Source organism: Strongylocentrotus purpuratus, unplaced genomic scaffold (genome assembly GCF_000002235.5).
Source record: "Strongylocentrotus purpuratus isolate Spur 01 unplaced genomic scaffold, Spur_5.0 spur5_scaffold_20, whole genome shotgun sequence".
In the NCBI taxonomy this organism is placed as follows: Eukaryota; Metazoa; Echinodermata; class Echinoidea; order Camarodonta; family Strongylocentrotidae; genus Strongylocentrotus; species Strongylocentrotus purpuratus.
This window is the reverse complement of record NW_022145606.1, coordinates 10,693,312-10,815,823: the sequence shown is the minus strand read 5'-3', so window position 1 is coordinate 10,815,823 and position 122,512 is coordinate 10,693,312. Positions and strand designations below refer to the sequence as shown.

Sequence of the window (122,512 nt, the reverse complement as noted above, 5' to 3'; positions counted from 1 at the left end):
TGTGGGATTTATTTACAATCATTACCACTACTTTTGTTTTTTAAAAAAAACGCCCCCCTCCCCCCCCCCTCTCTCTCTCTCTCTTTTCCTCTATTGAATTTTCGCTCTCTCTCCCACGCTCTCTCTGTCTCTCCCCCATTCTGTTTCTCTCTCATTCTTTCCTCCTACCTCTTAATACCATGCGGATGCATTTAGTCTACCTTTCTCTCAAGTTCTGTAAATTTATCGTTCGACTTTCTTCGTTGTGAATTGAACAGAGACTATAATTGATACTTAAAGTACAAAAAAAATTTTTTATTGCATATCACAAGAAAAGCGTCCATATAAATCGATGTGAATACAATTTGCAAGCATTTATGTGTTCAGTAAGATATCCGCTTCATTTTGAATGCAAGTATAATATGTATTGATTCAATGATACAATCTCTAGAATTACCCTTTTAATCCCAATGAGACCGAGGTATTTGAGATCTATTTACGGCCGGTGAAGTGTATATAACACTATAGTAATTTTTATTTTGAGAAAAAATCACTCATTTGCATATTTATGGTAATGTATGCAAACAAGGTCATAATATTCATGCATTTACACATAAATCATATCTTCTTCATATTTAACCAATCATTTTTATGCATACATTCTTTACACCATTTGGAATAATATTATAACAATTTTTTTTTTTTTTTTTTTTTTTTTGGGGGGGGGGGATAATTTCGTATGTATTTATATTAAAGGGCAATCCAACCCTTGTAATAAGTTGATTCGTATGAAAGTAGAAAAATAACAGAAACAGAATAGCAAAAGTTTGCAATGAATCAGACCAGTACTAGGGAAGTAAGGAATGTTTGAAATGTGAGATCACTAAGCCTATGCGAATGACAAATTGGTAATTCGGCCAGTGGATGTGATGCAGGACTTGGATAACTCTACAATTGTTCGTGTACACAAATATCATTAATTTCTGTTTTTTCTCCCTTGGGCCACTACTCAAAATTTATTATAGATAACATATTAGTAAAAGTCCTCTAAAAAGAAGAGACCATCCTGTGTAATACATTTTCACATTTTAGTCATTTTATATGTTAGAACAGATGGGAAAGTAGTCCAGCACTACATCACATTTACATTACCGCCTCAGCCAATTCGAAGTGCCCATACGTAACGTAAAGTGATTACTTTACAACAAAAAAGATCATAATTTTCGTATATTAAGTCATATTTAATTTAAACTTTCATCAGTTTGCTTCCCTGATTTGTCTGCTTTCTTTTAGAGTAGTTGTCTGTGGGTTGGAATTCCCCTTAAGGTTTTTCTGTTTACAAAGAGTTCTTAGCACTGGAATAAGGGTAGTGTTGGGTAGTGTTGCTGTCCCCCCCCCCCTCCATCTCTCTCTCTCTCTCTCTCTCTCACACACACACACATTATGTTATCCGTCCTATATGTATCTCTCAACCCGCGGTCTGCTCGCTATTTATAAGGACCGCTATTTATAAAAGAGTGCTATTCATTCAGTCCCGCGTTATGGATAGCGGTCCTTATGAATAGCGGTCCTTACGAATAGCGGTCCTTAGTGATAGCGAGCTTGACCCCTCCACTCTGACCCTCCTTTCCTCCCTCCCACCCCCTCACGGCTCATGTTCCCCTATATGGATAATTCAATAGCGTCCTCATACAGTGCTATTAACAGAATAATCCCAATTCCCGCCAAGAATCCAATATTCTGCAGAATAGCCACGGTGACCTTGTTGCTTTTTCCGTCGTATTGGTGTAGCATCGGAAGCTGAAAATGATGAGAAAAAGGGATACTTTCTGTTATACGATGGAACCTTCTTATAAGAAGCAATGATAAAACAGGAGATCTGCTATAACAAGGTGATTTTGCTGGTCCCATCGCTTTATATATAATTATATTTGTGTTTAACCCTGATATCAAATTTGCGAAAAATATAAACATATCTTTGGGACGATTCGGTAAGTTTATCGGGACAACTTCGGGGAAGTTCGTGCAGCTGCTTCTTACCATGTCGACGAGTCCAACGTAGAGAAACATGCCAGCGACAGAAGCGAAAATCCATTCCCGAGCCGTCTCGGTCTGTCCGAGCGGGATCCCGATCCACAAGCCGATGAATGCCGAACAAGCGCACATCATATTCAGCAGGAGTGCCGTTCGGAGTCGCATGCCCTGCTTCATGAGTACGGCCAAATCACCTACAGGGAACAAATTAGAATAGAGTCGAACAATTCATTTTAAAGGCCGGCTGCAATAGATTGATAAGGAGTGATTAGACTACCCAGGGTGGTCACTGACAGGTGGCTATCTCATCAACTCAGCTCTCAATTAACAACAGAAAAAAGGAACACGGGGACCAATGGTCACCGATTAGGCATTGTATATAGATAGAGGGAGCAAGTAGCTACTAGTAGTACAGTGGAACATTAAAGTCACTGTACGCAAACATGTAATTGGACATCAATAGTATTTCTCGAGTTGCATAGTATTCATGATTGGTGATTGGCAGGTTTTTATCATTATCGTCATCACTTACTTTGACCACATCACAATCATTTTTATCGTCACCATCATCACCATCATCATCAATAGGCCTGTTTATCATTTTCATCATCGTCATCATCGTCATCACCTTCACCATCAGCTAAATTACACTTATCATCTCGATCCTTCTCCTCCTCCCCATCATCAATTGTTTACACCATCGACGTCATCATCATCACCACCACCACCACTATTTTTCACATTATCATTTTAGCCATTGTCCTTATTATCATAACCATCTTAACTATCACAATCATTACCAACCCCCTTGCCATTATCGTAATCATCACCAGCATCGTCCTCTCCTTCACAATGAACATCATCGTTATCATTCATCATCATCATAATCATGATCACCATCATCATCATTATCATCACCCCCTTCTTCACTGGAAAACGAGGTTTATATACCTAGTTCTTAATACTAATACGAATATTTTAAAGTCCACTCCAAATTTTATTAAGTTAAACCGAAAATGGAAATTCTTTTTGCCCAAATGATCATGGGCCCGGCAGCCAGTGAGCAGCGCCAGATCGACATTGCTCTATTCCTAATTGTTGAACGCCAGATCGAGAACAGTTATATACTTGTTGAGTCCAGAGTGTAAATGCGGTTCCTGTACGACCATCACCACAACCACTATCATCATGGTCATCATTAAATTCGCCATTATAATCATCATTAAAATCACATTTTAATCATCCTCATTCTAGCTACCATCCTCACTATCGAAATTGTCAATACCATCAACACCATCATCATCATCATCATCGTAATCATCATTATCAAAATCATTTCATCACCATCATCATCATCATCATCATCATCATTATCACCATCACCACCACCACCACACAACCACCAACATCAGCATCGTCAATATCATCTCCACCACCATCATCAACATGCATCAATAATTGGTTCGTGCGGCAGTTCGTGGCAAAAGACATTTGTACTTTTTGGAAGACCACTGTTGACATTAAGGGTGTTACCTTCTCCTCTCATCAATAATCACAACCACCATAATAAGCATTATTTCACCATCGTCATCATCTCAAACCCTACTTTTTCATTATCATCACCATATCCTCCTTTTCCTTTCCCTCTTCATCATCACAACCAACATCATCATCAACACTATTTTTAGCATTATTTCACCATCGTCATCAACTCAATCCCATTATTTCATCATCATCACCATATCCTCCTTCTCCTCCTCGATCCTCCTCCTTTTCCTTCCCATCACCACCAACATCACCATCATCATCACCATCATCATCACCATCATCACCATCATCACCATCATCACCATCATCACCATCATCAGTGGTAGACGAGGTTCGTTACCTAGTTCGTGCGGGAGCTCGTGGCAGAGGACAGCTATACTAGTTGAGAGTCCAGCAGCGATGCTCAGTGAGAATGCTGCACCTATGGCTAGACCGTCACCGAAGTTATGCAGCGAGTCGCCCAAGATTATCATCATTGCTACTGGATTGCAACCTTGTAAGAAGAAGAAAAAAGAATCATAAACAGTCGGGAAAAAAATTAATTAGACAAGGACAACAAATAATGGTAGGCTCATAGTCATGAAATTCAATAATATTCGATTGAAACCAAAGATATTGAGAGATGAATGATACAAAACAAATGTACCCATCTATATATTCAAAAAAAGGATTCTTCAAATACCTAATAGTGTCAATGAACAGTCGTAATATAAATAATATCAGCACTAAAATAGCATCGTAGGCTTAGACTTCATAGTGTGAATATAATTATGGCCCAGATTATGGAAAGATGAGCAATACAAATAAATATTATAAATTCTAACTAAAATATGATCAAATGATAACCTGAGAGTTTATGTTTAGTATTAAAGAGTCTTTCATGATTCTCATAAACTACTACTACTACTACTACTACTACTACTACTACTACTACTACTACTGCTGCGGCTGCTGCTGCTGCTGCTACTACTACTACTACAACTACTACTACTTCTACTTCTACTCCTACTATTACTATTACTAATACTGCTACTACTACTTCTACTACTACTTATAATAATAATAATAATAATAATAATAATAATAATAATAATAATAATAATAATAATAATAATAATACTCATACTGCTCATACCACAACTACTACTACTACTACTACTACTACTATACTTCTACTACTACTACTATTACTACTACTACTACTACTACTACTTTACTTCTACTACTACTACTACTACTAAACTTTACTATTAATACTACTAAAACTAATTATAATATTAATTATTATCATTACTATACTGTGCTACTACTACTGCTACTACAACCACCACCACCACCATCATTAGTGGCTTCAGGCTTTGCGTGACGCAATTCAGTTACCCCTTAATACACAGCAATCAGTATAATTATTATTATACTGTACTACTACTATTACTACTACTACTATACTACTACTTCTGCCACCACCATCATTAGTGGATTCAGGCTTTGTGTGACGCAATTCAAAACTTACCCCTTACACAGCAATCAGTATCTTCGGTCGGGAGAGGTAGTTCAGTTTCAAATGCCTTTGCCTCATTAGCTGTCTATGAAGGAGAAGAAAATGATACGATAAACTTTGGTATCTTACGAAAACCGCACCGTTACTATGTGGAGCTGCTAAAAATTGTATCAGGACAATTACCCACTAGACAATCACCCCCATGAAAACCGGTCGGTTTGTCGTCGATTTGGCGGTATGACAGAAGCATGACTGTGATATGGTAATTCAGGCAAACCAGGAACCGTTTCACAAAGCCATTTTTCAATGACAAATGACAGAATTCAGTGACAAATCTGCTGATAACCAATCAGAACCAAGGATTTCAGTAGCTTATAACAAAAACTGTCATTTGTCACTGATGACAAGTTTTGTGAAGCAGGGCCCTGCTCGGGACCGACAACATACCGATGTACACATGTCATTAGAATGAATGGCAAATAGACAGTCAGTTTGGTTGAGAATCGGACTGGAGTCAGGGTATTTTTTCGGTGTGACTGCAGAAGTATTCGGAAGACGGTCGATTTTGGAGGATAATAGATGTCCTCCGTTAATGAGACAAGTTTAGAATAATTTCTAACGATCTTAAAGACCGTCAATACCACTGGGCCAGAAGGGATTACACCCCACAGCGAGGTCACTGACAGGTGGCTTTCTCATTAACTCAGCTCTCAACTAACATAAGAAAAAGAGGATCATGGGGAACAGCAGGCACCGATTTGGGAAGTTTTCTATAAAGAGGGAGCAAGTATAGCTACAAGTAGGACAATGGGCTTTAATAACCATCAACTTTTCGCCTTTATACTCATCTTATGAAACAAATAATACATGTCTTTAGCTTGTGCATTAGTATTATGCACTGCACTTGGTTAAGTCACAATGAGACGAATTATAAAATGGCTCTAGTATTTTAAGCATCGTGATTGGTCAATACGCGTCACATGACATTGACAAATTTTTGATGCAAGCACGATTTTGCAGAAATGAGTGCAGAAAAAGCGCAACAAAAAGTTATATTGCACGTGACCATGGAGATCCAGTGCGCGCGCGTACTTGTAGTACGCGCTCCCTCGAGTGCATTGCAATTATTGTAGGCTACGCGTAGCTAATATTGTACGCTCAACCATGATCCCCAGCGCAACGTACGCGTAGCTTAGCTCTAGCATGGACTTACTAGACATAAAAAGCAAATTTTTATTTTACTTTTGCCTTGGATTTAGGCCTGTTTTGACTCTTGGATTTTATAATGAAGCCAGGAATTTCAGCTGTCTGATGTAGATTCGTCTCGAGACCCACTGTAGACCTCTGTGGATTTTATTTTTAATCAAGGCAATGAATCCCATTGACTTTTGGTAAGCCTGCAAGGTCTTAGTAGAACCAACCTAACTCTAGATCTAGATCGAACTCTCGTAGACTCTAACTTAAGATCTAAAGTTTCGTTTGTTGCTATTTGTGTCGCTATTTTATAAAACAAATAACGCACTTGACCAATCGTGCGAAACGTAAATGCAGTGTACGCTCGGTTTCTTCAGATGGTGCTCACTGTGAACTCGCCGCAAGCGGCTCGTTGCACAGAGCGGCACCAATCTAAAGAAACCTCGCGCGTACTGCATTCACCGCTATTACACTCTGGGACGTGCGTTATTTGTATACAATGAACTCGAATAGTCTCGTTCATTATCCTACTGTGACTTACCCTGCGTGCAGTGCACATCCACTAATGCACTTGCAAACATGTACCGTATATATATTCAAGAAGCAAAGAGAAGAGGTAAAGTGATGCTTACTAGTTCGCTCTTTGATTCTGAGAGAGATAGACCGTTTTTGCCAGTAGCAAAAGATCCTTGTCCCGACATAGCACGCCCTTGGTGCCCGTTAGCTGTCATCTCTACATCCGCCGATTGTGTATGGCTGTGATGGGAGTGACCACACTGTCAAAAGTGAATAAAATCATTTAAAGAAAAAAATTTAATCATTTGATAATATAGATGACAATGACGATGAAATATCATATTATTATGTTTTAGTATCGAAAGAATAGAGAGGGAAAGAGATTGGGAGAGAGGGAGAGAGAGATATAGAGAGGGTGGGTAGGAGGGAGGAGAGAGAGGGAGAGAGAGAGAAGGGGAAGGGAGGATGACGAGATTTGAAGAAGGTACGAGGCACTCTTCAATTAATTATTTGGATTCGTTTATTCCCATTTTATTTACCGAGTAAAGCCAACGCCCCCCCCCCCTCCTTACCTAAAAGCCATAGCATAAGACCCGCCATACGTGTTAACCTTCATTACGCGCACTGGAGACAGTGCATTGTTGCGTCATATAAGAAAACCTACATAGGCACAACAGCGCGCTACATAGCGTAACTTTCGCTACTAAGGAAATATAAACACACACAAACTGAGAACGTGTAATTAAATGCACGTTGTTCTCACACACATCATTATAGTAAGCCTAAGTATTGTACCAACCATTTCTCATTACAGCTCTTGGATTATAATTATACAAATGGATTATGTGAAATTGATTTTTATTCTCTTCATGATTATAATGGAGGAATTCATATAAGGTAGGAAAACGCTTCAAAGTTACGTACATTTTTGATTATTCGATATTTGTTTTTCACGTTCATAATTAGTAAGGCCTTAGATCTAGATTAAAGATAACAAATGTTGCTGATGGATGAATGCTGTTACAGAAGTTACTGGGAAGTCGTAATAAAAAGGAAATAATGACAAACGATCACAACAGGGTTATGAACGCAAAGAAAATACATTCGCACACAATTCGATGTTAGAAACATCGACTGTCAGATTGTTTTCATGCTTGCATGTATTTGCTTACTCTTGTGTTTGTTATTTTGCTGTGATAAATGGGGTTTACAGCCATTCTAGTATTTGAGCAAAACCAATAAAGGCAGTATTATGAATTTTCGTCAAAATGTATGTAGACCTACCAAAGGTCGATAAGGATTTTCCTCAACGATGTTCAACCTTCTACATAGCACATTACCGCGATATGGTCGCAAATTAACTGTTACGTAATATATTTTTCTTCATGAATCTAGAATTCAATGTACATAGTGTTCTCTGCTTTTTTTTAATGTTTCAATTTGTTTGTTGCTTGTTTTTTTACTCGTTATTAGTCTGTTTTATATTCATTTCTGCTTGAATGTGTTCGGTTTCCGTTCATTATACCATCGAACAAAGCAGTCATGCTTTAAAATATTTTTCCTTTCTTTTTTTTGGTCAACAAATACGCGTTGTTAATGTTTGTCACATGTAAATCTAATAAGGTATTAAAATGGATTCGTAGTTTCTTTTCAGGATTCTTTTAAAAGGAGGACGAAGGGGTCCGTGTTTCTTAACTGTTTGATTAATATTTTCTAGTTTTGTAAGTCTGACATATATCTTGTAGTTCATAAACCGTATTCAAAATATCACCAAATGTTCAAGTAAACAAAATGAAAATATCACAATAGAATATAGAAACTGCGTTATATTAATCGATCTTCTTAGTAATATTATTACCTTCAAGAAACTCTTAAGTTGCTCCTAGACGAAGAACGCACAAATATATTTCTCCGATTTTTTTGATTTTTTTATTATTTTTTTTTTTTTGTATCTGCTTATTCAGACCAAGCAATTTAGAACTATCGAAATTAAGACAGTTCAGAACGCATAATTTTGGTTTAAAATGGCGGCCTACTTTCATGAAACTCACTATCTGTTCGAAGAAGAAGACACATTATGTGTTTTTGATTTTTAATCTGCTTTCATTTTCGCGACAAAGCAAGTCATAACTATTGTTGTTTGTTAAGCTTTCATTATAAAAAATATAGGTATTGGAAGACTGTTCAATTGATTCTTGCAGTGGTGGTTATTTTACCTGACTGCTAAGAAAGCATAAATGCTTGTTAGTAAGCAACCATAGGACCGACGGCTTTAGGTCCTCTCCGAGAGACCTGGTAATGAGGACTAATGTTGTTTGCTATGCTTTCATTATAAATAACATAGCTATCGAAAGACTGTTCAATTGATTCTTGTATAGTGGTGGTTATTTTACCTGACTGCTAAGAAAGCATAAATGCTTGTTAGTAAGCAACCAGAGGACCGACTGCTTTAGGTCCTCTCCGAGAGACCTGGTAATGAGGATTAATGCCTTACCGAAGGGCACTATAGCGCCTTGGATTCGAACCCGGGTCGCCGGATAATGAGACCCCTGCTCTACCAACTGAGCTATCGCGCGCCTTCTGGAATTCACATGATTTAAAATGGCGGCCTACCTTCGTGAAACTCGTCAGCTGCTCGAAGACGAAAAAGACGTAAATGGCCATCTCGACGACAAGACACTTCCAGATATACGCCATCTCCGGGCTCGTAGGCGCATGAGCGCTGTGACCGCTGCTGTCGTGGGTGTGGAGACCCACGGCCTGTACGAGATAAAGAAAGAAACGTTTACGTATGAATAAGTACGGTGTGTTGGCTCAGTCAGTAGAGCGTCCGCCTCACAACCGGGAGGTCGTGGGTTCGAACCCCGGCCGCGTCATACTTAAAGGCGTTAAAAGATGGGAGTTGTTGCTTCCTTGTTCGGCGTTCAATAATAAGGGATAGAGCGCAACGTCGATCTGGCGCTGCTCAGTGGCTGCCGGGCTCACGACCAATTGGGCAAAACAGAATTTTCGTTTCGGTTTAATAAAATTTGGAGTGGACTTTAAAGATTATTATTATTATTATTCATTGACCATTTCATGAAATTTGATTTCTACTTCTTGATAGAAGTAAAACATGATAAATTTATATAGCGCAGCTTTTATACAAAATATATTCAGCTGCGCTGGTTACGAGCTCCCTTTTACTAAAATCTTTTAAAAAAATCAGATCTCTCAGTACAGATAATAAGACAAGTTACATACAGTTAACTATATTATTTATACACCTTTTAAATTTGATTTGATTTTTTTTGTCCCCCTTTTCTTTTCTTTGTATTTCAAGAATGAAAGATGGACTGGTTAGATGAGGGCATTTGTTGAATACTCTTAGATTCGATCTTTGGCATGTAACATTATCAACAACAAAAAAAAAATATATATATATATATATCTGGACAAATCAATTGTTCACATGCTTAAAAAGTGACAAAACTTGGTAAGGGTATATAAATAATTTATTTGTTAATTGTACATAACATTAAACAATATATATCGTCGCTATATTTCATACTTACAATCAATCCCATCTTATGCATTACCAGTCAGCAAACAAAAGGGCTCAAGAAAAAGAAACAAAAGAAACGTGCATTTCTCTCTTGAGATATCAATACCCATTGCTTATACCTGAGGTAAAACGATGTAGACTAAGACAGTATCACAAGTAAAACAAGAAAGGATGGTGAAATCCATTTTTAGAGATAAACTGCCCATTGATTACCATTTGGTAAAAGATGTAAGACAGCATTACCAGTCAGCAAAGAAAAGGGCTCAAGTAAAATGAAGAAAGAGTGGTGAAATCCCTTTTAGGGATAAACTGCTTATTGCTTACCTGGGGTAAAAGATGTAAGACAGCATCACCAGTCAGCAAAGAAAAGGACTCAAGTTAAAAAAAAAAGAAGAAAAAAAGAGTGGTGTACATGTATCCCTTTTAGAGATAAACTGTCCATTGCTTACCTGTGGTAAAAGATGCAAGACAGCATCACCAGTCAGCATAAAAAAGGGCTCAAGTTTTTTTGTAAAGAGTGGTAAAAATCCCTTTTAGGGATAAACTGCCCATTGCTTACCTGTGGTAAAAGATGTAAGACAGCATCACAAGTCAGCATAGAAAAGGGCTCAAGTTAAAAAATATTTAAAAAAATAAAAAAGAGTGGTGTACATGTATCCCTTTTAGGGATAAACTGTCTATTGCCTACCTGTGGTAAAAGATGTAAGACAGCATCACCAGTCAGAGTAGCCACGGCTAAAGCTATCATTGTTTGTATGGTCTTGTCATAGAAACCTTCTGACATACAAGGGACGAACAACCCACCGAGCACCGCAAACAGGCTGATGATGAAAACTGCTAGAGTCCCGTATCCCCACACTAATACAGAAGAGACATTAGAATAGAATACAAAATCGATTATTTATTTATTCATTTTTTTTTAGATTAAAAGTTATTTATTAAAGCCCGACTGCAATACTTGTAGCAACTTTCTTCCTCTATATAGAAAACAATGCCTAAGCAGTGCCCGTTGGTCCCCCATGATTCTCTTTTTCTTATCATAATTGAGAGCTGAGTTGATGAGATAACCACATGTTAGTGACCAGCAGGGTGGTCTAATTTATCCTAGCCAAACGAGTGCAGACGGGCTTTAAACAATAGATTCTATCAAAATATAATGTTAGAAAAGAGTAAAAGATTGAATATTTATTTATTCATGTGTTTCTCAATCTATTTACAAGACAACAGATTCCATCAAATATACCCAAAGTGTTAAGTAGTCTGATTTTGAGCTTTGATTGTCAATTACGCGAGTTTTCACCGTAAATAGATAAATACAGTGCAATTATTCATTCATAAATTAACTTAAATTTGTATGCCTTCATACAGAGGTCATCAGGGCCCTGTTTCATACAAACGTGTTTTTATCTTCATTCAAATTTGCTCTAACCCAAATATTAAAACGTCACAATTTCAATAGCTTATAAATGGTTTTTTATCTTTGTATTTATAACAAGCTTTATGAAACAAAGTCCATGTCGAGTTTTTGGACATTTGTTTTGGACAAACAATTCCTGAGCGAAAGTGCACAAGAGAGGGATTTTTCAATGACGCACCCCAAAACGGAAGGCGAGAGTAATAACAAGTAATACCGTGAAAGAAGTTTATTACATTCATCAAGACGCACATAGCTGGTGATAGATCAACATAATCACTAATCAGTTACTAAAATCAAAATATTATTACTACCTCTGAGTCAATGAACCCCCAAAATGGGAGGCATTAGTGATAACAAACAAGAAAGTGAAAGAAGTTTATTACATTTATTATGAAAAACAAGGATGGTGATATATATCTAAACATTTACACTAAATCACAATATTTTTACTAACTTTTTGCTTTGGAGATATCCGATGGCTCAGTGGTTGTAATTTCGCATGCTCCACTCAAGATTTGTTGCACCAGTGACGGAGAAAGTTCGTTGAACTGTTCTTCGGTAATTCCAGCTTCATGGTCAATACCGTATATGTCTAGTAGTTCTTCGCTCGAAAAGCATGTCTATAGACAAGAGAGAGAGAGAGTGGTATAAAGTAACAGGGGGAAATCCTTTATTAATCTGATCTATTTATTTAAATACAGTGATTAAAATACATACTTTCAGCTTGACATAGCTGTTTTCAACATGTCCCTACATGGTACATTATTAAGAATACAGGGCACTCTACTACGATATTGAGCCGATTTAGCTATTCCTCTTCTAACGAAGCATTTAAATCCAGCTTAAAACCCTTGAAATCTTCATTTTTCGTCATCATAATGACTGTTGAGATATGTGGTCATTAAGTTTTCATATGTTTGAATGTTCGTGTCAAATGCTAATGGAATGTCTTCCAAAATCAGATTCGTAGTCGGATCCTATGTTGTACGATGGGATTTAGAGTATATAGTAGTCTATCCGCCATACTTGTACGTAGAGTTTATTGAACTTTGGCTGATAATGAAGGCGAATTCAAAGACTTTCGTTGACTCAAAGAATGAAAAATGAAAAATGAAAATACAACCAAACCAAAACCAAAAGACAAAAAGACAAAAATGAAGAATAACTAAACTTTACCATACTTTTAAAAACTATAATCATTAGGGTGAAAATAGTGATGTGAAGGGAGGGGGATTGATTGCAAAAGTCACAACCTATCTGAGGATTTGATTATACCTCAACGTTTTGTCGTTGATAGGCTATGTACATAATATGTCAGATATAAAATTGGATTATTCAGTGACAATTTAAAGGCATGTCATGAGAAACTATTTATTTCATTCACATTAAGACTGTTTCACCCTATATATCCATTGTCTTTTAAAGGCTTTTTTACAGCATTGTTAAAAGTAATCTTATTGTATTATTTAGCGAACCATTAATCCCGCTTTTTTTGGCCGACAAAATGAATAGGCCTGATCGGAAAGAAAAATACATATTTCAAATAACCGGGTGCGAGATTATAACAACATTTATAGACTTGAATTTTTTTTCTCACTGAGATACATGGAATGTTAACCTATTGACTCCTTGAACCGGACAGTCCAACTCTTGAGAAAAGATCACCAGCTGATCAGCAAATGATATACGAGCATACAACCCTGATTCCCCCTTTTTCACTCTCGAATTAGTCCCATGGACGCAATTGGTTTAAGCACCAAGGCCCTGTTTCATAAAACTTGTTACCAATAACAAGTTCAAATCACAAGCTACTGAAATCGTGGCTTTTGATCCGCTGAGAGCAACTTTGTCATAGAAATTCAACATTTGTTATTCATGACAAGTTTTAAGAAACAGAGCCCTTGCAATCGACACAATATTTGCCTTTACCAAAAGGGTGAAAAGCTCTCAAAATAAATACATCGAAAAACATAGATAGCATTTAAATTAATGGGACATGTTTCGGAGTTTCAAACTCAATCCTCAGGATGAATTTCACAAACGAACTGAACACAATCAAGTTGCTTTTATATAATCCCTGCCTTCTCTGATTATATTAATGTTAAATGTCAGATTTAATAAACAGTTGGTAACCATTTTAATTGCTTGCTTCATGAATTAAGTACATGTCATGAACAAAATACAACGTACATTATTCTGTTATCAATTTATTAACATAATCCTGATCAGAGCGCGGATACCAAACGAAAATCAACAAAATGTATTTGGAACAATAACATATATACATGTGGCACTTATCAGTTTACATAATAGTGATCTATATTCAAAGATTAGGCACGATGTGCATAATATTATAACAGATAAGGACATAATAACGTCCTTGTTTTCACGAAGTGAGGAAAATCGTAACGCAAAGTGAATGCATTTTTTTTCACTACCGTTACTTCGTGAAAACAGCGACGATAATAGTAATGGCATCATACATGTTTATCACATGCCCTGTTGAGGGCCAGAGACGTGTTGATAATATAATAGGCCTGTTTTCATCAGCTCGAGATTGCCAAATAACCCGCTATTTTAACTGTCCCGATCGCAAGTTATCAAGCTAATTTGCATCTTCATCTAGCCTGCAGTTGCAATTAGCGGGATAATCGGTCGAGATAATCATTCTGAGATATCTTGGGCTAGTTTGCAAAATATCCCGCTATTTGTCCGGTTCGTTTTTACCAGCCAGAAGACTAGCACTCTGCGCGAACGCTGAGCAAAATATCTCGAGCTAATTTCTCGAGCTCGAGCGTCGAGCTGATGAAAACGCGATTTGTAAAACTTCGGGCTTATTTGCTTATCAGAAACAGCGGGCTATTTGGCAATCTCGAGCTAATGAAGAAATACCTAATTATCACCTAATCATCACCTCTCTGACTCACAGCAGCAATACGGACGTGACTTAAGGGAAGAGTTTGGTTTTGAGTTTCTGTTTGGAAGTTTCTTCTGTCAAATAGGCAGCGATGTTGTTCAAGAACCTAAGCGGACCATACACAGTTAGCATTTTGTTTATGAATGATCAATAAAACATTTAAATATATGTTTTGGTATTAAACACATAGGACTGTGTTTGTGTTTGGCATGGTCTTTGATGAATCATGAGAGAGTAAGATTGTTCAAGGAATGATTGGGAAATGAACAGTGAAAACATATTGCTATAGAATGGCGCAAGTACTGATTGCGTCATAGGCATAATTAGCGTAAGCAGTTTGGCTATCGAAATACGCTTTGAGTACAACGAGCATTATCGTAATTCATCTTTTGACAAGTGTGTATGTTTGTTTGTGTTAAATTAAAATATATGTTTCCATAAGTGAATCAAAACATGGAATATATCTTACATAAGATTGATATGAAATAACATTTACTATATAACGTAGAACATGTCACTCTTCACTATCATTCCAGCCTCGTGTTGTGCGTCAAAAAAACCAGGCAGTTCGTTGACGCAGTCCTGTGTCAAATTATTGACGCATCGTGAGCAATTTGCATAACACATTAATTTCAATCCATCTTACCGTTGTAACGTTCGCAACGTGTGAATGGCTATGATTGGCGTGGTCGTGATCATCAGCCAATACCGTAGCTCGCTTCTCTATGCTCCGCCCCTTCGAGCGTGTTGCTATGACGTCCCTCCTCCTACGGGCGTGTTCATGGTCGTGGCCATCTTCCCCACCGATTCCGAGGTCTATCAGCATGTGCGCGAACTCTGCGTTGCGTTGTAAAGAGAGAGTTTAAAGAGAGTTTGAGTTAGACTATATAGAGGGAGAGCCAGGGAGAGGCGGGGGGGGGGGGGGGAGGGAGGGGTTATCATAATGTTTTATCATAACAACCGAGGAATTTCACAAAAGTCTGTAAAAATTATTCTCTGCAAATTCGATCGTCAATGGATTTTCCTTACTTTTACATTTAAAGTTCGCTGCTCCACTGCACAAACACCCAAATGGACATTTACCTGACTGATTTAACCTACCCCCCCCCCTTTTTTTTAATTTTTTTATAAATTAGATGCAAATGCCCAAGAAACATGAAATATTAATCATAGAAAACTTCATTATCACGGATTTTATCCAGGGGTATGTCATTTGAAAGTAAAGATTTGAACCTAAATACAACGTATCTGAATTGTCTCAAGTTGTCACTGTTGCCTCAGTTAATGGAGAACATCTGTTGTCCTCTAAAAATGCTCTTTGTCCGAGACATCGACCTTATAATTACAAGCAAATTCAATAACATCGAGCATTGAATTTGGAAATGTACGAACAAAACAATTACATCGTCCCAGAATGCTTTTACATAGAAAACATGATAGGGTTTAGAAGATCCCAGTGGGTTGATTTCTAGGCAGTCTCTACGATCGTCGTATTCTCTTATGCTCACCTTCCTCGGGAATGATGCCCAACGTCGCATACGTGTCGAAAATTGCCTCGGTGAAGTCCGTGGTCGAGGGCAGAATGGGTTCTCCTATGCAGTACCCTTGTAGTAGACCGGCGACCACGGCCTGCGCCGCATACTTGAGCTCGTCATCGTCAGCCCCTGCTTCGTGATCATTCACGGTTTCGTCGAAGACAGATTCAACGCTAAAGCACTATTAAATGTATGATAAAACGAGAGAGTTCGCATTTATTTGATTTTTCTAATCACCATCTGATAGTCCATGGAATGCTCATGATCGATCTCAACACCTACTTATTTAAGAATTTATTACGTTAAAGTTATATTTAAAACAAGATAGCAAATACTTTCGATATATCAACCAAACGCAATCTTAATATATTTTGTGGGTCACCTAAAAAGATGGCAATGGCGTATTAGGTAATCCAAATATGATTTCTATGGGACATAGAGTACCGAAGCTGTGACGTCATAAAAATCTATTTTTAGAATTTCTCAATTTTTTCTTCATTTTCCGAAAGAACATCAAAAATAATGTCCAAATGTCGAAAACCAATTGAATATGTTAAATATTGGCTGAGATATGACTATCTGAATAAATATACTCCCCATAGGAACTCAAAGTTATATGCTCTGGCTCCTAATGGTTAGAAGCCAGAGCATATAACACTGAGCTCCCATTGGACATATATTCATTCAGATGGTTATATCTCAGCTAAAAATAGATTTTTGATGACGTCACACTTCTCCACTCTATAAAACATAGTATTGTTATTTCCCTGTGATGAGATATTTATTCGATTTTTTTAAAGATTTGTGTTGTTGCTTTAATATATCTTTGATTTTTGATAGGCCTGCTATTATTGTGTAAATATGTTATGAATAAAACGTTTGAACTTTTTGAATGTGTAGCTTATGGCTTCTAGGCTTCGTTTCGTTTTTTTCTGAATTCTTAGCAGCGTACATAATTGAATTTGTGCATGCGTATATCTTGTTGACATGCTGTCAAGTTTACCTTTTCGAAATCAGTATAACCAATAATCTGTTCATATTATCCCATTTTCCACCTCTTATGTATCATATATTCTTCTACTATTCGAAAATTGTATACCTTTACCAATTACCAATGTTACAGATTACTCTTACGGACGCAAATATGTTATTGGTCCCTAGATCGTCACGTGATATCGATTGCGTGGATCTTAATTAGCTCTTCCACTCCTAGCCTTATTTTTCCTTTTTAATCCGAAATGTTTTAATTCTCCAAATAGAATTACTACAAACCAAAACAAAGTTAATACAAATAACATCATTCAGAAATTAAATAAATTACAAGTCAAACTAAATGTATACATTTTCTTTTGCACCCAATACAGTATACAGAAGGAGAATATTTGAAATACTCGTTTAAACACATGTTTACGTAACAACAACATAAAACAATGCTTTGTTCAAAACATGTTAATAATCTTTTAATCTTGATCTAAGGAGACACGAACGAACGAAAGTAAAGCATAGTTCTAGCCCTGAATATAGAGATTCAACTTTTTAAAAACATATATAAAAAAACAATACCAAACACAAAACACACTCACAAAACAAATTACATTCGGTCCTTCTATTCCTCATGCATACGCACATACTATAGTCAAACAAACACACCTTTATACACCCAAAATAATGTTATATTACAAACTCCACCAGTCAATATTTGTATTATAAAACCTATGTCAATATTAAATGCCTCTCACCTTTGCGTTTGATGACTCAGCATAGCTGTCATGGATCGATTCCAAGATTACTTCCAGGTCATTCTCAGTCAAGGTCAAGTTAGACGAATCAGGTGCCGCCATCTTGAGTGACGCCATCACCACACTTTCAGTGAGATCTGTGCCGCCACGACCGGCCTGGCATACCGCCACCATCTCGTACGCTCCGAAGAGGAATAAGGGACTAGCACGGAGAAACTCGACGTCATCGAGTCCGTCGGCAACGTCGATATCGAGGCTGGAAAAGACGTCAGATGTGAAGTCATGTTGACACTAGAACAGACGGAGGAGAAAGAGAGCGAGGATGTAGTTTAGACCTTCTAAAGATTAACTCAGGGCAATTAATCTCGTGTTTTATTGCCTTTAAATTATCAGCGTTATTTCACGTCTTGGGTGCCACAAGACGTCTTTAGGTGTACCGTGAGAGAAATGAACTAAAGATCATTTTTTAATCCATTAAAGAAATAACACTCTACAGACAACTAAGTGTCTCTTTTTTTTCTCGCTCCTTCGCAATTTCATTCAGAAACGATGTGATTTCAGGCAATAAAGTGCTAAATACCCAAATTAGAAGTCAACGAAGTTCCAGAATGTCTTTCGCATACATAACATTATTACTTATCTAGTGTATTATGCAAATAGCAGTTAACTATACAAGAAATGTCATTGTTTGTTTTGGCTCGCTCCACTGAATCTCAAAGTTTAGGGGCAATATGAGTCCGTTCGTGTGTTCATGGCACTTGACGTGTACCAGCGTGATTAAACATAGAGACTTATAGATTTGCACAACGGAGAACGTAGACTGCCCTTTTAAGGCAATGTGACGTCCTTTTAAGGCACTGGCAGTGACGTCACATTGCCTTAAAAGTACAGACCACGTTCTCCGTCGTGTAAGTCTAAAAGTCCCTAATGAAACTCCTATAATGACTTGGGATTAGGGTGACGCAAAATCATTTATATCTCTAAAGGGTGCCGCGACAAAAAAAGGGTTGGAGAGTCGCTGTCCTAAATAATTCTTGTTTGGAGCACGTCATTGTGACATCAGCACATTTCAAAATGATGCACAAGGTTTTTGAAACTACCTAAAGTTGGTTAAACCCCCCAAAAAGCGATATGCTTACGAACCAAATTGAAAGGAATGACAGGTTTTGTACTTGTCCTATTCGGAAAAACCGATGAACACGTCCCACTGGAAACTGGAGCCCGGCACGGGATGAGCGCGTCTTTGCCTATTGAGAAATCCTCTGTAAACACACAACGACCCTCGCACGAGCGCACACCCGAGCCGATAGCACGCAACCCCTATTCCTAATCACGCTCTTCACCGCATGTATTCATACAATGATTTGCACGAGTGAATCCGTATTATGAAATGCAACATAAATACATCAATACTTTGTAATATATAGACCAAAAACAAAACCGCAATGAAAATTTGACAGTAATATACATCAATAACAGCAATAGTCGGTATTTCTCTTCGCGTATGTTTAAAGAGACACACACAAAATATTTAAAGGATTCTTGTTGTATTACGATGTCAGCGTACAGGTGTCCTGTCTAGCGGCAGTTATGTCACCGGACCTTATGGTGGTTCAGGGTTTCGAGTCCTTCGAGTCCGGTGGTGATGAAAATGAACATTCACCTGCTATTAGGCCTATACAAAAAAGATGTTGTTTTGCCCTTTGCTACCGACCCAATTTCTTGAAATCTACGGTCGGCTTTTTTTAGCAATTTCTTTTAAAAGCGTTTTTTAGAGAGAAAAAAATTTCTATTAAATCATTCAAAACTGAGAAATATCAGCCCAAAGGGGTAGTCAAAGAAAAAAAAAGATTTCCGACCGACCGACCCATGTTTTGGCACCTAAAGGGCAATACAGCATCTTTTGTATAGGCCTTATCCTTTTAGTCCTACAATTTCCATAACGCAAATTGCATAAGTAATTGGCGCTCTCCTGGGGTGAAAGAGATTTGTCAACTGCTATGTTTAAGTACTTTGAATAAATTAGTTACGATTGTTCCCTGTTATACATTTTTCACCAAATATAATTTCTATCTTTCCAGCTATGATTTGTGCTCATTGAAAAGTAAAAGTTTGCTTATTGATTTGAAAAGTCTTTCCATTTTAAATAAAGCTTGGTGCATGATACATGTACAACTTTACCTCATACGTCACATTTTCAACGAAATGGCTGCGCACATGTCATGCTAAAAGGCATCAATTCGTGCTAAGAATAACTTTACTTTATTATCTCTTGTACACTTTCATTAAGAATATTGTACATCAAAGAACAGGAGTACATCCCATTTTTCAGAATACACGTATTCTTTAGGGTAAGGTTTCCTTTAATATACTTATAGGGCGTTGCAAAAAGGTGCAATCAATGGCAAATCCCCCAAATCAAGCGTAAGTCTTACGATTTATTGCAAATTTGCAATTGATCGCCACTCAGTTTTCTTGCAACGCCCCATTCGTAAGAGAGAGAGAGGGGGGGGGGGGGGAGCTAGATCTAGTTATTAAACTTAATTTAATTGTTAAAGCTTTAATCCTGAAAAAATCCTAGGAAATTAAGGACACTATTGAGGCGTTGCAAGAAAGTTGAGTTGCAATTGATTGCAAATATCAGATGCCAATTTTGCAACTTACAATCAATCGCAACTTTATTGCAACGCCCTATTAGACATCATTTTTTTAAATTGCTTTAGCGCCTTATCAGGGCGGCTCAGCTACAAACGTTTCGACTGATATGATGCTGTGTATCGCGGTAGAGTGTTATTTGCATTATAGCTGCGGTATAATTATAAAGGGGCAAATGTTTATTCAATCAAAAAACTAAAGGTTGTAATAACAAAATAGTTGTTTACATATTAAGTATCGATTTGTTAAGAATAAACAAACATGATCAGTTTAAAAAAAAAGGGTTTTGTATTCATGTCCCTTTCGCCAACAGTTTGACCAAGAGCAGTTCATAGAAAATATGAAATCAAGTGTTGTGAGCATGAGTTGGCCTATACTAACCGCAGAGAACTTTCTTGATGTAATTAATTTCTAAAAAGACCAGTTTCTGAACATATTCAAATTTATAGATGAACTACAATACTTGGAATCCAGATTACATGCATTACTTTTTGCCATGTCGGGCAATCCTAGGACGAGAACAACCTTTTTTTAAACAGTATGTACACACTTGTAATAATAGTAAACCAGTCAAATAAAGAAAATGATTGTAATTGATTTGTAATATTTTGTTGGGAACAGAAATAAAATAGAAAAAAAAAGTGAATCGAAAAGAAATGCATATAGCAGTAGAAGAAAAATACAAAACATAACAAATGGGATGATAAAAGTTAATATTATTATTTATTTCTGCCTTTTGGGGTCTAGCCTTAGGGAAGAGGAGCTTCGAGAGGGGCGCAAATACACAAAAACTCAGCCAGTATGAAAAAAGGGGCATATTTTCTAGGGGTTTTAAAAGGGCAATGGCCGCTGTACCCTTTTAAATCCGGCTATGTGTTGCGGGCCACATTCTCAATTGTTGATCTTCAATCTCAAAATCAATACAAAAAAGGGACTTGCCAGAAAATAATTGAAAAAAAGTTAGATGCATGTACTTCCTCATAGTGATACAATATATCCGTATCATGATTTATTATCTGTTTGTTTTCACCACGTTTTCTGTGCGTGCTGCGCGTGGGAACAATATTGCGATTTAACATGTAGTTTACATACATCTCTCATGCTCATATAATATAGTCTTATTTTACATAATTCTCTGATAGTCATAGGCCTAGTTTACATAATTCTCTCTTGCTCAAAGTCTTAGTTTACATAATTATCTCATGATAATAGGCTTAGTCTATGCATCACTCAATTTCCTTAGGCAGTAGATTAATTATAGATATGTTTTATCCCACAATGCACCACACTTGAAGGCTCGCACTCCAAATAAAGGCGTGGCCTTATGACTTGCTGGGTCTATATTCCAGGACGCGCAATTGTGGGTGTTATCATCGCATTGTGTGTTCGCTAGTGAGATTTTCCTCGTTTGATGTGTGAACAATTGAGATTCTGATTGATAAGATTCCCTTAAGCTTGACAATTGTGGAATGTCAACTTTATAGTATAAAACTACTGTGAAAGAAAGCAGAAAAATCAGATAAGCAGACTAAAGAAAATTTGAATGAAATCGGACAAAATATAAGAAAGTTGTCAAGTTTGTTAGGCCGATGGACAAATCGTATAAGGCCATTTTAAATTAGCTGAAGTCGCCATGTCATCGTGACGTAGTGCCGGACTATTTTCCCAATCTGTTTTAACAAACATGAACAATACAGAATATTGTTCTTCTTCAAAATGCATGAATTAGCCTGGTCAACTCCTTTTAGATGACCTATGATAATATGATTTCCATTATGTTTTGAGTACTGCCCCAAAGGCAAATGACACTTACGGGAAAAATTAACAATACTGAAATATATTGTGTACTCGAAAAACGGGAGAACTGTCCGTGACTCTAAGTTTCAACCCACTAACCAAATTGCCAATTTGAAGTTCGCATAGATGTAGTAATCTCATGATTCAAACAGTCTTTAATTTATTCAGTATTGGTCCGATTTATTTTAAATCTTTGGTCATTCTGGAGAAGAATAAGATGGAGGAGAAGGAGAAGTAGGAGGAGAAGGAGAAGAAGGAGAAGTAGGAGAAGAAGATTAAGCAGAGGAAGGATACTTCAAGAGAGCCATAATGTCAAAATATTCAAGCTCGTCGATTTCTTCTCTCCCCCAAAATCAATGACAGGCCATGTTATGTTACGGGCCTTATTTCAAAACTGGATGATTTAGATCAAGGTGTCCCTGAGAATAAGATTCATCGGGATTTCAGTTACAATGTTTGTCTGTGTTAAGTTTTATACAGCCTGTTTTTTAAAAGTATTTATCGTATTGTATCGTAGTTTCATGTGTTTTTTTTACCTTCATTTTGTTGTTTATAAGGTAGTTTCTTTCTTTTTCCATTTGTTCTCTATCCCTCAATCTCTTTGCTTCATTTTTTGTTCTCTCTCTATCTTTCTTTGATATAACTACATTCTTTTACATTCACCTTTCCTTCAATCGTATTCATTTTTATCTCCATGAATATCCCACCCTCTATCTATCTGTCTGTCAATATCTCTCCCCATTTCACTTTCATTCGAATATAACTCACCAGAATTTTGATGTGCCTTGATTTAATTGTTAAATATTTGTTTCGTCTTGCTGAACTTTAAGATTATCTGTTATGTATATTTTGTATTTTTCTGTTACAGCAGTTGATTGACTGACGAGAAACCCCGTTTTCGTAAACTGAAATAAAAGTTAAGAACGTGAATAATGAGTAAAAAACCTAATGACTATGTTAACTAAATTGTTTTTGTTTTACCTTAGAACAGTTATCGACCCGTTGCTCACAATCGATTCGTCCGAAAACTATTTCGACCAAACTAACAACTTGATCAAACGTTACATTCTGTTCCGGGTTGTTCAAAAAATCGAATTCTTCTCTCATGCCTGCCAGCTCAACCTCCAAAAGATAATTTCCAATTTCCACGTAGTCATCATCATTGTCGTGATCGTGTATTTCCCTCGATTCCCTGGTCAAGCTCGCGACCGTGATTGCAAGAAAGTTTGTCAGGATGGCGAGAAAGAGAATTCCGGTGCACACGGTACGTAGGTACGCCATTTTGAATGAAGAACTTTTTCTGTACTGTGCGCCTATGGGTGTGTTACATGCAACTGTTACGTGTAGTACGTGTCGTGTGCAGGCGGCGTGAAGACGCTCGGAGACATATCTATAATACATGTCAATATAGCATACTGCAAACAGTCTTTTATTGACTAAGTCTGCATCAATCCTACTGTGTTGATTTTTCCGAACGTCAAGCCACGCCCACCGAATCATCAATTTCGACCTTAGGACTTGGTATTTATTGCTTTGTGTAAACCTTGCAGAGGCGTCAAACATTTGTCAATTTCATCTGTCCTTTCTGCATTACTCGTAGATATGGTGGTCCTGAAGGGACATCGCGAATAGACGAAAACGCCAATTATTCACGACGAAATTCACGATATCGTCAATTTCGTCGTGAATAATTGGCGATAAAATTCACGACGAGGTTCACGCCTGGCTGGTTTCATCGTCAATTACGTCGTTAATTTCCTTCTACTGGCTTTGGCGCGCGGTATACAAAGTTAGCCCTTTGATTGAAGACGATTATGACGAGACGTTTTTACCATGATTTCTGTGTAAATGGTAGGTTTTAACTTCATATTATGCACTATTTGTATTTTATCTTTAACAAGATATGGATAAGGGTAATTGCACAGCGGAAAAATTACCCGGTATGCAATTAATGGTCTAGATGCACTCAATGCATTTTCCCATACGTTCATTTCCATGTTGTAATATGTATTGAGTAATGTAATGTATCTACTAAGTACTAGCACACTCAATTTCTCAAACTGAGTCAACAATGACTAAAAGAGTCGATGTAAAACTAATACTAATACGTAATATCAAGTAATACAATCTTTCCTGGAGATAGGGCATCAGTCTTGAGTGACGGTAATCTTGCATGTTGTGGAAGGATATCACACCATTCTCATCTGAGATCACTCCAGAGTGCAAACAGAGACTGGTAAATGCCACAACTTAGACACAGGTTCAATGACCAGTTAAGATGTGATTTCCAGAGGTATTGTAACAGTCTTGTGGAAGGAAGGAATGCCATGAACTGCACCACAAGTTTTTTGTTGAGCTCAGTAAAGGTGTATTTGGTCAGCATTTTCTGAAAAAGTACACCTTATTTATATGTAATTTCAAAGTTTGGAAGCACGAAACAATTTCAACGCACTTGGTATTTTGGCAGTATTTTGTAAATCTTCATGTACGTTTTTCTGATATCTTAGTTGTAGTAGTTTTTTATTTATTTACAACCATTGCTAAATGGTCTTATTTGGATCTCAAGTAACTTTAAAACAGAATAAGGTATTACATTGATTCCTAAGAAGAATTAAAAAGAGGACGTGCTTAATTAGTATGCCAAGTATTGATGACAATCTGATTATCACTTCATACCAATTTCTATAGAGTTTTAACATCTTTTTCTCTAAAGTAACTTTCTATGGGTCACTGGACATTCTTCTCTTTTCATGCCGCTGTTAGGAAGTATAGCAGAGGCATTATGTTTTCGGGTTGTCCGTCTGTCCCATTCTCATGATCGCATTATCTCAAGAACCGATCGATAGATTCCTGCCAAACTTGGGTCATTTATGTATCTTGCAGAGCTAATGAACTGTTCATTAATGCCCGTTTGACTAACAACAGGACGCTGTTCACTTTCCTTGGGAAGGGAAGCACAAACGGGGAATAAACGGAAGAAATTGCTTGGCTCGATGAAATCTGTCGATCAATGTGTCTTGAAAATGTGTGCATTAAGAACATTTCACCCGAGGTAGGTCAGGGTCCTGTTTCATTAAACTTGTTATCAATAACATCTGCCACAGATCTATGACAAATATACTCATAGTCATTCAGTCAAATGCAAGGATTTCAATAGCTTTTTGAACAATCATTGCATCTTGATATTGATAACCAGTTTCATGAAACGGGATCAAGATCTGCAGGAGCATCCATAGTTTGCCTCTCTAAACCCTTGGGTGTTTCACAAAGATCCTAAGTCGAACTTAACTCCAAGTTGGACTTAACAATTAAGGAAAACCGTTAGCATCTTAGAAAATATTTTGTAAAAGTTATTTCAAAAGGCATAAAATATGTATTCAAATCATTCATAATTTCTATTATCAAGGAAATTTCATGTTCTTGATGTGGAATTTATGAAAAGTCTAAAATACTTGAATTGATGTTTTTGAATATGTTTAATTTTAATGCTACCGATGGCTCTCCATAATGTTCAAGTCCAACTTAGATTTAAGTGTGAATTATGATTTTTGTGAAACACCCCCCTGGTGCGGTAGATGGTCAGCAAGACTTGTACACAATGCAATTCCTTAAAATGCTAGATCACTGCAATTGCAACAGTGCTAAAGGACATTTAAATCAAATTTAAATTTAAATCACATTTAAATCAGTATTTATTTTTGTTAAAGAGATTATTTTTAGTACAAATTCTTGACCATCACTTGTAATTCTAAATTACTTATGCTCTTTTGCAACAACCCTCATTGTGTCGTTGTGTTATGCACAAGTGAATATGAGAATAATTCTGTACAATAAAGATTTTCCTTGAAAATGTATTTTTCTCGGCATTGTTGTGTTATTCAAGTTGTAAAGCTACATGTACATTAATCTTGAGGTCTGGGTGTGGGTATCGTATGTCAAGAGAAAATGGCTATAATTCATTCTCATTGTTTATCCTGCAGTAGATTGATCGTTTTAACCAGTAAAATAAAAGTAACCTCACAAAAATTTGATGTTAATTATCTTTTTCAAAAATCCACAACGCTCATTTGCACATAATGACCTGTGTTAGGCACATGGTGTTAGGCCTACATACCCGGATTTCCTCATCTTAAGCACTTGGTGTCGAGCCTTCCTTATCTTTCAAAGCTTATTACTCAGCCACTATACATTTTCTACCAAAATCGTTTGGCGCATGCCACTTATTTATCTTTGACATTTAGTGTAAGTTTTCTTGGGATTCTGTGGGATTTATTTTCAATCATTACCACTACTTTTGTTTTAAAAAAAACGCCCCCCTTCCTCTCTCTCTCTCTCTCTTCCTCTATTGAATTTTCGCTCTCTCTCCCACGCTCTCTCTGTCTCTCCCCCATTCTGTTTCTCTCTCACTCTCTCCTCCTACCTCTTAATACCATGCTGATGCATTTATTCTACCTTTCTCTCAAGTTCTGTAAATTTATTGTTCGACTTTCTTCGTTGTGAATTGAACAGAGACTATAATTGATACTTATAGTATAAAAAAAACAATTTATTGCATATCACAAGAAAATCGTCCATATAAATCGATGTGAATACAATTTGCAAGCATTTATGTGCTCAGTAAGATATCCGCTTCGTTTTGAATGCAAGTATAATATGTATTGATTCAATGATACAATCTCTAGAATTACCCTTTTAATCCCAATGAGACCGGGGTATTTGAGATCTATTTACGGCCGGTGAAGTGTACTGTATATAACACTATAGTAATTTTTATTTTGAGAAAATAAATCACTCATTTGCATATTTATGGTAATGTATGCAAACAAGGTCATAATATTCACGCATTTATCCATGAATCATATCTTCTTCATATTTAAACAATAATTATTCTGCATACATTCTTTACACCATTTGGAATAATATTATAACAATTTTTTTTTTTTTTTGGGGGGGGGGAATTTCGTATGTATTTATATTAAAGGGCAAGCCAACCCTTGAAATAAGTTGATTCGTATTTTTTTTTTTTTTATTATTTGAATTTATTAACAACAACATAACACAATGTTACAAAATGTATTCAAGTGGGTAACAAAAATAACATGTTGTATACATATCCATGTACATGGGTTACAAAGAAAAAGAAAATATCTATAGTTGAACCATACAAATTAAGTTAATCATATATCATGTCATATCAAACCTGTGAATTAGCTATAACTTAATAATATGTAGAGATTTGTGGCTGGAATTGAAATTCACAGAGTTCCAATAACGTATAAGTGATTCAAATAAAGGATATTTTTAATCTTAAAAAGTAACTTTAAAATGTTGTTAAAGGGAGAACCAAAAGTTAGCACGAGTGCTAGTCGGGATTGGTTCTCCGAATATCTAAAACTGTATGCAAAGTCATATTAACATTTATTTTTTCCTAATATCATATTATTTGATCCTTATGATTAATCTCTGCTAAGGAGTTTAATTCTGAGATTTTGACGAAATGATGATCTTGTTTTTTCTTCTCTTATATTTATGGCCAAATTATTCCACAGCTTTGCTCCAATGAAAGAAATTGAAAAAGTCCCACGTGTCTTACTACATTTAGGCAATCGTAGCATTAAATTTTCTCTCCCTCTTTTTCTATACATGTGATTCATTAAAACAAAGTAATCCGTATGAAAGTAGAAAAATAACAGAAACAGAATAGCAAAAGTTTGCAATGAATCAGACCAATACTAGGGAAGTTAGGAATGTTTGAAATGTGAGATCACTAAGCCTATGCGAATGACAAATTGGTAATTCGGCCAGTGGATGTGACGCAGGAATAGATAACTGTACAATTTTTCGTGTACACAAATATCATTAATTTCTGTTTTTTCTCCCTTGGGCCACTACTCAAAATTTATTATAAATAACATATTAGTAATAGTCCTCTAAAAAGAAGAGACCATTCTGTGTAATACATTTTCACATTTTAGTCATTTTATATGTTAGAACAGATGGGAAAGTAGTCCAGCACTACATCACATTTACATTACCGCCTCAGCCAATTCGAAGTGCCCATACGTAACGTAAAGTGATTACTTTACAACAAAAAAGATCATAATTTTCGTATATTTAGTCATATTTAATTTAAACTTTCATCAGTTTGCTTCCCTGATTTGTCTGCTTTCTTTTAGAGTAGTTGTCTGTGGGTTGGAATTACCCTTAAGGTTTTTCTGTTTACAAAGAGTTCTTAGCACTGGAATAAGGGTAGTGTTGGGTAGTGTTGCTGCCCCCCCCCCTCCATCTCTCTCTCTCTCTCTCTCTCTCTATCATACACACACACACACATTATGTTATCCGTCCTATATGTATCTCTCAACCCGCGGTCTGCTCGCTATTTATAAGGACCGCTATTTATAAAAGAGTGCTATTCATTCAGTCCCGCGTTATGGATAGCGGTCCTTATGAAAGCGGTCCTTACGAATAGCGGTCCTTATTGATAGCGAGCTTGACCCCTCCACTCTGACCCTTCCTTCCTCCCTCCCACCCCCTCACGGCTCACGTTCCCCTATATGGATAATTCAATAGCGTCCTCATACAGTGCTATTAACAGAATAATCCCAATTCCCGCCAAGAATCCAATATTCTGCAGAATAGCCACGGTGACCTTGTTGCTTTTTCCGTCGTATTGGTGTAGCATCGGAAGCTGAAAAGGATGAGAAAAAGGGATACTTTCTGTTATACGATGGAACCTTCTTATAAGAAGCAATGATGAAACCGGGGATCTGCTATAACAAGGTGATTTTGCTGGTCCCATCGCTTTATATATAATTATATTTGTGTTTAACCCTGATATCAAATTTGCGAAAAATATAAACATATCTTTGGGACGATTCGGTAAGTTCATCGGGACAACTTCGGGGAAGTTCGTGCAGCTGCTTCTTACCATGTCAACGAGTCCAACGTAGAGAAACATGCCAGCGACAGCAGCGAAAATCCATTCCCGAGCCGTCTCGGTCTGTCCGAGCGGGATCCCGATCCACAAGCCGATGAATGCCGTACAAGCGCACATCATATTCATTAGGAGTGCCGTTCGGAGTCGCATGCCCTGCTTCATGAGTACGGCCAAATCACCTACAGGGAACAAATTAGAATAGAGTCGAACAATTCATTTTTAAGGCCGGCTGCAATAGATTGATAAGGAGGGATTAGACTACGCAGGGTGGTCACTGACAGGTGGCTATCTCATCAACTCAGCTCTCAATTAACAACAGAAAAAAGGAACACGGGGGACCAATGGTCACCGATTAGGCATTGTATATAGATAGAGGGAGCAAGTAGCTACTAGTAGTACAGTGTAGCATTAAAGTCACTTTACGCAAACATGTAATTGGACATCAATAGTATTTCGAGAGCTGCATACTATTCATGATCGGTGATTGGCAGGTTTTTATCATTATCATCATCACTTACATTAACCACATCACAATCATTTTCATCGTCACCATCATCACCATCATCATCAATAGGCCTGTTTATCATTTTCATCATCGTCATCATCGTCATCACCTTCACCATCAGCTAAATTACACTTATCATCTCGATCCTTCTCCTGCTCCCCATCATCAATTGTTTACACCATCGACGTCACCATCATCACCACCCCCCCCCCCCCACTATTTTTCACATAAACATTTAAGCTATTGTCCTTATTATCATAACCATCTTAACTATCACAATCATTACCAACCCTTTTGCCATTATCGTAATCATCACCAGCATCGTCCTCTCCTTCACAATGAACATCATCGTTATCATCACCATCATAGACATCATTATCATCATCCTAATCATCATCACCATCATCATCATTATCATCACCCCCTTCTTCACTGAAAAAACGAGGTTTATATACCTAGTTCTTAATACTAATAATAATCTTTTAAAGTCCACTCCAAATTTTATTAAGTTAGACCGAAAATGGAAATTCTTTTTGCCCAAATGATCATGAGCCCGGCAGATCGACGTTGCTCTATTCCTTATTGTTGAACGCCAGATCGAGAACAGTTATATACTTGTTGAGTCCAGCGGCGAAGCCGAGTGTAAATGCGGTTCCTGTACGACCATCACCACAACCACTATCATCATAATCATCATCAACATTATGATCATCATGGTCATCATCAAATTCGCCATTATAATCATCATTAAAATCACATTTTTATCATCCTCATTTTAGCTACCATCCTCACTATCGAAATTGTCAATACCATCAACACTATCATCATATTCATAATCATCATAATCATCATTATTAAAATCATCTTCATCACCATCATAATCATCATTATCACCACCACCACCACCACCGCCACCACCACAACCAACATCAGCATCATAAATATCATCTCAACCACCATCATCAACATGCATCAATACTTGGCTCGTGCGGCAGTTCGTGGCAAAAGACATTTGTACTTTTTGGAAGACCACTGGTGACACTAAGGGTGTTACCTTCTCCTCTCATCAATAATCACAACCACCATCATCATGAGCACTATTTCACCATCGTCATCATCTCAAACCCTATTTTTTCATCATCATCACCATGTCCTCCTTCTCCTTTTCCTCTTTATCATCACAACCAACATCATCATCAACACTATTTTAAGCATTATTTCACCATCGTCATCAACTCAACCCCATTATTTCATCATCATCACCATATCCTCCTTCTCCTCCTCGATCCTCCTCCTTTTCCTTCCCATCACCATCATCATCACCAACATCACCATCATCATCATCACCATCATCACCACCATCATCACCATCATCATCACCATCATCATCACCATCATCACCATCATCATCACCATCATCATCACCATCATCATCACCATCATCACCATCATCACCATCATCACCACCAACATCACCACCAACATCACCATCATCATCACCATCATCACCACCACCATCATCACAATCATCATCACCATCATCACCATCATCACCATCATCAGTGGTAGACGAGGTTCGTTACCTAGTTCGTGCGGGAGCTCGTGGCAGAGGACAGCTATACTAGTTGAGAGTCCAGCAGCTAAGCTCAGTGAGAACGCAGCACCTATGGCTAGACCGTCACCGAAGTTATGCAGCGAGTCGCCCAAGATGATCATCATTGCTACTGGATTACAACCTTCAAAGAAGAAGAAGAAAACAGAATCATAAACAGTCAAAGAAATAAAAAAAAAAATAGACAAGGACTAAAATTAATGGTAGGCTCATAGTTATGACATTCAATACTATTTGATTGAAACCAAAGGTATGGAGAGATGAATGATACCAAACAAATGTACCTATCTATTCAAAAAAGATGCTTAAAATACCTAATAGTGTCATTGAACAGTCGAAATACAAATAATATCAGCACTAAAATAGCATCTTAGGTTTCATAGTGTGAATATAATTCTGGCCAAGATTATGGAGAGATGAGCAATACAAATACTTATTATACATTCGAACTAAAATATGATCAAATGATAACCTGAGAGTTTATGTTTAGTATTAAAGAGTCTTTCATGATTCTCATAAACTACTACTACTACTACAATTACTACTACTACTACTACTACTACTACTACTACTACTACTACTACTATTACTACTACTACTACTATACTACTACTACTTTACTACTACTACTACTACTACTACTACTACTACTATTACTACTACTACTACTACTATACTTCTACTACTACTACTACTACTACTAAACTTTACTATTAATACTACTACTACAACTAATTATAATAATAATAATAATTATTATTATTATACTGTGCTACTACTACTACTTCTACTACTACTACTACAACCACCACCACCACCACCATTAGTGGCTTCAGGCTTTGCGTGACGAAATTCAAAACTTACCCCTTACACAGCAATCAGTATCTTCGTTTGGGAGAGGTGTTTCAGTTTCAAATGCCTTTGCCTCATTAGCTGTCTATGAATGAGAAGAAAATGATACGATAAACTTTGGTATCTTACGAAAAACCGCACCGTTACTATGTGGAGCTGCTAAAAACCGTATCAGGACAATTACCCACTGGACAATCACCCCCGGAAAATCGGTCGGTTTGTCGTCGATTTGGCGGTATGACAGAAGCATGACTGTGATATGGTAATTCTCAATGGCAAATAGACAGTCAGTTTGGTTGAGAATCGGACTGGAGTCAGGGTATTTTTTCGGTGTGACTGCAGAAGTATTCGGAAGACGGTCGATTTTGGAGGATAATAGATGTCCTCCGTTAATGAGACAAGTTTAGAATAATTTCTAACGATCTTAAAGACCGTCAATACTACTGGGCCAGAAGGGATTAGACCACACAGCGAGGTCACTGACAGGTGGCTATCTCATTAACTAAGCTCTCAACTAACATAAGAAAAAGAGGATCATGGGGGAACAACAGGCACCGATTTGGGGAGTTTTCTATAAAGAGGGAACAAGTATAGCTACAAGTAGGACAATGGGCTTTAATAACCATCAACTTTTCGACTTTATACTCATCTTATGAAACAAATAGTAGATGTCTTTAGCTTGTGCATTAGTAGTATGCACTGCACTTGGTTAAGTCACAATGAGACGAACAATGAACTCGAATAGTCTCGTTCATTATCCTACTGTGACTTATCATGCGTGCAGTGCACATCCACTAATGCACTCGCAAGCATGTATATATATTCAAGAAGCAAAGAGAAGAGGTAAAGTGAAGCTTACTAGTTCGCTCTTCGATTCTGAGTGAGATACTTTATTTGTTCCATTAGCAAACGATCCTCGCTTCGACATGGAACCGTAGGAACGCCCCTGGTGCCCGTTAGCTGTCATGTCCACATCCGCTGATGGTGTATGGCTGTGATGGGAGTGACCACACTGTCCAACGTAAATGTAATTATTTGAAGAACAAAATGTAATCAATTGATAATATAAAGATGATGACTATGAAATATTGCCTTTTCCTCAGTATTATCTTATTCTTTTAATGCAACCTTCTTAAAACTGTGATGATTCTTAAATGTTATGTTGAAATGTAATTATTGTGTCTATATTTATATATTTATTTATGTACATGTATATCACCTTTAAATGTCCGAAGTCAAATTGTATGTATTTTTTACATGACAATAAATTATCTTCAATCTCTTGAATCTCTTGAATCTTGAATCACATTATTTAGACTAACAGGAGAGTGTTTCACAAAGACTAAGATCGAATTTAAGTTGGACTAAACTATGGCAGGCTGTTCATGCCACTGTTCGCTCTCACTATTTACTGGCATTGGCCTCTCAAGGGACGTACAAATCATGGTCTGAAATCCACAGAATTTACATTTTTTGATAATTCATTATTAAAGAACAACAAATCATCTAAAAATCATAACGATGAGAGCAACCAGCGGCATGAATGGCCTGCGATAGTTAAGTCCAACTTAAAGTCGATCTTAATCTTTGTGAAACACCTCCTAGTTATGTTAGCATTTTATATACAGATGTGGTCGGTAACATAGTTTACGTAGGTCACACAATTATAGTCGGACTTGTGATAACTTAATAATGAGGATGACGAGTTTGATGACAAGTATGATGATGATAATAATAACAATATCACTTATAAAAATAATGATAATCATAATAACGGAAATGAAGATAAAAATATTAGTAATACAGTCAAACCTGTCTACAGCGACCGCCCAAGGGAAACACAAAAAGTGGTCTTCGTAGACAGGTGGTCTTTGTAGACATGTTCCTTTAGTACATGTTTCAATGAGAAACCATTTTCAAAGGAAACAAAAAATGTGGTCCTTGTAGACAGGTGGTATTTGTAGACAGGTGGTCACTAAAGCAGGTTTGACTGTAGTAGTAATAGTTTCTCGAACAATTTCGGTTTATTTTTAGTCTATTTAATATTAAAAACGTGAATTCAGTTTACCGCAAAACACAATTTACGACGGAGACTATAATTGTGCCATTCAATTTAGCCCGGGCACTAACACAAATCAGATAGGCTCACAGCCTTACACATCCATGTCTACCTTCTTGATCACAGTCTTCATCCATATTAATATACAGGCTAAAGTATTATATTTCTCAAGATATCTTTTCCCAGCACGAAGGTTGATTGCAATGCATTTCCAAACATCTCTCACTATGAACATGACTGACAAAGAAAGCGGACAAAATATACAGTTCCTCGGGTAGACAAAGGGTAGACACTCGGCGATATACATGCATGCAGGAAGTAACACTATGATCATCACGGACAAAGAAAGAGGACAAAATATACAGTTCCTCATTCTACCCTCAACAAAAGAACATCCCTTTACTGCTAATATGTAAACATGTGTAGAACAGGTGAATATGCATGTGACACATTTTTACATAATAGCAGTGAAGGGATGTTCCTTTATCTACCTGAGGAACTGTATATTTTGTCCGCTTTCTTTGTCAGTCATGTTCATAGTGTCTATTTTCTGCCATTCTACAACATTCTTAGTTACGATGAGGAATGCGCTCCCCGACTCTGGAATGAGCTTCCACGTATTTTTTTTGTTTTTGTTTTTTTTGTTGTTGAAATAAATCTTTATTCAGGTAAAATCATGGATAACATCATAGTACATAAATATTCATAACAAATCACTGAATCACATGTCTAAATGAGGTCAAATCAAATTATATTTCTATTTACTTAATAGCAGATTTTAAATTAGTTATAGTTTCCTTCCACTTAATAATATTCAAATTCGTTGTTTTAGTTCTGTTTTCCTCAACTTCTATTTTGTATTCTAACATAAACAAAAAATATTTTGCACGTATTTATCGTTTATCACGATCGCTAGATGTCTTCCGAAAATTTGACCATGATCAACAACTTCTTAACAACAAATGATATAAAGCGGGGTGAAGCAACAGTTAGTTTGTAAGAGCGCTTTAGAAATGACTTTATTGCATTGTGTTCCACTCCATGGCTTAATGTTCACCTTCGAAATGGTTCGTGGTTTTCCCTCTTGGTCTGGTACCAGATCAAGTTGTTATCTTGTTTATCTAAAACGCGACCCGAGTTTGAGGGAGAATCTTGTTTAATTGTAACGTTATCATTAAATAAAGAAACAAGTCTTGTTACAGTTTTCAGACCAAAATGAAGAGCACAATACCGACATTTTAACAGACAAACAAATTTGTAAAAAATAAGACAAAAATAGAGGGGAAAAAAACGAAAAAAAAAAACGAACTTCTTCATTTAATCTAGTAACAAGTGACGAGTACTCTTTTTTTAAAGGGGGGGGGGGTGGTCATTCATTTAATATTAAATCTTTAAATAATTCTACTACCAACATTATTTTGCTGATTTCCGTCCTATAGAACAAATGGAAATGGAAATTTAGGGGGAGCGTGTTTTTAGTATCGAAAGAGGAGAGAGGAGGAGGAGGAGAGAGAGGGGGAGGGAGAAAGAGGAGTAGGATGAAGGAGAGAGAGAGGGAGCGAGAGAAGGGAAAGTGAGGATGACGAGAAATGAAGACGATACGAGTTCAATTCATTATTTGAATTCGTTAATTCGCATTTTATTTACCGAGAAAAGGCCCGCCTCCCCCTTCTCTTTCTACAAGCCTTAGCATGAGACCCACCATACGTACTAACAGTAGCCTACATTAGGGACTTTTAGATTTGCACGTCTACAGCTTTGACTGCAACGTGTGACGTCATTTTAAGGCACTGCGCATGCGTCGGCGATTGAGAATGCGTCAACCTTAATTTTCCGAAATCTAGTAAATACATACATACATATTGGTATTTATATAGCGCCTTTACATGCTCAAGGTACTAGTATGCCGCGTGCGCATACAATATACAGTTCCTCAGGTAGACAAAGGAACATCCCTTCCCTGCTATTATGTAAAAATGTGTAGAACAGGTGTCACATGCATATTCACCTGTTCTACACATTTTTACATAATAGCAGTGAAGGGATGTTCTTTTGTTGAGGGTAGAATGAGGAACTGTATATTTTGTCCTCTTTCTTTGTCCGTGATGATCATAGTGTTACTTCCTGCATGCATGTATATCGTCGAGTGCAATCTATAAGATTTCTAATTGTAGTCAACATGGGCAGTTAAGTACGTTGACACGCATGATTAGTCGGCGTTCGTCGTGTTCTCGTCCAGTCATTCTAAAAGTCCCTATTACGCGCACTAGGGACAGCGCATTGTTGCGTCACATAAGAAAACCTACGTAGGCACAACTGCGCGCTACGTAGTGTAGCTTTCGGTACTATGGAAATATAAACACACACAAACTGAGTACGTGTAATGCACGTAGTTCTCATACACATCATTATAGTCAACTTAAATATCGTACTAACCATTTCTCATTACAGCTCTTGGATTATATATATACAAATGGATTATGTGAAATTGATTTTATTTTATTCATGATTATATTGGAGGAATTCACATAAGGTAGGAAAACGCAACAAAGTTACGTACATTTTGGTTTATTATTCGATATTTGTTTTCCACGTTCATAATTAGTAAGGCCGTAGATCTAGATTAAAGAGAAAAATGTTGCTGTGTGACGGGGGGATGTTATTAAAAAAGTTACTGGGAAGTCGTATTAAAAAAATGAAATAATCACAAACGATCACAACAGGGTTATGAACGCAAAGAAAATACATTCGCACACAATTCGATGTTAGAAACATCGACTTTCAGATTGTTTTCATGCTTGCATGTATTTGCTTACTCATGTGTTTGTTATTTTGCTTTGATAAATGGGGCTTACAGCCATTCCAGTATTTGACCAAAACCAATAAAGGCAGTATTATACATTTCCATCAAAATGTTTATAGAACTACAAAAAGTCGATAATTTGTTTCCTAAACGTTTTTAACATTGTTCTTAGCACATTTTCGCGAAATAGCTGCATATTCACTGTTACGTAATATAAAAATGTTCATGAATCTAGAATGCAATGTGTTTTTTTTTGTTGCTTGCTTGAGTGTTTGTATTTTGTTTTTTGTCTGTTTCTTACTCGTTATAAGTATATTTTCTACTTATTGTATGCTTGAATGTCTTCAGTTTCGTTCATTATACCATCGAACAAAGCAGTCATGCTTCATTGTATATATATATATATATATATATATATATATATAAATATTAGTTTTCCTTTCTTTTTAGAGGTAAACAAATACGCGTTTTTATAAATGTTTTGCAACATGTAGATCTCATAAGGTATTAAAATAGAATCCAAGTTCCTTTTTCCGGATTTTTTTTATGAAAATGAGGATGAGGGGATCCGTGTTTCTTAACATGTAAGCCTATATTTGTTAATTGTTTGATTAATATTTTCTTCTTAATGTGAGTCTGACATATATCTTGTAGTTCATAAACAGTATTCAAAATATCACAAAAAGTTCAAGTAAACAAAATGAAAATATCACAATAGAATATAGTAGCTGCGTTATTTTCATCGATCTTATTAGTAATATTATTACCTTTATGAAGCTCTTTATTTGCTACAAGACGACGAACGCACATATATTTCTCCGATTTTTGTTGTTGTATCTGCTTATTCCGACCAAGCAATTTAGAACTATCAAAATTAAAACAGTTCAGAACGCATAATTTTGGTTTAAAATGACGGCCTACTTTCATGAAACTCGTTTTCTGTTCGAAGAAGAAGACACATTATGTTTTTTTGATTTTTAATCTGCTTCCATTGCGACAAAGCAAGTTATAACTAGTGTTGTTTTTTATGATTTCATTATAAATAATATAGCTATTAAAAGACTGTTCAATTGATTCTTGTAGTGGTGGTTATTTTACCTGACTGCTAGGAAAGCATAAATACTTGTTAGTAAGCAACCATAGGACCTCACCGAGAGACCTGGTAATGAGGATTAATGCCTTACCGAAGGGCACTAGCGCCTTGGTTTCGAACCCGGGTCGCCGAATTACGAGAACACTGCTCTACCAACTGATCTATCGCGCCTTCTGGAATTCACATGATTTAAAATGGTGGCCTACCTTCGTGAAACTCGTCAGCTGCTCGAAGACGAAAAAGACGTAGATGGCCATCTCGACAACGAGACACTTCCAGATATACGCCATCTCCGGGCTCGTAGGCGTATGAGCGCTGTGATCGCTGCTGTCGTGGGTGTGGAGACCCACAGCCTGCACGAGATAGAGAAAGAAACGTTTATAAGTATGAATAAGTACATGATGTATTGACCATATCAGGAAATTCGATTTCCACTGGTTGGTAGAAGTAATATAATATAATACAGATAATGAGACAAATTACTTACAGTTAACATCTAACTTATTCATACCCCTGTATATTTGATTTGATTTTTTTTTTAGAAAAGGGCTCCAAAAAACCAAAACAATGGTGAATAAGGGATTAACTGCCCATTGCTTACCTGTGGTAAAAGATGTAAGACAGCATCACCAGTCAGCATTCAAAAGGCACAAGTAAAACACAAGAAAGAGTGGTGAAATCCCTTTAAGGGATTAACTGCCCATTGCTTACCTGTGGTAAAAGATGTAATACAGCATCACCAGTCAGCACTCAAAAGGCACAAGTAAAACACAAGAAAGAGTGGTGAAATCCCTTTAAGGGATAAACTGCCCATTGCTTACCTGTGATAAAAGATGTAAGACAGCATCACCAGTCAGCATGAAAAAGGCACAAGTAAAACACAAGAAAGAGTGGTGAAATCCCTTTAAGGGATTAACTGCCCATTGCTTACCTGTGGTAAAAGATGTAAGACAGCATCACCAGTCAGCATAGAAAAGGGCTCATTAAAAATAAAAGACAGAGTGGTGAAATACCTTTTAGGGATAAATTGTCCATTGCTTACCTGTGGTAAAAGGTGTAAGACAGCATCACCAGTCAGCATAGAAAAGGGCTCATTAAAAATAAAAGACAGACTGGTGAAATACCTTTTAGGGATAAACTGTCCTTTGCTTACCTGCGGTAAAAGATGTAAGACAGCATTACCAGTCAGCATTCAAAAGGCACAAGGAAAACACAAGAAAGAGTGGTGAAATCCCTTTAAGGGATAAACTGCCCATTGCTTACCTGTGGCAAAAGATGTAAGACAGCATCACCAGTCAGAGTAGCCACGGCTAAAGCTATCATTGTTTGTATGGTCTTGTCATAGAAACCCTCTGACATACACGGGACGAACAACCCGCCGAGCACCGCAAACAGGCTGATGATGAAAACTGCTAGAGTGCCGTATCCCCACACTAATACAGAACACACATTAGAATAGAATTTTAAAAAAAAAACGATTATTTAATTAATTCCTTTTCTAAAATTGAAATCAATTTATTAAACAACGGATTCAGTCTATCAAATATTATAATAGAGTAAAAGATTGAATATTTATTTATTCATGTGTTTCTCAATCTATTTACCAAACAACAGAATACCATCAAATATTTATTTAGTATTCTGATTTTGAAATTTGATTATCCATTTCGTGAATTTTCATCGTAAATAGATATTACAATATAATTATTAATTCAAGAATTTACTTGAATTTAAATATCTTCATACAGAGGGGATCAGGGCCGTGTTTCATACAAACGTGTTTTATTTTCATACAAATTTGCTCTCATACAAATATCAAAACGCCACAATTTCAATAGCTTATCAATGTTTTTTTGTTATCTTGGTATTTATAACAAGCTTTATGAAACAAAGTCCATGTCGAGTTTTTGGACATATGTTTGGAGAAACAATTCCTCAGCAAAAGTGCACAAGAGAGGGATCTTTCAATGACGCACCCCAAAAAAGACCGTGAAAGAAGTTTATTACATTCATTAAGACACACATAGCTAGTGATACATCAACAGAATAACTAATCAGTTACTCAAAATAAAAATATTATTACTACTTCTGAGTCAATGAACCCCCAAAATGGGAGGCATTAGTGATAACAAACAAGAAAGTGAAATAATTTTTATTACATTTATTATGAAAAACAAGGCAGGTGATATATATCTAAACATTTAAACTAAATCACAATATTTGTACTAACTTTTTGCTTTGGAGATATCCGATGGCTCAGTGGTTGTAAGTGCGCATGCTCCACTCAAGATTTGTTGCACTAGTGACGGAGAAAGTTCGTTGAACTGTTCTGCGGTGATTCCCGCTTCATGGTCAATACCGTATATGTCGAGAAGTTCTTCACTCGAAAAGCAGGTCTAGAGACAAAAGAGAAAGAGAGTGGCATAAAGTAGGAGGAAAATCATGTTTTACTCTACTCTTTTTCGGTTTGGGAGGGCATTCTACTACGATTCTGAGCCGGTTAAGCTTTTCCTCTTCTATTGAAGCATTAAATCCGATAAAATCTTGATTTTTTTTCTTGATTTTTCTTGATTTTTCTTCATCATATGACTGTTGAGATGCTTGGTCATTAACATTTCAAATGTTTGAATGTTCGTATCAAATGCTGATGCAATTTTTTTTTTTTAATCGGATCGTACTCATATGGTGTGCGATAGGCTTTAGAGTGTAGTAGTTTATCCGCCATACATGTATATACCTGTACGTAGACTTCCTTTTATTGTGGGTGTTGTTCTCTAAATAATGAAGGCAAATTTAAAGACTTTCGATGAAAAAAATCAGCAACAAAAAATGGACATACAACCAAACCAGAAACCAAACGACCAAAAAATAACAACAAAATACTGCAAATGAAATTTCCATACTTTAACAGCTAACATCGTAAAGGGGGAAACAGTGATGTGGATGGGGAAATTATTTGATTGCAAAAGTCGCAACATATCTCAGGATTTGATCATACCTCAACGTTTTGTCGTTGATAAGCTATGTTCATATCAGTTATGAAATATGATTATTCAGTGATAATTTAAAGGCATGTCATGAGCAACTATTTCTTTGATACACACTAGGACTGTTACACCCTACATATCAAATGTCTTTTAAAGACTTTTTTACAGCATTGTTAAGTAATCTTATTGTATTATTTAGCGAGCCTTTAATCCGGCTTTTTTTTGCCGACAAAATGAATAGGCCTAATCGGAAAGAAAATTACATATTTCAAATAACCGGGTGCGAGATCATAAAAACATTTATAGACTTGGATCATTTTACACTGAGATACATGGAATGTTAACCTATTGACTCCTTGAACCGGACAGTCCAACTGTTGAGAAAAGAACACCAGCTGATCAACAAATGATGTACGATCATACAACTCGATTCCTTCCTTTTCACTCTCGAATTAGTCCCATGGATGCAATTGGTTTATGCACCAGAGCCCTGTTTCAAGTTCAAAACAAGTTCAAATCACAAGCTACTGAAATCGTGGCTTTTGATCCGCTGAGAGCAACTTTGTCATAGAAATTCAACATTTTTTTATTCATGACAAGTTTTAAGAAACAGAGCCCTTGCAATCGACTCAACATTTGCCTTTACCAAAAGGGTGAAAAGCTCTCAAAATAAATACATCGAAAAGCATAGATAGCATTTAAATGAATAGAACATGTTTCGGAGTTTCAAACTTAATCCTCAGGCAGAGTTTCACAATCGAACTAAACCCCATTTAAAGGCCTTTATATACTCCCTGCCTTCTCTGATTTTAAGAATGTTAAATGTCGGAGTGATGAAAAATTGGTAACCATTATAATTGGGTGTTTCATTAATTGAGTATGTCATAAATAAATTAGAAGCTACATAAACTGTTGATAATTTATTTACATAATCCTGATCAGAGCGCAGATACCAAACGAAAATAAACAAAATGTATTTGGAACAATAACATATATACATAGAGCACTTATCAGTTTACATAATAGTTATCTATATTCAAAGCTTGGGCACGATGTGCATAATATTATAACAGATAAGGACATAATAACGTCCTTGTTTTCACGAAGTGAAGAAAATCGTAACGCAAAGTGAATGCATTTTTTTTCACTACCGTCACTTCGTGAAAACAGCGACGATAATAGTAATGGCATCAAACATGTTTATCACATGCCCTGTTGAGGGCCAAAGACGTGTTGATAATATAATAGGCCTGTTTTCATCAGCTCGAGATTGCCAAATAACCCGCTATTTTAACTATCCCGATCGCAAGTTATCAAGCTAATTTGCACCTTCATTTAGCCTGCAGTTGCAATTAGCGGGATAATCGGTCGAGATAATCATTCTGAGATATCTTGGGCTAGTTTGCAAAATATCCCGCTATTTGTCCGGTTCGTTTTTACCAGCCAGAAGACTAGCACTCTGCGCGAACGCTGAGCAAAATATCTCGAGCTAATTTCTCGAGCTCGAGCGTCGAGCTGATGAAAACGCGATTTGTAAAACTTCGGGCTTATTTGCTAATCAGAAACAGCGGGCTATTTGGCAATCTCGAGCTAATGAAGAAATACCTAATTATCACCTAATCATCACCTCTCTGACTCACAGCAGCAACACGGACGTGACTTAAGGGAAGAGTTTAGTTTTGAGTTTCTGTTTGAAAGTTTCTTCTGTCAAATAGGCAGCGATGTTGTTCAAGTACCTAAGCGGACCATACACAGTAAGCGTTTTGTTTATTAATGATCAATAAAACATTTAAATATATGTTTTGCTATTAAACACATAGGACTGTGTTTGTGTTTGGCATGGTCTTTGATGAATCATGAGAGAGTAAGATTGTTCAAGGAATGATTGGGAAATGAACAGTGAAAACATATTGCTATAGAATGGCGCATGTACTGATTGCGTCATAGGCATAATTAGCGTAAGCAGTTTGGCTATCGAAATACGCTATGAGTACAACGAGCATTATCGTAATTAATCTTTTGACAAGTGTGTAAGTTTGTCTGTGTTAAATTAAAATATATGTTTCCATAAGTGAATCAAAACATGGAATATATCTTACATAAGATTGATATGAAATAACATTTACTATATAACGTAGAACATGTCACTCTTCACTATCATTCCACCCTCGTGTTGTGCGTCAAAAAAACCGGGCAGTTCGTTGACGCAGTCCTGTGTCAAATTATTGACGCATCGTGAGCAATTTGCATAACACATTAATTTCAATCCATCTTACCGTTGTAACGTTCGCAACGTGTGAATGGCTATGATTGGCGTGGTCGTGATCATCAGCCAATACCGTAGCACGCTTCTCTATGCTCCGCCCCTTCGAGCGTGTTGCTATGACGTCCCTCCTCCTACGGGCGTGTTCATGGTCGTGGCCATCTTCCCCACCGATTCCGAGGTCTATCAGCATGTGCGCGAACTCTGCGTTGCGTTGTAAAGAGAGAGTTTAAAGAGAGTTTGAGTTAGACTATATAGAGGGAGAACCAGGGAGAGGCGGCGGGGGGGGGGGGGAGGGGTTATCATAATGTTGTATCATAACAACCGAGGAATTTCGCAAAAGTCTGTAAAAATTATTCTCTGCAAATTCGATCGTCAATGAATTTTCCTTACTTTTACATTTACAGTTCGCTGCTCCACTGCAAAAACACCCAATGGACATTTACCTGACTGATTTAACCTACCCCCCCCCCCTTTTTTTCATAAATTAGATGCAAATGCCCAAGAAACATGAAATATTAATCATAGAAAGCTTCATTATCACGGATTTTATCCAGGGGTATGTCATTTGAAAATAATGATTTGAACCTAAATACAACGTATCTGAATTGTCTCAAGTTGTCACTGTTGCGTCAGTTAATGGAGAACATCTGTTGTCCTCTAAAAATGTTCTTTGTCCGAGACATCGACCTTATAATTACAAGCAAATTCAATAACATCGAGCATCGAATTTGGAAATGTATGAACAAAACAATTACATCATCCCAGAATGCTTTTACATAGGAAACATGATAGGGTTTAGAAGATCCCAGTGGGTTGATTTCTAGGCAGTCTCTACGATCGTCGTATTCTCTTATGCTCACCTTCCTCGGGAATGACGCCCAACGTCGCATACGTGTCGAAAATTGCCTCGGTGAAGTCCGTGGTCGAGGGCAGAATGGGTTCTCCTATGCAGTACCCTTGTAGTAGACCGGCAACCACGGCCTGCGCCGCATACTGGAGCTCGTCATCGTCAGCCCCTGCTTCGTGGTCATTCACGGTTTCGTCGAAGACAGATTCAACGCTAAAGCACTATTAAATGTACGATAAAACGAGAGAGTTCGCATTTATTTGATTTTTCTAATCACCATTTGATAGTCCATGGAATGCTCATGATCGATCTCAACACCTACTTATTTAAGAATTTATTACGTTAAAGTTATATTTAAAACAAGATAGCAACTACTTTCGATATATCAACCAAACGCAATCTTAATATATTTTGTGGGTCACCTAAAAAGATGGCAATGGCGTATTAGGTAATCCAAATATGATTTCTATGGGACATAGAGTACCGAAGCTGTGACGTCATACAAATCTATTTTTAGAATTTCTCAATTTTTTCTTCATTTTCCGAAAGAACATCAAAAATAATGTCCAAATGTCGAAAACCAATTGAATATGTTAAATATTGGCTGAGATATGACCATCTGAATAAATATACTCCCCATAGGAACTCAGTGTTATATGCTCTGGCTCCTAATGGTTAGAAGCCAGAGCATATAACACTGAGCTCCCATTGGACATATTCAGATGGTCATATCTCAGCTAAAAATAGATTTTTTGATAACGTCACACTTCTCCACTCTAAAAAACAAAAAATTACTATTTCCCTGTGATGAGATATTTATTTGATTTTTTTAAAGATTTGTGTTTTTGCTATAATATATCTTTGATTTTTGATGGGCCTGCTATTCTTGTGTAAATATGTTATGAATAAAACGTTTGAACTGTTTGAATGTGTAGCTTATGGCTTCTAGGCTTCGTTTCGTTTTTTCTGAATTCTTAGCAGCGTACATAATTGAATTTGTGCATGCGTTTATCTTGTTGATATGCCGTCAAGTTTTCCTTTTCGAAATCAGTATAACCAATAATCTATTCATATTATCCCATTTTCCACCTCTTATATATCATATATTCTTCTACTATTCGAAAATTGTATACCTTTGCCAATTATCAATGTTACAGATTACTCTTACAGACGCAAATATGTTATTGGTCCCTAGATCGTCACGTGATATCGATTGCCAGGATCTTAATTAGCGTCTTCCACTCCTAGCCTTATTTTTCCTTTTTAATCCGAAATGTTTTAATTCTCCAAATAGAATTACTACAAACCAAAACAAAGTTAATACAAATAACATCATTCAGAAATTAAATAAATTACAAGTCAAACTAAATGTATACATTTTCTTTTGCACCCGATACAGTATACAGAAGGAGAATATTTGAAATACTCGTTTAAACACATGTTTACGTAACACAACATAAAACAATGCTTTGTTCAGAACATGTTAATAATCTTTTAATCTTGATCTAAGGAGACACGAACGAACGAAAGTAAAGCATAGTTTTAGCCCTGAATATAGAGATTTAGCTTTTTAAAAACATATATAAAAAAAACAATACCAAACACAAAACACACTCACAAAACAAATTACATTCGGTCCTTCTATTCCTCATGCATACGCACATACTATAGTCAAACAAACACACCTTTATACACCCAAAATAATGTTATATTACAAACTCCACCAGTCAATATTTGTATTATAAAACCTATGTCAATATTAAATGCCTCTCACCTTTGCGTTTGATGACTCAGCATAGCTGTCATGGATCGATTCCAAGATTACTTCCAGGTCATTCTCAGTCAAGGTCAAGTTAGACGAATCAGGTGCCGCCATCTTGAGTGACGCCATCACCACACTTTCAGTGAGATCTGTGCCGCCACGACCGGCCTGGCATACCGCCACCATCTCGTACGCTCCGAAGAGGAATAAGGGACTAGCACGGAGAAACTCGACGTCATCGAGTCCGTCGGCAACGTCGATATCGAGGCTGGAAAAGACGTCAGATGTGAAGTCATGTTGACACTAGAACAGACGGAGGAGAAAGAGAGCGAGGATGTAGTTTAGACCTTCTAAAGATTAACTCAGGGCAATTAATCTCGTGTTTTATTGCCTTTAAATTATCAGCGTTATTTCACCTCTTGGGTGCCACAAGACGTCTTTAGGTGTACCGTAAGAGAAATGAACTAAAGATCATTTTTTTAATCCATTAAAGAAATAACACTCTACAGACAACTAAGTGTCTCTTTTTTTTCTCGCTCCTTCGCAATTTCATTCAGAAACGATGTGATTTCAGGCAATAAAGTGCTAAATACCCAAATTAGAAGTCAACGAAGTTCCAGAATGTCTTTCGCATACATGACATTATTACTTATCTAGTGTATTATGCAAATAGCAGTTAACTATACAAGAAATGTCATTGTTTGTTTTGGCTCGCTCCACTCAATCTCAAAGTGTAGGGGCAATATGAGTCCGTTCGTGTGTTCATGGCACTTGACGTGTACCAGCGTGATTAAACATAGAGACTTATAGATTTGCACAACGGAGAACGTAGACTGCCCTTTTAAGGCAATGTGACGTCCTTTTAAGGGCACTGGCAGTGACGTCACATTGCCTTAAAAGTACAGACCACGTTCTCCGTCGTGTAAGTCTAAAAGTCCCTAATGAAACTCCTATAATGACTTGGGATTAGGGTGACGCGAAATCATTTATATCTCTAAAGGGTGCCGCGACAAAAAAAGGGTTGGAGAGTCGCTGTCCTAAATAATTCTTGTTTGGAGCACGTCATTGTGACATCAGCACATTTCAAAATGATGCACAAGGTTTTTGAAACTACCTAAAGTTGGTTTAACCCCCCCAAAAGCGATATGCTTGCGAACCAAATTGAAAGGAATGACAGGTTTTGTACTTGTCCTATTCGGAGAAACCGATGAACACGTCCCACTGGAAACTGGAGCCCGGCACGGGATGAGCGCGTCTTTGCCTATTGAGAAATCCTCTGTAAACACACAACGACCCTCGCACGAGCGCACACCCGAGCCGATAGCACGCAACCCCTATTCCTAATCACGCTCTTCACCGCATGTATTCATACAATGATTTGCACGAGTGAATCCGTATTATGAAATGCAACATAAATACATCAATACTTTGTAATATATAGACCAAAAACAAAACCGCAATGAAAATTTGACAGTAATACACATCAATAACAGCAATAGTCGGTATTTCTCTTCGCGTATGTTTAAAGAGACACACACAAAATATTTAAAGGATTCTTGTTGTATTACGATGTCAGCGTACAGGTGTCCTGTCTAGCGGCAGTTATGTCACCGGACCTTATGGTGGTTCAGGGTTTCGAGTCCTTCGAGTCCGGTGGTGATGAAAATGAACATTCACCTGCTATTAGGCCTATACAAAAAAGATGTTGTTTTGCCCTTTGCTACCGACCCAATTTCTTGAAATCTACGGTCGGCTTTTTTTAGCAATTTCTTTTAAAAGCGTTTTTTAGAGAGAAAAAAAATTCTATTAAATCATTCAAAACTGAGAAATATCAGCCCAAAGAGGTAGTCAAAGAAAAAAAAAGATTTCCGACCGACCGACCCATGTTTTGGCACCTAAAGGGCAATACAGCATCTTTTGTATAGGCCTTATCCTTTTAGTCCTACAATTTCCATAACGCAAATTGCATAAGTAATTGGCGCTCTCCTGGGGTGAAAGAGATTTGTCAACTGCTATGTTTAAGAACTTTGAATAAATTAGTTACGATTGTTCCCTGTTATACATTTTTCACCAAATTTAATTTTTATCTTTCAAGCTATGATTTGTGCTCATTGGAAAGTAAAAGTTTGCTTATTGATTTGAAAAGTCTTTCCATTTTAAATAAAGCTTGGTGCATGATACATGTACAACTTTACCTCATACGTCACATTTTCAACGAAATGGCTGCGCACATGTCATGCTAAAAGGCATCAATTCGTGCTAAGAATAACTTTACTTTATTATCTCTTGTACACTTTCATAAAGAATATTGTACATCAAAGAACAGGAGTACATCCCATTTTTCAGAATACACGTATTCTTTAGGGTAAGGTTTCCTTTAATATACTTATAGGGCGTTGCAAAAAGGTGCAATCAATGGCAAATCCCCCAAATCAAGCGTAAGTCTTACGATTTATTGCAAATTTGCAATTGATCGCCACTCAGTTTTCTTGCAACGCCCCATTCGTAAGAGAGAGAGAGGGGGGGGGAGCTAGATCTAGTTATTAAACTTAATTTAATTGTTAAAGCTTTAATCCTGAAAAAATCCTAGGAAATTAAGGACACTATTGAGGCGTTGCAAGAAAGTTGAGTTGCAATTGATTGCAAATATCAGATGCCAATTTTGCAACTTACAATCAATCGCAACTTTATTGCAACGCCCTATTCGACATCATTTTTTAAAATTGCTTTAGCGCCTTATCAGGGCGGCTCAGCTACAAACGTTTCGACTGATATGATGCTGTGTATCGCGGTAGAGTGTTATTTGCATTATAGCTGCGGTATAATTATAAAGGGGCAAATGTTGATTCAATCAAAAACTAAAGGTTGTGATAACAAAATAGTTGTTTACATGTTAAGTATCGATTTGTTAAGAATAAACAAACATGATCAGTTTAAAAAAAGGGTTTTGTATTCATGTCCCTTTCGCCAACAGTTGGACCAAGAGCAGTTCATAGAAAATATGAAATCAAGTGTTGTGAGCATGAGTTGGCCTATACTAACCGCAAAGAACTTTCTTGATGTAATTAATTTCTAAATAGGCCGGTTTCTGAACATATTCAAATTTATAGATGTTTCTCTCTTTGGGACCTAGTAACGAGGTATTCATTAATATGTTATTAATGAATGAACTACAATACTTGGAATCCAGATTACATGCATTACTTTTTGCCATGTCGGGCAATCCAAGGACGAGAACAACCTTTTTTTAAACAGTATGTATACACTTGTAATAATAGTAAACCAGTCAAATAAAGTAAATGATTGTAATTGATTTGTAATATTTTGTTGGGAACAGAAATAAAATAGAAAAAAAAAATAAGTGAATCGAAAAGAAATGCATATAGCAGTAGAAGAAAAATACAAAACATAACAAATGGGATGATAACAGTTAATATTATTATTTACTATTGCCTTTTGGGGTCTAGCCTTGTGGAAGAGCATCGGGGGGGGGGGGGCGTAAATACAAAAAAACTCAGCAACCATGACAAGAGGGCCATATTTTCCAGAGGTTTTAAAAGGGCAATGGCGGTTGTGCCCTTTTAAATCCGGCTATGTGTTGCGGGCCACATTCTCAATTGTTGATCTTCAATCTCAAAATCAATACAAAAAAGGGACTTGCCAGAAAATAATTGAAAAAAGTTAGATGCATGTACTTCCTCATAGTGATACAATATATCCGTATCATGATTTATTATCTGTTTGTTTTCATCACGTTTTCTGTGCGTGCTGTGCGTGGGAACAATATTGCGATTTAACATGTAGTTTACATACATCTCTCATGCTCATATAATATAGTCTTATTTTACATAATTCTCTGATAGTCATAGGCCTAGTTTACATAATTCTCTCTTCCTCAAAGTCTTAGTTTACATAATTATCTCATGATAATAGGCTTAGTCTATGCATCACTCAATTTCCTTAGGCAGGAGTTTAATTATAGATATGTTGTATCCCACAATGCACCACACTTGAACGCTCGCACTCCAAATAAAGGCGTGGCCTTATGACTTGCTGGGTCTATATTCCAGGACGCGCAATTGTGGGTGTTATCATCGCATTGTGTGTTCGCTAGTGAGATTTTCCTCGTTTGATGTGTGAACAATTGAGATTCTGATTGATAAGATTCCCTTAAGCTTGACAATTGTGGAATGTCAACTTTATAGTATAAAACTACTGTGAAAGAAAGCAGAAAAATCAGATAAGCAGACTAAAGAAAATTTGAATGAAATCGGACAAAATATAAGAAAGTTGTCAAGTTTGTTAGGCCGATGGACAAATCGTATAAGGCCATTTTAAATTAGCTGAAGTCGCCATGTTATCGTGACGTAGTGCCGGACTATTTTCCCAATCTGTTTTAACAAACATGAAAAGTACAGAATATTGTTCTTCTTCAAAATGCATGAATTAGCCTGGTCAACTCCTTTTAGATGACCTATGATAATATGATTTCCATTATGTTTTGAGTACTGCCCCAAAGGCAAATGACACTTACGGGAAAAATTAACAATACTGAAATATATTGTGTACTCGAAAAACGGGAGAACTGTCCGTGACTCTAAGTTACAACCCACTAACCAAATTGCCAATTTGAAGTTCGCATAGATGTAGTAATCTCATGATTCAAACATTCTTTAATTTATTCAGTATTGGTCCGATTTATTTTAAATCTTTGGTCATTCTGTTTCTCTTTATGTTTTGCTTTCATACAATTAAACATATTAAAAAGTTCGAATTGCCTTCATTTAAATTGAAATAGATGTTGTCTGGAGAGGAAAATCAATAGTTTTTGCAAACAAGATAAAATCAAATATCTACGTATGGAGGATAAGTATTGGTATAGCGATTTTTAATTATATTATAGAGACTGATATCATCACATTATTTTTAAAAAAAGAGGACATTTTTAAATCCAATGCTAAATGTGACTTCGGTAAGTAGGACAAGTATTAAAAAAAGAAAAAGAAGAAAAAGAAAAAAGAAAGGAAGAAATATAGAATGAAAAAATAATGAAAAGAATATAGACAAAGGAGAGGGAGAAGAATAAGATGGAGGAGAAGGAGAAGTAGGAGGAGAAGGAGAAGAAGGAGAAGTAGGAGAAGAAGATTAAGCAGAGGAAGGATACTTCAAGAGAGCCATAATGTCAAAATATTCAAGCTCGTCGATTTCTTCTCTCCCCCCAAATCAATGACAGGCCATGTTATGTTAAGGGCCTTATTTCAAAACTGGATGATTTAGATCAAGGTGTCCCTGAGAATAAGATTCATCGAGATTTCAGTTACAATGTGTGTCTGTGTTAAGTTTTATACAGCCTGTTTTTTAAAAGTATTTATCGTATTGTATCGTAGTTTCATGTGTTTTTTTTACCTTCATTTTGTTGTTTATAAGGTAGTTTCTTTCTTTTTCCATTTGTTCTCTATCCCTCAATCTCTTTGCTTCATTTTTTGTTCTCTCTCTATCTTTCTTTGATATAACTACATTCTTTTACATTCACCTTTCCTTCAATCGTATTCATATTTCTCTCCATGAATATCCCACCCTCTATCTATCTGTCTGTCAATATCTCTCCCCATTTCACTTTCATTCGAATATAACTCACCAGAATTTTAATGTGCCTTGATTTAATTCTTAAATATTTGTTTCGTCTTGCTGAACTTTAAGATTATCTGTTATGTATATTTTGTATTTTTCTGTTACAGCAGTTGATTGTCTGACGAGAAACCCCGTTTTCGTAAACTGAAATAAAAATTAAGAACGTGAATAATAAGTAAAAAACCTAATGACTATGTTAACTAAATTGTTTTTGTTTTACCTTAGAACAGTTATCGACCCGTTGCTCACAATCGATTCGTCCGAAAACTATTTCGACCAAACTAACAACTTGATCAAACGTTACATTCTGTTCCGGGTTGTTAAAAAAATCGAATTCCTCTCTCATGCCTGCCAGCTCAACCTCCAAAAGATAATTTCCAATTTCCACGTAGTCATCATCATTGTCGTGATCGTGTATTTCCCTCGATTCCCTGGTCAAGCTCGCGACCGTGATCGCAAGAAAGTTTGTCAGGATGGCGAGAAAGAGAATTCCGGTGCACACGGTACGTAGGTACGCCATTTTGAATGAAGAACTTTTTCTGTACTGTGCGCCTATGGGTGTGTTACATGCAACTGTTACGTGTAGTACGTGTCGTGTGCATGCGGAGTGAAGACGCTCGGAGACATATCTATAATACATGTCAATAAAGCATACTGCAAACAGTCTTTTATTGACTAAGTCTGCATCAATCCTACTGTGTTGATTTTTCCGAACGTCAAGCCACGCCCACCGAATCATCAATTTCGACCCTTTGGACTTGGTATTTATTGCTTTGTGTAAACCTTGCAGAGGCGTCAAACATTTGTCAATTTCATCTGTCGTTTCTGCATTACTCGTAGATCGTCCTTGTTTTCACGAAGTGACGGTAGTGAGGAAAATCGTAACGCAAAGTGAATGCAATTTTAGTTCACTACCGTCACTTCGTGAAAACAGCGACGAATATGGTGGTCCTGAAGGGACATCGCGAATAGACGAAAACGCCAATTATTCACGACGAAATTCACGATATCGTCAATTTCGTCGTGAATAATTGGCGATAAAATTCACGACGAGGTTCACGCCTGGCTGGTTTCGTCGTCAATTACGTCGTGAATTTCCTTCTACTGGCTTTGGCGCGCGGTATACAAAGTTAGCCCCTTGATTGAAGACGATTATGACGAGACGTTTTTACCATGATTTCTGTGTAAATGGTAGGTTTTAACTTCATATTATGCACTATTTGTATTTTATCTTTAACAAGATAGGGATAAGGGTAATTGCACAGCGGAAAAATTACCCGGTATGCAATTAATGGTCTAGATGCACTCAAAGCATTTTCCCATACGTTCATTTCCATGGTGTAATATCTATTGAGTAATGTAATGTATCTACTAAGTACTAGCACACTCAATATCTCAAACTGAGTCAACAAAGACTGAAAGAGTCGATGTAAACTAATACTAATACGTAATAGCAAGTAATACAATCTTTCCTGGAGATAGGGCATTAGTCTTGAGTGACGTTAATCTTGCATGTTGTTGACTGATATCACACCATTCTAATCTGAGATCACTCCAGAGTGCAAACAGAGACTGGTAAATGACACGGGATCAATGACCAGTTAAGGTGTGATTTCCAGAGGTATTGTAACAGTCTTGTGGAAGGAAGGAATGCCATGAACTGAAAGATATGTGACCCTGCACCACAAGTTTTTTGTTGAGCCCAGTAAATGTGTATTTGGTCAGCATTTCCTGAAAAAGTACACCTTATTTATATGTAATTTCAAAGTTTGGAAGCACGAAACAATTTCAACGCATTTGGTATTTTGGCAGTATTTTGTAAATCTTCATGTACGTTTTTCTGATATCTTAGTTGTAGTAGTTTTTATTTATTTACAACCATTGCTAAATCTCATTTGGATCTCCAGTAACTTTAAAACAGAATAAGGTATTACATTGATTCCTAAGAAGAATTAAAAAGAGGACGTACTTAATTAGCATGCCAAGTATTGAGGACAATCTGATTATCCCTTCATAGCAATTTCTATAGAGTTTTAACACCTTTTTCTCTAAAATAACTTTCTATGGGTCACTGGACATTCTTCTCTTTTCATGCCGCTGTTAGGAAGTAGCCAGAGGCATTATGTTTTCGGGTTGTCCATCTGTCCCATTCTAATGATCGCGTTATCTCAAGAACGGATCGATAGATTCCTGCCGAACTAGGGTCATGTATGTCTCTTGCAGAGCTAATGGGCCGTATGCATAAAAACAAGCAATTGCTTGTGCTAGCCTTTTGCTTGAATCGGTATGCACACAAACAAGCAATTGCTTATAAGCAAAAGCTTTTGCTTACAAGCACAAACAATTGCTTACTACTCGTAAGCAAATGCTTACCAAACAAGCAATTGCTTAAAACCGTATGCATAAAACAAACCTTTTACTTGTCTTGATAAGCAATTGCTTGCGTTTTTTCAAGCACCTCCGGACCACTTGAGCTCTTGCTTACTCAGGGCATTCTCGTTTAAGGATTAAATTTTCATACCGTTTCAAGCTCCATATTCCAGAGGTTATGTTGTGATTTCATATCTAATCAAATTCCTGTTATTTTAGACTTTTTACGGCAATTTTTGTCCATCGATCTACACAGAAACCCCCCTGATGCTCTGCGCTGTTTTCCCCCTATTTGCGTAATAAAAAAATACTGCTGCCAGGTCGGGCACGAAGCGTCAATGGGCCGTATGCATAAAAAGTAGCAATTGCTTGCAAGCAATTGCTTCAAGCACAAGCAATTGCTTGTCAAGCAAAAGATCAAGCTCAAGCAATTGCTTAAATCCGTATGCATAACATTTTGCTTGTGCTCAAACCTTTTGCTTGCCTCCAGCAAGCAATTGCTTACGATCTCAACAATAGCGACGTCACGCCGGTGCGAACATCATTCATGGGAGAACAAAGGCGGGTTTCGCATACTAGTAGTGTATTCAAATGTCATGCGTGTGGGGTAGCCTTTCCTGACATGGCAGTATAACATTCCAGGATGACATATTTCAGAACAAAATGAAAAAAACACCGATACATGCACACATGATTTATTATACTCCTGTACAACTTTGGTTATTCTCTAACGAGCATAAACATGATGCTTAACCGCGAACGTCCCGATTAAGCAAGAGCTCAAGCTGCTATGACGGAGCTTGAAAAAACGTAAGCAATTGCTTATAAGAACAAGCAAAAGGTTCGTTTTATGCATACGTTTTTAAGCAATTGCTTGCGGACATCAAGCAATTGCTTGTGCTTGCTAGCAAAAGCATTTGCTTGCAAGCAATTGCTTATGTTTATGCATACGGATTCAAGTAAAAGGCTAGCACAAGCAATTGCTACTTTTTATGCATACGGCCCATCGTCCTACTGCGCGATGTTCGCACAACCGTAACGATCCTTTGTCCAACACATAAGCAATTGCTTAGGCAGTGCAAGCAAAAGGTTTCAGCACAAGCAAAAGCTTGTGCATACGAATTTAAGCAATTGCTTGAACTTGCCCTTTTGCTTTACCAGCTTTTGCTTTTGCTTAAAGCATTTGCTTATAAGCAATTGCTTGTCTTTATGCATACGGCCCAATGAACTGTTCATTAATGCCCGTTTGACTAACAATAGGACGCTATTCACTTTTCTTGGGAAGGGAAGCACAAACGGGGAATAAACGGAAGAAATTGCTTGGCTCGATGAAATCTGTCGATCAATGTGTCTTGAAAATGTGTGCATTAAAGAGGAAGCAACATTTCACCCGAGGTAGGTCAGGGCCCTGTTTCATTAAACTTGTTATTAAAAAACATCTGCCACAGATCTGTGACAAATATACTCATAGTCATTCAGTCAAAAGCAAGGATTTCAATAGCTTTTTAAACAATCATTGCATCTTGTTATTGATAACCAGTTTTATGAAACGGGGTCAAGATATTCAGGGGCATCCATAGTTTGCCTCTCTACACCCTGGAGGTGTTTCACAAAGATCCTAAGTCGAACTTAACTCCAAGTTGGACTTTACAATTAAGGAAAACCGTTAGCATCTTCGAAAATATTTTGTAAAAGTTATTTTAAAAGGCATACAATATCTATTTAAATCATTCATAATTTCTATTATCAAGAAAATTTCATGTTCTTGATGTGGAATTAATGAAAAGTCTAAAATACTTGAATTTATGTTTTTGAATATGTTTAATTTTAATGCTACCAATGGCTCTCCATAATGTTCAAGTCCAACTTAGAGTTAAGTGTGAATTATGATTTTTGTGAAAAAAAACCCTGGTGCGGTAGATGGTCAGCAAGACTTGTACACAATGGAATTCCTTAAAATGCTAGATCACTGCAATTGCAACAGTGGTAAAGGACATATAATTTAAATCACATTTATTCATCAATTCCTCAGTTTTGTTGTAAATCATTGCATTCTTGCCACCTTGATAAACTACGTACACACAGTATTTATTTTTGTTAAAGAGATTATTTTTAGTACAAATTCTTGACCATCACTTGTAATTCTAAATTACTTATGCTCTTTTGCAACAACCCTTACTGTGTTGTTGTGTTATGTACAAGTGAATATGAGAATAATTCTGTACAATAAAGATTTTCCTTGAAAATGTATTTTTCTCGACATTGTTGTGTTATTCAAGTTGTAAAGCTACATGTACATTAATCTTGAGGTCTGGGTGTGGGTATCGTATGTCAAGAGAAAATGGCTATAATTCATTCTTATTGTTTATCCTGCAGTAGATTGATCGTTTTAACCAGTAACTTGAATAAAAGTAACCTCACAAAAATTTGATGTTAATTATCTTTTTAAAAAACCCACAATGCTCATTTGCACATAAGGACCTGTGTTAAGCACATGGTGTTAGGCCTACATACCCGGATTTCCTCATCTTAAGCACTTGGTGTCGAGCTTTCCTTATCTTTCAAAGCTCATTACTCAGCCACTATACATTTCCTACCAAAAACGTTTGGCGCATGCCACTTATTTATCTTTGACATTTAGTGTAAGTTTTCTTGGGATTCTGTGGGATTTATTTTCAATCATTACCACTACTTTTGTTTAAAAAAAAACGCCCCCCCCCCTCCCCATCTCTCTCTCTCTCTCTCTCTCTCTCTTTTCCTCTATTGAATTTTCGCTCTCTCTCCCACGCTCTCTCTGTCTCTCCCCCATCTGTTTCTCTCTCACTCTTTCCTCCTACCTCTTAATACCATGCTGATGCATTTAGTCTACCTTTCTCTCAAGTTCTCTAAATTTATTGTTCGACTTTCTTCGTTGTGAATTGAACAGAGACTTAAATTGATGCTAATAGTATAAAATAAACAATTTATTGCATATCACAAGAAAAGCGTCCCTATAAATCGATGTGAATACAATTTGCAAGCATTTATGTGTTCAGTGAGATATCCGCTTTGTTTTGAATGCAATTATAATATGTATTGATTATATCATACAACCTCTAGAATTACCATTTTAATCCCTATGAGACCGGGGTATTTGAGATCTTTCTACGGCCGGTGAAGTGTATATAACACTATAGTAATTTTTATTTTGAGAAAAAATCACTCATTTCCATATTTATGGTAATATATGCAAACAAGGTCATAATATTCACGCATTTACACATGAATCATATCTTCTTCATATTTAAACAATAATTTTTCTGCATACATTCTTTACACCATTTGGAATAATATTATAACAATTTTTTTTTTTTTTTTTTGGGGGGGGGGGGGGAGGGGATAATTTCGTATGTCTTTATATTAAAGGGCAAGCCAACCCTTGTAATAAGTTGATTCGTATGAAAGCAGAAAAATAACAGAAACAGAATAGCAAAAGTTTGCAATGAATCAGACCAATACTAGGGAAGTAAGGAATGTTTGAAATGTGACATCACTAAGCCTATGCGAATGACAAATTGGTAATTCGGCCAGTAGATATGACGCAGGACTTGGATAACTCTACAATTTTCGTGCACACAAATATCATTAATTTCTGTTTTTTCTCCCTTGGGCCACTACTCAAAATTTATTATAGATAACATATGAGTAAAAGTCCTCTAAAATGAAGAGACCATCCTGTGTAATACATTTTCACATTTTAGTAATTTTATATGTTAGAACAGATGGGAAAGTAGTCAAGCACTACATCACATTTACATTACCGCCTCAGCCAATTCGAAGTGCCCATACGTAACGTAAAGTGATTACTTTACAACAAAAAAGATCATAATTTTCGTATATTTAGTCATATTTAATTTTTAACTTTCATCAGTTTGCTTCCCTGAATTGTCTGCTTTCTTTTGGAGTAGTTGTCTGTAGGTTGGAATTCCCCTTAAAGTTTTTCTGTTTACAAAGAGTTCTTAAAACTGGAATAAGGGTAGTGTTGGGTAGTGTTGCTGCCCCCCCCCCCCCCCTCCATCTCTCTCTCTCTCACACACACACACATTATGTTATCCGTCCTATTTGTATCTCTCAACCCACGGTCTGCTCGCTATTTATAAGGACCGCTATTTATAAAAGATTGCTATTCATTCAGTCCCGCGTTATGGATAGCGGTCCTTATGAATAGCGGTCCTTATTGATAGCGAGCTTGACCCCTCCACTCTGACCCTCCCTTCCTCCCTCCCACCCCCTCACGGCTCACGTTCCCCTATATGGATAATTCAATAGCGTCCTCATACAGTGCTATTAACAGAATAATCCCAATTCCCGCCAAGAATCCAATATTCTGCAGAATAGCCACGGTGACCTTGTTGCTTTTTCCGTCGTATTGGTGTAGCATCGGAAGCTGAAAAGGATAAGAAAAAGGGATACTTTCTGTTATACGATGGAACCTTCTTATAAGAAGCAATGATGAAACCGGGGATCTGCTATAACAAGGTGATTTTGCTGGTCCCATCGCTTTATACATAATTATATTTGTGTTTAACCCTGATATCAAATTTGCGAAAAATATAAACATATCTTTGAGACGATTCGGTAAGTTCATCGGGACAACTTCGGGGACGTTCGTGCAGCTGCTTCTTACCATGTCGACGAGTCCAACGTAGAGAAACATGCCAGCGACAGCAGCGAAAATCCATTCCCGCGCCGTCTCGGTCTGTCCGAGCGGGATCCCGATCCACAAGCCGATGAATGCCGTACAAGCGCACATCATATTCATCAGGAGTGCCGTTCGGAGTCGCATGCCCTGCTTCATGAGTACGGCCAAATCACCTACAGGGAACAAATTAGAATAGAGTCGAACAATTCATTTTAAAGGCCGGCTGCAATAGATTGATAAGGAGGGATTAGACTACCCAGGTGGCTATCTCGTCAACTCAGCTCTCAATTAACAACAGAAAAAAGGAACACGGGGGACCAATGGTCACCGATTAGGCATTGTATATAGATAGAGGGAGCAAGTAGCTACTAGTAGTACAGTGTAGCATTAAAGTCACTGTACGCAAACATGTAATTGGACATCAATGGTATTTCGAGAGCTGCATACTATTCATGATCGGTGATTGGCAGGTCATTATCGTCATCACTTACATTAACCACATCACAATCATTTTCATCGTCACCATCATCACCATCATCATCAATAGGCCTGTTTATCATTTTCATCATCGTCATCATCGTCATCACCTTCACCATCAGCTAAATTACACTTATCATCTCGATCCTTCTCCTGCTCCCCATCATCAATTGTTAACACCATCGACGTCACCATCATCACCACCCCCCCCCACTATTTTTCACATTATCATTTAAGCTATTGTCCTTATTATCATAACCTTTTTAACTATCACAATCATTACCAACCCCTTTGCCATTATCGTAATCATCACCAGCATCGTCCTCTCCTTCACAATGAACATCATCGTTATCATCACCATCATAGTCATCATTATCATCATCCTAATCATCATCACCATCATCATCATTATCATCACCCCCTTCTTCACTGGAAAACGAGGTTTATATACCTAGTTCTTAATACTAATAATAATCTTTTAAAGTCCACTCCAAATTGTATTAAGTTAAACCGAAAATGGAAATTCTTTTTGCCCAAATGATCATGAGCCCGGCAGATCGACGTTGCTCTATTCCTTATTGTTGAACGCCAGATCGAGAACAGTTAAATACTTGTTGAGTCCAGCGGCGAAGCCACAACCACAACCACTATCATCATAATCATCATCAACATTATGATCATCATGGTCATCATCAAATTCGCCATTATAATCATCATTAAAATCACATTTTTATCATCCTCATTTTAGCTACCATCCTCACTATCGAAATTGTCAATACCATTAACACCATCATCATATTCATAATCATCATAATCATCATTATTAAAATCAACTTCATCACCATCATAATCATCATTATCACCACCACCACCACCACCACCACCACCACAACCAACATCAGCATCATCAATATCATCTCAACCACCATCATCAACATGCATCAATACTTGGTTCGTGCGGCAGTTCATGGCAAAAGACATTTGTACTTTTTGGAAGACCACTGGTGACACTAAGGGTGTTACCTTCTCCTCTCATCAATAATCACAACCACCATCATCATGAGCACTATTTCACCATCGTCATCATCTCAAACCCTATTTTTTCATCATCATCACCATGTCCTCCTTCTCCTTTTCCTCTTCATCATCACAACCAACATCATCATCAACACTATTTTAAGCATTATTTCACCATCGTCATCAACTCAACCCCATTATTTCATCATCATCACCATATCCTCCTTCTCCTCCTCGATCCTCCTCCTTTTCCTTCCCATCACCATCGTCACCACCAACATCACCATCAACATCACCATCATCATCACCATCATCACCATCATCACCATCATCAGTGGTAGACGAGGTTCGTTACCTAGTTCGTGCGGGAGCTCGTGGCAGAGGACAGCTATACTAGTTGAGAGTCCGGCAGCTAAGCTCAGTGAGAATGCTGCCCCTATCGCTAGACCGTCACCGAAGTTATGCAGCGAGTCGCCCAAGATTATCATCATTGCTACGGGGTTGCAACCTTGTAAGAAGAAGAAAAAAGAATCATAAACAGTCGAGAAAAAACACATTAATTAGACAAGGACTAAAAATAATGGTAGGCTCATAGTTATGAAATTCAATAACATTCGATTGAAACCAAAGGTATGGAGAGATGAATGATAAAAAACAAAATAATGTACCCATCTATTAAAAAAGGATACTTAAAACACCTAATAGTGTCAATGAACAGTCGAAATACAAATAACATCAGCACTAAAATCGCATCTTAGCCTTTATAGTGTGAATATAATTCTAGCCAAGATTATGGAGAGATGAGCAATACAAATATTTATTATACATTCTAACTAAAATATGATCAAATGATAACCTGAGAGTTTTTGTTTAGTATTAAAGAGTCTTTCATGATTCTCATAAACTACTACTACCACTACTAATACTACAACAACAACTACTACTACTACTTCTACTACTACTACTAATACTACTGCTGCTACTGCTGCTACTACTACTTGTACTACTACTACTACTACTACTACTACTACTACTACTGCTACTTCTACTACTACTACTACTACTACTACTACTACTACTACTACTACTACTACTACTACTGATACTACTACTACCTGTACTACTACTATTACAACCAATACTACTACTACTACTACTACTACTACTACTACTACTGCTACTTATAATAATAATAATAATAATAATAATAATAATGATAATAATGACAATAATAATATTAATAATACTCATACTACTCATACCACAACTACTACTACTACTACTACTACTACTACTACTACTACTACTACTATTACTACTACTACTAAACTTTACTATTTATACTACTACTACTACTACTACTACTACCACTAATAATAATAATTATTATTATTAGTATTATACTGTGATACTACTACTGCTACTACAACCACCACCACCACCATCATTAGTGGCTTCAGGATTTGCGTGACGCAATTCAAAACTTACCCCTTACACAGCAATCAGTATCTTCGATCGGGAGAGGTAGTTCAGTTTCAAATGCCTTTGCCTCATTAGCTGTCTATGAATGAGAAGAAAATGATACGATAAACTTTGGTATATTACGAAAAACCGCACCGTTACTATGTGGAGCTGCTAAAAAACCGTATGAGGACCAAGGGTGTCGATTTGTATCCGTGGGTGGGGGGGATGATAGGTGAAAAAATATTTTCGGCAATAGACCAAAGCAACCAAGAGGTAGAAGCGTGTGGCAGGTTGCACCCCCCCCCCCCTCCGAGCGCGTAGCCAGGATTTTATTTTAGACCGTTCTCGACTCTTAATCCTTGTTTGAATCAAGTTCCCCTTCCTCCGCGCATAGCGCGGAAGCTCTGACGTTTCATTAGATTATTAACGAAAGAAGACGATTCAATGTACCATTCTCGACTCTTAATCCTTATCTGAATTCATCCCCCCCCCCTCCCGCGCGTAGCGCGTAAGCTTTGACGCTTCATTAAATTATTAGAGAAAGAAGACGCTTCGTTGTACCGTTCTCGACTCTAAATCCTTGTCTGAATTCAATTTTCCCGCTCCCGCGCGAAGCGCGGAAGCTTTGACGCTTCATTAAATTATAAGAGAGAGGAGATGATTCGTTGTACCGTTCTCGACTCTAAATCCTTGTCTGAATTCAGTTTCCCCGCTCCCGCGCGAAGCGCGGAAGCTTTGCCGTTTCATTAAATTATTAGAGAAAGAAGACGATTCGTTGTACCGTTCTCGACTCCTAATCCTTTTCTGAATTGAGTTTCACCCCCCGCGCAAAGCGCGGAAGCTTTGACGTTTAATTAAATTATTAGAGAAAGAAGACGATTCGTTGTACCATTGTCAACTTTTAATCCTTGTCTGAATTCAATCCCCTCCCCCCCCCCCCCCCTCCCGCGCGTAGCGCGGAAGCTCCGATGTTTCATTAGATTATTAAAGGGAGAAGACGATTCGATGTACCTTTCTCTACTCTTAATCCTTGTCTGAATTTAGTTTTCCCCCCGCACAAAGCGCGGAAGCTTTGACGCTTCATTAAATTATAAGAGAGAGGAGATGATTCGTTGTACCGTTCTCGACTCTTAATCCTTTTCTGAATTTAGTTTCACCCCCCGCGCAAAGCGCGGAAGCTTTGACGTTTAATTAAATTATTAGAGAAAGAAGACGATTCGTTGTACCATTGTCAACTTTTAATCCTTGTCTGAATTCAATCCCCTCCCCCCTCCCCCCCCCCCCCTCCCGCGCGTAGCGCGGAAGCTCCGATGTTTCATTAGATTATTAAAGGGAGAAGACGATTCGATGTACCTTTCTCTACTCTTAATCCTTGTCTGAATTTAGTTTTCCCCCCGCACAAAGCGCGGAAGCTTTGACGCTTCATTAAATTATAAGAGAGAGGAGATGATTCGTTGTACCGTTCTCGACTCTAAATCCTTGTCTGAATTCAGTTTCCCCGCTCCCGCGCGAAGCGCGGAAGCTTTGCCGTTTCATTAAATTATTAGAGAAAGAAGACGATTCGTTGTACCGTTCTCGACTCTTAATCCTTTTCTGAATTTAGTTTCACCCCCCGCGCAAAGCGCGGAAGCTTTGACGTTTAATTAAATTATTAGAGAAAGAAGACGATTCGTTGTACCATTGTCAACTTTTAATCCTTGTCTGAATTCAATCCCCTCCCCCCCCCCCCCTCCCGCGCGTAGCGCGGAAGCTCCGATGTTTCATTAGATTATTAAAGGGAGAAGACGATTCGATGTACCTTTCTCGACTCTTAATCCTTGTCTGAATTCAATTTTCCCGCTCCCGCGCAAAGCGCGGAAGCTTTGACGTTTCATTAAATTATTAGAGAGAGGAGACGATTCGTTGTACCGTTCTCGACTCTTAATCCTTTTCTGAATTGAGTTTCACCCCCGCGCAAAGCGCGGAAGCTCTGACGTTTCATTAAATTATTAGAGAAAGAAGGCGATTCGTTGTACTATTGTCGACTCTTAATCCTTGTCTGAATTCAATCCCCTCCCCCCTCCCCCCCCCCTCCCGCGCGTAGCGCGGAAGCTCCGATGTTTCATTAGATTATTAAAGGGAGAAGACGATTTGATGTACCTTTCTCTACTCTTAATCCTTGTCTGAATTTAGTTTTCCCCCCGCACAAAGCGCGGAAGCTTTGACGTTTTATTAAATTATAAGAGAAAGAAGACGATTCGTTGGACCGTTCTCGACTCTTAATCCTTGTTTGATTCAAGTTACCCTTCCTCCGCGCGTAGCGCGGAAGCCTTGACGTTTCATTAGATTATTAAAGAAAGAAGACGATTCGTTGTACCGTTCTTGACTCTAAATCCTTGTCTGAATTTAGTGCCCCGCTCCTGCGCAAAGCGCGGAAGCTTTCTCCTTGTCTCCGATCTCATCACAAATTCATCACAGAGTTCACTGATGTTTACACTGTCCAGGATTGTCTGATGTGAATTGCAAATTGCTACTTTTGAGCTTCGCGCTTAACATTTAGCTCGTTGCTTTTTAACGCTGCGTCTCTGCATTTGGCGCACTGCATTTCTATGATGCTGTTGATTGAACAATCTGAATACATTAATCAATTCCTGATGAAGCCGTATGAGCGAGAATGCAATTTATTCTTGTCTCATATACGGTTGTCTCATTTACTTCGAAAATATAGGTATGTATTATGAAAATGAGATAGCAAAATGTGTATATTGATGGTCGTCTTGCGAGAAATAACCATTAACTGCTCTCATCGGACTCTCATTATTAATTTTTCTCTTGATTTTTTTTTTTTTTTTTGATGGTGAATTATTGGGGGGATGATTGTACAGGCCATTCCCCACCCCCACCTGAAATATTGGGGGGATATATCCCCCCACCCCCCCCCCCCCGGGATCGACACCCATGATGAGGACAATTACCCACTGGACAATCACCCCCTGAAAATCGGTCGGTTTGTCGTCAATTTGGCGGTATGACCGAAGCATGATTGTGATAGGGTAATTCAGGCAAACTAGGGACCCGTTTTACTAAGCCTTTTTTCAATGACAAAGGACAAAATTCAGTGACAAATCTGCTGATAACCAATCAGAAGCAAGGATTTCAGTAGCTTATAACAAAAACTGTCATTTGTCACGGATGACAAGTTTTGTGAAACAGGGTCCTTCTCGGGACCGACACCATACCGATGTACACATGTCATTAGAATGAATAGCACATAGACAGTCAGTTTGGTTGAGAATCGGACTGGAGTCTGGGTATTTTTTCGGTGTGACTGCAGAAGTATTCGGAAGACGGTCGACTTTGGAGGATAATAGATGTCCTCCGTTAATGAGACAAATTTAGAATAATTTCTAACGATCTTAAAGACCGTCAATACTACTGGGCCAGAAGGGATTAGACCCCACAGCGAGGTCATTGACAGGTGGTTTTCTCATTAACTCAGCTCTCAACTAACATAAGAAAAAGAGAATCATGGGGGAACAACAGGCACCGATTTGGGAAGTTTTCTATAAAGAGGGAGCAAGTATAGCTACAAGTAGGACAATGGGCTTTAATAACCATCAACTGTTCGACTTTACACTCATATTATGAAACAAATAATACATGTCTTTAGCTTGTGCATTAGTATTATGCACTGCACTTGGTTAAGTCACAATGAGACGAACAATGAACTCGGCAAGTCTCGTTCATTATCCTACTGTGACTTACCATGCGTGCAGTGCACATCCACTAATGCACTTGCAAACGTGTATATTCAAGAAGCAAAGAGAAGCGTTAAAATGATGCTTACTAGTTCGCTCTTTGATTCTGAGAGAGATAGACCGTTTTTGCCATTAGCAAAAGATCCTTGTCCCGACATAGCACGCCCTTGGTGCCCGTTAGCTGTCATCTCTACATCCGCCGATTGTGTATGGCTGTGATGGGAGTGACCACACTGTCAAAAGGGAATAAAATCATTTAAAGAAAAAAAATGTAATCATTTGATAATATAGAAGATAATGACGATGAAATATCACATTATTATGTTTTAGTATCGAAAGAATAGAGAGAGAGAGGGACAGGAAGAGAGATTGGGAGAGAGGGAGAGAGATATATAGAGAGGGTGGGTAGGAGGGAGGAGAGAGAGGGAGAGAAAGAGGGAAAAGGGAGGATGACGAGATTTAAAGAAGGTACGAGGCACCCTTCAATTAATTATTTGGATTCGTTTATTCCTATTTTATTTACCGAGTAAAGCCAACGCCCCCCCCCCCCCCCCTCCTTACCTAAAAGCCATAGCATAAGACCCGCCATACGTGTTAACCTTCATTACGCGCACTGGAGACAGTGCATTGTTGCGTCATATAAGAAAACCTACATAGGCACAACAGCGCGCTACATAGCGTAACTTTCGCTACTATGGAAATATAAACACACACAAACTGAGAACGTGTAATTAAATGCACGTTGTTCTCACACACATCATTATAGTAAGCCTAAGTATTGTACCAACCATTTCTCATTACAGCTCTTGGATTATAATTATACAAATGGATTATGTGAAATTGATTTTTATTCTCTTCATGATTATAATGGAGGAATTCATATAAGGTAGGAAAACGCTTCAAAGTTACGTACATTTTTTATTATTCGATATTTGTTTTTCACGTTCATAATTAGTAAGGCCGTAGATCTAGATTAAAGATAACAAATGTTGCTGACGGATGAATGCTGTTACAGAAGTTACTGGGAAGTCGTAATAAAAAGGAAATAATGGCAAACGATCACAACAGGGTTATGAACGCAAAGAAAATACATTCGCACACAATTCGATGTTAGAAACATCGACTGTCAGATTGTTTTCATGCTTGCATGTATTTGCTTACTCTTGTGTTTGTTATTTTGCTCTGATAAATGGGGTTTACAGCCATTCTAGTATTTGATCAAAACCAATAAAGGCAGTATTATCAATTTTCGTCAAAATGTATGTAGACCTACCAAAGGTCGATAAGGATTTTCCTCAACGATTTTCAACCTTCTACATAGCACATTACCGCGATATGGTCGCAAATTAACTGTTACGTAATATATTTTTCTTCATGAATCTAGAATTCAATGTACATAGTGTTCTCTGCTTTTTTTTAATGTTTCAATTTGTTTGTTGCTTGTTTTTTACTCGTTATTAGTCTGTTTTATATTCATTTCTGCTTGAATGTGTTCGGTTTCCGTTCATTATACCATCGAACAAAGCAGTCATGCTTTAAAATATTTTTCCTTTCTTTTTTTTGGTCAACAAATACGCGTTGTTAATGTTTGTCACATGTAAATCTAATAAGGTATTAAAATGGATTCGTAGTTTCTTTTCAGGATTCTTTTAAAAGGAGGACGAAGGGGTCCGTGTTTCTTAACTGTTTGATTAATATTTTCTAGTTTTGTAAGTCTGACATATATCTTGTAGTTCATAAACCGTATTCAAAATATCACCAAATGTTCAAGTAAACAAAATGAAAATATCACAATAGAATATAGAAACTGCGTTATATTAATCGATCTTCTTAGTAATATTATTACCTTCAGGAAACTCTTAAGTTGCTCCTAGACGAAGAACGCACAAATATATTTCTCCGATTTTTTTGATTTTTTTTTTTTTTTTTTTTTTTTTTGTATCTGCTTATTCAGACCAAGCAATTTAGAACTATCGAAATTAAGACAGTTCAGAACGCATAATTTTGGTTTAAAATGGCGGCCTACTTTCATGAAACTCACTATCTGTTCGAAGAAGAAGACACATTATGTGTTTTTGATTTTTAATCTGCTTTCATTTTCGCGACAAAGCAAGTCATAACTATTGTTGTTTGTTAAGCTTTCATTATAAAAAATATAGGTATTGGAAGACTGTTCAATTGATTCTTGCAGTGGTGGTTATTTTACCTGACTGCTAAGAAAGCATAAATGCTTGTTAGTAAGCAACCATAGGACCGACGGCTTTAGGTCCTCTCCGAGAGACCTGGTAATGAGGACTAATGTTGTTTGCTATGCTTTCATTATAAATAACATAGCTATCGAAAGACTGTTCAATTGATTCTTGTATAGTGGTGGTTATTTTACCTGACTGCTAAGAAAGCATAAATGCTTGTTAGTAAGCAACCAGAGGACCGACTGCTTTAGGTCCTCTCCGAGAGACCTGGTAATGAGGATTAATGCCTTACCGAAGGGCACTATAGCGCCTTGGATTCGAACCCGGGTCGCCGGATAATGAGACCCCTGCTCTACCAACTGAGCTATCGCGCGCCTTCTGGAATTCACATGATTTAAAATGGCGGCCTACCTTCGTGAAACTCGTCAGCTGCTCGAAGACGAAAAAGACGTAAATGGCCATCTCGACGACAAGACACTTCCAGATATACGCCATCTCCGGGCTCGTAGGCGCATGAGCGCTGTGACCGCTGCTGTCGTGGGTGTGGAGACCCACGGCCTGTACGAGATAAAGAAAGAAACGTTTACGTATGAATAAGTACGGTGTGTTGGCTCAGTCAGTAGAGCGTCCGCCTCACAACCGGGAGGTCGTGGGTTCGAACCCCGGCCGCGTCATACTTAAAGGCGTTAAAAGATGGGAGTTGTTGCTTCCTTGTTCGGCGTTCAATAATAAGGGATAGAGCGCAACGTCGATCTGGCGCTGCTCAGTGGCTGCCGGGCTCACGACCAATTGGGCAAAACAGAATTTTCGTTTCGGTTTAATAAAATTTGGAGTGGACTTTAAAGATTATTATTATTATTATTCATTGACCATTTCATGAAATTTGATTTCTACTTCTTGATAGAAGTAAAACATGATAAATTTATATAGCGCAGCTTTTATACAAAATATATTCAGCTGCGCTGGTTACGAGCTCCCTTTTACTAAAATCTTTTTAAAAAATCAGATCTCTCAGTACAGATAATAAGACAAGTTACATACAGTTAACTATATTATTTATACACCTTTTAAATTTGATTTGATTTTTTTTGTCCCCCTTTTCTTTTCTTTGTATTTCAAGAATGAAAGATGGACTGGTTAGATGAGGGCATTTGTTGAATACTTTTAGATTCGATCTTTGGCATGTAACATTATCAACAACAACAAAAAAAAAATATATATATATATCTGGACAAATCAATTGTTCACATGCTTAAAAAGTGACAAAACTTGGTTAGGGTATATAAATAATTTATTTGTTAATTGTACATAACATTAAACAATATATATCGTCGCTATATTTCATACTTACAATCAATCCCATCTTATGCATTACCAGTCAGCAAACAAAAGGGCTCAAGAAAAAGAAACAAAAGAAACGTGCATTTCTCTCTTGAGATATCAATACCCATTGCTTATACCTGAGGTAAAACGATGTAGACTAAGACAGTATCACAAGTAAAACAAGAAAGGATGGTGAAATCCATTTTTAGAGATAAACTGCCCATTGATTACCATTTGGTAAAAGATGTAAGACAGCATTACCAGTCAGCAAAGAAAAGGGCTCAAGTAAAATGAAGAAAGAGTGGTGAAATCCCTTTTAGGGATAAACTGCTTATTGCTTACCTGGGGTAAAAGATGTAAGACAGCATCACCAGTCAGCAAAGAAAAGGACTCAAGTTAAAAAAAAAAAAAAAAAAAAAGAGTGGTGTACATGTATCCCTTTTAGAGATAAACTGTCCATTGCTTACCTGTGGTAAAAGATGCAAGACAGCATCACCAGTCAGCATAAAAAAGGGCTCAAGTTTTTTTGTAAAGAGTGGTAAAAATCCCTTTTAGGGATAAACTGCCCATTGCTTACCTGTGGTAAAAGATGTAAGACAGCATCACAAGTCAGCATAGAAAAGGGCTCAAGTTAAAAAATATTTAAAAAAATAAAAAAGAGTGGTGTACATGTATCCCTTTTAGGGATAAACTGTCTATTGCCTACCTGTGGTAAAAGATGTAAGACAGCATCACCAGTCAGAGTAGCCACGGCTAAAGCTATCATTGTTTGTATGGTCTTGTCATAGAAACCTTCTGACATACAAGGGACGAACAACCCACCGAGCACCGCAAACAGGCTGATGATGAAAACTGCTAGAGTCCCGTATCCCCACACTAATACAGAAGAGACATTAGAATAGAATACAAAATCGATTATTTATTTATTCATTTTTTTTTAGATTAAAAGTTATTTATTAAAGCCCGACTGCAATACTTGTAGCAACTTTCTTCCTCTATATAGAAAACAATGCCTAAGCAGTGCCCGTTGGTCCCCCATGATTCTCTTTTTCTTATCATAATTGAGAGCTGAGTTGATGAGATAACCACATGTTAGTGACCAGCAGGGTGGTCTAATTTATCCTAGCCAAACGAGTGCAGACGGGCTTTAAACAATAGATTCTATCAAAATATAATGTTAGAAAAGAGTAAAAGATTGAATATTTATTTATTCATGTGTTTCTCAATCTATTTACAAGACAACAGATTCCATCAAATATACCCAAAGTGTTAAGTAGTCTGATTTTGAGCTTTGATTGTCAATTACGCGAGTTTTCACCGTAAATAGATAAATACAGTGCAATTATTCATTCATAAATTAACTTAAATTTGTATGCCTTCATACAGAGGTCATCAGGGCCCTGTTTCATACAAACGTGTTTTTATCTTCATTCAAATTTGCTCTAACCCAAATATTAAAACGTCACAATTTCAATAGCTTATAAATGGTTTTTTATCTTTGTATTTATAACAAGCTTCATGAAACAAAGTCCATGTCGAGTTTTTGGACATTTGTTTTGGACAAACAATTCCTCAGCGAAAGTGCACAAGAGAGGGATTTTTCAATGACGCACCCCAAAACGGAAGGCGAGAGTAATAACAAGTAATACCGTGAAAGAAGTTTATTACATTCATCAAGACACACATAGCTGGTGATACATCAACATAATCACTAATCAGTTACTAAAATCAAAATATTATTACTACCTCTGAGTCAATGAACCCCCAAAATGGGAGGCATTAGTGATAACAAACAAGAAAGTGAAAGAAGTTTATTACATTTATTATGAAAAACAAGGATGGTGATATATATCTAAACATTTACACTAAATCACAATATTTTTACTAACTTTTTGCTTTGGAGATATCCGATGGCTCAGTAGTTGTAATTTCGCATGCTCCACTCAAGATTTGTTGCACCAGTGACGGAGAAAGTTCGTTGAACTGTTCTTCGGTAATTCCAGCTTCATGGTCAATACCGTATATGTCTAGTAGTTCTTCGCTCGAAAAGCATGTCTATAGACAAGAGAGAGAGAGAGAGAGAGAGAGTGGTATAAAGTAACAGGGGGAAATCCTTTATTAATCTGATCTATTTATTTAAATACAGTGATTAAAATACATGCTTTCAGCTTGACATAGCTGTTTTCAACATGTCCCTACATGGTACATTATTAAGAATACAGGGCATTCTACTACGATATTGAGCCGATTTAGCTATTCCTCTTCTAACGAAGCATTTAAATCCAGCTTAAAACCCTTGAAATCTTCATTTTTCGTCATCATAATGACTGTTGAGATCTGTGGTCATTAAGTTTTCATATGTTTGAATGTTCGTGTCAAATGCTAATGGAATGTCTTCCAAAAACAGATTCGTAGTCGGATCCTATGTTGTACGATGGGATTTAGAGTATATAGTAGTCTATCCGCCATACCTGTACGTAGAAATTATTGAACTTTGGCTGATAATGAAGGCGAATTCAAAGACTTTCGTTGACTCAAAGAATGAAAAATGAAAAATGAAAATACAACCAAACCAAAACCAAAAGACAAAAAGACAAAAATGAAGAATAACAAAACCTTACCATACTTTTAAAAACTATAATCATTAGGGTGAAAATAGTGATGTGAAGGGAGGGGGGATTGATTGCAAAAGTCACAACCTATCTGAGGATTTGATTATACCTCAACGTTTTGTCGTTGATAGGCTATGTACATAATATGTCAGATATAAAATTGGATTATTCAGGGACAATTTAAAGGCATGTCATGAGCAACTATTTCTTTGATACACACTAAGACTGTTTCACGCTATATATCCCATGTATTATTATTATTTACATCATTGTTATTAAAGTAATTTTCTTGTATTATTTAGCGAACTATTAATCCGGCATCTTTTGCCGACAAAATGAATAGGCCACATCGGAAAGAAAAATACATATTTCAAATAACCGGGTGCGAGATCATTGAGATATTTATTGACAAGGATCATTTTACGTTGATTCCGTCGCACGTGATGAACACGATTACATACATGGAATGATAACCTATTGACACCTTGAACCGGACAGTCCAACTGTTGAGAAAGGATCACCAGCTGATCAACAAATGATATACGATCATACAACCCTGATTCCTTCTTTTTCACTCTCGAATTAGTCCCATGGATGCAATTGGTTTATGCACCAGAGCCCTGTTTCATAAAACTTGTTATCAATAACAAGTTACAATCACAAGCTACTGAAATCGTGGCTTTTGATCCGCTGAGAGCAACTTTGTAATAGTAATGTAGCATTTGATATTCATGACTAGTTTTAAGAAACAGAGCCCTTGCAATCAACACAACATTTGTTTTTACCAAAAGGACGGCACCTCAATGCTCTTAAAATCATAAATACATCGAAAAACATAGATAGCATTTAAATAAATGTGACATATTTCGGAGTTTCAAACTCCATCCTCAGGCAGAGTTTTACACTCGAACTAAACCCCATTTAAAGGCCTTTATGTATTCCCTGCCTTCTTTGATTTTAAGAATGTTAAATGTCAGAGTGATGAAAAATTGGTAACCATTATAATTTGGTGTTTCATTAATTGAGTATGTCATAAATAAATTAGAAGCTACATTAACTGTTGATAATTTATTTACATAATCCTGATCAGAGCGCGGATACCAAACGAGAAATTTAAAAAAATTATTTGGAACAATAACATAATTGTACATATAGCACTTTGCATTTAACATAGTAGTTATCCATAAACAAGGATTGGGCATGATGAGCATAATATTATAACAGATAAGGACATAATCATAGCAATGGCATCATACATGTTTATCACTTTCCCTGTTGAGAGCCAGAGACGTGATGGAAGTAGTAGGCCTGTTTTATCAGCTCGAGATTGCCAAATAACCTGCTATTTTAACTAGCCCGATCGCAATTTATCCAGCAAATTTGCGTCTTCATCAGCCTGCAGTTGCAACTAGCGGGACAGTCGGTCGAGATAATCATTTCAAGATATATTGGGCTAGTTTGCAAAATATCCCGCTATTTGTCCGGTTCGTTTTCACCAGCCCGAAGACTAGTACTCTGCGCGAATGCTGAGCAAAATTAACGCTCGACCTCGGACCTCGAAACTCGAGCTCGAGAAATTAGCTCGAGTTTCGAGGTCCGAGGTCGAGTGTCGAGCTGATGAAAACGCGATTTGTAAAACTTCGGGCTTATTTGCTAATCAGAAACAGCAGGCTATTTGGCAATCTCGAGCTAATGAAGAAATACCTAATTATCACCTCTCTGACTCACAGCAGCAATACGGACGTGACTTAATCATGATAAGGGAAGAGGTTGGTTTTGAGTTTCTGTTTGAAAATTTATTCTGTCAAATAGGCAGCGATGTTGTTCAAGTACCTAAGCGGACTATACACAGTTAGCGTTTTATTTATGAATGATCAATAAAACATTAAAATATATGTTTTGCTATTAAACACATAGGACTGTGTCTGTGTTTGGCATGGTCTTTGATGAATCATGAGCGAGTAAGATTGTTCAAGGAATGAATGGGAAATGAAACAGTGAGAACATATTGCTTTAAAATGGCGCATGCACTGATTGCGTCACAGGCATAATTAGTGTAAGCAGTTTGGCTATCGAAATACGCTTTGAGTACAACGAGCATTATCGTAATTCATCTTTTGACAAGTGTGTAAGCTTGTTTGTGTTAAATTAAAATATGTTTCCATAAGTGAATCAAAACATGGAATATATCTTACATAAGATTGATATGAAATAACATTTACTATGAAACGTAGAACATGTCACTCTTCACTATCATTCCACCCTCGTGTTGTGCGTCAAAAAAACCGGACAGTTCGTTGACGCAGTCCTGTGTCAAATTATTGACGCATCGTGAGCAATTTGCATAACACATTACTTTGAATCCATCTTACCGTTGTAACGTTCGCAACGCGTGAATGGCTATGATTGGCGTGGTCGTGATCATCAGCCAATACCGTAGCTCGCTTCTCTATGCTCCGCCCCTTCGAGCGTGTTGCTATGACGTCCCTCCTCCTACGGGCGTGTTCATGGTCGTGGCCATCTTCCCCACCGATTCCGAGGTCTATCAGCATGTGCGCGAACTCTGCGTTGCGTTGTAAAGAGAGAGTTTAAAGAAAGTTTGAGTTAGACTATATAGAAGGAGAGCCAGGGAGAGGAGGGGGGGGGGGGGGGGGGGAGGGAGGGGTTATCATAATGTTTTATCATAACAACCGAGGAATTTCACAAAAGTCTGTAAAAATTATTCTCTGCAAATTCGATCGTCAATGGATTTTCCTTACTTTTACATTTAAAGTTCGCTGCTCAATTGCACAAACACCCAATGGACATTTACCTGACTGATTTAACCTACCCCCCTCCCCCCCCCCCCTTTTTTTTTTTATAAATTAGATGCAAATGCCCAAGAAACATGAAATATTAATCATAGAAAACTTCATTATCACGGATTTTATCCAGGGGTATGTCATTTGAAAGTAAAGATTTGAACCTAAATACAACGTATCTGAATTGTCTCAAGTTGTCACTGTTGCGTCAGTTAATGGAGAACATCCTGTTGTCCTTTAAAAATGTTCTTTGTCCGAGACATCGACCTTATAATTACAAGCAAATTCAATAACATCGAGCATCGAATTTGGAAATGTACGAACAAAACAATTACATCGTCCCAGAATGCTTTTACATAGGAAACATGATAGGGTTTAGAAGATCCCAGTGGGTTGATTTCTAGGCAGTCTCTACGATCGTCGTATTCTCTTATGCTCACCTTCCTCTGGAATAACGCCCAAGGTCGCATACGTGTCGAAAATTGCCTCGGTGAAGTCCGTGGTCGAGGGCAGAATGGGTTCTCCTATGCAGTACCCTTGTAGTAGACCGGCGACCACGGCCTGCGCCGCATACTGGAGCTCGTCATCGTCAGCCCCTGCTTCGTGGTCATTCACGGTTTCGTCGAAGACAGATTCAACGCTAAAGCACTATTAAATGTACGATAAAACGAGAGAGTTCGCATTTATTTGATTTTTCTAATCACCATCTGATAGTCCATGGAATGCTCATGATCGATCTCAACACCTACTTAATTAAGAATTTATTACGTTAAAGTTATATTAATTTTAAAACATAAAAGCAACTACTTTCGATATATCAACCAAACGTAATCTTAATATATTTTGTGGGTCACCTAAAAAGATGGCAATGACGTATAGGGAATCCAAATATGATTTATATGGGGTAAAGAACAAAGTATTACAATTTCCCTTTGATTCGATATTTGTTTTATTTTTTTTTTTAAAGATTTTTGTTGTGGCTATAATATATCTTTGATTTTTGACAGGCCTGCTATTATTGTGTATATATGTTATGAATAAAACGTTTGAACTGTATGAATGTGTAGCTTATGGCTTCTAGGCTTCGTTTCGTTTTTTTCTGAATTCTTAGCAGCGTACATAATTGAATTTGTGCATGCGTATATCTTGTTGACATGCTGTCAAGTTTTCCTTTTCTAAATCAGTATAACCAATAATCTATTCATATTATCCCATTTTCCACCTCTTATATATCATATATTCTTCTACTATTCGAAAATTGTATACCTTTACCAATTACCAATGTTACAGATAACTCTTACAGACGCAAATATGTTATTGGTCCCTAGATCGTCACGTGATATCGATTGCGAGGATCTTAATTAGCGTCTTCCACTCCTAGCCTTATTTTTTCTTTTTAATCCGAAATGTTTTAATTCTCCAAATAGAATTACTACAAACCAAATCAAAGTTAATACAAATAACATCATTCAGAAATTAAATAAATTACAAGTCAAACTAAGTGTATACATTTTCTTTTGCACCCAATACAGTATACAGAAGGAGAATATTTGAAATACTCGTTTAAACACATGTTTACGTAACAACAACATAAAACAATGCTTTGTTCAGAACATGTTAATAATCTTTTAATCTTGATCTAAGGAGACACGAACGAACGAAAGTAAAGCATAGTTGTAGCCCTGAATATAGAGATTTAACTTTTTTTAGACATATATAAAAAAAAAAAAAAAAAAAAAAAAACAATACCAAACACAAAACACACTCACAAAACAAATCACATTCGGTCCTTCTATTCCTCATGTATACGCACATATAGTTAAACAGACACACGCCACCTTTAAACACCCCAAATAACGTTATATCACAAAGTCCACCAGTCAATAATTGTATCATAAGAACCTATGCCAACATTAAATGTCCCTTACCTTCGCGTTCGTTGACTCGGCATAGCTGTCATGGATCGATTCCAAGATTACTTCCAGGTCATTCTCAGTCAAGGTCAAGTTAGACGAATCAGGTGCCGCCATCTTGAGTGACGCCATCACCACACTTTCAGTGAGATCTGTGCCGCCACGACCGGCCTGGCATACCACCACCATCTCGTACGCTCCGAAGAGGAATAAGGGACTAGCACGGAGAAACGCGGCGTCATCGAGTCCGTCGGCAACGTCGATATCGAGGCTGGAAAAGACGTCAGATGTGAAGTCATGTTGGCACTAGAACAGACGGAGGAGATAGAGAGCGAGGATGTAGTTTAGACCTTCTAAAGATTAACTCAGGGCAATTAATCTCGTGTTTTATTGCCTTTAAATTATCAGCGTTATTTCACCTTTTGGGTGCCACAAGACGTCTTTAGGTGTACCGTGAGAGAAATGAACTAAAGATCATTTTTTAATCCATTAAAGAAATAACACTCTAAAGACAACTAAGTGTCTCTTTTTTTTTCTCGCTCCTTCGCAATTTCATTTAGAAACGATGTGATTTCAAGCAATAAAGTGCTAAATACCCAAATTAGAAGTCAACGAGGTTCCTGAATGTCTTTCGCATACATAAAATCATTACTTATCTAGTGTATTATGTTTACAAAATAGCAGTTAACTATACAAGAAATGTCATTGTTTGTTTTGGCTCGCTCCGCTCAATCTCAAAGTTTAGGGGCAATATGAGTCCGTTCGTGTGTTCATGGCACTTGACGTGTACCAGCGTAATTAAACATAGAGACTTATAGATTTGCACAACGGAGAACGTAGACTGCCCTTTTAAGGCAATGTGACGTCCTTTTAAGGCACTGGCAGTGACGTCACATTGCCTTAAAAGTACAGTCCACGTTTTCCGTCGTGTAAGTCTAAAAGTCCCTAATGAAACTCCTATAATGACTTGGGATTAGAGTGACGCGAAATCATTTATATCTCTAAAGGATGCCGCGACAAGAAAAGGGTTGGACAGTCGCTGTCCTAAATAATTCTTGTTTGGAGCACGTCATTGTGACATCAGCACATTTCAAAATGATGCACAAGGTTATTGAAACTACCTAAAGTTGGTTAAACCCCCCAAAAGCGATATGCTTACGAACCAAATTGAAAGGAATGACAGGTTTTGTACTTGTCCTATTGTTGTCTTCCCCGCCAGAAAGGGAATGAGAAATCCTCTGTAAACACACAACGACCCTCGCACGAGCGCACACCCGAGCCGATAGCACGCAACCCATCTTCCCAAGCACGCTCTTCACCGCATGTATTCATACAATGATTTGCACGAGTGAATCGGTATTATGAAATGCAACACAAATACATCAATACTTTGTAATATATAGACCAAAAACAAAACCGCAATGAAAATTTGACAGTAATATACATCAATAACAGCAATGGTCGGTATTTCTCTTCGCGTATCTTTAAAGAGACACACACAATATTTATACGATTTTTAAAAATAGCTACGATGCCTGCCTTATAGGTAAAGGTGTCGTTTTTGGCGGCTACCTCACCGGACCTAGTCCGGTGGTGATAAAAATGAATATTCGCTTGCTATTAGGCCTAAACAAAAAAGATGTTGTTTTGCCCTTTGCTACCGACCCAATTTCTTGAAATGTACGGTCGGCTTTTTTAGCAATTTAAAAAAAAAAACGTTTTTCAGAGAAAAAAAATTATATTAAAGCATTCAAAACTGAGAAATATCAGCCCAAAGAGGTAGTCAAAGAAAAAAAAAGATTTCCGACCGACTGACCCATGTTTTGGCACCTAAAGGGCAATACATCATCTATTGTATAGGCCTTATCCTTTTAGTCCTACAATTTCCATAACGCAAATTGCATAAGTAATTGGCGCTTTCCTTGGGTGAAAGAGATTTGTCAACTGCTATGTTTAAGAACTTTGAATAAATTAGTTACGATTGTTCCCTTGTTATACATTTTTCACCAAATATAATTTCTATCTTTCCAGCTATGATTTCGTCGCTGTTTTCACGAAGTGACGGTAGTGAAAAAAAATTGCATTCACTTTGCGTGACGATTTCCTCACTACCGTCACTTCGTGAAAACAAGGACGATTTGTGCTCATTGAAATGTAAAAGTTTGTTTATTGATTTAAAAAGTCTTTCCATTTTAAATAAAGCTTCGTGCATGATACATGTACAACTTTACCTCATACGTCACATTTTCAAGGAAATGGCTGCGCACATGTCATGCTAAAAGGCATCAAATCGTGCTAAGAATAACTTTACTTAATTATCTCTTTTCCCCTTTACAAAGAATATTGTACAACAAAGAACAGGAGTACATCCCATTTTTCAGAATACACGTATTCTTTAGGGTAAGGTTTCCTTTAATATACTTATGGGGCGTTGCAAGAAAGGTGCAATCAATTGCAAATCCCCAAAATCAAGCGTACGTCTTACGATTTATTGCAAATTTGCAATTGATCGCCACTCAGTTTTCTTGCAACGCCCCATTAGTAAGAGAGAGAGAGAGAGAAAGAAAGAGGGGGAGGGGGGGAACTTTATTGCTAATTGCTTTAGCACCTTATCACGGCGGCTCAGCTACAAACGTTTCGACTGATATGATGCTGTGTATCGCGGTAGAGTGTTATTTGCATTATAGCTGCGGTATAATTATAAAGGGGCAAATGATTATTCGATCAAAAAACTAAAGGTTGTGATAACAAAATAGTTGTTTACATATTAAGTATCGATTTGTTAAGAATAAACAAACATGATCAGTTTATAAAAAGGGTTTTGTATTCATGTCCCTTTCGCCAACAGTTTGACCAAGAGCAGTTCATAGAAAATATGAAATCAAGTCTTGTGAGCATGAGTTGGCCTATACTAACCGCAGAGAACTTTCTTGATATAATTAAATTCTAAATAGACCGGTTTCTGAACATATTCAAATTTATAGATGTTTCTCTCTTTGGGACCTAGTAACGAGGTATTCATTAATATGTTATTGATGAATGAACTACAATACTTGGAATCCAGATTACATGCATTACTTTTTGCCATGTCGGGCAATCCTAGGATGAGAACAACCTTTTTTTTTTAAACAGTATGTATACACTTGTAATAATAGTAAACCAGTCAAATAAAGATAATGATTGTAATTGATTTGTAATATTTTGTTGGGAACAAAAATAAAATAGAACAAATTAATAAGTGAATCGAAAATAAATGCATATAGCAGTAGAAGAAAAATACAAAACATAACAAACGGGATGGAAAAAGTTAATATTATTATTTTCTTCTGCCTTTTGGGGTCTAGCCTTAGGGAGGTGGAGCATCGAGAGGGGCGCAAATACACAAAAACTCAGCCACTATGAAAAAAGGGGCATATTTTCTAGGGGTTTTAAACGGGCAATGGCGGTTATACCTTTTTAAATCCGGCTATGTGTTGCGGGCCACATTCTCAATTGTTGATCTTCAATCTCAAAATCAATACAAAAAGGGGACTTGCCAGAAAATAATTGAAAAAAAAGTTAGATGCATGTACTTCGTCATAGTGATACAATATATCCGTATCATGATTTATCATATATTTGTTTTCACTTCGTTTTCTGTGCGTGCTGTGCGTGGAAACAATATTGCGATTTAACATGTAGTTTACATACATCTCTCATGCTCATATAATATAGTCTTATTTTACATAATTCTCTGATAGTCATAGGCCTAGTTTACATAATTCTCTCTTCCTCAAAGTCTTAGTTTACATAATTATCTCATGATAATAGGCTTAGTCTATGCATCACTCAATTTCCTTAGGCAGTAGATTAATTATAGATATTTTGTATCCCACAATGCACCACACTTGAACGCTCGCACTCCAAATAAAGGCGTGGTCTTATGACTTGCTGGGTCTATATTCCAGGACGCGCAATTGCGGGTGTTATCATCGCATTGTGTGTTTGCTAGAGAGATTTTCCTCGTTTGATGTGTGAACAATTGAGATTCTGATTGATAAGATTCCCTTACGCTTGACAATTGTGGAATGTCAACTTTGTAGTGTAAAACTACTGTGAAAGAAAGCAGAAAAATCAGATAAGCAGACTAAAGAAAATTTGAATAAAATCGGACAAAATATAAGAAAGTTGTCAAGTTTGTTAGGCCGATGGACAAATCGTATAAGGCCATTTTAAATTAGCTGAAGTCGCCATGTCATAGTGACGTAGTCCCGGACTATTTTCCCAATCTGTTTTAACAAACATGAAAAATACAGAATATTGTTCTTCTTTAAAATGCATGGATTAGCCTGTTCAACTCCTTTTAGATGACCTATGACAATATGATTTCCATTATGTTTTGAGTACTGCCCCAAAGGCAAATGACACTTACGGGAAAAATTAACAATACTGAAATATATTCTGTACACGAAGAACGGGAGAACTGTCCGTGACTCTAAGTTACAATCCACTAACCAAATTGCCAATTTGAAGTTCGCATAGATGTAGTAATCCCATGATTCAAACATTCTTTAATTTATTCAGTATTGGTCCGATTTATTTTTAATCTTTGGTCATTCTGTTTCTCTTTATGTTTTGCTTTCATACAATTAAACATATTAAAAAGTTCGGATTGCCTTCATTTAAATTGAAATAGATGTTGTCTGGAGAGGAAAATCAATAGTTTTTGTAAACAAGATAAAATTGGTATAGCGATTTTTAATTATATTTTAGAGACTGATATCATCAAATTATATTTTTTTAAAAGAGGACATTTTTAAATTCAATGCTAAATGTGACTTCGGTAAGTAGGAAAAGTATTAAGAAAAGAAAAAGAAGAAAAAGAAAAAAGAAAGGAAGAAATATAGAATGAAAAAATAATGAAAAGAAGATAGACAAAGTAGGGGGGAAGAATAAGATGAAGGAGAAGGAGAAGTAGGAGAAGAAGATTAAGCAGAGGAAGGATAGTTCAAGAGAGCCATAATGTCAAAATATTCAAGCTCGTCGATTTCTTCTCTTTGCAATAGCTCAATTTGTATAAAAGGAGAAATGCAAGGGAAACAACAATGTGGAAGTTTGAATTAAATCGGACCTGTTAGAAGAAAGTTACGAATGTGTTTGAAATATGCAATTTATTAGTACGCTTGATTCTGACGTATAGTGCCGGACAACTTTCTCATTATTTCCGACAGAAAACAAAATAGAATAAAATGTCAGTTATTCAGAATGAATTACTCATGAAGGCCGTTTTCTTTAGATAACATTTACTAATATATATGATATATTTCTAGTAATGGCTCTAAGGAGATAGCTTTCAGGGGAGAAACATAAATGAATAACGTTTTTGTACACAAGAAATCACCTCAAAATCTTGCCCTTCTATATCTCTTATTTATTTACTTTCATACAACATGAACACAAAATATGGATTGCCTGTTTAAAGGGAATATCTCCTCTTCTTTTTACTGTAGCCTTTAAATGCGTCAATAATGTTTTTTCCGTTAGCTTTGAGAACGATTTGTAATTATAGGAAAAAGGCCAGTGTCCTATTGCGACGCCAAAAGAAGCCAAGGCTTTTCGGTCAATATCAGTCACTGTGATAAGCGGACTTTTTCAGTACACAATTTCTGTAAAACAGTATGGAACAACTAATCAATGACAGGCAATGTTATGTTACGGGCCTTATTTCAAAACTAGATGATTTAGATCAAGGTGTCCCTGAGAATAAGATTCATCGGGATTTCAGTTACCATGTTTGTCTGTGTTAAGTTTTATACAGCCTGTTTTTTAAAAGTATTTATCGTATTGTATCGTAGTTTCATGTGTTTTTTTTTACCTTCATTTTGTTGTTTATAAGTTAGTTTCTTTCTTTTGTCAATGTTCTCCATTTCTCTATTTCCTCATATCGTTATTTCTTTTTTCATTTGTTCTCTATCCCTCAATCTCTTTGCTTCATTTTTTGTTCTCTCTCTATCTTTCTTTGATATAACTACATTCTTTTACATTCACCTTTCCTTCAATCGTATTCATTTTTCTCTCCATTAATATCCTACCCTCTATCTATCTGTCTGTCAATATCTCTCCCCATTTCACTTTCATTCGAATATAACTCACCAAAATATTGATGTGCCTTGATTTAATTGTTAAATGATTTAAGATTATCTGTTATGTATATTTTGTATTTTTCTTTTACAGCAGTTAATTGACTGACGAGAAACCCCCGTTTTCATAAAAACTGAAATAAAAACTAAAAAAGTGAATAATGAGTAAATAACCTAATAACTATGAAAACTAAATCGTTTTTGTTTTACCTTAGAACAGTTATCGACCCGTTGCTCACAATTGATCCGTCCGAAAACTATTTCGACCAAACTAACAACTTGATCAAACGTCACATTCTGTTCCGGATTATTCAAAAAATCGAATTCCTCTCTCATATCCGCCAGCTCAACCTCCAAAAGATAATTTCCAATTTCCACGTAGTCGTCATCATCCTCGTGTTCGTGTATTTCCCTCGGGTCCCTGGTCAAGCTTGCAACCGTGATCGCAAGAAAGTTTGTCAGGATGGCGAGCAAGAGAAATCTGGTGCACACGGTACGTAGGTACGCCATTTTGAATGAAGAACTTTTCCTGTACTGTGCGCCTATGGGTGTGTTACATGCAACTGTTACGTATAGTACTGTGTGCAGAATGCTTATACGTGCCGTGTGCAGGCAGCGTGAAGACGACCCAAGACATATATACCCGGGCATATACATAATACATGTCAATAAAGAATACTGCAAACAGTCTTTTATCGACTAAGTCTTCATCAATCCTACTCTCTTGATTATTCCGAACGTCAAGCCACGCCCACCGATACATCAATCTCGACCTTTGGACTGTTCATTAAAGGTATTATATTGCTTTGTGTAAACCTTGCAGAAGCGTCATACATTTGTCAATTTATCCTGTCGTTTGACGTAGAATCTCGTAACTTTATGTAAATTTGTAGCTTGAACCTGGAGTTTCAAATTTCTCTATGAGACTATAATAATAATAAATTGTTTCTTTTATAGCGTTTTATCCAATTTACAACTGTTTAAAGCGCTTTACAAAACACAAAAGTCAATGATTTAGAACTCAACAAAATATATGATAGAAATTGTAATTTAGTTCATTACAATGCAAATAGATGTGTTTTGAGATGTTTCTTAAATACTTTAACTGACATACTACAGCGCAATTCACAAGGTAACCTATTCCATGTAACCGGACCACTGGAATAAAAAACTTCGCTCGCCTATCTTCGATTTTATTCTAGGCACATGGAAAGCCGTTCAAACATCTGTTCATACCTGTAAAAAATAGAAATTTATCATAAAAGATTCATTCATGGGTTGACATAAAATTGCAATTTTCTGCACTGTATTGAGAACAGGGAATTTTCAAAGTTCTGTTTTAATTGCACATATTTCAATTAGTCCTGGCTAAATAATACACAGAAGTTCTTTAAAATAATGTAGTTATTTTTTTCAAAATGGTCGATAACCCTGCACGACATCGTCGACCACAAAACCGACGGCCTTTCAACCCACAGCGGGCCTTCTGAACAATTTCTGAGAGTTAAAAAAACTGTAGGTTGTCAATTTACATGGACGCCCCGCTCTTTTATAAGGAAGGAAACGCAAGAAGAGAAAGGAAACAGGAGAAGAAAAAGAAGGGGAAAGAGAGTAAGAAAACGGAAGAAGAAAAACATGAAGGATAAGGAGAAAGATGAGGATTTATTTACTTATTTATTTATTTATTCATATATTATTGTCCACTTGTGTGATGGATCATAGGGTCTACTCTTCTGAAATCATATCATATGCAATAGAGTCGATGTGTGTGTATGTGTGTGTGTGTGTGTGTGTGTGTGTGGGGATGGTATTAAAATAACCCACAACAAAACACAACCACAACAAAAAATTCAATAAATTTTTTGCTTTAAAAATGCAACTTTTATATTTGTACCCAAATTAATCGATATTAGGACTGATGCGATATTTAGAATTGGAACAAGAGAATTTGTTTTCGTTGCCTGTAAACAGTGTGTCAAATAGCAACCTGTCGATGTAGCTTTTTTCAAGTTGAAAAGATTTCAAGTATCTGGATGTTTTTGTTAAATTACCATTTGGGCGTTACATTATTCTTGAAGCTGCAGCAGTTACTACTGAAAGCACAGAGTCTGTTATACCTACAATCTCACTGCCTACCATCCCTTCAGCTCTGATGACTACATCCCTCCTCCAGTCAGCTCTCATCCCTACTTCATCTGCTATTATACTGGTTAGATGTTCATGGTGGTGGTGATGGTGGTGGTGGTGGTGGTGGTGGTGGTGGTGGAGGTGATGGTGGTGGTGGTGGTGGTGATGATGATGGTGATCGGTGGTGATGGTGGTGATGGTAGTGGAGGTGGTGGTGATGATGATGATGATGATGAGGATGATGGCGATCGGGATGGTGATGATGATGATGATGATGGGTAATGTATAATCTTGCAGAGCTAATGACCTGTTATTTAATGCCCTTTTCTTTTGACTCACAACAGGACGCTATTCACTTTTTCTTGGGAAGGGAAGCACAAACAGGGAATAAACAGAAGAAATTGCTTGGCTTGATGAAATCTGTCAATCAATCAACTATAGAGGAAGCAACATTTCACCCGAGGTAGGTCAGGGCCCTGTTTCATCAAACTTGTTATCAATAACATCTGCCACAGATCTATGACCAATCTGCTCTTAGCCAATCAAATGCAATGATTTCAGTATCTCATTAAAAAATCATTGCATTTCGTTATTGATGAGTAATTTTATGAAACTGGGTCAAGATCTTGAGGGGCATCCATAGTTTGCCTCTCTATACTCTGGGGGGGGGGGTCGTTTCACAAAGATCCTAAGTCGAATTTAACTCTAAGTTGGACTTAAGAAAAGCCGTAAGCATCTTAAAAGATATTTTGTAAAAGTTATTTTAAAAGGCATAAAATGTTGATTCAAATCATTCATAATTTCTATTATCAAGGAAATTTCATGTTCTTGATGTGGAATTTATGAAAAGTCTAAAATACTTGAATTGATGTTTTTTAATATGTTTAATTGTAATGCTACCAATGACTCTCCATAATGTTCAAGTCCAACTTTATAGAGTTAAGTTTGACTCAAGATATTTGTTAAACACCCCCCCCCCCCCCCCTGGTGCGGTAGATGGTCAGCAAGACTTGTAAATCCTTAAAATGCTAGATCGCTGCATTTGCAACAGTGCTAAAGGACGGATAATTACAATCACATTTATTCATTAATTCATCAGTTTTGTTGTAAATCACTGCATTCTTGCCACTTTGATGAACTACGTACACACAATATTTATTTTTGTTAAAGAGATTATTTTTAGTGCAGATTCTTGACCATCACTTGTAATTTTAAATTTCTTATGCTCTTGCAAGAACCCTCATTATGTTGTTGGGTTATGTACAAGTGTAATATGAGATTAATTCTGTACATTAAAATTTTTCTTGAAAATGTATTTGTCTCGGCATTGTTGTGTTATTCGAGTTGTAATGTTACATGTACATTAATTTTGAGTGTATAGGCATCGTATGTCGAGAAAACATGGCTTTATGTTTTCATTCTGGATTGTTTATCCTTCGGTAGATTGATTGTTTGACCCAGTAAGATAAAAAGAACCTCACAAAATCTTGCTGGTGATCATCTTTACAAAACCCATACAACTCTCATTTGCTTAAATAAGCACTTGGTGCTGGGCCAACTTTAGTCTAGTTCTGGACCTTTTTATTGATTTTTCTTATTCGCCGACTATGAGCGTTAAGCCGAGTGATGGCGCAATCCTTAGTTTTTGTTTTGTAATATAGTGACGGCGCGATCCCCGATTACCAGCGCGAATCGGGGATCGCGCCGTCTCTAAGGATCGCGCCATCACTCGGCTTAACGCTTATAGTCGGCGAATAAAAAAATCATTAAAAGGGTTCATAACTAGACTAGGTTTACCTACCCGGATGTCTTCATCTTAAGCACATGTTGTCGGGCCTATCAACCCGGATTTCCTTATCTGTCTAAGCTCTCTACTCTCTCGTTTGGCGCATGTCATTAATTTGTAATCTTAGACATTCAGTGTAAGTTTTGTTGGATTCTGTGAGAATTTAGTTTCTATCATTACCACGTACTACTCAAGCTCATCTTTAAAGGTAAAGACCAGTTATGGTCATGCGATTGCATTGTGAAAGAAACGTTGTGGAATCGACCAGAAAAGGTTGATCATCTAGCATCTAGCATCTGCAAGGTTCTGGAATCATCAAAATGATAAGAAATTTGGCCCATTCTTCGTAAAGTTACAAGCACTATACACAGAAAGATGTATATGGGACTACCCTATATCTCTCACAGACCATGAGAGAAACAAATTTACCAAATATATGAATTAGTAGGCGGTTTCCCGGCAAATTTTTTATCATCATGTATTAGTCAAAACATATTCTTTCACATGATTGGTGATGAGAGCTTCCATTTCATTTTTTGAAATTGGGGCGTTTCCAATACTGGTATTTACCTTTAAACGGTCTTGTATTCAAATCAGTAGACTGTATTGACTTGGTGGGGATGAAGGATTTCAGTCTGATTATGGTAGTGGACATACATTTAACAGCTAAATAATTCATATACAGTAGGCTTGCGGGTGCACCATGTGAGAGAGAGAGAGAGGGAGGATTAAGGAGTCCTGAAAAAATGACCTTTGGTAATCTTTCTTGAGGGTTTGTAGTCCTGAAAGGATTGTTTGGTAGAGTCTTGAAAAGTACTGTTGGTTATCTTTCTTAGCTTATAGTTCTAAGGAGAATTATAGCGCTTGGAGAGGATGAGTAGCGGGAGTAAATGTGCTATTTTTCAGTGTGATTATTGGACGTAATATGCTTGCCCAAGTTTGTGCCTTGTTATGGGGTTAATCCAAGGTGAAAACGAATACTATCCAGGAATTTAATAAAAGGAGGAGGACCCTGGCTTTGTGAGGTGTACTTTGAATCATCAGGTCATCGCGTCGGTGGGGTGGTCGCGTTACCCAACCTTCTGTGAAAACATGCCCCTTTATTCATAATGGGGGGGGGGGTAATCTTTGGCATTTTGGCAAGCTGAAAGTCGTCGTCAAGATAAACTTTCATATCAAAGGTCTGCATAAAATTGGTAAAAGGGTCTATTACGCCCCCCCCCCCCCCTCTCTCTCTCTCTCTCTCTCTCTCCTTCTATCGAATTTCGCTCTCTCTCTCGCCCACGCTCTTTCTGTCTCTCCCCCATTTTCTTTTTTCTCTCACTCTCATCGGTTATTGCTTTTCTCCTCAGATCCATTCTTGTAACATTTATTTTACCTTTCTCTAATGTTCTCTTAGTTTGTCTTTCGACTTACTTCGTTGTGAATTGAACAGAGACCATGATATTGATACTAATATTATACAATTTATTGTATATCACAAGAAAATCGTCCATAAAGATCGATATATATGAATTAAATTTGCAAGCATTTATGTGTTGAGTAAGATACACACTTCGTTTTCGATGCAATTGTAATATGTAATGATTAAATCATGCAACCTCTATAAAAACACTCTCAACCCTAATGAGGCCGGGGTGTTTGAGGTCTTGTGGGGGGGGGGGGGGGTTAATAAATGTCCTCCTCCCCCTATGAACTCGGCCGTGAACCGACTGATCGCCGCGAAAATTTGCGTGCATGTCAAGCGAAGTGTATAGAATACTATGGTAATTTCAATCTTTGAAAAGTTCACTTATTTGCATATTCATGGTGATTTATGCAAACGAGGTTGAACAATTCACATTTTTACCCCTAAATCATATATTCTTCATATTTAATCATTCATTTTCACTACATATATTCTTTACAGCATTTGGAATAATATTATAACAATTTTTTTTAAGGGCAATCCAATCCTTCTAATAAGTTCATTTGAATGAAAGCATACAAATCATGCAACCTCTAAAAAGTAATTTCCATTTTTGAAAAAATTTAGTCATTTGCATATTTATGGTAATTTGTGCAAACGAGACCTCGTACAATTCATATAAATCATACATTCTTCATATTGAAACAATCATTTTCACTACATATATTCTTTACACTATTTTGAATAATTACACAAACCACAACTAATATCGATTTGGGGGCTGACATGCAAATACAAAATGTCACGTGACTTAGTCCAATTTTCGAGAAAAAAAAATGTTTTAAAAGATGCGCAAGACTGTGAAAGCTTAAAAGTACCACTCAGATGTTAATAGGGACTGTAGACTGTATTGACTTGGTGGAGATGAAGGATTTCAGTTTGATTATGGTAGTGGACATACAGTAAACAGCTAAATAATTCATATACAGTAGGCTTGCGGGTGCACCATGGGAGAGAGGGGGAGGATTGAGGAGTCCTGAAAAAAATGACTTTTGGTAATCTTTCTTGAGGGTTTATAGTCCTGAAAAGGATTGTTTGGTATAGTCTTGAAAAGTACTGTTGGTTATCTTTCTTAGCTTATAGTTCTAAGGAGAATTATATTTTTATAATTAATAATTAATTACATTTTTACCCCTAAATCATATATTCTTCATATTTAATCATTCATTTTCACTACATATATTCTTTACAGCATTTGGAATAATATTATAACAATTTATAATATCGATTTGGGGGCTGACATGCAAAGACAAAATGTCACGTGACTTAGTACAATTTTCGAAAAAAAAAATGTTTTAAAAGATGCGCAAGACTGTGAAAGCTTAAAAGTGCCACTCAGATATAAGAGGGCAAGATCCCGGATCTCATCGAACAGATGATCAGATGACGAGATTCTGGCTCTCACGATGTCGACATCCTTTAGGTTTTTTCTGTTTACAAAGAGTTCTTAACACTGGAATATGGTAATAAGAAGATTATAGTCTCGTTGGGTAGTGTTGCTGCCCCCCCCCCCCTCCTCCCCCTCTCTCTCTCTCTCTCTCTCTCTCTCTCCCTCTGTCACATACATTATGTTATCTGTCTTATTTGTATCTCTCCACGCTAACACCCCCCCCCCCCCTCCTTATGGCTCACGTTCCTCTATAAGGATAATTGTATAGCGTCCTCATACAGCGCTATTAACAGAATAATCCCGGTTCCCGCCAAGAATCCAATGTTCTGTAGAATAGCCACGGTGACCTTGTTGCTTTTCCCGTCGTATTGGTGTAACATCGGAAGCTGAAAAGGATAAGAAAAATATATATACTCTCTGTTATACAGTGGAACCTCGTTATAAGGACCTCTGATGAAACAAGGTATCTGTTTATAACAAGGTGATTTTGCAGGTCCCATCTCTTTATATATATACAGGCGCGGATCCACAGGGGGAGGGGGGCGACGGGTCCGCCCCCCGAAAAAAGGAGTAAGTGTTCTACCCCCTCCCCCTCCCGCTTATTCACCGGTTGGCTGATTCGACGCTAAATTATTCCTCAAAAATTGGACAAAAAAAAAGTGCCTCTTACCCTCCCCACCCCCAAAAACATAAATTATAGTCTTTTTAAAAAATAGATCCTGAGTCTCCATTCCTATCTAATTGATTATCACAAAGCATATACATTTCATGTACATATTTTTAGGGTATCTAGCTTTGACTAAATTCGTGATGATCCGAATTCGGATTACATCGTTTATAGAAAGTCTCGGGTACATTTGGGGAAAATAAAAACATATCTTTGGCACAATTCGGTACAACTTCATCGGGACAACTTCGGGGAACTTCGGGGAACTTCGTGCTTACCATGTCAACGAGTCCAACGTAGAGGAACATGCCAGCAACAGCAGCGAAGATCCATTCCCGAACGGTCTCGGTCTGTCCGAGCGGGATCCCGACCCACAAGCCGAGGAATGCCGAACAGGCGCACATCATATTCATCAGGAGTGCCGTTCGGAGTCGTATGCCCTGCTTTATGAGGACGGCCAGATCACCTAAAGGGAACAAATTAGAATAGAGTCGAACGATTCGTTTTAAAGTCGCAGTACGCACAAATGTAATTGGACATCAATTTCGAGAGTTATTTTACTTGCATGGTAATTATGATCAGTGATTGGCGTTTTTTTTTTATCATTATCGTCATCCCTAACATCAACCACATCACAATAATTTTCATCGTCACCATTATCATTCCCACCACCATCAACATAATTATCAAAAACATCATCACCACCACAAGCATCACCAATAGGCATGTTTATCATTTTCATCATCATCATCATCACCTTCACCATCATCTAAATTACACTTATCATCTGGATCCTTCTCCTCCTCCCCATCATGACAATTTTCATCCATTTTTCATCACCATCATCATCGTCACCACCACCACCACCATTTTTCACATTATCATTTGAGCTGTTGTCCTTATTATCATAATTTTCTTAACCATCACAATCATTACCAGCCCCTTTGCCATTATAATTTCATCATCACCATCGTCTTCTCCTTCACAATTAACATCATCATCATCATCACAGTCATCATCATCATCGCCATCATCATCATTATCATCACCCTCTTCTTCATTGGAAAACGAGGCTTATATACCTAGTTTTTGAGAGAGTTCGGGCCAGATCGAGAACAGTTATATACTTGTTGAGTCCAGCGGCGAAGTCGAGTATAAATGTGGCTCCTTTAAGACCATCACCACAACCACTATCATCATAATCATCATCAACATTATATGATCGCCATGGTCATCATCAAAACCGCCATCATTATCATCATTAAAATCACATTATCATCCTCATTTTAGCTGCCATCCTTACTATCGAAATTGTCAACACTCTCATCATCATCATTATAACCATCGTCATCATCATCATCATCATTGTAATTATCATTATCAAAATCGTCTTCATCACCGTCATCATCATAATCATCATTATCACCACCACCACCACCATCACCACCACCACCACCACCACCACCACCACCACCATCATCATCTCCTTCATCATCACTCGCCATGCACAGCCACCAACATCAGCATCATCAACATCATCTCCACCACCATCATCAACACGGTCATGAATACTTAGTTCGTGCGGGAGTTCGTGGCCGAGGACAGTTTTAGGAAGACCACTGGTGACACTAAGGGTGTAACCTTCTCCTCTTACTACCACTATCATCAACAACACCATTTAAAGCATTATTTCACCATTGTCATCATCTCAATCGCACTTTTTCATCATCATCACCATATCCTCCTTTTCCTTTCTTTTTCCTCCTCATCCCATCATCACCATCATCACCATCATCGCAACCACCATCATCATCAACCTCATTTTTAGCACTATTTATCATCATTATAATCTTCATCATCATCACCGTAATCAGCCCCACCATCACCACCACCATCATCACCGTCATCGGTGGTAGACGAGGTTCAATACCTAGTTCGTGCGGGATCTCGTGGCAGAGGACAGCTATACTAGTTGAGAGTCCGGCAGCGATGCTCAGTGAGAAAGCCGCCCCTATGGCTAAACCGTCACCGAAGTTATGCAGCGAGTCGCCCAAGATGATCATCATTGCTACTGGATTGCAACCTTGTATTAAAGAAGAAGGAAAAAGAATCATAAACAGTCGAAAACAACGTTAATTAAACACGGACTAAAAATAATGGTAGGCTCATAGTTATACAAGTCAATAATATTCAATTGAAACACAAGGTATGGAGAGATGAATGATGAAAAGTATACCCATCTATTCAAGAAGGATACCTAAACTACCTAATAGTGTCAGTGAACAGTCGAACTACCAGTATTATCAGGACTAATAATGTGAAATATTAAGGCTTTGATTTGTTAAACACATAACAAGTATCGCTATAACCCTAAACAGGATCGTGGAATAGTTTACGCATTAAAGGTTATAAATGTATAAGATACTTTAGTTTAATGTTTTCTTATCTATTGCACACGAGGTGTCAATTTGCTGACGTAGCAATGCGTCAACGACTGACGCGCCGTCTGCCATGCGCCATGTGACGGTGATATTATATAACAAGTGAATGGAAATTGAACAGCGCGAAAACATCCCTAGCGCATATTGCCTTCACATGTTTGAATAGCACGCAATGTAAAAGCTCATGTGATTTCGTGCTGATGCCCCACGCAAAAGTTCTGTGACAACTTTACACACGACAAATTAAATGCAAGGATATCACTAGCTTAGAACGGTTGTTGTAAATTGCCATTGATAACGGATTCGATAAAACGTGGCCCAGAAACATCGATCAGGCTTAAGCTGTTTCAGTTACCCAATCTTTCAAATCCCTGTTGGAAACAATGTGTCATTTCCATTGCGTCAATACCCGCGCTATAATCAAGACTATATAGAAGCAATTAGTGCATACGTCCGTCATTGAAAGCAAATTTGTTCCGTTGCATACTTCTCTTGTACGGTAGACACGGTCATATTTAATTTTGAAAAATTAATCTATGGAACCGTCAATAGTCTTGTGTGTCACCTATTGGAATTTGAAAACATGACAATGACGTATTTCGTGATCCAATTATGATTTTTTTTTTTGCGGCTATGCATTAGGGTTATAACATTAACCCCGACTTTATTTTAAGAAAATGGTTGCGATCGAGCTGATATCATTCTTACATGCGAGTCAGTCATTGACCCAGTCGTTGACGCAGTCGAGCGTCAGGAAAATGACGCATCGTATGCTACGGAGAGGCCGTAGTGTGACGTAATAAAAAACTTACCCCTTACACAGCAATCAGTATCTTCGGTTGAGGGTGGTAGTTCAGCTTCAAATGCCTTTGCCTCATTAGCTGTCTATGAATGAGAAAAAAATGATACGATAGACGTTGGTATCTTACGAAAACCCACATCGTTACTATATGGAGCTACAAAATACCGTATCACGACAATTACCCACTGGACAATCACCCCCCCCCCCCCCGGCAAAATCGGTCGGTTTGTCGTCGATTTGGCGGTAAGACCGAAGCATGACTGTGAAATGGTAATGCAGGAAAACCTGCTTGGGACCCGACAACATACTAATGTATGTCATTAGAATGAATGGCAAATAAACAGTCAGATTGGTTTAGAATTAATCGGACTGGAGTCTGGTATTTTTTTCGGTGTGACTGCAGAGGTACTCCGAAAACGGTCGATTTTTGAGAAAAATAGATGTCCTCCGTTAATGATACAATTTTAGAATAATTCATAATCATGATAACAACCGTCAATTTCTCGACTTTATACTCATCTTATAAAACAAATACATGTCTTTAGCTTGTGCATTAGTATTATGCACTGCACTTGGTTAAGTCACAATGAGACGAACAATGAACTCGGCAAGTCTCGTTCATTATCCTACTGTGACTTACCCTGCGTGCAACGCACATCCACTAATGCACTTGCAAACATGTATATATATTCAAGAAGCAAAGAGAAGAGGTAAAATGAAGCTTACTAGTTCGCTCTTCGATTCTGAGTGAGATACTTTATTGTTTCCATTAGCAAACGATCCTCGCTTCATGGAACCGTAGGAACGCCCCTGGTGCCCGTTGTCTGTCATCTCCACATCCGCGGAAAGTGTATCGTTGTAGTGACCACACTGTCAAAAGTAAATAAAATGATTTGAAATCAAATTGTAACCATTCGATAATATAGATGATAATATCCGATCATTATTTAGACTAATAGGTAGGCCTACATGTATGATTTAATTCATACAAAACTGGTTGGTAACATACGTCACACAAAAGTCAGACTCGTGATAACTTGATAATGATGACGATGAGGATGAAGATAACAATAATAGAAATATCAGACATAGTAATAGTGATAATAATAGAAATAATGATAATGATATTAGTATTTATATAAGTAATGTTTTCTCGGGCAATTTCGATTTATTTTTAGTCCATTTGAAATCAAAAGTGTAAATTCAGTTTACCGCAAAACAGTATTTCGACGGAGACTAGTGCCAATAAAACTTAGCATGGGCACTAAACAAAATCAGATAGGGATGTCTCTACCTCCCAGCATCACCCACCCTCGTCGAAATTTAAAATGAAAAAAGAAAAGAAAACAACAAAAAACAAAAATAGAAAATAAACAATTGTTTAATATAACAAGTGCATGAATCTAAACAATTGCCACACAAGTGTTAATTGCAAATTAAGCTTAGTACACCGTGCTGATATTTTGTTGTTATAGGGAGGGTGACGAGACCTGCAGATGATAAGAGTCACCCTTTAATCTGTGGATTTGTTGATTCGCATTGTATTTTACGAGTACAACCAGCGGCACCACACCCCCCCCCCCCCCTCCCACCTCCCAATACAAGCCAAGCCCACCTCCTACAATGCCTTAATGTTACACACACCACACGTGCCAGCCTTAACCTACATTACGCGCACTGGGAACAGCGCATTGTTGCGTCATATAAGAAAACCTACGTAGCACAACTTAGCAGCGCGCTATGCATAGCGTAACTCTTGGTACTATGGAAATATAAACACACACACAAAGTGAGTACGTATAATGCCTTACCAAAAGGCACTTTAGCGCATCACATCGGTTTCGCGGAACCTGGGTCACCGTATTACGAGACCACTGCTCTACCAACTGGGCTATCGCGCCTTCTGGAATTCACATGATTTAAAATGGCGGCCTACCTTCGTGAAACTCGTCATCTGCTCGAAGACGAAAAAGACGTAGATGGCCATCTGGACGACAAGACACTTCCAGACATACGCCATCTCCGGGCTCGTAGGCGTATGAGCGCTGTGACCGCTGCTGTCGTGAGAGTGAAGACCCACAGCCTTTAACAGATTGAGAAAGAAACGATTCTATGTATAAGTATGTGATTTATTGACCGTAATCAGGAAATTCGATTTCCACTGGTTGGTTTTCAAGAAATACAATCTAATACACATAATGGGACAAATTACATACAACTAACTTATTCATACCCCTTGTATTTTTTTTTTGAAAGGTGGACTGGTTAGATAAAGGCCTTTGATATGTCACATTCTCAAGAAACATATATCTGGACAAATCAGTTTTTCAGACGCTAAAAAAGTTACAAAACTTGCCTGGGTAGGAGTAATTTAGTTGATAATTTTACTGTACATAACATTAAAAAATATATATATATATATATATATATATATCGTCGTTATATTTTATTCTTACAATCATTTACATCAAAAGCATTACCAGTCAGCATACACAAGGGCTCAAAAAAAAAAGAATGGTAAAATTCCCTTCTCGTGATATAAATGCCCATCGCTAACCTCTGGTTCAAAGATGTAAGACAGCATCACCAGTCAGCATAGAAAAGGGCACAAGTAAAATGGAGAAAGAGTGGTGAAATCCTCTTTAGGGATAAACTGCCCATTGCTTACCTGTGGTAAAAGATGTAAGACAGCATCACCAGTCAGCATGAAAAAGGGCTCAATAAAAAAAAAGGAGTGGTGAAATCCCTTTTAGGGATAAACTGCCCACTGCTTACCTGTGGTAAAAGATGTAAGACAGCATCACCAGTCAGAGTAGCCACAGCTAAAGCTATCATTGTTTGTATGGTCTTGTCATAGACACCCTCTGACATACACGGGACGAACAACCCACCGAGCACCGCAGACAGGCTGATGATGAAAACTGCTACAGTGCCGTATCCCCACACTTAAAAAGAAGAGACATAAGAAGAGAATACAAAATCGATTGGTTATTTATTCATATATTTTTAATCCAAATTTATTTATTAAACTACAGGTTCTATCAAATATTACACAAAAGTAAAGGATCGGTTAATAATTTATGTATGTGTTTTTCAATCTATTTATGAAACAACAGATTCCATCAAATATTTATTTAAGTAGTCTAATGTTGAGTTTTTATTATACATTTCGTGAATTTCACCGTAAATAGATAAATACAATATATTAATCAACAATTTAGTTGAATTTAAAAATCTTTATACAGAGGAAATCTGGTCTCTGTTTCATAAAAATCTTGTTTAAATTTGTATACAAATTTTTTCACTCACCCAAATATTAAAACGCAACAATTTCAATAGCTTATACATATTTTTTATCTTGGTATTTATAACAAGCTTTATGTTTGGAGAAACGATCACTCGGTAAAACTGCACAAGAGAGGGAATCGTTCAATGACGCACCCCAAAATAGTAGGCGGGAGTCATAACGAGCAAGACAATGAAAGAAGTTTATTACATTCATCAAGACAAAAATAGCTGGTGATACATCAACATAATCACTAATCAGTTACACAAAATCAAAATATTATTTCTACCTCAATGAACCCCAAACATGGGAGGCATTGGTGCAGGCGCGCCGGAAGCAGTTTGGGATTGGGGGGGCAAACATTCCAGGGGGCTCACCTTCCGAGGGCAGTGACGTAATGAGAAAAAACGTTCGGAAGGGGGGGGGGCAGACGAAAAATCTGCATCACCACCAGTCTTACACGTTACATGCAGGTCCCGCGGAACGTTTTCAAAGTGAAGTATTAACGATCAGGTAGAGCGTAAATTGGCGTGGGGTCCAGCCTCGGCAGGGTGTCAAGGGGCTGAGCCCCCGGAAGCTCAGAGATTTTAGGTATTTAATTACGGTTAGATGAGCATCCAGGGGCCTCTTTAAGGCCATTGACGTGTTACAGAGGGGGGGGGGAGCCCCCAGAAGCTCAGAGGTTTTAATATTTAACTACGGTCAGATGAGCAACCAGGGGCCGCCCTAGGGCACTTGGTGGGGTCCAGGGGGCAGGGGCCCCGGAAGCTCAGGGGTTTTAGGTATTGAATAATGGTCAGATGAGCATCCAGGGGCCCGCCTTATAGGGCCCTTGGTGGGGTCCAGGGGGCAGAGCCCCCGGAAGCTCAGGGGATTTAGGTATTTAATAATGGTCAGATGAGCATCCAGGGGCCCGCCTTATAGGGCCCTTGGTGGGGTCCAGGGGGCAGAGCCCCCGGAAGCTCAGGGGTTTTAGGTATTTAATTACGGTCAGATGAGCATCCAGGGGCCCGCCTTAGAGCCCTTGGTGGGGTCCAGGGGGCAGAGCCCCCGGAAGCTCAGGGGTTTTAGGTATTTAATTACGGTCAGATGAGCATCCAGGGGCCCGCCTTAGGGCCCTTGGTGGGGTCCGGGGCGGAGCACCCGTAAGCTCTGGGGTTTTAGGCATTTAATTACGGTCAGATGAGCATTTTTTATGCCTTATTTGTGACATTGGCAGGTCACTTATTTTTTCTCTCCGTCTTTCTTTCTTTTTCTCTTTAACATACTTTTTCAAAAAGTGAGGGGGGAGGGGCTCGAGCCCAGCCACTTTGCAGACCATGTCATAAAGGCTTCTAAATAAGCGTATTTTTCGCCCGACTGTAATTTGGGAATTTCTTATTTTCCAACAAACGCATAAAAAGGTATGACTTAAAAAAAAATGGAGAAAAAATACCGGAAAATCATGTCATAACAGCAACATGTGTAAATCACTGGTATCGTATAGATATACCCCCCCCCCCATCAGTACGCCAGCGTTCAGGGGCTCATGTCTTCTCACCCCTATAACAAAACCAAAAAAACAGACACGTTTTCCCATTCTCGCACAATATGTCCACGATATGCGCGTATCGCTATTATAAACCGTATAGGTAGCATGCGCAATGTTTATAAAAATTTAATTCCTGTGAACTTTCCTTTTCTTTGAATGGAATGGTATATGTGCTTTAATTCAGGTTTTTATTATTGTTATGTTCTTTTGGGTTAAAAATACAAACCATGTTTATTCCTTTACTGCTTTTTTTTTTTTTTTTGGAGGGGGGGGGGGCGTTTTGGGGGGGGGGGGCAAAAATACGTTTTGCCCCCCCACTTTTTTGACTGGGGGGGCAACTGCCCCCCCTGCCCCCCCCCCCCCCCCACTTCCGGCGCCTATGCATTGGTGAATAACAAACGAGAAAGTGAAAGAAGTGTTTCACATTCATTAGGAAAAGCAAGGCTGGTGATATATCAACGGAATATCTAAACAGTTACATTAAATCAAAATATTATTACTCACTTTTTGCTTTGGAGATTTCCGATGGCTCAGTGGTTGTAATTTCGCATGCTCCACTCAAGATTTGTTGCACCAGTGACGGAGAAAGTTCGTTGAACTGTTCTTCGGTGATTCCAGCTTCATGGTCAATACCGTATATGTCGAGAAGTTCTTCACTCGAAAAGCAGGTCTAGAGACAAGAGCGAAAGAGAGAGGCATAAAGTAAAAGGGGGAAATCCGTTATTACTCTGATCTGTTACGGTTTAGGAACAGCATTCTACATGTACTTTGCTAATGAGCCGATTGAGCTTTCCCTGTTCTAATGAAGCATTAAATAATATGAAATCTTGATTTTTCTTGTTTTTTCTTTATCATATGACTATTGAGATGCTTGGCCATTAAAGAAGTCACATGTTTGAATGTTTGTATCAAATGCAATTTCTTCCAAAATCAGATCGTAGTCGGGTCGTTTGGTGTGCGGTGGGCTTTAGAGTATATAGTAGTCTAACAGCCATACTTTTGCGTAGACTTCATAATTGTGGGTGACGTAATCTTTAATCATGCAGGTGAATTCATGAACGTTTGTCGAACAAATGAATAGGCCTGATGTTAGAAAAAAACATTTCGAATAATCGGGTGCATGATCATAAAGACACTAAAGACTTGGATCATTTTACGTTGATTCCGTCGCACATGAAAAACACGATTAGATACATGGGGGTGTTTCACAAAGATCCGAAGTTGAACTTATCTCTAAGTTGGACTTAACAATAATGGAAAGCTGTGAGATTTATTGAAAATATTTTGTAAAGGCATAAAATGTTGATTCACATCATTTATATTTTCTGCTATTTTTGGAGATTTCATGTTCTTCATGTGGAAGTTATGGAAAGTCTGAAATACTGTTTTTGAATATTTTTCATTATAAGGCTACAAATGGCTCTCAGTAGTATTTAAGTCCAACTTAGTTTCAAGTTCGACTCACAATCTTTGTGAAACACCCCATGGAATTTTAACCTATAGACTCCTTAAACCGGACAGTACGTTCAACTGTTGAGAAAAGAACGCCAGCTGATCGACAAATGATATACGGTCAAACAACCATGTTGCCTCCTTTTTCACTCTCGAATTAGCACCAGGGCCCTCTTTCATAAAACTTGTTATGAATAACAAGTTGCAATAACTACGCTACTAAAATGGTGGCTTTTGATTCGCTGAAAGCAACTTTGTCAGAAGAATTTAGCATTTGTTGTTCGTAACAAGTTTTATGAAACACAGCCCTTGAATATGACATGTGTCTCTTCGCTACCATTCCACTCTCGTTTTGTTCGTCAAAGAGTCGTTCACGCAGTTCTGCGTCAAATTATTGACGCATCGTTAGCTATTAGTACAGCCTGTAATGTCACAATATTGAATCCCGTGAGATAATTGTGCCAAAATTGATTTTTTTTTTGGCTAACTTTGTCAATTTGGGGGTGCTGAATCCAAAAAACTTTGGTACCATTTTTTTCGACCACGTCTTAGGCGGCCATTTTGAATTTCAAAATGGCCACCATAAAAAATGCATTTTTTACCATTATTTCATATTATAGACATTGGAGAAGGTGCAAATGTGGGATAAAATGTATGCTTATGATGTCTGATATATCAATACACATTTTTATAAAATTTTGCTTTATTTCGATTGGCCGCCATCTTGAAATTCAAAATGGCCGCCATTGCTAATCCTATTTTATCTCATGTCTCAAGTTATAAGCACCTGGAAAGGTTTGTACCGTAACAGTATCATAATATTGATGCTATGTGTGTTTTCAAACAAAACACAAGCTCCCAGTAACTGACCATTCGAATTGGCCACCATTTTGAAATTCAAAATGGCCGCCATGGAATAACATTTGCTATATTAATTCATTTGAAAGTACCTTAGAATCATCCATTTTGAGAGATCATCTGTATTTAAAGCTTGCAGGACCTGGTACATAGAATACCGGCTGTCATCTTGATCATCGTATATATGCCTAAACGCATCACCCCCCCCCCCCCTTCTTCCACTCGGGGGGGGGGCTTAATTATAACATATAACAGTTACTGAATGTGGTGTTAAAGAAAAACTAGAAAAATAAATGCCTTGGACTGGACGTATTAAAAACTTCAGTGTGCAAATACAGGCCTGTTATTCCAGAGATAAGACATGATGAGACACGCATCACATCAGAATGCAGTATCACGTGTCTATGCAGATTGCCAGCATACATCTTTGATATGACATGTGCTCCCCATGTGCTCTCACCCACGTGGATGTATGTGTATAGATACACTATGTAAGTCTGTGTCCCATACAGATTACACACAACTGACAGATTGTCAGCAAAATGCGTAGGCATTAAGGGAAGACGTAGCCAATCATCAAGAAAAGCAGTCAATCTTATGGCGCAGCAAATGTTGCTTAACTTCAAGACTGACCGTCAAGCAGCATATTCACCAGAATCAGATGCCGAATTCAGAAGGAGGCATGAAACGCCGTTATCAGTAGGATTGGCACTCACAATACACAAGAAGACAAGAAGTAAAGATCTAGTTGATCTTCTATCCCATTTGAACATTGGATGCTCGTATGATAAGGTGCTGCAAATTGAAAAGCGGATTGCCAGTGGAGCTGCAGAAAGGATGGAGACATCTGGTGGGTTTTGTTTGCCACCTTTCATTGAGAAAGGAAAGTCTCTATTTTTCGCAGCGGACAATATTGACTTCCTTGAAAACACTGCCGACGGTCAGAACACTCTCCATGGTACCATTCTGGTAATCAATCAGAACCAGGGGGGGGGGGATAGTGACTCAACCACAGGTCTCCCGGTCAGTGAACCACTCCGGATTCCAGACGATGTCAAACCCATTGATGTAGACATCAAACTACAGCATCCACCATCTCTTGAAGTCAAAACAATCACTGCCAGTTCATTTGAGTTTGGCTCCTTTCAGCATGCCATCAGCGAAAATGAGATGTATGACAAGGCGTGGTTCATGGCATCCTTTTCTACAAGGTCAAATACAACTTTAAGTGCAACACACCCTGTAGCTGCAAATGAATCTCTACACATTGATATTTCTCAACTGACTGAGCCTCTTGATAGTCAATCACCGCTTACAGAACAATCAAGTGATGATGAGACTAGCCTCCACGTCCATTCTGATCAGAACAGTGATACACAACCTGAGGACGAGCAATCTTTGGAGTCGGTTACTTCAGAACTACTTCGTCACTGAAGAAGACAGTAGTGCCAATCTGGGCAGCCACCAATTCCTTACTCGTTCAGGCACAGCAGAAAGGAAATCAATCCTTGACAAAGAGTGCGATTGTTGCTCCTCTGTTACGCCGACCTCCCACTGACTATTCATCTCTCTTTACAATCTTAAGTCTTGCTCAAGGGATATCAGCTGCTGTGGTTGGTCCTCATAAGAAAACAGTCATCACCCTTGATCTTGATTTGTATGAGAGAGCAACCAAACTTCCATCTTCCACAGGGAACAAGAACTGGATTCTTCGAATTGGTGAACTCCATGCCTGCTTCGCATCACTGCATGCCATTGCAAAATATCTCGAGGACAGTGGCTTGGAATCTATTAGCATTGAAGCAGGCCTCTTTTCCCCTTCAACGATCCGCCAAATATTCACTGGAAAGTGGTTTAAACGTGGTATTGAATTCCACATGACCAACATCATGGCGTGCTATGATCTCCTGTTTGAAGCATCAGTACATCATGAGCACTTGGACAGCATGATTAAGAAATGCGAAGAGCTTCGTAAGAAGTTACACGAGAGAGATAGTGACATTAAACAGGTTTTTGAGGAGGTAACTTCGATGATTAAAGAGCATTATCAAACCACAATCATCCAAGAGAATGACGAGATGGCAACATTCTTACTCAACTACATGAAGAAAGTTGAGAGTTTACTGCATGTGATTCGAGCTAGCAGACAGGGGAACTGGGAGCTGCATCTCGCTTCCATGGAAGAGCAGGTCAAGTACTACTTTGCACATGACTTATACAAGTATGCTAGGCTCGTGCCAATCTACCTTCTTCAAATGCATTCGCTGAAGACATCTTATCCTACTACTTGGGATGCACTAAAGGCAGGGGACTTCATGGTCACTAAATCTGGCATCCCATTCACGAACCTATTTGTTGACCAAACATTGGAACAGCTGATCAGGGAAGTGAAAATAGCTGGCGGCATCACTGGAATAACACAAAATGAAGAAGCACTGGGTAGGTTTTTCCTGATTGCCCCTGAATTGGTCATCCTCATTCAAGACTTCCAAGATGCTTACTGTTGTACCACCAATGACTCTCAAACTACGAAGGAGCACTATCAGCTCAGTGGTTCTGTGGCTCTTCGCATGCACAGAAATTCCTCAACAATCAAGAAAGCAATCATACGACACTGCGAGGGCAATCCATTTGAAATCAGGTCAATTAAGCTGATGAATATGGTATCTAACATGCAAGTTCCTGAAGCTTTCAAGGAGGACATTCTTGAAAGAGATGTAAAGGGAAAGATCATGTTCCAAGAATTTGTATCTGACAGAATAGTTGAGTCATCGGCCAAGAAATCTATCTGGGACCCAATGAGGAAGGCCAAACTGAAGACATTCAGCTCTTGCAGAAAGAAGACACAGTGTAAGATTGGAGCCAAGCTCGTCAAGCTAAGAGAGGATCGCCAACTTCTTGCAAGATTTCTCGTTGTTCAGCAGTCCAGACCTGGAATGATACATTCACTGGGTGACACAATTGGAAAATATGAATTTTCTGTCATTCCTAGGTCGCTATTTACCTCAGATGGCCTTCTCCTTATCCCATCAGACAAAAGCTCTTTCATCCATGCCATAGAAACCTATGGAACTGAACCGAATAGTCAGTCTGAAGACCAGATCAATGAGCAGCAAGATTCACCAAACATAGAGACATCAGGAGAAGACAAGAAAACAGACAAACTGTGCATCATCGATGCCATGGCAGTTGTCCAGGCCATAAAGAAGTCCCCATCAATGGTTGACTGCTCCGACTTTGCTGCTGCTTTTGTTAGGAGCATAAGGAAAATTGCATCCCAGTACGATGAAGCACGTGTTATCTTTGATAGATACATTGATGATTCCCTCAAGGCACAGACTAGAGGGAAAAGGACTGCAGGTATTGAACCAGTGAAGTTTGATATCAAGGACAATACCAACATCAAGCTCGTTTCACTGAAGACTCTTCTGTCTCACAACTACACCAAGTCGCAACTGACAGAATATCTTGGAAAGGCTGTTCTGCATGAGTATACAAATAGTAGCAAGAACGTTGTTGTCGTCTACGGAAATGCTACATATTCCAACAAGCCAGATATGTTTGATCCAGAACTCACCCATCACACACATGAGGAAGCGGATACACTCATCCCATTGCATGTACTGGATGCTACCTCAAAAGCAGCAGAGAACATCATAGATATTGATGTTTATTCTCCAGACACTGACGTCTTTGTATATCTGATGGATCTTTGTTCTACACACAATGTCTTAGGTCGCCTTTGCTTCATCACTGGAAAGGGAAATGCGAAACGTACAATTGACATTGCTGAGAGATGTTCTGCAGTTGGTAGCGAAAAAAGCAAAGGTTTGCTTGGTCTACATGCATTCAGTGGTGCCGATTGGGGTGGTAAATTTGCAGGCATCTCAAAGAGCAGATGGATCAAGCAGTATTTGGGCCTTGACCCAGAATGTGACATAGTCCATGCATTCCAAACATTAGGTGAAGAAGACTTCAACCAGGAAAGTGTGTTATCAGTCTTGGAAGACTTTGTCTGCAAGGTGTATGCTAGAAACAGCAAAGCCACAAAAGTGACTGACCTTAGATGGGAGTTATTCAGGGCAAAAAATCTTGAGGCAGAAAAGCTCCCACCAACCCTTGGATCCTTGACACCACACATCCAGAGGGCAAACTTCGTAGCCAGAGTCAACAAGGGATACAAAGTTCCAAAACCAAAGCTGCCCCCTCTAGATGGAAATGGATGGGAGCTTTCCCCAGAAGGAACATTCAGTGCAACCAAGTGTTTAGAGCTTCCTGCGCCGAAGGCAGTCATGGAATTGGTCAAATGCTCATGTCGGAAGGAATGCAAAAGCCATTGCTCTTGCAAGAAGAACCATCTGCCTTGCACAGCCCTATGCAAGTGTTGTGACTGTGAAAATACACAGGACTATGATGTGAATAGCCCCGATGTTGACTAGGTGAATATAAAATTGTAGATTATAAGAAATTGTTGTTTCAACGTCGCAACTAAACTCACATCCATAAGATTAGTTGTCATTTTAGACACAGTTGTAAGGAGGTACATTTGGTAGACATTTGGTCTTTGAAATCACAATCGCATGATATATCAGTCTCAGGTTATGCCATGCATTATATGTCATTATTCAATTCAACATATCGCAATATAAAGCAGGAGTTGACTGCCGTGATTGATTCTAGAATCACATGCCTTCCAAAATGATTGATTTCGCATTTTAAGCGCTCCAATACCCAATATGTGTTACAAATCTGAAATACCATATTATGGCGGCCATTTTGAATTTCAAGATGGCGGCTAATTAGAATGGTCATCATTAAACGAAGCATGTATTTCCTTTTAAAGCATGTATATCATCATAATGATGATACTATAACAAGTTTTAACCTTTCCATGCACTTCTAACTTGATATTCAAGTTGAAATAGGCTTAACAATGGCGGCCATTTTGAAATTCAAAATGGCGGCTTATCCGGAACATAGCACAATTTCATGGAAATTTGTATTACTATATCAGACATCAATGCCATGCTTTTTATCCGAAATTTGAACTTTCTATGATGTCTATAATATGAAATAATGCTCAAAATGCAACTATTTATGGTGGCCATTTTGAAATTCAAAATGGCTGCCCAAGACGTGGTCGAAAAAAATGGTACCAAAATTTTTTAGATTCAGCACCCCGAAATTGACAAAATTAGCCAAAAAAATTAATTTTGGCACGATTATCTCACGGGATTTCATAGTAGCCTCTACTATATGTGCATAACACATTATGTCAATACTCCTTACCGTTGTAACATTCGCAACGTGTGAATGGCTATGATTGGCGTGGTCGTGATCATCAGCCAATACTGTAGCTCGCTTCTCTATGCCCCGCCCCTTCGAGCGTGTTGCCATGATATCCCTCCTCCTACGGGTGTGTTCGTGGTCATGGTCGTGTTCATGGTCGTGGTCTTGGTCGTGGCCGTGGCCGTCTGTAGCTCGCTTCTCTATGCCCCGCCCAGTCAAGCGTGTTGCCATGACATCCCTCCTCCTACGGGTGTGTTCGTGATCGTGGTCGTGGTCGTGGTCGTGGTCTTGGTCGTGACCGTGGCCGTCTGTAGCTCGCTTCTCTACGCCCCGCCCCTTCGAGCGTGTTGCCATGACATCCCTCCTCTTACGGGTGTTTTCGTGGTCGTGGTCGTGGTCGTGGTCGTGGTCTTGGTCTTGGTCGTGGCCGTGGCCGTCTGTAGCTCGCTTCTCTATGCCCCGCCCCTTCGAGCGTGTTGCCATGACATCCCTCCTCCTACGGGTGTGTTCGTGTTCGTGGTCGTGGTCTTGGTCGTGGTCTTGGTCGTGGCCGTGGCCGTCTGTATCTCGCTTCTCTAAGCCCTGCCCCTTCGTGCGTGTTGCCATGACATCCTTCCTTCTACGGGTGTGTTCGTGGTCGTGGTCGTGGTCGTGGTCTTGGTCGTGGCCGTCGCCGTCTGTAGCTCGCTTCCCTATGCCCTGCCCCTTCGAGCGTGTTGCCATGACATTCCTCCTCCTACGGGTGTGTCCGTGGTCGGGGTCATGGCCATGGTCGTGGTCATGTTCGTGGTCTTTGTCGTGGCCATGGCCGTCTGTAGCTCGCTTTTCTATGCCCCGCTCATTCGAGCGTGTTCCCATGACATCCCTCCTCCTTCGGGTGTGTTCCTGGTCCTGGTCGTGGTCATGGTCGTGGTCGTGGTCTTGGTCGTGGCCGTGGTCGTCTGTAGCTCGCTTTTCTATGCCCCGCCCATTCGAGCGTGTTCCCATGACATCCCTCCTCCTACGGGTGTGTTCGTGGTCGTGGTCGTGGTCGTGGTCTTGGTCGTGGTCGTGGCCGTCTGTAGCTCGCTTTTCAATGCCCCGCCCCTTCAAACGTGTTGCCATGACATCCCTCCTCCTACGGCTGTGTTCGTGGTCGTGGTCGTGGTCGTGGTCCCCACCGATTCCAAGCTCAATCAGCATGTGTGCGAACTCTGCGTTGCGTTATAAAGAGAGAGATAGAGGGAGAGACGGAGAAAGGCAGAGGGATGAGGCAAATTGTCATATTTATTATAACAACCGGGGAATTTTCAAAAAATCTGTACAAATTATTTTGCAAATTCGATTGTCAATGGATTTTCCCTACTTTTACGTTTCAAGTTCGCTGTTCCACTGCACAAACAAACAATGGACATTTAACTGACTGATTTAACCTCCCCCCCCCCCCTACCCCCTCCTATTTTTTGTTAGTCTTAATTAGATGCAAATGCCCAAGAAACATGCGCTATTCATCAAAGAAAACTTAATTATTCCGAGAAATCGACCTTATAATTTTGTAAGCAAATTCAATAACATCGAGCATTAATTCTGGAAAGGTACGAACAGAACCATTGCTTGATTATTACAATATCCCGAAATGATTTAACACAGGAAACACGATAGGTTTTAAGATCCCCGTGGGTTGATATCGTGACAGTCTGTACGAACGTCCTACGATCGTCGTATTCTCTTATGCTCACCATCTTCCGGAATGACGCCCGACGTCGCATACGTCTCGAATATTGCCTCGGTGAAGTCCTTGGTCGAGGGCAGAGTGGGTTCTCCTATGCAATGCCCTTGTAGCAGACCGGCGACCACGGCCTGCGCCGCGTACTGGAGCTCGACATCGTCAGCCCCTGTTTCGTGGTCATCCACGGTTTCGTCGAAGACAGATTCAACGCTAAAGCACTATTAAAAGTACAATAAAACGAGAGGGGTCGCAATTATTTGATGATTCTCTTATAGTTCATGGAATGTTCATGATTGATAAAATGATTACAATATTTAAAAAAAACACATAGTTCTACCCCTAAAGATAGAGATTAAACAATACAAAAATGAAAAAATAACAACATCACAACACACACACAAAACAAAAGACGCACGTCTCTCCATACCTCATGCACACACACATACATATATATTCAAGCAAACACACAGCACCTTTATACAACAAAAATAATGTTATATTTCAAACTCCACCAGTCAATATTTGTATTATAAAAACCTATGCCAACATTAAATGCCCCTCACATTTGCGTTCGTTGACTCAGCATAGCTGTCATGGATCGATTCCAGGATTACTTCGAGGTCATTCTCAGTCAAGGTCAAGTTAGACGAATCAGGTGCCGCCATCTTGAGTGACGCCATCACCACATTTTCAGTGAGATCTGTGCCGCCATGACCGGCCTGGCAAACCGCCACCATCTCGTACGCTCCGAAGAGGAATAAGGGACTAGCACGGAGAAACGCGGCGTCATCGAGTCCGTCGGCAACGTCGATATCGAGAGTAGAAAAGACGTCAGATGTGAAGTCATGTTGACACTAGAAAGGATGGAGGAGATAGAGAGCGAGGGTGTTAGGTTAGCATATTGCTCCGGTTGTCTCAATTTCGCCAGCACAAACGTAGCTGGTTCGCCGACACTACCAAACTAGAATGTTCCACTATGTTGCAGGGTGTATATGCCATTGGGTATGATGTGTGAACAGGGTGTGCGAAAACGGTGTGTTGGAAAGGGGAAGTGAGAGTGTTCATGTGTGTGGTAATTGTATGTGTGTCAACAATTAAAGACTAATAAATGACAGATGCATGGCTAATCATAAATCTACAATGACGAGTAACCTGTCTACGTCACAGTCCATAGATTTTAATGTGCCTTGAACGTATATAACAGACGGCAATCGGCGGAGCAGACGACACTTGATAGTCATTTTGTATGTGGGATTGCTTTGCTAAATATAAAATACAAAAACCTTTTCCATATCTTTAAAGGTAATACAAAGTTTTGGTATGGGGTCATGAATTTGGTTCAAATGAACATATTGGAAGCATATGCGATCCTACAATATTCAGTGATCGTTGTCGTTGAAATCGAGTTTAAAGTAATGAAATTGTAAATAATACACTCTTTTTGTTGTATAGCTCCCTCTCAAGGTCAAGATATTAATTAAGCTATACAACAATGTTTCTTGACTAAAATCGACCAATTTGCTATTCTCGTTTGGAAGTTATATATCACATCTACATATTCTGAGATTGTCATGGTTGCAGCTACCACTGTACGGCTGTAGGCGCTATTTGAAATTTATCAAAATTTACCGGGAGCACCGGTAAATTTTTAAATTCAATTTTTCTCGAAAGCAGAAGTGTTTTAGAGGCTAAATTTTCTAGTGCTTATAATACATCCACAGGGGCATCCAAATCTTTCCAAATTGTAAAGAATCACTATCCACCCAATTTTCAAAATTTCCCAAAACTTTGTATTACCTTTAAACTATCATTGGTATCTGATAATTTAACAATTAGTAAAACAAACATACCAAACTACATAATACAATGAAATACTTGACTGAAAGTCGGGGAGTTTGTTAATAATCGAATAGTCCATGGTGTTCATGAAAATTCATGTTTTTTCTTACCTCGGCAAAATGCTTGCCTATACTAAATGGACAAATTACGGTGGGGGGGGGGGGGTCGGCTTAAATGGACATAATGAACAAATCAGAACTGATCTATGATAATTCATGCTTGTTTTCCTTCGTGTGCTTGATTTATACATTACGAGTGGCAAATTACGTCCAAAGTTCGACTTGTTGCACATATGTTATGTAGGCAATGGCGAGCTGGCGACCTATTTTGACCAAATTACGGTGGGTAAACTTTCAAAAGTCAATGGGACATGAGGGTTCCAATGGAAGAGCTAGTGATAACGGACGTCGAGTTGGATATGCTTTTCGTTTAAACAAAAAATGATTTTTTAACGATTTTGGGGGGGGGGGTAAAAGTCAATAGGCTAACATGTTTATAGGCTGCTGGACTCTGACGATAGGGGGGTTGTCAAATGAGACTAAATGGAGGTATTTGGACTTTCTAAAGATTAACTCAAGGGTAATTTAAGTTCATGTCTTATTGCATATAAAATATTAGCTTTAAATTTCACTTCTGGGTCTCACTAGACGTATTTAGGGGTACCGCGAAAGAAATGAATTACAGATTTGTTGTTGGATCCATTATGAAATGAATGTCAATCTCATGAAAACAAAATATATAAGAATGCTAAGTATTGTCGTGAAGAAATAACATTTTAAAGACAATGCAGTGTCTTTTTTTTTGCTCCTTCGCAACATTTAGAAACGGTATGATTTTAGGCAATAAATACCGAATATAAAAATTTAGAAGTCAACGAGGTTCCAGAATGTCTTCCACATACATAACATCATACAATATCTAGTGTATATGTTTACCAATAGCATTTTAATATATTAGAGATGTCATTGTTTTGTATGGCTCGCTCCGCTCAATCGCAAATTTTAGGGGCAATATGAGTCCGTTCGTGTGTACATGGCACTTGAAGTGTACCAGCGTGATTAAAAATGAAACTCCTTTAATGACTTGGGATTAGGGTGACGCGAAATCATTTATAGGGACTTTTAGATTGAGTGGACGAGAACACGACGAACACCGACTGACCATACGTGTCAACGTACTTAACTGCCCATGTTGACTACAATTAGAAATGTTTTAAATTGCACTTGACGATAAAAATGCATGGGGGAAGTAACACTAAGAACATCACGGACAAAGAAAGAGGACAAAATATACAGTTCCTCATTCTACCCTCAACAAAAGAACATTCCTTCACTGCTATTATGTAAAAATGTGTTTAACAGGTGAACATGCATGTGACACCTGTTCTACACATTTTTACATAATAGCAGGGAAGGGATCTTCCTTTGTCTACCTGAGGAACTGTATAATTTATGCGCACGCGGCATACTAGTACATTGAGCATGTAAAGGCGCTATATAAATGTACTAGATTTGGAAAATCAAGGTTGACGCATTTCTCGATCGCCGACTGAGACGACGTAACGCATGCGCAGTGCCTTAAAATGACGTCACACGTTGCAGTCAAAGCTGTCGACGTGCAAATCTAAAAGTCCCTTATATCTCTAAAGGACGCCGCGACAAGAAAAGGGTTGGAAAGTAGCTCTCCTAAATAAGTCATGTTCGGAGCAAGAATTATAACATCAGCACATTTCAAAATGATGCATAAAGATAACATTATATTGAAACTGTCTAGGAGGCTGTTCACACCGCAATGAGATAGCGCGGTCTATTGTACGTAGCACCCCCTTTTTTCTAGCGCGCGCTAGACCGCGCTCTCTCTCTCGTGGACCATCCCCAAGAGGTGCTCCAGTGGCACGCCGTTTTGGCTCGCCGTGGCTCGCTGTTGGGCGGACCGAAACGACGTTGTACCTTCCACACCGCAGAGATAGCGCGGTCTGCCGGTGTGAACAGCCTCTAGTGTTGATTAAACCAAAAAGTGCGATATGCATACGAACCAAATTGAAAAGAATGACAGGTTTTGTAATTGTCCTATTGTTGTTTTCCCGCCAGAAAGGGAATGACAAATCCTCTGTAAACACACAACGACCCTCGCACGAGCGCACACCCGAACCGATCGCACGCAACCCATCTTCCCAAGCACGCTCTTCGACGCATGTATTCATACAATGATTTACACGAGTGATTCGGTATTATGAAATGCAGTACAAATACATCAACACTTTGTAATATATTGACCAAAAACTAAACCGCAGTGATCATGCATAATACATCAAATTTGACGGCAATAAACAGAAATTGGTCGGTATTTTTTTCGCGTATGTTTAAAGAGACACACACAAGATTTACAGGATTTTTGATTTTTGATTTGTTAACGATGTCTGCGTACAGGTAGATGCGTCATGTCTAACGGCGGCTATGTCACTGGACCATGGATAGTGGTTCTCAGTTTTAAACCATTTCATTCACCTGCTATTATCCTTGGTACCACAATTGCCAGAACGCAAATTGCATAAATAATTGCTGCTCTCCTAGAATGCAGGTTTCTCAATCATGAAAATGATTTGTCAGCTGCTCCATTCTAGTATTTTTAAATGAATCTTCTCAGCTATGATTTTTTTTTTCTCATTGAATTTTTGTTTTGTTTTTGGAAAAGTCTTTCCAACGAAAGTCTGGTGCATGATACAACTACAACCTCACCTGATACGTCATATTTTCAAGTAGATGGCTGAGTCTATGCTATGCTAAAAGGCATTCCATCATGCCAATAATATCTTCATTAATATATCTCTTGTACATTTTTATAACGAAAATTGTACATCGAAGGGCATGAATACATCTCATTTTTTTAGAATACCTATGCAATTATGCTTCGGGGTAAAGTTTCCTTTAATATACTTAGATAGCAATTTAATGATTGTTAAGCGTGTATCATGGCGGCTATTAGTATTAGTCGATTCGACTGATATGATACTGTGTATTTAGCGTAGTAGATATAAATGGGCAAATTATTATCCAATCAATAAACTAAAGTTCTGTGATAACGAAATAGTTGTCTACATAATCAATAATTGATTTTTTTAGGAATAAACAAAGATCATCAGTTTCAAAAAAGGGTTTGTATTTTGTCCCCTTCCCAAGAGTTTGACCAAGAGCAGTTCATAGATCATTTAAAATCAAGTATTGTGAGCATGGGTAGGCCTTTATACTGACCGCAGAAAACTTTCTTGATGTAATCAATTTTATTATAAGACCGGTTAACAAACATATTCACATTGAATGCATGTTTCTTTCTTGGTTGCCTAGTTACGATGTATTCCATTAACATGTTTTTCATGAATGAACTACAATACTTGGAATCTAGTCTGCATACATTATTTGTTGCCATGTCGGGTAATCATCCGACGAATTTTCGAGTTGTCAAGAACAACTCTTCTCTAAACAGCATGTATACAAATTGAATATATTAATCAACCAGTCTACTGAAGTAAAATATTATAAGTGATTAGTAATATATTTTGTTGGAAACACTGAGAAATAAAATGAAAAAATTCATAAGTGAATCGAAAAAAAAAATGCATCTAGCATTTTGTTCAAATGGTTGGAGGGGGTTGGGTTTGGGGGGGGGTGCGGTGGAGGGGCACCATTCTGAAAAATCTCAGATGAGCAAGTTTATACGAGTAGAAGAAAAATACAAAACATATTAAGACAAGGGATGGAAGAAGTTAATATAATTATTTGCTTTTGCCTTTTGGGATCTATTCATAGGGTAAAGCATCGGGGGAGGGGGGGGGGCTCAGACACACAAAAACACAGCCACCATGACAAAAGGGGCATTTTTTCCAGGGGTTTTAAAAGGCGGTTGTGCCCTTTTAAATCCAGCTATGTGTTGCGGGCCATATTCTCAATTGTTGATCTTTACTATCAAAATCAATACATTAAGGGGACTTGCCAGAAAGTAATTGTAAAAAAGGTTAGATTCATGTACTTCTTCATAGTGATACAATACAGTTGTTTTCACCTCGTTTTCTTTGCGTGCTGTGCGTGGGAACAATATTTCGATTTAACATATAGCTTACATACATCTCTCATGGTCATAATAGTCTTATTTTACATAATTCTCTGATAGTCATACACTGTAAAAAAAAAAAGAATTTGTTCATTGGTAATTTTTACGTATTTTTTCCATGTAGAATTTACTTGAAAACATTAGTTTTGCCACTTACGCACTAAATTTAAGTCTTGCTAACTCAAACTTTCAATTTAGTAGAACATACGTAGAATATTTAAGTAAAATCAAATACATAAGAACTTTAAGTAATTTCAGCTTGTATTAATTTAGTAATTTTAACTCAAAATCAGAAATTATACGTATTACTCAAACAATTTATGTTGATTATTCTTATCTTTTTAAAGTAAGGACTAAAAGGCTTAGTCTAAGCATCACTCAATTTCCTTAGGCAGTAGATTAATTATAGATATGTTTTATCCCACAATGCACCACGTTTGAATGCTCGCACTATAAATAAAGGCGTGGTCTTATGACTTGCTGGGTCTAAATTCCCGGACGCGCATTTGCGGGTGTTCTCATCGCATTGTGTCTTCGCTAGTGAGATTTTCTTCGTTTGATGTGTGAACAAGTAAGATTCTGATCGCGATAAGGTTCCCTTAAGCTTGACAATTGTGGAATTCCAACCTTAATATAAAACTACTGTGAAAGAAAGCAGAAAAATAGAAAAGAAGACTATGGAAAATTTGAATTAAATCGGACAAAAAAATAAGAAGGTAGTAAAATTATGAAAGGTTAATGGACAGTTCTTAAGGGCATTTAAAATTAGCTGAAGTCGCCATGTTATCATGACGTAGTGCCGGAATGCTTTCCCAATATGTTTTAACAAACAAGATGAATACAAAATATTGATTTTCTTAAAAATGCATAAATCAGCAGGGTCAACCCTTTTTAGATGACATATGATACTTTGATTTCCATTATATTTTGAGTACTAGCCCCCAAAAATGACACTTAAGGGAAAATTAATGATACTAATATAAGGTACACGAAAAACGGGAGAACTGTCTGTAAATATAAATTACAATCCCCCTAACCAAATTGCCAATTTAAAATTCCCATAGATGTAGTAATCTCATGGTTTAAACATTTTTAACTCTGTTTTGTATTGGTCCGATTTATTTTTAAACTTTGTTCATTCTGTTTCTCTTTATTTTCTGCTTTCATACAATTAAACATATTAAAAAGGTTGGATTGCCTTTAATCAAATTAAAACAGATGTTGTCTGGAGAGAAAATGTAATAGTTCTTGTAAACAAGATCAAATTAAATATCTACGTATGGAGGATAAGTATTGGTAATGCGATTAATAGAGATAGTGATATTTTCACATTAGGCCTATATTGAAAATGATTAACTTGTTAAATGCAATGTTAAATGATTAAATGATTCAATGTTAAATGATTAGGATAAGCTTACCTCACTTTTCAAAATAAATTGTTTTTCTCTCGTCTTTCCCTCTCTTTAATGATGTTTATTATTATCCTCAATACTATCATTATTTTTTTTCTATATTATTTTTGCTGTTAATATAATTTGATAGCATACTAACATTATTATTAAGAGAATATAATATAAGAGCGAGCAAATTGAGCAACACTCGAAGAGGATAGGTAGATAAAGAGGAAGAAGAAGAAAAAGACGAAGAAGAAGAAGAAAGAAAAAAGAAAAAGAAGAAGAGCAAAGAAAGGAAAAAGAAAAAAAAGAATGAAAAACATAAGGAAGAAGAAGCAGAAACAGACGAAGAAGTCGAAGAAGAGAAAGAAGAAAAAGTTAAATAAGAAACCGAAGTAGAGAGAAAAGTAGGAGACGAAGCTCAAGCAGAGGACGGACAATTGAAGAGAGCCACAATGTCAAAATATTCAAGCCAGTCGATTTCTTCTTTCCCATTCCAACTATCTTTCTCTTTCTCTCTCTCTCAGATTGACTATTGAGATGCAGTTCGGTCAAATATTGTTCTCGAGCTCTCCTAGATGTTGTAGGGGAAAAAATGGTTAAATTACGTACAAAGTTAGAAAGAATCTTCACAGGGACTCACTTCAGGACTCGTACTCTCTGCCTTCAAACAGAAATGCAAGCTCTGCAATAGCCCAATTTGTAGAAAGGAGAAATATGAAGGAAACAGCGAGAGTGGGAGTATGAAATAAATCGGACCTATTACAAGAAAGTTATGAATGTGTTTGAAAATATGAGATCACCTCATCTACGCGAATCTCAAATTCGCAATTTATTAGTTCACTTGATTCTGACGTAGTGCCGGACAACTTTCACATTATTTCCATTGGCGAATCCAGGGGGGGGGGCACAGGGGGAACGTTCCCCCTCCCCCCCCCCCCCCCCCCCCCCTCCGGCCAAAAAATATGTTAAAATCAGCCCTAAATGCGCCCTAAATGCGCCTAAATGTACTCAAAAACAGGAGCGTGCCCCCCCCCCTGCCAAAAAAAATTGTTTACAATTTTATTTTTAAAATATATATACCAATGTCTGATCTAAAAAGGTGACCTTACCCCCCCCCCCCCCCCCTCTCCCCGTACCCCAAAATAGAGCATAATGTTAAATTTTAAAATGTCATGAAAAAAGAAAAAAAGAAAAAGAAGTGTCCTCTTTATTCAGCCGCTGGCTGCGTCGTTGCGATTTTTGGGGGGACTAAAAATATATATACATATGTTCTCTTTCCCACCAGGTGCCCCCCTGTGTGCCCCCCCCCCCCCCGTCAAGAAATTCCTGGATCCGCCCCTGATTTCCGACAGAAAAAATGAATATAATGTCAGTTTTTTAACATGAATTACTCATGAAGGCCGTTTCCTTTACAGAACCTTAATTAATATATATGATATATTTCGAGTAATGGCCCTAAGGTGAAAGCTTTTAGGAGAAAAATAGAAATGAATAACAATTTTGTATACAAGAAATCACCTCAAAATTTCGCTCTTCTGTATCTCATATTTATTTGCTTTCATACGAAATGAACTCAAAAGATGATTTGCACTTTAAATGGGAATATCTCTTTACTTTTTAATGAAGCTTTTAATGCGTCAATGATATATTTTTAGGAAGAAGGAAGAAGGTCCGTGTCCTATTGCGACGCCAAAAGAAATCCAAGGCTTCTTTGGTCAGTAGTAGTGATTTTTCAGTACACAATTTATGTACAACAGTATGGAACATTAATCCCAGACCAAATCAACGACAGGCAATATTACATTATGTAACTCTTTCCGGGCCTTATTTCGAAACTAGATGATTTAGATCAAGGTGTCCCTGAGAATTAAATTCATCTAGATTTCACTTATCATGTTTGTCTGTGTTAAGTTTTATACAGCCTGTTTTTTAAAGTATTTATCGTATTGTATCAGAGCTTCATGCGGTTTTTTACCTTCAATTTGTTGTTAATGAGTTATTTTCTTTCTTTTGTACATGTTCTCTATTTCTCTAATTCCTCAGATCGTTATTTCTTTTTCATCTGTTCTCTATCCCTCGATCTCTTTGCTTCGTTTTTTTTTCTCTATCTTTCTTTGATTTAGCGACATCCTCTTTCATTCACCTTTCCCTCGATTTATCGCTTTCATTTTCTCGCCATGAATAACACACCATTATTTCCCTTTCTGTCAATATCTCTCCCCATTTCCCTTCTGTAGTACACTGCAAAAACCAGGGTGTTAAATTTCTAACACCAGCACGAAATAGAAAAAACCAACACCCTTGGTGTTAATTTAACGTCCGTTCACGTCCGTTCAACACCAACAGAGTGTCGAAATATTTAATTACAGGTTGATGGTCCGAGTCTTGGTGTTATGTTGTTGAAATTGCGCATGCGCAAAAGTTAGTGGATTCGAGCAAAATCATTGGACGACAGTTGTCATACGATATGACGTCGTATCGTGCATGCGCATGCGCGAGCTAGCTGTCAAGTATCTCTTCGGGATACCGTGGTTATGGAATTTTTAATCACGGTCTGAATATCCTATTTCATCAGCGCAATCATACTGTTAATGGTATTACAAAGTTTTGGCATGGGGTCATGAATTTGGTTCAAATTAGCATATTGGAAGCATTATGCGTTCCTACAATATTCATTGATCGTTGTCCCGGTTGAAATCGAGTCTAAAGTTATGAAATTATAAATAATAAACTCTTTAAGTATAGCTCCCTCTCAAGGTCAAGATATCAATTTAGCTATGAAACAATGTTTCTTGACTAAAATCGATCGATTAGCTATTCACGTTTGGAAATTATATATCACAACTATATATTCTGAGATTTTCATGGTCGCAGCTACCATTGTACGGCCGTAGGCGCTACTTGAAATTTATCAAAATTACCGGGAGCACCGGTAAATTTTTATATTCAATTTTTCTCGAAAACAGAAGTGTTTTGGGGGTTAATTTTTTGAGTGCTCATAATACATCCACAGGGGCATCCAAATATATCAAAATTGTAAAATTCACTATTCACCCAATTTTCAAAATTTCCCCAAACTTTGTAATACCTTTAAGTGTGAAAAATTGTTCTGCAGACAGAACAGTTAGAAAATTGCTACCACTTAATCCAACAGACATCGCAAGATTCTTTGAATTTAGTGTTAAATCATTGGTATTGATTTTAACCAAAACAAAATCAGGATTAAATTCTACACACCACTGGTGTTGAAAGAAATGGTGTTGGATTTTGTAACACCAAAACTAGAATTGAACTTTAACATCAAGTTGAAATAATAGAGTTAGATTTTTACACCAAAGGCGGAATTACTTCAACATCAATAGTGGAATTGACTTGTTCCATTCCAAACCCTGGTGTTAAATAACACCAGCTGGTGTTTTCCGATATAGATACCGGGAAAGTGTTAAAATTTAACACCCTTGTTCGAATATATCTCATCAGAATATTGATGTGTTTTGATTTAATTACTAATATTTGTTTCATCTTTCAGAACATTAAGATTTTTTTTAAAATTTTTTAAAGTAGTTAATTGACTGAAGAGAAAACCCCATTTTCCTAAAAACTGAAATAAAAAATAAAAAAGTGAATAATGAGTAAATAACCTAATAACTATGAAAACTAAATCGTTTTTGTTTTACCTTAGAGCAGTTACCGACCCGTTGCTCACAATCGATTCGTCCGAAAACTATTTCGACCAAACTAACAACTTGATCAAACGTTACATTCTGTTCCGGGTTGTTCAAAAAATCGAATTCCTCTCTCATGCCTGCCAGCTCAACCTCCAAAAGATAATTTCCAATTTCCACGTAGTCGTCATCATTGTCGTGATCGTGTATTTCCCTCGATTCCCTGGTCAAGCTCGCGACCGTGATCGCAAGAAAGTTTGTCAGGATGATGAGAAAGAGAATTCTGGTGCACACGGCACCTAGATACGCCATTTTGAATGAAGAACTTTTACTGTGCGCCTATTGGTGTGTTACATGCAACTGCTACGTGTAGTACCGTGTGCAGAATACTTATAGGTGCCGTGTGCAGAATACTTATACGTGCCGTGTGCAGGCAGCGTGAAGACGATCCAAGACATGTCAATAATGGATACTGCAAACAGTCTTTTATTGACACTGAGGCTGTTCACACCGGCAGAGATAGCGCGGTCTAGCGCGCGCTATCTCTGCGGTGTGGAAGGTACAACGTCGTTTCGGTCCGCCCAACAGCGAGCCACGGCGAGCCAAAACGGCGTGCCAGCACTGGAGCACCTCTTGGGGGTGGTCCACGAGAGATAGCGCGGCCTAGCGCGCGATAGAGCGCGCGCTAGACCGCGCTATCTCTGCCGGTGTGAACAGCCTCTAAGTCTGCATCAATCCTACTGAGTAGGCCACGTCAAGCCACGCCCACCGATACATCAATCTCGACCTTTGGACTCCTCATTAAAGGTATTATATTGCTTAGTGTAAGCATGAACTTAATACGGATGGTCATTCAACGTGATTCTTTCTTTCATCCAATCATAGTCGCCGCCTTCTGATTATGTGCATATTAATGAGAACATTCAGCTGTTTTAACAATAACGACTGCGTAAGCATTTTCGGTCATTGACAAAGGAGCAGTTTCCCTCTCTTGGGTTTTGTTTGGATGGTGTGCTCTGTAAGAGTGTGTCTTAAATAAAGCATCCTCAATGGGGAGCAGCAAAGTTGAAAAGCAGACGATTTTGGTGATATGAAATGTATTATTACTGATTCGCAAACTTTCGCACACACATATGACCTTATAAAACATTAAGAAGGCCATGATCTGTATCAGCCCTGTGCGTTGTAACTCTGGAATATTATGAGGAAATAGGGGGAAACGGAATTTTGAATCACAACCCCAAAATAAAAAATAACCTCTATCTGGTAATATCAACATTTTTTCAAAAAAAAATACATGTACAGTACACGGAACAACAATTTCCGATTATAAGCCTGAACTGCACATCTATTTTCCATGATTTAGGCGAGTAATAATATTTTCTGCGCATGTAGATTAAAATGTCTAAAATCACTATCTTGATTCTGTCCCGGCTTTTTTGCCGGCGACCATGATGAGACCAAAAGGAAGAAACATGTACGGAATGTTATTGAGACGACATTGACGGAGACAATCACAATGAATTCGTTAAGAAAACGATGAATGTCCATCCGTAATAGGTCCATGGTGTAAGCTTGCAGAAGCGTCATACATTTGTCAATTTCTCCTGTCGTTTCTGTAATACTCGTAGACCTTTCTTGCTGCGGATCTTCAAATCTTGAAGTTGAATCCCGTAACGTTATGTAAGTTTGTAACTTGAACATGGAGTTTAAAATTTCTCTATGAGATAATAATAATAATAAATTGTTTCTCTTATAGCGCTTTATTCAATTCACAACTGATCAAAGCGCTTTACAAAGCACAAAAATCAATGAATTAAAACTCAACAAAACATATGATAAAAAATGTAGTTAATTACAATGTTAATAGGTGTGTTTTGAGATGTTTCTTAAATACTTCAACTGTCTTCAGCGCAAAGCACAAGGTAACATATTTCATGTAACCGGACCACTGGAATGAAAACTTCGCTCACCTATCTTCAATTTTAGTCGAGGTACATGGAGAGCCCTTCATACATCTGTTCATACCTGTAAAAAAAACAAATTAACATAGAAGATTCATTCATGGGTTGACATATGATTGCAATTTTCTGCACTGTATTGAAAACAGGGAATTTTAAAAGTTCTGTTTCAATTGCACATATTTCAACTAGTCCTGGCTAAATAATACACAGAATTGTTTTCAAAGAACCGTAGGCCGTTAATTTACAAGGGACGCCCCGCTCTTTCATGAGGAAGAAACACGAAAATAGAACATAAGCAGGAGAGGAAAAAGAAGAAGACAGATAAGGAAGAAGAAGGGGGAGTAGACGAAGGAGAAGGAAGAAGAAACAAAATAAGGAAGAAGAAGAAAAACATGAAAGAGTTTCGTTACGATCTTTTAGAACTACTCATCTTTATAACAAGTTCAACTTGAATGGCACTTTTCGTTTAAAAAAGTATCCAACATGATCCTATAACGTCTTTCTAAATCGTTGGCATTTCTAATAACACTTGTCCGTTACCATTGGTGATGAGCAGCCTTTTCACACACTGCTAAAATTCATCGTACCTAGAGATGATTAGTATAAACGTGTTTAACTCAACAGTTTTAAACATGTTTATAGAACATTTTCCCTGTGTGAACATCGTTTATACGATGTTGGGATATATATGAAGTCGCGATTCATACGCCCCTAAAAGCAGGTTGCATATACAAAGTTCGTATCTAGAGAGCTTGACATTTTGTGTGTGAAAGGTTTTTCCTGTTCAAAAATGTTGGGATAGATACGAAGTCGCGATTCATACGCCCCTAAAAGCAGGTTGCAGATACGAAGTTCGTATCTAGAGAGCTTGACATTTTGTGTGTGAAAGGTTTTTCCTGTTTAAAATTGTTAACCCATTGCTTACTGGAACCTGGTGGTCCCTGTGTTAAGCCAATGGGGATTAGATAATTCAGTAGCCAACGGGTTAATCATGGCCATTGTTATGCTTATCATCGTAGTTGGACTATGGAATGAGGTTATCGTGAATCTCTCTCCGATTGTATTCAAAGTAGAACTGTTTCAAATCTATGACAACTAAGCAAATATGCATTGTAGGGTTTCGTGAATCTCTCTCTCATTGTATTCAAAGTAGAACTGTTTAAACAATATGACAAATAAGCAAAATATATGCATTGCCGAGTTTCGTGAATCTGTCTCTGATTGTATTCAAATTATTCAAATTGTATTCAAAGTAGAACTGTTTCAAATCTATGACCAGTAAGCAAATATGCGTTGTCGAGTTCGTTGTATTGATTAAAGGGATCATTTAACCCATTGCTTACTGGAACCGGGTGGTCCCTGTGTAAAGCCTATGGGAATTAGATAATTCAGTAGTCAACGGGTTGACAATGTTCAATCTGAGAAGCACGGCCCTACGTTTTACCAGTGTCTGTGATATGGTGTAACATTGAAGCCCTACAATAATTGCGCTTCAAAATGATCAAGAAGTGCCTCAAAAAATTAAAAAAATCTTTCAGTGACCGGTTTTACTATACTCGTTTTCCCCCAATGGACTGTAGTGTTATGAAAACCGTCCGGCAAACGGTTTTCAAAATTTGTAATTCCAATTATAAATATCTTGATAATCAGACAGGCGATTGGCTTGTAAAAATCATGGGGTTCCTGACTGACCTAAAGGGTTCATAAGTATAATTGCAGCATGAGCTATATCTAGAATTTTGCTTCAGAATCTAAGACAAAGTTACCGGATCCCTTTAATAATAATTGTATTTGCTACATGTCTCGTTTTTTCGTGTAATGAGAGTTTTATAACATAGATCCATTTCTTAAACACAGTATTAGTCTATGCATTTTTTTTAAAAAGTTAAAGACTAAACTTTTAGACACATATAGATGTACATGATAGAATCTCGGTTTGTTTGATTCTCGACTCAATCTCTTTCTCAATCTCCCTTTTCTAGAGCTTTTGTCCTTGTCTTCTACTATTTTCCTCCATTCATTTTTTTTCTTTTCTTTCTTATTCCTCAGTTTTGTCTTCTTTTTTTCCTTCTTCCTAGCTACATATTGTCTATTTATTGATCTATAAGCTTACTTTGTTCATGATTTATTGTAAAATTTGCATCTGAGGAACCAACATTTCAACAAGCTCTGCTTCAAGTTAGTTCCTCTTTTCTCGTGCTATTTCCACTATATTTATCGTTTCATTACATATTTGTTGTGATATAATTATGTTTGTATTATGTTTTGCATGAGAAATAAAAATCAATCAATCAAAAAA

The 122,512-nt window shown here is 37.8% G+C and overlaps 6 protein-coding genes across 7 annotated transcripts; all 6 read right to left on the bottom strand.

Annotated features, from left to right (window-relative positions):
• Positions 1-1,390: 1,390 nt before the first annotated feature.
• Positions 1,391-23,770, bottom strand: LOC115927216 (zinc transporter ZIP4-like). The gene is made up of 12 exons (XM_030992743.1): positions 23,358-23,770; positions 17,925-18,215; positions 16,159-16,366; positions 15,297-15,487; positions 12,188-12,353; positions 11,005-11,174; positions 9,386-9,532; positions 6,889-7,032; positions 5,075-5,147; positions 3,902-4,054; positions 2,020-2,207; positions 1,391-1,779 (listed from the first exon to the last, which is right to left on the bottom strand). Exons 1-12 carry the CDS (start codon positions 23,655-23,657, stop codon positions 1,642-1,644), a joined length of 2,169 nt encoding a protein of 722 aa, XP_030848603.1. The 5' UTR covers positions 23,658-23,770; the 3' UTR covers positions 1,391-1,641.
• Positions 23,771-28,676: 4,906 nt separating this feature from the next.
• Positions 28,677-52,321, bottom strand: LOC582438 (zinc transporter ZIP8). Its single transcript, XM_030992742.1, has 12 exons — positions 51,951-52,321; positions 46,112-46,402; positions 44,351-44,558; positions 43,501-43,691; positions 40,468-40,633; positions 39,501-39,670; positions 38,444-38,590; positions 33,142-33,294; positions 32,295-32,367; positions 31,402-31,554; positions 29,305-29,492; positions 28,677-29,064 (listed from the first exon to the last, which is right to left on the bottom strand). The coding sequence occupies exons 1-12, from the start codon at positions 52,248-52,250 to the stop codon at positions 28,927-28,929; spliced, it is 2,178 nt and encodes a 725-aa protein (XP_030848602.1). The 5' UTR covers positions 52,251-52,321; the 3' UTR covers positions 28,677-28,926.
• A 5,889-nt stretch (positions 52,322-58,210) lies between these two features.
• LOC115927215 (zinc transporter ZIP4-like) lies at positions 58,211-74,163 on the bottom strand. Of its 2 annotated transcripts, XM_030992740.1 has the most exons (9): positions 73,976-74,163; positions 70,881-71,046; positions 69,698-69,867; positions 68,080-68,226; positions 65,566-65,709; positions 61,764-61,836; positions 60,631-60,783; positions 58,767-58,954; positions 58,211-58,526 (listed from the first exon to the last, which is right to left on the bottom strand). In XM_030992740.1, the coding sequence occupies exons 1-9, from the start codon at positions 74,153-74,155 to the stop codon at positions 58,389-58,391; spliced, it is 1,359 nt and encodes a 452-aa protein (XP_030848600.1). In that variant the 5' UTR covers positions 74,156-74,163; the 3' UTR covers positions 58,211-58,388. The 2 variants fall into 2 exon arrangements, with proteins under 2 accessions (XP_030848600.1, XP_030848601.1); XM_030992741.1 differs by lacking the exons at positions 69,698-69,867; positions 70,881-71,046; positions 73,976-74,163 and adding an exon at positions 69,569-69,622.
• A 652-nt stretch (positions 74,164-74,815) lies between these two features.
• LOC115927576 (zinc transporter ZIP12-like) lies at positions 74,816-83,076 on the bottom strand. Its single transcript, XM_030993642.1, has 3 exons — positions 82,647-83,076; positions 76,333-76,623; positions 74,816-75,052 (listed from the first exon to the last, which is right to left on the bottom strand). Exons 1-3 carry the CDS (start codon positions 82,944-82,946, stop codon positions 74,816-74,818), a joined length of 828 nt encoding a protein of 275 aa, XP_030849502.1. The 5' UTR covers positions 82,947-83,076.
• A 6,284-nt stretch (positions 83,077-89,360) lies between these two features.
• Positions 89,361-106,717, bottom strand: LOC105439789 (zinc transporter ZIP10). The gene is made up of 9 exons (XM_030993641.1): positions 105,534-106,717; positions 98,439-98,604; positions 95,893-96,062; positions 95,054-95,200; positions 93,844-93,987; positions 93,128-93,200; positions 91,805-91,957; positions 90,153-90,340; positions 89,361-89,593 (listed from the first exon to the last, which is right to left on the bottom strand). Exons 1-9 carry the CDS (start codon positions 106,713-106,715, stop codon positions 89,456-89,458), a joined length of 2,361 nt encoding a protein of 786 aa, XP_030849501.1. The 5' UTR covers positions 106,716-106,717; the 3' UTR covers positions 89,361-89,455.
• Positions 106,718-107,222: 505 nt separating this feature from the next.
• On the bottom strand, positions 107,223-118,561 carry LOC115927575 (zinc transporter ZIP12-like). Its single transcript, XM_030993640.1, has 3 exons — positions 118,346-118,561; positions 107,805-108,095; positions 107,223-107,459 (listed from the first exon to the last, which is right to left on the bottom strand). The coding sequence occupies exons 1-3, from the start codon at positions 118,559-118,561 to the stop codon at positions 107,223-107,225; spliced, it is 744 nt and encodes a 247-aa protein (XP_030849500.1).
• Between the last annotated feature and the right edge of the window lie 3,951 nt (positions 118,562-122,512).

Excerpts from the sequence above, each read along its gene's own strand:
- LOC115927216 (XM_030992743.1), bottom strand. The coding sequence starts at position 23,657 with ATGGCGTACCTACGTACCGTGTGCACCGGAATTCTCTTTCTCGCCATC. Across the intron at positions 11,175-12,187 it reads GGATATCTCCAAAGCAAAAA|TGTGGGGATACGGGACTCTA; the intron begins GTTAGTAAAAAT and ends CTTCTGTATTAG. Across the intron at positions 5,148-6,888 it reads CAGAATCAAAGAGCGAACTA|ACAGCTAATGAGGCAAAGGC; the intron begins GTAAGCATCACT and ends TCTCCTTCATAG.
- LOC582438 (XM_030992742.1), bottom strand. The coding sequence starts at position 52,250 with ATGGCGTACCTACGTACCGTGTGCACCGGAATTCTCTTTCTCGCCATC. Across the intron at positions 38,591-39,500 it reads TCTTACATCTTTTGCCACAG|GCTGTGGGTCTCCACACCCA; the intron begins GTAAGCAATGGG and ends TATCTCGTGCAG. Across the intron at positions 32,368-33,141 it reads CAGAATCGAAGAGCGAACTA|ACAGCTAATGAGGCAAAGGC; the intron begins GTAAGCTTCACT and ends TCTCATTCATAG.
- LOC115927215 (XM_030992740.1), bottom strand. The coding sequence starts at position 74,155 with ATGCTGATAGACCTCGGAATCGGTGGGGAAGATGGCCACGACCATGAA. Across the intron at positions 68,227-69,697 it reads TCTTACATCTTTTACCACAG|GCCGTGGGTCTCCACACCCA; the intron begins GTAGGCAATAGA and ends TATCTCGTACAG. Across the intron at positions 58,955-60,630 it reads CGAGCTCCCGCACGAACTAG|GTGATTTGGCCGTACTCATG; the intron begins GTAACGAACCTC and ends TGTTCCCTGTAG.
- LOC115927576 (XM_030993642.1), bottom strand. The coding sequence starts at position 82,946 with ATGGCGTACCTACGTACCGTGTGCACCAGATTTCTCTTGCTCGCCATC. Across the intron at positions 76,624-82,646 it reads GGGTCGATAACTGTTCTAAG|TGCCAACATGACTTCACATC; the intron begins GTAAAACAAAAA and ends CGTCTGTTCTAG. Across the intron at positions 75,053-76,332 it reads CCGAGTCAACGAACGCGAAG|TGCTTTAGCGTTGAATCTGT; the intron begins GTAAGGGACATT and ends TACATTTAATAG.
- LOC105439789 (XM_030993641.1), bottom strand. The coding sequence starts at position 106,715 with ATGCTGATTGAGCTTGGAATCGGTGGGGACCACGACCACGACCACGAC. Across the intron at positions 93,988-95,053 it reads AGATGACGAGTTTCACGAAG|TGTGGTCACTACAACGATAC; the intron begins GTAGGCCGCCAT and ends TACTTTTGACAG. Across the intron at positions 93,201-93,843 it reads CAGAATCGAAGAGCGAACTA|ACAGCTAATGAGGCAAAGGC; the intron begins GTAAGCTTCATT and ends TCTCATTCATAG.
- LOC115927575 (XM_030993640.1), bottom strand. The coding sequence starts at position 118,561 with ATGGCGTATCTAGGTGCCGTGTGCACCAGAATTCTCTTTCTCATCATC. Across the intron at positions 108,096-118,345 it reads TGAACAACCCGGAACAGAAT|TGTCAACATGACTTCACATC; the intron begins GTAACGTTTGAT and ends CATCCTTTCTAG. Across the intron at positions 107,460-107,804 it reads CTGAGTCAACGAACGCAAAT|TGCTTTAGCGTTGAATCTGT; the intron begins GTGAGGGGCATT and ends TACTTTTAATAG.